The 141,121-nt window shown below is 46.5% G+C and overlaps 4 protein-coding genes and 1 long non-coding RNA gene across 19 annotated transcripts; 2 read left to right on the forward strand and 3 right to left on the reverse strand.

Annotated features, from left to right (window-relative positions):
• Positions 1-2,097: 2,097 nt before the first annotated feature.
• SPOP (speckle type BTB/POZ protein) lies at positions 2,098-32,399 on the reverse strand. Of its 6 annotated transcripts, none has more exons than XM_054224121.1 (11): positions 32,291-32,391; positions 28,923-28,994; positions 15,335-15,477; positions 14,850-14,971; positions 13,072-13,223; positions 12,839-12,966; positions 8,995-9,172; positions 8,368-8,423; positions 7,802-7,924; positions 4,089-4,231; positions 2,098-3,362 (listed from the first exon to the last, which is right to left on the reverse strand). In XM_054224121.1, exons 3-11 carry the CDS (start codon positions 15,410-15,412, stop codon positions 3,218-3,220), a joined length of 1,125 nt encoding a protein of 374 aa, XP_054080096.1. In that variant the 5' UTR covers positions 15,413-15,477; positions 28,923-28,994; positions 32,291-32,391; the 3' UTR covers positions 2,098-3,217. The 6 variants fall into 6 exon arrangements, with proteins under 6 accessions (XP_054080096.1, XP_054080097.1, XP_054080095.1 ...); XM_054224122.1 differs by lacking the exon at positions 32,291-32,391 and adding an exon at positions 31,975-32,053; XM_054224120.1 differs by lacking the exon at positions 32,291-32,391 and adding an exon at positions 31,431-31,710.
• On the forward strand, positions 32,053-40,754 carry LOC128919126 (uncharacterized). The gene is made up of 4 exons (XR_008469830.1): positions 32,053-32,183; positions 32,771-32,874; positions 34,082-34,188; positions 34,608-40,754. It is a non-coding gene; the product is annotated as an uncharacterized LOC128919126 (long non-coding RNA).
• A 2,640-nt stretch (positions 40,755-43,394) lies between these two features.
• Positions 43,395-48,773, reverse strand: SLC35B1 (solute carrier family 35 member B1). The gene is made up of 9 exons (XM_054224127.1): positions 48,561-48,773; positions 47,937-48,040; positions 46,726-46,856; positions 46,181-46,211; positions 45,821-45,978; positions 45,341-45,467; positions 44,659-44,765; positions 44,234-44,387; positions 43,395-43,894 (listed from the first exon to the last, which is right to left on the reverse strand). Exons 1-9 carry the CDS (start codon positions 48,758-48,760, stop codon positions 43,842-43,844), a joined length of 1,065 nt encoding a protein of 354 aa, XP_054080102.1. The 5' UTR covers positions 48,761-48,773; the 3' UTR covers positions 43,395-43,841.
• A 669-nt stretch (positions 48,774-49,442) lies between these two features.
• Positions 49,443-81,749, reverse strand: FAM117A (family with sequence similarity 117 member A). 9 transcript variants are annotated; one of them, XM_054224724.1, is made up of 11 exons: positions 81,602-81,749; positions 80,764-80,871; positions 78,055-78,194; positions 65,796-65,852; positions 57,577-57,743; positions 53,796-53,912; positions 53,138-53,251; positions 52,687-52,821; positions 51,941-52,163; positions 51,448-51,568; positions 49,443-50,959 (listed from the first exon to the last, which is right to left on the reverse strand). In XM_054224724.1, exons 5-11 carry the CDS (start codon positions 57,595-57,597, stop codon positions 50,620-50,622), a joined length of 1,071 nt encoding a protein of 356 aa, XP_054080699.1. In that variant the 5' UTR covers positions 57,598-57,743; positions 65,796-65,852; positions 78,055-78,194; positions 80,764-80,871; positions 81,602-81,749; the 3' UTR covers positions 49,443-50,619. The 9 variants fall into 9 exon arrangements, with proteins under 9 accessions (XP_054080699.1, XP_054080698.1, XP_054080692.1 ...); XM_054224723.1 differs by lacking the exon at positions 65,796-65,852; XM_054224717.1 differs by lacking the exons at positions 65,796-65,852; positions 78,055-78,194; positions 80,764-80,871; positions 81,602-81,749 and adding an exon at positions 72,341-72,446.
• An 86-nt stretch (positions 81,750-81,835) lies between these two features.
• On the forward strand, positions 81,836-95,397 carry KAT7 (lysine acetyltransferase 7). Of its 2 annotated transcripts, XM_054224715.1 has the most exons (15): positions 81,836-82,149; positions 83,657-83,804; positions 85,205-85,381; positions 85,573-85,812; positions 86,385-86,467; positions 86,721-86,810; positions 87,511-87,609; positions 87,780-87,890; positions 88,746-88,937; positions 89,133-89,222; positions 90,121-90,261; positions 91,456-91,549; positions 91,735-91,881; positions 92,784-92,890; positions 93,569-95,397. In XM_054224715.1, the coding sequence occupies exons 1-15, from the start codon at positions 82,135-82,137 to the stop codon at positions 93,668-93,670; spliced, it is 1,836 nt and encodes a 611-aa protein (XP_054080690.1). In that variant the 5' UTR covers positions 81,836-82,134; the 3' UTR covers positions 93,671-95,397. The 2 variants fall into 2 exon arrangements, with proteins under 2 accessions (XP_054080690.1, XP_054080689.1); XM_054224714.1 differs by lacking the exon at positions 81,836-82,149 and having other exon boundaries at positions 83,618-83,804.
• The last annotated feature ends 45,724 nt before the right edge of the window (positions 95,398-141,121 follow it).

The following is a 141,121-nucleotide window of genomic DNA, read 5'->3' on the forward strand; positions in this document are numbered from 1 at the left end:
ACCTCAATAGAACCTGAGTCTGTAATAACAAAGCCCAAGGGGCAGCCAGAAAGCAAGCTTCTGGCCAAGTAAAAAAATATTTGATGTTTGGCTCCTTGGAGGGAGCCGACGGCTCCCGGGTGTGGGGCACAGGTGGGTGCCGCGGCAGGCGGGGGTCAGGGATTCAGCCAGGGGTTTCTCCTCCTCCTCTCTCTTCCCCACATCCAGGCGATGGATGAAACCCTCCTCGGGCAGCAGGAAAGGCAGCGGAGGAAGCAGGAGCACGGAGCTAATAGGGAGAGGGAAGCACATGGAAGACGGCACACAGGGACGAAATCTCTCTGTAACACCCTTGAGGAGGGGGACGAGGAGGAATTCAAAGCACGAGCGCAGGGTCCAACCTAAATTCTGGATCCGGACCTGCGGTCGCTACACCGCAGTTCAGAAGCCCCGGTAAAAACATCTCTCTGAAATACTGTTTTGATAAATATGCCATCTCCTTGTGGAATTCAAATCTCCAACTGTTCAACTGGCATGGACATCTCTGCAGTAACAACACATGCCACAGACTGTGAGTTAACTTGAATTACATTTCAGATCTGGGGAGGGGAGGATGTCAGTGGGAGGTTTATGAACAGTATGCTCTAGCTCTGATGTTGTTATAACCAGATGGCTTCAGCTGTATCATTTACAATAAAAAACAAACAACAACAAAAAAAAGTGAAGTTGACAAATAAATCATTAATTCACCTGCAACTGGAACAATCTGAACAAGTCGTCTTCATTACGGATCTCATTTCAGCCCTTCCATCACAGTGCGTTCTGCAACCTGGCTCCGCGGGAAGGGCTGGGACAGACGAGCCCAGAACAGATTATTTTCCTGCAGGTATCTCCCCATCCTGCAGGGGAGGAGGCTGCCAAGTCTGTATTGCTTTCCCATAAATACCTGCCCAAAAAATGCCGGGGACAGGCGACATGAACACCCGTTCCTTTCTTCTAGGCATGTCTGCTGCCCAGGGCACGGCTGAGCCAGGGACACTCCTCCAACAGTTGGTCGCTAACGTGACAAGGATAAAAGGTCTCGTTCAGGTTTGAACGTTTCAGTAAACAATGCAGTTACTGCGGCATAATTAGACATCTCTGTGCCACACAGACAACTTCTGCAATTACCTGGCAATGAACTTTTCATGTCTGTATGCAATTTTAAGCTAGAAAACGCTGGGTTTGAGCTCTGCCAGGGTAGTGGGGAGAATCTCGTTACGACTAAATGCTTTGCTTACCTAAAAGGAAACGCAGGCTAAATCCAATATAAAAGGAATTAGTGGCATTCAAGCAATAGATGCAACGTGGGAATTTGTGACCCACGTAAAAGGAAGGCTTTACTATACAGACGGTCGTGTTTGTGATGAGAGCCTCGGTGGGGGAACACGGAAAGGGGCAGGGACCCTCTCGTGAGTCACCATTTGATAAAAATAGACAGCAGCTGGATTAAACACACGAGCGTACGAATGGAATTCTCCTTCACACACGGAACAAGAGGCTGCGAGAGAAAGTATGATAACAGAATAAAGAAAAAAATCAGAGACAACAGATACCTAATCTATTTTCTAGAGAAAATAGAGTTATTCTCTGTAATCCGTTACGTGCCCTACCTGACCATCTTAAGGTCAGATCAATTTGCCGCTGCCCCAGCACCGCGTATTTCGATCAAATCTCCCTGGAGATTTGGGGCTAATGATGACAGAAATGGATGGCGTCTCTCCTACCCAGCCATCCTGCGTTGCACCTTCACGTTATAAAACAGATGGCTTATTATACTATTCTCCCTTCCCACATCTAAACGGGTATCTAAAGGAAGGACCAAGGGTCAGCTTCGCACAGGCATTATTGAAACCAATGCTCTCTAGTATTTTGGTGATGGCTGCTATGAGAAATAAAACAGGTTTGCATTGCAATTTTGTGCGCAACATTCCTTACAAATCCCATTTGAGTTCCAGGAACTAGTATGTCACTATCAGTACGTGGCAGCAGACTGAAACTGAACCTTTTGGGAACCGGTTTTAAACCGGGAAGTCTTAAAAATGAAACAAACAAAAAAAGACAACAGATACCACACAGTACAAAATAGTAATTATTTATATTTTCAAAAAGAAAAAAAAAAGTTACCAGCTATTTTGAAACTTCTTCCCTGTAAGAAGAGTGACTAATAGAAAGGAACAGGACTGGCTCCTATACAGTCGGCAAGTCAGGTACAAACAGTTGTTAAGAATCATTCAGCAACTCAGGACACGGACTTGACGCAGCGTTCATGAACAATAAAATTTCTCCTTTTTTTTCTTCTTTTTTTTTTTAAAAAAGTGGGAGGAGGGAAATAAAGCAGGGAAAAATGCCAAAAACATTTCCCACAATATCTAAAAACAGTAACCGTTGTTCTTGTCAGACAGCACGCTCCAGATCAAGGATTTTCTAGTCCTTTCAAAACCAACAGAGACTTGCCAAAGGCTGCCTTCAGTCTATTCACACCCTCCAGAACACACAGCCTTTCACCGTCCCCTTTCACTTCAACCTGTCATTTTATAAAAGGTGGTTTTTTCTTTTTTTTTCTTTTTTCTTTTTTTTTTTTTTTGCAATTAACATACAAGTGCTACTAACAGAGAAACTGATCTTCTTGTTGCTGGATGGCAATAAGGAGTTACACAAACGTCCAGTTTTTAGCTCAGCTGGAAGGACTTAAATTCTCTTTTTTGATATAAATACTACTGGAGCTTCCATCAGGTACTTCCTTTCCAGAACCTCACTGGAAATTCTTTTTAAACCTCCAACGCTCTCCAAAGCTAAAATGTCCTCTTGCTCCAGGCATCTGACGATTTGTTCTGTGCTGCCAGACGCAGAGACGTTGTTTTCCCCAGTACCACTGCTGGGTTATTCCGACTTGGGTCGGTGCCTAAACCGAACCCTGTACTTAATTGACTCAGCCAAGTCGAAGGGAACACACAGACGATGCAGCGACAGGGATTCGTTAGGTTGAACAGCCCCAGAGCCCCAGGCCCACCCTCCCCCCTCTCCCCAAGTTACTTGGTGCTGTTTTAAAAAGTCTGGGTGTCACGAAGCAGTCTTTTCCCCCCAACAACAGAGTAAAAGCTCCACAGATTTCGCCGTCTACCTGGTGGTCAAGGTTACAGCAGCAACAGCTGATGCTGCTTCCAGAAAAACATGGGGTGGTATGACAGGCAGGACTTTAGGATTGCTTCAGTCGCTTACGTGGGGGTCCCAGAAAGGGACACTGTGCAGAGGCCAAAGAGCGATATGCCTCAGCCACCAAGTGGGGATGCGATACTACCATAGACTTCCAGCCCGATGTCTCCATGACGTCAGAAGCATGACTAGAAATAAGAGAGAATAAATCTGAAGTTATCAACTGGGGATAACAAGGATTAACTAAATAGATTCTTTCCACGTGCCCGAGAAACCTGACATTTTTTAGCATACTGTTTTAGGATCACTCTGGATCTATGTTAGGTATCTTTTGCGAAGATTGCAAGCTTTGGCTCTGCTGGCACAATTGTATGCACAGTCCTTCAACTTAACGATGAAAAGCTCAAACATACATGATCTGAGGTGGAGGACAGCAGGAACACAATGCTTACCTACCCTGACTACTCAGCACGGAAGGATGTTAAATCGATACAGAAAGTACTAAGAATAACTGTATTAACTGACAAATAAGACTAAAAATGCTTCCAGACATCAAAGTGGCCAGTAATCATTTTACATCTACTGAAAGGGCTGTTAAGAGTTGCAAATAGTGCCTCAGTATCAGGGACTACCTGATATTTTACCGCCTAAAAGTTCCTGCGATCTTAGGAAGAGATCTGTAATAGCTCCCGGAGACAGTGCTGCTGTACGCTCCGAACGGTCCCAGCAGGGCGAGACTAATCTGCCCTTAGGGCAATGCCGCTTCTGGGATGCCAGAGAAATGAACGATACAATGGGAGAATAACAGAAGAGAATCTTCCCTGTATGTGGCAGTTCACAAGTTGTGAACCCTATTGCTAGTAAACACCACTTTCCTCTAGATTTGTTGCATCCTGGAATGAAAGTAAACTCACTAGTTAATGAAGTCCACTGCTTGAGTTTTGAGTTGATCAGCACTATGTAGGTCAGCCAGGATGAGGATCTCGGCAGCATTTTCCACAGACAGGTTACTGCACAGCGCATCCTCACACATCACCTTCAGACGTTCTAGAGCGTACTGCAAAATACAAGCCCAAGGCCAGTTACAAAGAAGAAAACACCGAACCAGGCCTGACATGAAGCCTTACTCGTGCTCCTTCACTCTTTAGAAACAAACTACTCTATTATGCTGAACCGCTCTCTCTGCTTTGCTCTATGCATCTCAACTGTACTCAAAGAAGCAGTGACCAGCAAAAAAAGGAGAATCATGATGCGCCCACCCTGAGGAAAAGCAATGGAGAGGAAACATACCCACCATAAATCTCATGCCGGCCTTCTTGTGTTACAGGCTGACTGGCGCTGCCTTCATGCTTTGAAATGAGAATCTCAGGTCACCCGTAATACTTACTATCTCAGTTACTTCAAGGCACAGAATGCTAAAGCCAAGTCTTTATTCTCACTCTATTACTGCATGACAGCATTACCTGGGTTCAGTGGGAAAACCTATCTAACAGCGAACGCTCCACAGGTGTTCCACTGAGGGTTATGCAGCTTTCACTCCATTTTTTACCACTAATGACCTGCACGTTAAGATCAGTCTTGCTCAAGTACGTGCTACTAGTTTAATACTAAGATGTTAAACAAATGTCCCTGGTTTCTTGCAGCTATACAGCTGGGAACAAAACATCACAGCATGTCTGTAATGCCCTGGCAAAACCTCTGTTTTAACTTCACATTCTCAATCTAAGAGTTTCTACCATTCAATTGTCCATTTGCCTCAACATTTTTTAGATCCACAGGGTTGGGCTGTGTCAATGGTTGAGAAATTCAAAGGAGATGCTTAGAAGAGCGCTGCCTAATAAATTTCCCACTCTGCTTTCTGCAGCGCTTCAGTCAGTCTTGAAACGTGCAGACATGGCCAAGATTTTCAAAAGCAACGCAGTGGTCTCGGGCAGGCTTCGGAAAAGTCACCACTCAGAAAACTTTAAGCCACCCGTTATCAAGAAATGAAACCTAAAGCCCAAACCTCAGTCTTTTAGAATATCATAGCTGGGAACTGTGAGACTGAGATACTTCTGAAAATCTTGGTACGTGTGAGCTCATTATGGGGTTTGTGGCTCTTTGGATGAAACAAACTGAGTATTTCTGTATATTCTAGATGCCATGATTACATTTCACAGGGATCAGGAAAGCAGTCGATTATAATGCAGTTCTTAGATGAGTAATAACGTTAGCACTACATAAATTGCCCTAAAGATTAAACACAGTTAAGTCTCCTTCATGTTATGACTTCAAATTGAGTGACATTTCTAAAGAAAAAATCTTCAAATTGTTAATTCATTTTTTTTTAATGACAGATAACTGCATTTGAGAGTATCCTTCATATTGTTTATAGGGCTTTTTTGTTTTGGACAACTTAGAGATGACACGGTGTGCAAGTTCTTCAGTATATGAGGCCACATTCAGAAAAGATACCAGATTTGCAAGGACTGCTCTGTCAACCTGAGCAGAGAGCTGGTAACGAGCTCATCTGCATGACGACAGAAGCGCTTGCCATATGATAAGCACTATTACTATAAACTGATTTTATATTCTGATTGAGATTTTCATCCCATTATGATTAAATTTAAATGAATAATTTTAGAGTATAAAAACATTTTTTCACTTAAGGCTCGGTGATAATAATTACTTCAATTGAGGCATGGCACTCATAACCAGGACAGTTTTCTCCCACCAGAACATCTGAGAAGGCAAATCAAATTTACTTGCTTAATCTGTATCAATAACTAAAACAGTTTCAAATGAGGGGTGAGCCATTAGTTTATATTATTGTCTGTCAGTAGCTTAAAATGCAGCAAACGAAGCTTAAAATTATGCCTTTTGTAAATTGAATATTCTCCTCCATGCATGTACAATTTTTATTTCCATTTTCACTACAAATAGCTCAGCTTCTAATTACATAGTTGGGCAAAAGTAGCCATTCTGGTCTCTCACGTACCAAGATTTCCCCTTCCCCCCTTTCTTAATTACACTTAAAAAAACCCACCCTACCTAACAGCACACTTACCCAAGAGGCTGAAATAGTATCTCCTGGGTTGAGAAGACGTGCTTTGTTTTGGTTTTGGTCTAATTACATATTTTCCCCAAGAGACAGAAGGAACTCAGAAGAAGCTGTTTCAGTCTCTTGAGTAAATATTAGATGTTTTATGTGCTTTCAAGAAAGATTTTTTATTTCTGCTTTTAAAAGACACACAATGAGTTTAAAAGGAAAAAACCTACATTAAAAGCCAGGAAACTCAAAGTTAAAGCCTACTCTGTCCTTAATGTACTGCTTCTTACTTACACTTGTCTCAGTTAAAGATGGTATGCGAGCTCTCGATCAATACTCTTTAAATATTGAATAAAATATGTGGCAATGATTATAATCCAGCCAAGAATCTCCTTGCATTACTTCCCATTTTAATTCCAGTTGCAGTGGCCTAATAATGGCATATGGAGCATTTCACCTCTAAAATCAGCAGTTTTGATGAAGCCCAGATCCGCAGTGACAGGGAATTTGATGGCTGTGTGGTGGTTGCGTGGAACAAGGTTACATGCATCCACATCTTAAAATCCACCACCCTAGCTGGCACCCACAAGAGAATCCAAGGACTGAAGAAGCATGGAGACTGAACTACGCTCTCACCCCTAGAGGTGGTCCCTCCAGGTCAGAGTTGAGGCACATTGGCAGGGCAGTGTGGAGAATCTTGCACTGCTGCTACCCGTGCTGAACCTGTTCGATGGATAAATTCAGGGCTTTAGTCTCCAGTGCTGTCAAACTGGCACCTTTCACCAGCACTAAGTTCACTTTTAAGAGAAAAAAAGAAAAAGGAAATAAAATTTGTGGTTATATATAACGAATTTTCACTGGTTTGTACGGCTCACAGGCCAGCAGAGCACTCTCTTCGGTCCTTGGTGCTGCAAAGGGAAGGAGGCAGCCACTGGCTGGCAAGGCCACGGCGCTGCGCCTGCTACACAGGGACTACCAGCAGCCTTCCAGTCAGACCATCCCCGACACTTCCCTGGCAAGGACCCTGCAAAACCACAGAGGGGTTAGGCAAGAGGGCTTTCTTCCAGTGCACCCCGTCTCTCCATAAACAGCAGAGACTGCCACTGCAAAAAGAAAATAAACAACAGGACCTTCCCACTCTCGGCTATCCATCCCTTTAGTGCATCTCTTGAAGCTGCTGATACCAGCCAGACCAGAAGGAGAAGCAGGCCCTGTTTGCCAAGACAGAACACTACTTTTGAGATTTGGTAATAATCACACTATAAAAATATCGCCAGGTCCGCCTTGGAATTTTCTTCTCACCCCCAGTTCTTACGCTAGATTATGCTGAATAGAGATGTCCTCTGAAATCTTAAGAAAACGCTTAAAAATGAGCAGTAGACACAGAAATTCCTGACTGTTATCTGTTAAGATATGTATCTATAGAACTATCTTATATATATCTATACTACATCCAGGTTTACCACAACCAATTCAAAGAAACTGCCCAACCACAACGATCACATGAAACGCTTACTGCGGCCATCTCCAGGGAGCTCTGTGTAAAGCAAGGCACATGTCATTCCCGGTTCTCTCAACACCCAGAAATCCCAACTGTACCTTGTCAGCAGCTGCCAGCAAGTCATCAGCCATTTTGTCAAGATTTGGTGCCTTCCCCGTGTAAATAAAGCACATCATTTCCTTAAAAACTTCAGGCTCCACATCATTGATTTCAACCCGGTTCTGTATTGGAAAAATGAAGTTTATTAAGATCCTGATAAGGTGCTGAAGACTTCCTTCTACCCAAGCTCTTTCAGCATTCAGAAATTTGCTACAAACTATTTAGAATGTGTACTACTTGCAAAAAAAAAAGAAAAAGAAAAAAAAAAGAAAGATGTGCACAGAATAAGAAAAATTCTAAGTTGTATTTCGCATTCTCTACTTTTCCTTATCCCACCCAGATTCTTTCCCCAAGAGTAACAAAGGTAACAATTGCCTCCTTGATCCCTTTCTTCCTCCCTTCAGGACAGCTGAAGCAGAGACCTGCATCTAATGTGAGAAAAAGAGTTAAAAGGTGACAACAGTCACAAACACTACCTAAGAGAGTTATCTGAGCAGTGATGCCAAGAGTTGACTAGAGAGCTATTGCCCTAGCTGGAGAAGTTCTCCTTCCTGCAGGAACTTACCTTTTTACTCTCTTCCATCTCATGTTCAAACATGGCGCTGAAAACCGGGGAACGCGCTATGGCAGTAGGAAAGTAAAACACAGTTAGAGACACTCTTTTACTCTTCAGGAGGAGCTAAGTGTAGCCTGGCAACACCTCAACAACTGTCCTCCTACTTAATGCAGGAAAAATTCTCCTACAGCAGATAGGGCACGTTGGGTACAACTGGTAAAGAAGTACGGGGCGTGACAATGTAGTGTGGCCAACGTAGCTTCAAACTAGGTATGGGAGAATTTCTTATGTCCTTTCAACCAAGGCTAAAGAGTAGACAGGCAGTACACACTGTGTTTCTAGACTTTACAACAGAGTATTCCTTTGGAAATGCGGTAACTTCTCCTTACAAATGCTTTAGGAATACATTATAGCATACTACAGCCACAAAAGATTCCTCCTACCATCCTCGCTGTGGGAGGAGGTAGGCAATTAAAAACGGAGTAGATATTTCCTCTCCCTGTAGTCTTTTACTACAGCTCTGCAGTTAAAAGTGCTGCAGAAGCCTCCTTTAAAGAAAAAATAACTCCAAAAAACCCACTTGCCATCACGTTGTTGTCTCCTATCCTGCTAAGGCCCATCCAAGTTGATACCGACCTGCTAGTATGGCTTTGTGAGCCTGGAACTCCTGGCCTGCCACACACAGACAGCAGTCCGTGAAGCGGGAATTCTCCCAGAGTCCTCCCAGCTCATCCGCCAAGCGACACTCTGGTACCTTCACCATGTTCATCGTGTTCTGTCCGGAGATATTGACAGAGTCCTGTACCACACTCACCTGGAGGGGAAAAGAAAGCAAAAAACCCAAACACTCAAAAACCCACACTGGAAAAACTAATCTCCCTACAGGAGGTTTTTACTTCTGGGGCAGGCGAAGGGAAATGCAAAGCAAACCCCACATTTCTCAAGCAGAATCATTGTATGATTAAAAACGGCTCCATTTTTAAAGCATCCTTTCTACCCTGCCATAACCCTGTTCTCTGCTCCTCCGCAGTGTCTGTCCCAAGTCCTAAATCACATCAGCAGATTTTCTTCTCAACCCTAAATTAACAGCACTTCTATGCAATTTAATAATAACTTTATAGATGGTTTCATAAGGAAGCGGAACCTTATTTTTCTGCTTTTACAGACAACATACCTGACCTAGTTTTTTCCTTCTATCAACACCCTAAAACGCTCCCCAATCAATAATGCAATACAGACAGCAGTACAAATGAAAACGAAGTATACAGAGAGCTTCTTTCACTGAGCACCACATCCACACATGTATGCAAGGGCAGCGGCTGACCCTCCAAATGTCTTGCTGCTTCTAGTTCTTAAATTTCTTTGAGAGTTCAACGCTTCCACCACATTACAAAATAAAATTTAAAAAAAAAAAAACCCTAAACAGTAAGTTTAAAAAAGCAGCTTTATGTCAAGTAATTAGGAAGATATGGAGAATGCAGACAGATTCCTTATCACCTGCTCCAAAGCACGCATGCACCATACATCACCGTACTGGCTGATGAATAACCCCCACAAAGGGAACCGTTAAGAGCCTATTCAGCACCGACCCATTATTATTAAACACACAGTAAATCATACGCCTTCTACAGCAGACTCCAATTAGAAAAGATCAGAGTGACTGATACTACCCCACTATAACAAAGAATAAAGGAAGAAGCCGATTGACAGGGAAGCATACGTGAGACTATTTCCTGGATTTTCTGTCAAGTCCAAGTTAAATTTAAGTTCTATTAATAACCAATGGCCAAAGAAGAACAATGAACCGCAAAGGAAGCTTCACAGTTATGTAAAAGACGTAAATTACGAGGGAGAGAGATGACAGAAGCATCTTCCAAGGAAAAAAGCCTGCTGACAGCACATACCCCCACTTTTGAGACACCTCCAGTGGGTTTCTGATGGCAGCCACATCTTGTATAAACTATACAACACTCAAACCCAAATACCAGATGCTGCTTGCCAAAGAATACTAATTATTAGCTAGAGCAAATGTGAGGAAGCTAATATTCTTCGTCGTTAATCTGACAGCTGCAACATGTTTTTGCCCTGTGACATCTAGACCAGCAACATGGACTCAAGGATGGACGAAAACTCATCAGATTCATTAAAAAGGAATTTGAAGATGTAGATCCCTTGCTGGAGTCCAATACTGATTACAGATCAGCCAAAAAAGACTTGCAAACGGCTTCTCAAATCAACAAATAAATCCTCTTCACAGATTTTCACACCAGTAACTGATTTTCTTTCATAAATTAGAAGGGTTTTTACATAAGGAGTTTACACTGGCAGATTCCAAGCACAGACCAGTCTTAGAGGTCAAAATAGATAAGGTTTTGCTTAAGCTATTTTCAACATCTTAGCAAGGGAACCAATACTACCTAGTTCAGAAGTAATTTCTTTTTGGAGATTTACCAGAATGATATTTACCTACAATCTTGCAATATAATTTAAACAGCCAAAAGTAATGCAGTTGGGATATGAACAATCAATCCCACCTGCAAAACAGAGGTCGAAAAATCCCCAAACAGACAACTAAATGAGGTCAGATTTCAAATGCTTGACAAGGAACATCATTCTCTGCCTTAACAGCATTTTCAGCAAGACATTATCTGTGTTCAGCACCGGACATGAGCAGAGAAGAAAAGGCTTTTTCCTTTTAACTTTAATAAAGCAATGAGAAGGTGCAGCAGAGACACTCGGCAACCTTCTGGTCTACAGAAGACTCCAACATATCCCCACAAAACAAACATCTCGACATCCAGTATTTCTAACTCCTTCGAGAGTTTCCACATACAAAACACGCTTGGTGAAAGTACAGATGTGGACAGCATCACTTGGCACCTGTGGCCAGCAGGGAAGCATGAGGAGAGCATATGGCCCACTGGTTTACATGCTAAGAGATTTACAAGCTCAGGGAAGAAAAAGGAAAAAAAAAGACAAAAAACCAAAACCACAAAAACCGGAGTGGGGGGAAAAACCCCAAACGCAAGTTATTGAAAGTTCTCGCCAAACTGTTTCCAGACAATAAAACCTTCCCCTCTGATATCACTTAAACTTAAGATTTCTCACATGCTAGACTGTGGAACAAACGGAAAGAGAAAACAGAAGACACCAATGCCAGGTGAAGCCAGCAGCAAGTTTTCTCTTCATCCAGAACAAACAAAACCACTGAGCTGAAGCTTTTGAAGGGAGTAATTCAGTAAAGAGTGGACTGATTTGAATTAGTACCGGTTGCCAAGACTGCTGGTGGATCTCAGGTTTATCTACATCACACCTCACAAATTCCCTTCTGGGACATTAATTTTTGAGTTTCGCTCCACAATTATAAGTTTTCTGGCTCTTTTATTTATGAAGGACAGAGTAATTGCCAGATCTACAGAGGTGATATCCAAGACACTGTCCTCTTCTCCTCCCACATTGCTGCAAGTGTTAAAGGAAGGGCTCTCTCCATGACAGTAATAATTTATGCCACTGATTAAACACATATCCTCTAGATGTTTGTTAATTTAAATATGTGCATGTTTATGATGGGAAAATAACCTACTGAAAAAAAAAATAATGAAAAAAAAATAATACCGCTGTCCAACAACTATGACTGATGGGTTTCTCTCACTCCTGAAAGAAAACACAGCAAAAGAAAAGACTCCCATAGAAAACACTGCAGGAGACCCAAAGAGAGAACAACTTGTTCTACCTGTCTTCTGGAAAAAATCACAGCTACAGGAGGTATTTGGTAGTTAAAAAGACAATGAAAGTAAGACAGCAGAAGCTCTGAAGACACTAAATTACGACCATTTAAATTTGCTCATTAAGGTTTCTAAACTTAAATATCTAGAGTTTTAAAAATAAAAAACGCATTTTTGTCTGAAATTAGTATTAGTAAAATAATACTTTTGTAATCAGTTGTAGAAAAATACAAAGACAATGAACAGAAAATTGTGGTTACTGTAAGATTCCCGTATCTCAAATTTTTCTTAAATTTTTCTTTTTGTTGGCTGTATAGACACACTTAGGAAAATAAAGAAAACTCTTCCTTATTCAGTAGGCAAGTAATAGGCGGGCCAGTTTCCACTGCAGAGCTAGTGTTGGTTATTATCCCAAGTGAGTTTTAAATTACAGAGTACAAACAGATGGATGATAATACTAAACCAGAAGTGAAACGATAATCAAACATACTTAATTTCTACCATCATCACAGGTAAAAGACAAATATAAAGTAACAAAAAAATAAATGGAAGTGAAATGTGATGAATTGCACGCAGAAAAAGCCACCAGCCACACAGGCGCGCACACACACGCACAAATAAAATCTAAGTGCCATATAAACATCCAGTATTTCTCCTGACACCTCTGACTCCTTAAAAGCAATGATGAAAAATAAGGTCACATCTACCTTAAGCTAATGGAACTGCTATTCTTTCAGCTTCACAGGAAGACTTACCTCACAGAAGAGAGTGAGTTTGTCATCTGGAAGAAGTCCGTTGGCCTCATCCAAAAGAAAGTCTCTTCTAATAAATTTTTTGAATCCCCAGTCCTTGCCTTGTACAAATCGATACGCTCGCTGGCTCTCTGAAAGAAAGATATGGTGCTTCAAACCCCAGCTGAGTGACTCGCTTGATCAAACAGCAAAAGACAAACAACTGACCCCATCAGACAGAAAGAGGTTTTACACACCCATTGCTTTCGTTTCTTCTCCTTTAGCATTCAGGATGGAGAATTTGAACTTTGCTCGAACTTCACTTTTTGGACAGCTCACCAGCAACAGATAGAGGGAGAGATAATCTTTACTTTCTTCATCCAAGCCTTTAGGGTTCACACGTAAACACCTGTAGAAGCAGGCATCTGAGATGTTAGGAACGGTTTTTGGCAGGTCATTCACAGATTTCAAAGAAAGGGCATTGTAGAATTTTCACAAGAAAATGTACAGCAAACGACTTCTCTTTAACAGCCACTGAACCACAAAGAAATAACGGACAGGTAAATAGAGTGGAACTGTTTGTTACAGTCAGCCTCATGCTACACCTCCAAGAAAGATAATAATATACAGGCAGTAACTATGGGCAAACGAGTTCAAAAAAAAACACAGGGGAGAAGAGGAGGGGGGCTATGGTTTAAATTACTGAAAAGGACCCTGATGTCAACTGTCACCAAAAGGAAAGTGAAAGAAATAGTAGAATGGAGGCAATGGATTTGAGGAATCCAGAGAAATGGTAGGTAAAATTCCACAGGAAGCGACTGAAAGGAAAAATGGATTTCTGGAAGGTTGGTAGTTTCTCAAAAACATAATCCTAGTGTAAAAAGAGAAGAATACTCCTTTGTGAAGAAAAGGTAGTAAGTGCAGGAAGAGGCTAACTCATAAGCACTTCCATGACCTGAAACTTGACACAGAATCTAACAAGAAGCAAAAACTAGGCCAAATGACTAACAGCTCAAACACACAAGGACAAAGAAATCAGAAAGATCTAGACATTAGAATGAGATCTGAGTAGGAAAGGTTATAAAGGTAAGTAATTTAACAGTCCAAGGAAAGCACAGGTCTGCCACCCAAAGGAAGGGAACACAAATTGTATCGCACACACACTAAATTATTTTGTGGCTGATTTGCCACAATCTATACTAAGGAGGTTTAAAGAAAAATGCTAAAACACTTAACATCATTAACAAGGGATAAAATAAGGAACCAGGTGACCATGGATACACTAGGTCAGATGCAAGTCATAGTAGATACACATTATGACCAAAGTCCACTCTGAGTTACTGGAAACTACTTGAGAACTCAGGGAAGGCAAGAAAAGTTTTGAAGGAAAGGAAAAGGGCAAAAATAATGTTATCTTTAAGAAGCAGAAAGAGTTTCTTTAAGAAGCAGAAAGAGTTATAGAACACTGTTACTTTGTTCACCTCTGTGTTAAGTCTCTGAATTCACAAAAAGCTGCCATAAAGAGAAAGGTAGTACAGTAGCAATAGCCTTAACTTGCAGGATTTAGAGTGCAAGCAAAAATTATCTTTTTAACAACATGGAGTATTTGAGTCTGAAACTGGGAGGCTGAAATAGAGCTTGAATACACATGCTGTGGACTCTGATTGGCTTATAGGAGCTTGTCAAGATAAACATCTGTCAAAAATCCCAAACTTAAGACATTAATAATCCTCCACAGCACATCTCTGCTTCAAGGCAGGATGTAGACTCCCTTCTAGCTATGGCTTCTATTACCTCTGATGTTTTTCATTATCAGAGAAACATTGCAAACCGTCAGATCCTCACATTTGTTTTGTGTGTTCGAATGCTATGCTGAACCAACAGTACTTTCTCCGTGTGCATACGTTGTACATTGAAGGACGCAAGAACCCATGTGAAGTACAACTAGTTTTTCATGTATTTGCTCTGTTACAGAACCTCAAATTCTTTCACATAGTTGTACAAACAGGGTGAACCTCTCTGCTCTATTTCTTACCATTTGAGTTTATCATTGGCTCCAGACGAAAAGGTTGAGCTTTTGATGACCTCACCCATTTCTTCTCGGCAGAAGCTAAAGTTGTTTATGGTCCACATGTAGGAAAACTTCACCACCTTGATCTTAAAACAGAGGATAATAGGCGGGTTAGGCTCATACCCACTTGCCCTGGCCATCTTAAAGGCAAAACCTGAGAACTTGGAAGTTTTACTGAGTCACTTGGTGACAAATAACCCCCAAACACAAGACAAGAGAGTCTGGAAATGGCTGGCAGGAGCAGCTGGACCACTCCAACTTCTCCAACTGCCTCCACCAAAGTTCTGCCAAGGGCAGAGGGCAACATTCTACCATTACCATGGTGAACGCTCAGTTAGCAAGCATGACACCATCTGAAAATCCAGACTCTAAACTTGTTCTGAATAAACTTCTTACCACAGCTTCTAATCATGTTACATCAAAAATATCTCAGCACAGCATGGACTTACCTGAGTGTAGCACCAGCTCTCTGCTACAGGTCCACTCGACATTTCTGCCGGAGGAGGGGGACTCGGCACCCTTGACATCGCCAGTTTGAAGATTAAACAGAATTTCACAACTCAGCAGAAGAAATTTATAATTGATCTTCACCCTGTCAGTCCCCCAAAAGAGAAAAAACTTCATGAGTGCTGTTAAATCCTACCGGACAAAAGTTAAAGCCACCATGCTTTCTCCCACCCCCCTAGCACCTTCAAAATACGATGTTACATTTAAACATTTTAAAGTGTTACCATATGTTTTCTGAAGAGGGGATATACCACCTCACTCATTCTTCCAATACGTAGCTCCTTATAGGAATAAGCCCAGCATATAATTTCATTTAAGGAGTCCAAGATCCAAATGGGAGACTCCCCACTTGACTTGGGATTTACTACTTTACCCTGAGGCCACCATTTCTACTCACTAGTTACTCCCTATTTTCACTTTGAGAGTCTCAGACTATCAGAGATCAGACCTGACAAATGAAGTTCTTCATCTGAAAAAGCTACAGGTAGCAACACGCAACCCAAACTCAACAGCAAACCAAATCCCTAGGTTCAGAGTGGCACCAGTAACATTAACAGACTAACTTCCTACAGCTTAAACCTTCTCCTGAAGCCTTACCACTAGGGAAAGTGTCGGTAATGATTCCTCTACTTCAAATCAAATCCCTTTGGCCAGAGGGAAATTCCCATTGTTTTTATGTGCTAGTGAAGTTCCCAGCTTCTAAATTGTCAAACTGTCACCTGCAGAGAACATACGGGGTTAAAACCCCCACAACACACCTGAATGAATACACAGGCACAACTGATAAAACAGGCACCTAGTTACCAGAAGGGAGGGTTTAAAACAAAATAGAATAATCAATCCATCTCTGACTTCTGAGCCCTGATCCCTAAGGCAGATACACAAAACATCTTCAAAGATGAGCTCGGAAACTCAGATTCATAACTCTGGCAGATACAAAAGCATCACATGCCTTACAGTTTAGCCTTCTGCCAAACACTTTCTGTTTTGCAGGTGGTATTTGTCTGCCTTCCCCTTACTGAATAGGACAGACAGCGAACCACAAGAACTCCACTGCTGTTAGTTTTGAACTCAAAAGGATTAAAAAAGGATGAGTAAAAGGCATAAAATTGTTATCTTGCAATACAAATTTCTTTAAATACAAAGGCTGACAGTGAGGTTCATTGGGGAGAAAGGGAAAGCACCGGCTCATGCTCCTGAGGAAGGCCAAGTCATTAGTGTTGAAAGGAAATGGTGGAACGCATAGAGAATATCTAAAAATCCCAAATACCTCAAAACAACAGGGCAATGTTCACAATAAGTACACCAGCATATATGCACGTTATTCCCCTCAAACTGCTGTCAAGAGAATTTGGAGCCTTTAAGCGCAGGGCAGGTCTGTCAGGAGCTAAGAAATGGGTGTTAGACCCTATAGAGATGCACGCTTAACTCAATGGAAATTTATTCCCCGGAGCAAAGCTCAGGGGCAAACAACTCAAGATCTGAACTGCAGACAACCAGCACTAATGTAAAACCGAGTGCTCTCAGATCAGACCGCTTTACAAATGTCTTGCACTTGCAGCTTGTGCTGTGCATGTGGAATGAGGAAAAAAATTGCTTTAAAATGTTGATCAACATTTTAAAAAGAAGGGGACATCAATATGCACTTTAGGTACTTGCTGCAGGCTTTATTACATTAAACTTAAAATTACCACAATTCCTTCAAATAAATTCAATTAAACCGCTCTGTGTCATTCAAATTAAGCCCAAATTAGCAGACATTAGTTTTGCATACTTATCTAACTGCCTTTCCATGGGCAACATTCAGTCTTGCCTCTAAGGACATCACCGCTTCACTGTCTTCAGTCACAAGTCTTTGGAGGATAGATAAAACCTAAATTCCAGCACAAGCAGCAGGAAACACCTCCATCTCTCCGTGGCTGGGGAAGGGATGCCTTTTTGCTGGGTTTAGTCCACAGGCAGGAGAGACCCGAGTTTTTTGCGTCCCCTCGGGGGTTCACAGCAGCACTGCTCAACTCCACCCAGGCTCTTACATTGTTCTGTTCACAGCTATTTTCAAATCGACATTATTCCAGTCATCTGTTTTATAGCACGGGCACAAACGACAGGGACACAAACTCCTGAGAGAAGAATAAGCAACCAGGGAAAGGATGAAGTTTCTTAAGTTCATCCCTCCCCGGTGGCAGCAAACTGTCTGCACTCTGAGCAACTAGATGCTAAGCCTAATGAGAAGGTTTGACCAGAAGGAAGTACAACAAATAAACAAAACACAAGACTGGGATGTGAAATTAGATAATTATTTTTGTTGTTAAAATTTTAATGAATTTCAGTGATTTTAGTTTTTAAGTAACATCTTTCTACTCAAACTACTTGCAACTACTTGCATGGAAGTATTCTGGTCTCTTTTTAAAATACTTCTTTATGCAGAGTTAGAAATAATGCAACGCTTATTTAAGAAGCATTAGAAGGATAAAGAAAAGACATAAAAATAACTTACTTAAATAACCTTGAATTCTCTCAAACACCACCACTATGGCCAAAACAGAGGTGTGAATTAAACCTCAAGTCACAAGGACCTACTCCATCTTCCTCTTAACACGGATTTTGGGAACAGTTTGTCACTGTGCGACACGCTGGAGCTCCACGTGAAGAATGGCTGGAGCGGGCAGCAGTGTCCCATCAGCACCTTCCCAATGATTCCATGAGGCCACAATAGAGTGGAACAGACTATTTCAGTTGGAGGGACCCACAAGGATCATCTAGTCCAACTGCCTGACCAATTCAGGGCTGACCAAAAGTTAAAGCATGTTAAGGACATTGTCCAAGTGCCTCTTAAACACTGACGCGCTTGGGGCATCAACCAGCTCTTGAGGTGGTTCTCGAGGTGGGCTGTTCCAGGGTTTGACCCCCCCCCCAAGTAAATAACTGCTTCCTAGTGCCCAGTCTAAACCCCCCTTGGTGCAGCTTTGAACCATTCCCTTGCATCCTATCACTGGATCCCAGGGAGAAGAGCTCAGCACCTCCCCCTCCACGTCCCCTCCTTGGGAAGCTGTAGAGAGCAACGGTGTCACCCCTCAGCCTCCTTTTCTCCAGGCTAGACAAGCCCAAAGTCCTCAGCCACTCCTCATAGCATGCTCCTTCCAGCCCTTTCGCCAGCTTGGTTGCCCTCCTCTGGACACATTTGAGTACCTTCACATCCTTCTCAAATAGTGGGGCTCAGCACTGCACACAACACTCAAGGTACGGCCACACCAACATTGAATACAGTGGGACCATCCCTCTCTTGACCACCTGGTTCCTACTGAGCTGCTGCCCACCAGCACCCCCAGATCCCTTTCTGCAGGGTGCTCTCCAGCCACCCCTCTCCCAATTTATACTTGTGCCTGGCGTTACTCTATCCTAGGTACAGAATTCAGCATTTGGATTTGTTAAGTTTCATCCCATTAATCACTGCCGATATCTAGATCCCTCTGCAAGGCATCTCAAGAGAGACAATAGCACCTCCCAGTTTGGTATCATCAGCAAACTTGCTAATGGTGGATTCAAATCCTGCGTCCAGACTGTTGATAAATATATTGAACAGAACTGGCCCTAGAATTGAACCCTGAGGAACACCGTTGGTGACTGGTCACCAGCCAGATGTAGCCCCATTTACTACAACCCTTTGTGCACTACTGTCCAGCTGGTTCTTCACCTGCTGCACCGTGAACCTGCTCATCCTCCACTTGCACAGCTTGTCCAGAAGGATGCTGTGAGGAACAGTATCAAAAGCCTTACTAAAACCTAGAAAAACTATATCCACCACCTTCCCTTCATCCACTAGGCGGGTGACCCTATCATAGAAGAATATCAAATTAGTTAAGAGGACTTTCCCTTTGTGAACCCATGCTGACTGTGCCTGATGAGTGCACTGTTCTTTAAATGCCTTTCAGTGGCACCCAGTATAATCTTCATAGTTTTTCCAGGAACTGAGGTTAGACTAACAGGTCTGTAGTTCCCTGGGTCTTCCCTCACACCCTTCTTGTAAACTGGAATGTTGGCTAGCTTCCAGCCAGCAGGGACCTCCCCAGACTCCCAAGACCTTTAGTAGATGAGAGGAGTCCTGTCGTAATATCCGCCAGCTCCTTCAGAACTCTGGGATGAATCCTATCATGCCCCGTGGACTTGTGAACACAACAAACACTGTGAACAATGCTCCTCTTCTTTCCTGGTTTTGGGATAACTACAAGGAACAGAGCCAGAACAGCTTGGATAAGGAACCAACTTCCATGTACAGTGTTTATCAACAATAAGCAGTTTTCTCTAAGATGACTTCTACTTCCAGGTAAACTGAAGCAATTAAGTATCTCTACACACACATTAGAGAAGTGGTTTAACAGGAGAGGCAATTACACAGTTAAAAGACTCCAGCGGGTCCTTCTTGAAGGCAAATTGGTAAATTTAGTGGTAACACCTCCCTTTATGGCATGAAAATGAGGGACTAATGAGGAAGGAAAGAGGAGACAACAACAACTTTCTATGTTACAATGGCACATTCATCAAGCCTGTTGGAACATACTGAGAAGTTGAAGGGTTTCCTGGATGAAGGGCAGAAGTTAATCCTAAATTCTTGTACTTTTCACTGGTCTCCAAGGAGCAAACTCCAGAAGACTGTAGCCATCAATCATATAACTGCTGAAGGATATAGATAATTGTGTGATAAAACTGAAACTTAAACAGCTACTTTCTGTATTTCAACAGGATTTTAGGATGTACCTAAATATTACCTCCATCTTACATACGCAAAGAAGTTTTAGACAGCTTCTGTGGTTTAAAGGCAAGACAAATGTATGAGCTTGAGATACACAGGACTATTTAATTTCCTCTGAGTAACTGTCACTTTTATGTCTTATATCCTTTCCTCCCAGATGGCTTGGATAGGCAGGTGGTAATAAAAGTTATGACAACGTGCTAATAGAATTGCTGCATGCCAGCACGTCATTTGTTACACTTTTAAAATGGCCCAAAAGGGACAAAGGTTCTAGATTTTAAAGGTTTTCTAATACTTGGAAAATACTTTCAATCTAGTATGCCAAAGCTTTCTACAGATGCTTTGTGAGGCAGTTAAATGCAGTTAAAAAAAGATGTTAAACTCCAACATACCCCTTGCTCAACACAGCAATCAACCATCAAATACTTGTCACCAAATGACATCACTGGCACTTTTACTGCTACAGCAAGTCATAATGGGAATAAACAGATAATATCCATCACTGCCTTTTGCAAAAATTATCAGTAAGGAAAAACTTGACGCTTGCTTTGCTTAGCAAGCACATTAACAGAAGAAGCGCATAAAAGGTCAATGAAATATATCCTCAGAAGCGTGCCGTGGAAACTGCCATGTGCCGTTTCACCTTCAAATGCTGCATCGCTTTTCTGCCATGGACCAATATTAAATGTATTTTCAAAGGAACCACAGCTGACTTAAGGTAGAGTTAAGTTTCCAAAATCAGCAGGCACCCCCGGTGTTTATTTGCTCATGAACACTTAATACTTCACCAGTTCACACTTCTTCACTAGCAGTGCTGGCACCTCTGAACTAGGAGTGAATTAAAAAGCGCTGCAGGCAGAGGTTTTAGGAAAACATTTCATAAATAGTTTGGATATCAAAATTCTTTCTGGCAAGGAGAGGCAGGGACAAACTTAAAGGTACAGGCATAAATACCAAGTCACAGGAAACAAAATACAAAATATGACCTATGGACCCCTGCGAGCCCATGTACAGTCTGCAAGTCTCTTACTTCCTTGGATATAAATAACAAACAGCACTTGTCTCTGGGCATAGCTAAGATTACCGTTAAGAAAAAGAATAATTCTCACCTCATTCACAACCACTTCCAGATGAAGACATTTTATCTAAGAACCAGAGCCAGACCAAACATTTTTGAAGCACAGGAAATGTTCCCTTGCCACCTTGTCCTCGTAATTAGCTCCTGACTTAGCAGCTGTACAGACATCTCAGCTCAAAACTTTATCTGCTGTAGAAATCAACAGTCAAAACTATTCTGTGAGCAGCAGAGACTTGACCTGAGAGAGGCGGGGAATCTCAACTCAACAAATAATTCTAGAAGAGGCCTCAAAATTACCAGACTTTCGCTTAGCAGCCTGTCAGTTTCTACTTCTTCTCAAGATAAATCAACTACCTTTTAAGAAATCAGTATTTTACACCAGAAGTTTCCAAATATATTCACTTTCAGTTAAGTTTTATTCAGCAACAGATAACTTACAGAATTCTGTAAAAGAAGCATATTTTAATTAAGTTTAGAAAACTGGGGTGGTTGTGTCTTGGACCAGCAATGCATGAAAGACTATCCAAGAACAGCACAAAGCATGGAGAAAAGGAACAGGACAAAGATAATTGGAGCAATAAAACATGGGGATGAGATATGGAAGCACAGGAAGAGACCATTATCTTCCTGCATTCTTCAAAGCCTTGGAAAGGACAATGGAAGGTCTGAATTTGTTGCCATAAAGAAAGAAAAAGAAGAAAAGGGGAAAAAAAAAAGGGCAAGTTAACTGAAAGAGCAAAGTGGGATGCAATGCTATCTAACTAGTGGATGAATGAGTAAGTTTTCAATGTATAGACTGAACAGGGTGTTACACCACTCTTCCTACTTGGCATACGACATTGCTGGCATGCCCATGCCCAGCAATGATGGACAAAGCGTTCCCAGAGCCCGTGGTGCTAACAACTGCCAGGTGATGCTGATTGCAATGTCTCCTGTGTGGCAGGAAATCTGGTCTAGCTACAAATGCAGGTTGAAAGTCAGGCACTGTGAATTCCAGAGGTTACACAAAGTTGCCTAATTATTAACACTGTAGTGTAGAAGAGACTGCACCAAGGTAGCAAACAACCTGCACCAGTACAAATAGACTAAGATTAGAAATTAACAGTTATGATTCTATGAAAGTGACCCATACCCAAAAACTACATCTTGAAAGGAAGCCTGGTTTACCCAAGCGAGGGGCTTATCTTTCTGGAACAAAGAAACGTGAACAGTTCTACAACAAGAAGCCAATCACCACCTGGAAAAAACATGAATGGGGTATATACAGACTTAACCGTACCTGAATTAGAGGGATGAATAATTTATGCCAAAAAAAGTGGTTAGTGAATCAAGCTTGAATAAAAACCAGGAGTGTGTGCATTACACCTTCCTCTACCTTCTGTGCTTTTAAATCCAAAACACATCTTACTTAACCCAAACCCTGTTGAGTGCCACAAAAACTGCTGAGCTCAAAATGACACATGGAGTTTCATTTACAATCTTCAGTCACAAGAGAACAGACTGGAAAATCAACACAGTCACAGCAGAGAGATAAAAGGAAGGAACTGTCATCCACTGGAAGACACATACCAGGCAAAAGGACCCACAACTTCTCATCTGGGAGACAGAAACAATAGAGAGAACCTGGTTTACTTAAAACAGCGCAAACGATCTCCCTCAATAGTTAACAGTGCCCGTGCTTTTCTCTTGATTCCAGGCACTATGTATCAGTCCTAATTCAGTTTGTAACTTGCCCCCATTATACCATCAGTAGCATTCAGGAACTTTGCGGGTACCTGCTTTTTATTACACCCCAAAGTTGCCAAATACGTTAGAGAAGGCCAAATTCCAGAGGTCACAACAGGGCCCTCTGGACACTGCACAAAAGGAGGATTTTAATTAAGGCAAACACATACACCTTAATTCAGTTTATATCAGAAAACTCATTATCAAGTCAGAACATCCAGAATTAATTTTTGATTTTTTTTAAATGACAGATCATGGAAAAGAGAAGTTACCTACAGAAATCATTTTCAACACAGTTAATAAGATAGGGAGATAGTTATCTCAAAATGCACTGAATGTTGTCAGCCCATTAGAACTCAGTAAGTAAAATTCCACTTTGAGAAATATTCCAAAACTAACAGTTTCTTTTCCATTCTTGGAATGTTTTTCATTTTGTCCCTTAAACCAACTCTCCAGTTATAAGACAGGGAAAAAAAAAGGCTTGGTCACCTACAAAAAATCATAATTCATATGAAACTACTAAGGGATGGGTCAAATGTCAGTGAAACCTCAGCATTGTAAGGAGAATTACAAGTTCTACATTTATTTCGTGGAAAAAGAAACACCATAATTCTTTAGCTATAGACCATCTACCTTCCCTTCCCCCTCCTCCCCAAATATCACCAGATAAAATAGCAAACAGCTAAAACTAAACCAAGGAAAGAGAGAGGAAGTTGGTGGTAAGAAGCAGCCGAGAGTTCTCCAAATAACTTTCTGCTTTATAAACAAGCGCTCCACTGAAAATTTCTGCTCTTCAGTCACTAAGTTGTATTTTTGCCATTCTAAGACTGCTTCACACCAGTGCTTGAACAGATGCAGAAAACTGTATCTCCTTTAATCGCATCCAACCCTAGCTATAAATTACCCAAAGTATATTAGAATTACATCCACACCAGTAAATATAAAAAGTAATCAAATTCTTAAAAGCAAACAAAACTTTTTTTTATTTTACAGTTACTGTTGCATTTGTCACCACTCCTGTTTTCACCAGATGTTTGCCTCCTCTTTAACTCTTTCTACTTCCATCTTTAATCCTCTTGAGGTACAGCCTGAGATGCTTAAAGCTTAAATCTCCAAAACTGGTTTTTGTCAGAAGTTAATCTTCCTCATAATTTTTAAATTCAGATGATAAGCACGTTAAAAAGAAATAAATGTCTTACTTCTTTTTCTCCAAATTCTCCTTTTCACCTCTTTTCTCTTCCCTCCTGCCAATCCATTCATGCACATTTCTCTCCTCCCACAAGGAAAAATGTTATTTGAACGCACCAGCTTAGGTCTTACAGAAACAATCAGCCTGAGCGGCCTTCTGTCTTCAATGAGAAACCTGACCTTATTTGTGAAAAGAAGGGTTTTGTCATTGCCCGTGAACTCTTTTATTTCAGATTCTCCCTCACAGGCAAGTCGTAAAAAGTATTTTACAGCTTCAGTTTCTACTTGTAGCGTAAATTGTTACCTGTCACTTATCAAGTAACTCAGTTGCCACTTTAGCAATTTTTTTTTTTTTGAAAGTAAAACATTTGCACTTTCATAGCATGTAAGTCACCTTCCAAATCAAAAGATAAAGCCATGAAAGCTACTCTTTCCCAGAAAACTTCCTCACATGCCAGGGAAGCCTCTGGCTCTAAAAGCAGGCTGGCAGCAGCAGGGGTTTTGCTCCCCTCCATAGATTGTTCATCTCTCGCCAGAGCGACACGCTGCTAGAAATACCTCACACCTCTAAAATCCCAACGGATTCCCGGGGAGTTGAAAATAACTGGAAGAAAATGCCTAAGTGGTATGATGTCTAATCAGGGAACAAGTGAAAACTGAAAATTAAGCAGGACTGAATTTTTCAAGCTGCTGAGCTGAGACGTGGTACCAAACCCCACTAAAGCACTCAAATGGGATTGCAGATCTGACCTCTCGCAAACCACCAAGACTATAATCCCCTCTGGAGCCTTTTATTTATATCAACTTTCCAGTAATACAAACATCTGGTAGTCCTCACGTAACATTTTCCAGTTGCCATCTTGCGTTAATATTTCTAAGAGCTTATCAAAACCAACTTGAGCTGAAATACAGTTTCTGCCATTATTATTCTGGAAATCAAGCTTTCAAATAATCAATTTAGAGATTATCACGCGTGGCCAGAACTAGACATCAAACTACTGGATTCTTTCACCTACTTGAAATGACTTCAAAATGCTTATGAGAATTACTTTAACCTGCTAAATGTAAAGATCATACAATTGCCAAATAAAACCAAATACAATAAATAAATAGAGCATGCAAACCCAGGTTTTTGGAAATGCATGAAAAGAAATCAACCACTTGCTTCATTCCAACAGAAAGCTCAATCCAGGACTTATTTCTTGCAGATAATAAATAGCAACTGCAAGCTCTCAAAAAGACTCTTGTTTGCAGTCTATCCTACCAGGTTATGCTTCTCCAACACTTCTGTTTTTATAGGCAGGAAAAGTCCCGAATTTTCAAAGTTATTTTGGTCAGTCTTTTCTTGGATCTTATCAGATATCAACATGAGAAGGATTAAGGAGAGAAAGCAGACGGGAATCCAGTGCCAACCAACTTCCACTTCCAAACCATCTATATTTTCCTCAAAAATCAGCAGATGTGTTTTCTATAAAACATATCACACCGACTTCAATAAGGCGTGATGGTTTTGCTAGCATAATTTTAATAATCTTACTCACATTAACATCAAAAAAATAGCATCTTAACATAAATCACACTCTGAAAATAACACAATTATAGCATTCGCCTACACCCATATTTGAATATCCTAACCATTCAAGACCAAGATTATTGAATTAATAAGACAAAGAGCAAAGAAAAATTTCGGTAGCTTAGATTTTCTATATTTAATATGTTTTTAGTCAATAGGAAAAAAGACTGGGCCAGAGGCATTATTATATGTCTGTTTATATTAGTGACACTTTAGAAGCAGGGCGTCAAGGTGCATTCTCTTCACTGCTTTCCGCATTAATGTTTTAACTTGTGTTACAAGTGAAAAAAATTCCAAAGGAAGTATCTTGGACACTGGGAACTGATGTGCTGACTTTTAATTTCAGTTATATATTCTAAGCTGCTGTTGGCATAAACCATTTATTGAATCTTTAAAAAACAGAGGTAAAAGTACATCAAAATAAATTCCCAGAAGATCGCTAAAATTATTTCCCTTTTTACACCAACAAGCCATCTCCATAAACCGCGTCCAGCCTCAAAGAAGAACCCAGTTCTTGTTGCTTTTGTTGTGTTCCTGTTACCTCTTCTGTTCTTATAAACACACTTTAAAAAGTCTTCCTGCTGTTTACCCATCTCTAGTAAAACTCAGTAAGCTACTGGGCAATATTATCAAAAGAGAAATATCAATTTATCAAAAGAGAAATATCAATTATCTGCTAGCCAAGAACCTACTCTAAATCACAGAAGTTATAAATCTTTACCAATGATCAACACTAGCAGCAACGAGCAACAACTTTTATCACACTTGCAGGTTTGGTAAGGTTGGCACCAACCTAAAGCAAGGATGTTGCAGAACATTTCCAGGATACAACTGAATATAACCTGCTGAAATGCTTGTGTTTATGCTCCCTGATTAAAACTACGTTACACAAAATTTCAATGACAGTCATTTCACTGTAATCTTACTTGCTAGAAAGCAGAGGTCTCTAAGTCAGAACACAACATGTGACAGCAATTTTCAAAACTTCTGGACTCAAACACGTACACTGACACCCTGTTCTTCTCTCTGGGAACAAGTATGAGCAAAATCACAAGCTAACAGGAAATCTTAAGAAAACCGTCTGTCTCTCAAATGCCGTAGTGAAATACTGTTCTCCGAATTTCATTAACTGCCCACAAGCACTTCTAAGAAATTAATCAAACTGATCCGTGTGGCTTTTAAGCATAACTTGTTGAGGTTGCACACTTCTACAAAAAAGCAGCTGAGGAAATGAAGGCACCAATACAGTGGTGTCATTTAATATGATTTTGAAATGACAAAGGCAGATCCGTAAGGTCAGGACGCCCAGCTAAAATAGTCTGCCTTCCATGCATCCCGGGAAGGTACTGTATGTCTTCACCGTAAGACAACGGATTCTTGGGGGGGACAACAATACGATAACATTCTTTAACAGCCAGCAGAGTTAATCTGTAGGCATGATTCTAGCCACACTAACTGAAAACTTTTCCATCAATGCAGTCAGCGTCTGTTTCAGCCTCTTTATGCAGCAACACTTGGGAGGCCGCCAGGCAGCTTCTCTGCATTGCTATAGAGCAGCTCCAGCCGATTTAGCGGACTCGTCTCCACCTGCTTGCCCGTCTCACTGCTATAAGCGTGGGTCTAAAACCAGGGCTGTCAGCTGAGCTTTGCTTTCAGACACAAAGGCAAATCCACTATTTTAAATAAAAAATAAAAATTAAAAAGGTTTCTTTTTAAGAGAAGACAAGTGCTTTAAAATCTAAGCTGCAGAAATACAACTTAATAATCTTGGGAAGTCCCCCACTAGCAAACCACTGCTATTAGAGAAAAGTTGCTATATACAATTATGATCCGATTTATGATTTGTTGAACAAATTTCTGCAGTAATGAGCAAAGAATGTAAGCAGAACAGTAACTAAAACCACACTTAAAAAAAATACATGTATTCTTAAATTAAATTACTTCTTCATTTGATGGAGTACCATAAGCGAACTTCTTGTTTGGCTCTAAGATCAGTAAGTTTTCCTAGACCATCTTCTCTGCCCACGCAATTTTGCTTATCTATCAGTTCTTGTTACTAACGAAGATATTCATGTGTTATATTCACTTTGGAGACGGCTTTTTATTGGTAATTATGAGGACCTAGCCTGGATGGAAAGGAGGAAAAAAAAAAAAAAATGAACAACTACACATCGCTGTTTAAGTCCCACAAATCATTTTGCGAACCTCTACAAGTATCATTCCTGCATGTTCATAGTTTAAAAAGTATCAGTTTTTAATTTCCGTTTGACATCAGAAGGTACAGTTGCCATTTTCAGAACACCACACCAGTCTTTTCAGCTTGACGCTGTAGAGATGTCACTGGCACGTCTGACATCACGCGTATGAAAGTGTTCGGCTGTACCTCTGTTAACTCACAGGGTGGCACGTTAACTCCAAAGAACAAGTAGTGATTCAGAGTAGCTTAAACTATCAGTCAGCAACTTAAGTATCCCGGTGTCCAATGATACCCTATCATTTTTACACTGTATTTTACACCCTATCAAGTTCACACACAATGCGACACAGAATGTTTCTGAATACGCAATAAATTTAAGTGTTTAGAGTTTTAAACCTTCCAGTATAGATTCAGAAACAGTATTACGAACTTAGGAATTCCTAAATATTTAAAAGGCTTAAAATTTAGCATATTTTCAAATGAATATTCTGACTTTTTTCTGTATGCAAGTCTCTTAAAGGTGTGCACAAGGGCATCCTTTTTTGCTGGAAAATGATTTCTGTTATCAGAAGTTCGATCAATTTTTTAAAAGCATTAACATTACTGTACATGATTCACAGCCCAAGCATTACATCAGACCCAATTTAAAATGCACAACATACACACTAGATTTCTAATGAAAGCCATTTTTAAAGTCCACAGTCATATAAAATAACCTCGTGAACAAGACCTACAATCCAGGCTAAGAAAAGCTGAACTGAGATCTTGGTATGAAAACTCAAATACTATTTTCTGTAGTCTGTGCATCTAAAGTCACAAGTATCCTACTGGCTTCTACTACATCAATGGCCAAAACTGTATCTTTAGTTATGCATTTAGTGTTGGAGTGTTTAAGCCCTCCCATGGTCCTGCCTTTATAAACTCAAGAGATACCTAAAAATCTACAGAGTTTTAAGACCAGCTACACTACACAGAACACAGCGGTGCAGCTCCTGCCTGTAGCCAAAGAATTTACTCACAGTATAAAAATGAACTCCCAAGTCTTTTCCGGGCATTTGCTACACAGTCAGAGATTCTGCATCTTTTCTGTCCTAAAAATGTGGAGGGGAAAAAAAAAAACAAACAAACCACAAATTACATTTCATGCATGCTACATATTTTCTTGAATTCTCAGCTATGCACATCAGCAAAGAGGAAGAGACTTCCAGAATCACTCAACTCTGTTACAGAGTTCAGTAATGGGACACTTAACAACGTGAAACCAATAATGTTCTATTTACAGATATAGTTTGTGAAAAACAACAGCTTCTTTGCCTCCTCAAGGGTATAGATACTCTAATCTCAAGCTAGTTTCCTGTACCATCATGTGTTTCTAGAACTTAGGACACATGATTTATTTAAGAGGTCTCTCAAGTACAAAGTACGAGACAGAATACAGCAGCTTATCAACTGAGGATCGAGAAACAACACTCTCAATGAAGGCTTTTTTTTTAAAAAAAAAAAAAAAAAACCAACACACTTTTGTTGCATTTCCTCTCTGTGCTGAGTAGGAAACACCAGCAGTCAGGGGTTGGAGGAATACAGCAAGATCTTACATAATACTCCAATCGTGCAGAAAATCGAGCCAAAGCCAGGAGGAGAGAAGGAATTTTACAAAATTACAGTGGATATTTCCAAATGTGGAACTATGAATGCAACTGGTAACCCAGCAATAGCTCCTGATCGTACAACAAACAGGTATCTTTGCCAGCTTTAGTCCCAACTTTGCACAAATAATGTCCAAGAAGAAAGAAAGTGGGTGATTTCAAGTTTACAGGTCCACAGTGAGCTAGGCAGTGGAACGGCAAGCCCACGAGTAAAACGCTGAACAGAAGGGTGTGCCAAGACTAAAGCTGGTAAGTCCCTCTTATTGTAAACTGGATTGGCATCTAGAAAAATCACACAGGGCATCAAACTCTGTTCACGGTACATACCTGACACTAGGTCTGTCTAGAGCCTCAGCTGCAATTCAGAGATTAACCCTAAACCTCCCCCCACACTGGTCAAGCCGGCTCAAGGGAAGCTAACTGAGAGAATTGTTTTTAATATTTTTCAGGTCTAATCAACCTAATACTAGTGCCAGTATGGGTACCTTTTCCATGTTAAAAGATCAGCAAATTGTAAGATCAATTACACAAGAAATAGGGCTTTTTAAGTACTCCACTGTGATCTGTGCAGTCAGCGATGGTGCTGTTCACTGAGCCTATGTGTCAAACCAAAACCTCTTCCATTTTAATTCCCTCCCTGATATGTATCTACGCACAAATCCTGGAGGTTTTGGGGAGGAAACAAAATTAGTTTTATAATAGTGCTAACTATACTCAAGTAAATCACGATATCTGCTTTGACAGTAGTTTCTATGATCTTATGGCAGGTACAGTTTTGTATTACCGTCCTCTACTGATACAGTGACAGGATGACAGCTTGCAATGTACTTCTGCTATCGTGCTGTCTTGATCTCAATACACATCCATGACAAAGTACCATTAAGGAAAAAAAAAAAAAGAAATATGTTTTTTTCCTTCAGGTCACAACAAAACAAGTGACATAATGAAACCAAATCATTCTGGGCATCTGGTTAGAAACTGTCACTGAAAACAAGGCAAGCCAGTTATATGTTTTACTTAAGTAATTTAGGGTTTTTATAACCAACAAGTTCGATTTTATGAAGCATAAATAAAAGTGAAATTCTTCACTTTCATAGGGCTTCACATCAAGCCACTCCAGACAAAAACACTTAGAACTCTAAAGGCAAAGAAAAAAACCCAGGAAATCACAAAAAAGGATTCCTTTTCATTACGTCAATCACAAGTGCAAACATATCTGATAACGCTGAGTTACAGAAAAATGACAACAAATAACAGAACATTCATTATTTTTCTCCTCCCCAAACCCTGTCAGAAAAAGACAATCCCATTTCACAGGCGGCTTTGCAAATACTATGGGAATAATATTTTACATGTATAATACTACCTATCGCTAATCAAGATAGGGCTTGCTACAAGCATTAGCACTCTGCTATCGAATCGCATTAGTGACACTTTTCACTGTGAAAGGCAATTCTCTTGCCTTTCCGTACTGCATGATGATGCACCATTTCCTTTAAACACCACGACAGGCCCGAGACACAGCTGAGAAATACCAGCACTGATCCCAGACACGCTGGGGGTCTCATCCATGGGAAGACCGAGTTCCCTCCGGATTTAGAAATGTGCCTCACGGCCCTCGGCGGCGAAGCCTCGACCTGTCATCCCTTACTTGGCGATGCTGTTAGTCATGCCAGTTTTTCCACTCCAGCCCTGATCTCCCTTCTCCTAGTCGTGTTTCGCCACTCAGCTCCCGGCACCCCACTGAAGCTCTATCCCTGCCTGGGGATCTCGAGGAATCCCCCCCCTCAGGCCTCCCCACAACTTTCCCCCCCCACCCCTCAGGCCCTGCTCCCCAGCCCTCTCCCCTCACAACTCCTGCCCCCTTCCCACCGCTCTTACCTCCCGGCCCTACGAGTGACTCCTGCCGCCGACCCCGCTCCCAGCCCGGCCGGGGAAGCCCCAGAAGCCCTGTCCCAAAGCAGGTGCGGCGGGTGGGGATGGCGGCCCCGGACTCTGCCCCCCGCTCCGCAGCCAGCCCCCCTAACACAACACCAGCAGCTGGGGATCACTATTTGGCAGCATGTCTTCCTCCTCCGAGTCCTCCCGAGCAGAGGCAGAGGCTCATTATTCCGCAGGTCCCCGCAGCACCCTTGTGCGCAGGCGCGGCGCTGACGAACAGGCAGGATATGGCTGTTCCCAGCGCTCCCCTCCCGCCCGCGCACGCGCAGCGGACAGCGCGCCCCTCCCCGCCCCCGACGACGGCCACTGCGCACGCGCAACCCCATTCGCACCGGGCCCCAACGCCCGTCCTCCTACTTCCTCCTGCGCATGCGCCCTGCGCCGCCAGACCGGCTTCCGCGCATGCGCCGCCAGCTCCCAGCCCGCCCTCACCCCCCCGCGCATGCGCGCTCGGCCCCACCCGCTTCGCCTCCTGGGGGCTCACTTTCTGGCAGCGCAGTGGAGCATGCGCTGTGTGCCTTGGGGTCCCCTCAAGTGTGATAGCTCACTATTTGGCAAGGAGCTACTCCTGTCGCAGCGCCATTTAAACAGCCAGCGGAGGGGGGGGGGGTGGCAGGCAGTCCCAGCCGTGCGGCAGGCCCGCCGCAGGAACGGAGCAGAGCTGCCTTACGATACACCTCGCAGAGGCAAGCGGTGCGTGGGGGACGACGACACTACCTTCCCCCCCGTCCCTGTGGAGGCTTCCAGTCCTCTCCCGAGTCCTTCGGCTTCTCTCCCCCGCACGGCCCCTCCCACCTCACCTGCGATGGCCACCGCCGCCCGCTGTCCCCTTGCGCTCTCCTCACACTGCCCTAAACTGACACATCCGGGCTCCCCGCGACACCCGGCGGGGCGGGGCGGGGGCGGCGCACTGCGCCTGCGCGGGGCGGGGCGCGGAGGGGGCGGGGCTGGGGCAAAAGGCGGGAAGGGCGTCGAGTGAGGCCGTGTGTGCTGCGCTCCGTTGCCCCTCAGAGCTCTGTGGGGAGTTGAGGGCCTGAAGGAACGGCACTTGTCTGCCTCTGAGACCGCTTCTCCTGATGGTGCATGAGGGCGTAGGGTTTTATGTTAAATCTCTTAACCCAAGGAGGAAGCATTAAGGGAAATGGGAGGGCGTGTGTTTTGGTTTCACTTGGGCTTATGGCATAGCCTGGTTTCACCCTTCCTCCCCATTCCTCTGAGGGTTGGGTTTACCGTTGTGTAAGGAAAACACAAACAGTTCTTTCCCCCTTCTCTCACTTCAGGCTGGGTCATGGGCCGCTTCAGTATATGTGTCCACAGTGCGTGAGGAGAACAGCTCCCCACGTGGTGCACAATGAGGATTTCTTGCTAAGTTTGAGGCTGACTGGTGAGTTTTTCTCAAGGTACAGTATTTATTTTAACCTTTTGAGAATAGGATTATAAAGCAAACATATCTTATGCCTGTCATTATACCTGATCAAAATCTTATGGGAGACTTTTCAATACCTACAAGGGGGTACCTACCAAGGGTGAGGGGTCTGGAGCAGGAGTCTTATGAGGAGCGGCTGAGGGAGCTGGGGGTGTTCAGCCTGGAGAAAAGGGGGCTGAGGGGAGACCTTCTCGCTCTCTACAGCTCCCCGAGAGGAGGGGGCAGCCAGGGGGAGTCGGGCTCTTCTCCCAAGGAACAGGCGATGGGACAAGAGGAAACGGCCTCAAGTTGCCCCAGGGGAGGTTTAGGATGGATATTAGGAAAAGTTTCTTCACTGAAAGGGTCATCGAGCATTGGAACAGGCTGCCCAGGGAAGTGGTGCAATTGCCATCCCTGGAGGGATTTAAAAGACAGGCAGACATGGTGCTGAGGGACGTGGTTAGTGATGGCTTTTGTCAGAGTTGGGTTGATGGTTGGATTCAATGATCTTTAAGGTCCCTTCCAACCTAGATGATTCTATAAGCAAATGGAGCCAGGCACTTCATAGTGGTACATGGCAGGAGGATGAGAAACAAAAGTAAAAAGAGAGATTTAGCCTGGATGTAAGAAATCTTTTCATCATGAGCATGTGGACGGGGTGACCTCAGAGACTAAATAAAGCCCTGAGTAACCTTGTCAGATCTCATAGGTGACCCTGCTTTGTGCAGGTTGGACCAGATGATGTCCTGAAGTCCCTTACAACCCAAATTATCCTGTGATCCCAAGCTCTCACCTATGTATGGGTCTTCTCTTCTAATTTTTAATGGTTTGCAACCAGAGGAAGCAAAATTTTCATTGTTAGTAATCTTTAGTTATTTAAATGTTTGTACATACGTTTATCCAGACCTAGCCTTTCTTTCCTGCCAGTTTCAGTCTCATGTCATAGTGAATTAATACAATTACATGCAAACCACCCCAATAACCAAATTAGGCAGGTTACATAATACATATCACAGCTATGCTTATTCAAAGAAAAGATGCAAACTCTTTTTTATCTTGTATCTCATTCTCTCGGATGAAAAATGATGCTCCTCATAGCACAACTGGTCCTGTATACTAGGCTGCTACATTTGTCCGCTACTGACTCAGAGAATATTGCCTGTTTTATTGCTAACATTTTCTGCAGTGTCCTGGGTTTTGCTGGCAAGTATCTCATCCAAGTCGTGACCAATTCTTGGACCCTGCTTCATTCCTTTATTTCACGAACTGCTGCCCATGGTGACAAAACAGCAGGTAATGCTGCATTGTAATGAAGAAGTGCCATAAAACTGCCTCTTGGGAAGTAGAGAATTGGTGTTAGCATTCCTGTTCTGGCTATACATTTTGCCTAGAAACTTATTTTCATACCCTATCCATTATCCTGGATTTTATATTCCTGATATAAACTGTGGATTTTTACTGATGTATTTATTCTCTTATAGTGAAGTACAAAAAGCAATTACAGCACCAGTTTTAGAGAAAACAAAGAGATTCCTCCCTCCCCTCCTTAGGAGCTCTTAGTCTGTGGGCTTTTGATACCAGGGTTTTCTAGATAGAACAAACAGAAATGTCTCCTTTAAATTCAGCACTGGCCATGTGTCACTTAGCAGTAGGGAGGTCAACTTTTTCTGCAGTTTATGACGTTCTCCTGATCAAAATTCTCTTGTTCCCAGGAAGTGGAAAATTAAATTGGGTATCTGTGAAAATGAAGATCGAATTTCATCTCTCCTCCATATGAAAAAGTTACTTAGGGTCAATCCTGCCCTCCTTGGTGGCAGATAGAAGTGAAATACTGTCATTTACTCTTCACAAATCCTACCACCTTCTGTCTTTAATACAATGCTGTAATAAAATTACTGGACCATTCCTAGGTGCACGTACTGCTTGAACCTTGAAAACTTGCCTGGGAATATGCTGATGTATGTGTGTTTTGACACTACTGTGCATGGGAGAGTACCAAATTCTCAAATGCATTCACTTTGGGTATAATTCTCAGTCTCATCTGAATGATACAAGACAGGTTGTTTTTTCTGCATGAAAAGAACCGGTAAATGCTAATGTACCTATAGGTTTGGAGGTGTTACTTTTGTGTGTATGTAAGCTTGATTTTTATGTGAAGCTGATTAAACTGATGTCCATGAAAGAGTTGTGTGCAAGAATTTTAAATAGCTCCTGCTTTTTAATATTCACTTCCTCTTTGGTTTTAATTATTTTGTTCCTACGTTTTCCCTTTCAATTTACTAAAAATCTAGAAATGTAATTAGAGAGGGGCTGAACTCCAAGAAAGCTGCCAGCATTTCTACATCATGATTAAATATATCAGGCATCCCTTTAGTGAGAGACTGAAAAACAGGATTCTCATAATTATCTCCCTGTTATCCAGGAAAGAATCTGCAACACGTACGGATACAGAGTTATTGAAAATGCAGCACTAATTAAAATCTCATATAGGCTCCTGATGATTGGGAGAGTATGAAAACACAGTTATTTAATTATTTCCTGTATTTGCTATCTTTGTTACAAAAACAAACAAAGCCATTCTAAACAAAACCCATCTCCAATCACTGGGGAGATTTAATGAGGCTTTTATTTATGCAACAGTCACACAAACATTGCAAGTCGCTTGATTCACTCTTCCTTATACCAGTGAGACATCTATATAATTCATTTTCCATGTGTAATGCAACAGGAATGCTGTGGTATATTCACAAACAGTAATGGAATCGTTGCTTGGTTTGAGGATAGGGTTAGTTTCGTTTGTTTTTAATTTGAGATATAAAAAGAATCTTGATATTACAGGTTTCATTGTGAAATAGTGATATTTGTGTCATAGCCAATTAAAAATCTAGTATCTAATAGGTTATCCTTCCAATCAGACTTCTGCTAGGGTATCTCCGTCCTCTTGAAAATGTCACGCTCTCACCTAGCCCGGTACAAAGTGTACATTATTATTTATCTTGTCAAAGGAGTCTAAGCTTTGGCACTAGCAGAGCACACTAGAGGACAGTAAGTGCTGATACGGTTTGTGATGAAAGGAAAAGCTTCTGAGATACTGGCTTCTTTGAACCATGTAAGTCTGAGCGTCCTCCAGGGAAAGGAAGCTGGTGAGCTTTTTCTTTTGCAACCCTTTTCCTTAAAATTTAATTTGCAACAGAATAGCAAGTGCTGAGATAGATACTGAGACCAGTATCCCCACTTCTCCTTCACCATAAAATAAGTAATCTTCCATGTTGCATGGAGTAGGAGGGTAAACTAAGTATTACCCATCTCTTAAAACTTTTAAAAACAGAGAGATGTTAAGCAGCTTACTCATATTAAAAAAAAAAAAAAAAAAAGACAAAATTGGAAAACTGGTTGCTTCTGGTGTCAAAGCAGAGATGCAGGAGAATCTAGGAATTAGGTGGGTTTTAGGCATCCAGATTCAAAACTATGACTGAAAACAATTCTTTTTCAACAGATGTACGAAATTCCAGGTACGTAAATTTTTCAGGTACTGCCCTTTCTGACCTGAAAGTTCATTTAAATGTTGCCAGTTTCTGTTTCTGCATGTGCTCAAACCCGTCATTTCCTGAGCACTTAAGCAATTAGCTCCTACCTTCATTGCATTTGGATCCAGTAGCACCAGTGTCCCTTGGAGCATGAAAGGATAGATTTGCTCTAGCACAGCCACCACATACACACAGCATTAAATTCAGTACAAAACACAATAACAATCAGCACTTCTATGAGAAAGCGTCTGCTGGTAGTGGTGGGATAGTCTCCTTTTTCACCTACAAACCATTCTCAGGTCTGAGTTTACTACTATGCATATTTCTTGTCACAATTTGCTTTCCTGACTTCAAAATATTGTAAGATAACTTAGTCATTGTTGCTGTGATTAAAAACTACTTTTATTTGTGAGAAAACAAACATTGTTTAAAAAATCTTGACCTCCTTTGGAAAAACTCTGACTTGGAGATTTTAATTGCAGGGAATCTGTTCATAGTGCTATTTTTACATGTATTGGAAAAGTATCAAAGCTAATTTTTTAGAAGAGGAAATTATACTTTAAAATGCACTATTGTGAGAAAGTGACTCCCTAACGTCTTTGAGTTGGTGCTTTGTTTCTCGTTAGAAGCATCTCCTGTCTTCCCTGATGAGCCTGCTCTTGTTTTCAGTGTTGGTTTGCTTTAAGATGCTTTTGATCCTGTATTCATTAAAACCTGATCCTGCTGCTTCCTACCAGCCCTAATGGTCTGTGAAATTATTTTCCTTTCTCCAAGACACTGTTAACTCTGCTAGCACCTGCAGAGTAGAGGAGCTCAGAACATTGTCAAAACTCCTCCAATTTATTCAAACCACCTTTTCTCCAAACAAGAATTAATCTTCAATGTTATCACAGCAATCTTCCTTAGTGGAAAAGTGGGAACGGACTGCAACAGAGTCTGAAGGTTTTATCACTGCTGTTTTCCTCTTCTGCAGGTACAGAGATATAATTGGACAAAAGACTCAAGAATCGAGGATAAGATTCACTCTGTATACCAGAGCATGAAGGTATGAATGAGCATAAAGGGCTCAAACAGCTGCAAAAAAGAGGAAGTAAATCCAGTAAGAAAAAAGTAGGGAACAATGAGGCAAAGTGATGGAGTAAAGCAAAACCATAAAACTGTATTTGCAGTCTGGACCTTGCAGGGAATAACAACAGCTAAGGAAAAGGCAGGATTTTTAAGGTATCCAGGAACTAAGAATTTTTCAATTATGCAGCATCAGGATTCATAACTAGATGACAGTTTAGTCTTGTTCTGTTTTTTAGAGCTCGTGAAAGACAGAAGAGCTCTCTAAATCTGTGCTTGTGACACAATGATAAAGATTAATATTAGCTGTCAACGTGTACTTCATTGCACAAATTCTAGCAAGTACCGTGACTTAAATATTGCCACTCTAGAACATTCTTAAGTACTGAACAGCTTAATGCGGAGCTAATCAGTTCTTTATTTTTGCCTTCTCATTAGCAATGTCCTGCAATGACTATTATGGCATTAAGTTACTGCAACCAAAGTGGCAGTAATGAGTATTCAGATGTTTAGTTTCATTTGAAGATGCACTCAGTTATTGCATAGAAAATTGTTTTCTAGAACACTGGTTTCAAAACCAAGCATTCAGAAGCCATGAAGACCAATCAAAAGTAGGGTTGTCCATGCAATATTTTGGTCCTGTTGTAGGTATCTGTATGCTGTAGTCTTTAATTGCATGATCACATTATTTTTAACCTGATTTCCTAAGGAGACAAAGCTTACGTTGTCTGGTGTCCTATCTTCCTGCCCCATCCCTCAATAACTTCTAATTCATCAGCATTTTCCAACCAAATTCAAAAAAAGAAGTAGGAATCTCAAAGTTCATTGCATTCTACCACATTCCATCAAAGTAGGTGTTGGATAGAGAAAAGGGACCTCCCCAAGTATTCTAAGGCATTACACTGCACTAGTTTAATAAACACTAGTGCATCCGCAGGGAGGAGAAACTGAATATGCTGACTATGGAGAAAGCTTAAATGGGAGTCACAATCAACCACAAACCTCAAGTCTGTAGGAAACTATGTGTTGCTAACTTCAGCATTTACAGAACCTCTTTTTTTTCACTGGACTGTGCTATCCCTTTCTGTGACTGGAAGTTTATAAATGATTAGACGAACTGTTGCCTCCTGTAGGGGTTCCAATGCTTTATGTAAACTCGCACTTCCTAAAATGTTTACTAACTGCAAAAATAATTAATTTCTTCCTGGGCATTTCCTCAATTATCAGATAATAGTGTCTTGCTGCTTAGAAATATTAATGAAGCTATGTTAACCAGTACCCCTGTGATTTTAAGTGATAAAATGTTTCATGCAATATAGACAGAGGGGAAAAGAGAATCTTAGAATTCATCAAACCAGAGAAAATAAAGCTTATGTCAAAACTATGCACTAATTTAAAGTGCCCAACTTGATACATCTCGGGCCTTGTTATTCAGAGAAGTTGGTAATTCAGTTGTGCATTGTGTGTTCAGATCTGAGTTTTATACCCCTCTAGGTGTGGCTGTGAACGCTCCCCTTTTTGCAGATCTATCCCAGCTGTTCATACAAAAATAAAAACCATTAGGGTTGGTTTTTTAAGTGGTATCTTCAAGATTGGCAATTCACTGATTTCAGAGCAGTAATGATAACTTCCTTATCCCTTAAACTGTTGTCATTTGAGCATGAGTCTTTACTATCCTGTGACCAGAAGATTATCAGTGTTATACAATTATATCCACCTCTATAAAATATATGCACACAAGTATCTATCTTATTCTATGTGCTCTCTAAACATTTGGGTTTTTTTAAACATCTGCTGATGGAGTTGCAGAAGCAGCTTGTAAAAACGCGGAAGATGAAAGGAAAAGGAATGCAGCTGCCAAGTTTCCCCCCTGCAGATGCCATGTCTCAGTTAGCTATGAAATAAAACTTCACCTCTCTCAGCTGATACATCAACGAGTTCCTCCTGGAGGGACAACAGGCACAAACACTGCAGCAATGTAATCTGCTGTTTATCCTCAGTACGTGCGTAACTCTTCTCATCTCCCTGGAACCACCAAGAACTGACAAGGTTCCTAGGAGAATTCTGGCAGAGATGTTTTCAAAACCACCGACTGTGATGGCAATGGCTGCTGCAGTGCAGGAAGCCAGCTGTTTGTGCTACATGAGGACAAGAGGACATGCAGGTGTGCACATACTTCATTATACTCATGCTATTTGTAATGAAGGCCATTCTGCAGAAGCAAGGATGATTGTCTTGAAGCTTCTAACGACTTAGCTTCAATGTAGTCTCTGCTGATGGTCAAAAAGAATTAAGCAGAATAAAACTCGAGGAAGACCTTGATTTCCACCTTATGTTTTTACTGTAAGCACAAAGACTCTAGAAGTACATTTATATCGCTAATTAAACAGGAACTGCTTTTTTGTTGGGTTTTTTTTTCCTTGTATTTTCTGAAAATGATTGAAGTAAGAGTTCCCCCTGCTGGTAACTGGCTGAGTCATAAATGGACTCAGGGTTGGGACTCTGGAACCTACAAGTAGAAGAGAAGAAAATGGAATCTCTTCGTAACTTCTCAGTCTGAGCTTCATGTTCTGCACTTGCAGGGCTTTATCTAAGGCACTTAATCAATTAATCTCCTACTCAACTGATTTCCCTCCCTCTTCTACTCAGAAAAAGACCAGTGTCATCTGCTAAGGAAGGAGCAAACCACAAGCATTGTCTTTAGTACTTCCTTGGCAAGTCAGCCCAAACTCAAACATTACACAGCGAGTGTTCAAAGCACCAACCATCTTGGCTGCAAAGGGTGATTTTTGTTTTTTTTAACACTATACAGAAACTTTTAATTTTGGAAAATATGTCAGTCTCACAAAATGATTGCTTTCTTACAGCTAGGGAAATAAAGACAGATCAAACACACAGGACTAAAAAGAACAAGGTAGTCTTTTTTTATTTAACTAGGTTTGCACCCTTCTAATAAACTGGAGAATGCCTAAAAAAGCAGAGACAAACCAAGTCATAGCAGAACCGGCGATGCTCGGACTGTTGGTAGAGGACTTGGGCACTGTGCTTTAATTCCTTGAAACCTCTAAACTGCTTGTAGGTGCACATGCTACCACAGAACACTTCCTTCTTTGAATAAGCAAAATATAACTCGCCAGCAGTAGCTAAAGGTTCCTTTGCACAGCCAGACCCTAGATGTTAAGCACTATCTACATCAACTAGAGTAAGTTCTGTCAACACTTTGTACATGACTAATCTCTTACTTGAAGACAAAAGGCTTTCCTGACACTTCACCAGAATTTCAAGCATTGTCTCTGAAGACACTTGCACCATTTACAAAAAAAAAAAAAAACAAGGCCAAAAAACTATTAAACATAATTATCCCTCTGCAAAAGGTGCCTCAAAGAGGAGCTACCATTTCTACTAGCAAGAAGTAACACAGAGGATGAAAACTTTATTGGATCCTATCCCAGTTCCTTTGGAGTTTACCTGCCTCTATTTAAAGAGACAGCGGAACTCCAGCAGGAACATCTCCCAGAGCCACCAGGCAGGCTTCCAAAAACGTGGTAACCAGTCTGTCACCGGGGAGAGGTCTTACAGCAATCCTCCTGGCAGCTCAAAGCTGGGGACCTGGTTTGTGGCAGCGTTGTTAAAACCATCCAAGAAGAAAAGCCAGTGCTGATTTGAAAATAGCTTCTTGAATGGCTTTTGTAGCCTCCTCTGGGATCTCGCAGTACGTGAGGTCTGGAGAGAAGACAGCAAGCTGTCCAAGGAAATCCAAAGGATTCAGACACAAGGTAGGTACAAGAGCAGCCTTTGTTTTAAGAATTTCTTATTGACTAAGAGTTGGAGGTGCAGCAAGAACCAAGCTGGAGCAATACCAGGAATAGGCTTTAGAGCTAAAGTGGGTCAAGGGAGCCTGCAGCAATCAGGAGAGAGAAAATCTCCTTTATTTTCTTTCTTCTTGGCAGACCGATCTTTAAATCTGTGCTCTGAATACAGACAAGTAGAAGATATTGGTAAAGACAGATCTTGGCTTAGAAAATAGACCCTAGGAAGCTTCTGCTGGTCGTCTGGGCTGCTGCAGTGTGGGGAAGGGGACAGACTGGTGGTTCTGAGCAAGAGTTCCCTTGAAACTATGTTGGCTTCTTTTCGATGGTTACAGAAAAAAAATTAACAAAGTCTTTGTTTTTCGGTTGGTTTGTTGGTTGTGGGTTTTTTTGGTTTTTTTTTTTTTTTTTAGTTTTTTTTTTTTTTTTTAAAGACACTGTCTCTCCTAGAGCTACACCTAGACTTGGGTCAAAAAGGGTTCAGGAAGAACACTTAGACAGAAGAGACAATTTGGCTTGAGGTGCTGTAAATAAAAAGGTCACTGATAACAGACTGACAGCACACTGGAGAAAGACTGCTGTGATCTCACTCAACTTCTGATCATATACTTTCTCAAGAGCTTTAGTCAACATAGAATTATTGCTAATAAGCAATTCTGCTTCTGGGGAATCAAAATAAGAGTGATGTCCCTTGGATTTGTAGCACATGCTCTAGAATAGACTAGTGGTTTGTAACAGCAATGACTCCAATATTCTTAACACGTGACATGTTTGAACAGAAGTTCCAAGATTATCGTGAGGAAGTGGATGGTTGAGGGAGTAAGTGATTTGTAATGAATTTTTCAGGTGTTGATATTTGCAGTGACGGGGAGCTGGGTCTATTCCTGTATGAGATTACTAATCTAATAGAAGGGAAAACAAGTCTGCAAAACTAACGGAACTGAGAGCTCGCCTAGAATCTTTTTGCTGCTTTTGGTTGCTGATTTTGAGAATTGGTTAAATTTAAGATAGTGCTAAGACTGCAAGTCCTACAAACACAGAGAAGAGATAGTTTTATGATTAAATCCCACAAAAGATAATTAATTCTTATATCTCTGCCACAGTGTTCACGAACAGGTCATGCAATTTCTCTACTCCCTTTTATAAAACGGAAATAGTATTCATTACCTTAGAGATACCGGGAAGGATAACTGTCTTCAGGGAAGCCAGAATCTCCGTACAGTAGCAGATGCCAGCACACGATGTTCATCAGGCAGGACCCACGGAGTCAAGTCACTGAAGTTTTTACTTCAGGATTCTCTACTCCTGAGACCATGTTTGGTTGCTACTTAGCACTTGACCTTTAGGACAATGTAAGTTAGCAAAAAGGTGAAAGTGACAGAGAAAAACCCTTTCAAAGCCTTGGGTTTGTATTTGCAAGAAACGTGTCGTTTGTGTAGAACTGTAGGCTAGGAAGACAGATTAAATGAAAACCAAATTTGAGGCCAAAAAGAGTTGTAATAAACACTGAAGGTGTGGGGGAAGTGGGGGATAGAAAGAGAGACTTACAACAGCCGCTCAGGAAAGAGATCAAGATCCCATCTGGAGGGGCAAAAGGCCAAAGCCACAGAACAGATGGAGACCAAGTGACAGCTGGTAGAAACATGCTTTCATGTGTAAAGTTTGCTCTTTGGAGAATTTTGTGCTCCAACTCTGAAGGCATCATTATGATAATAACTCCTCCCTGTACAACACTGGGGAGCTAGCCTGTGCTCAGGAGCGTGCGTTCGAACGCTCACCGTGATGGTGGTTAATTAACAAGGGCCCTTTCAACATTTAGAAGCCGTTGTCACACAACCTTGGCAGGGTTTTAGCAGCAGAGGGTCCTGTTCCTTCATCAGCAGGGGGGATGAAAAGAATTAATTCGGGCCCCACTGGTTAAACAGGTTTCCTGTAAACTTTTACATATGCCAAGAGTTGCTTCTGTTTTAGAAGGGCTCGGATGAAGGATATAATGCATCTCAATGTTTACACATATTATCCTAATGGAAGAATGTCCAACTGGCTGCTCCACCAACTCAGTTATGGAAAAAATCATGCAATCAATCAGAAGAGGGTGTTGTCTTCAACACAGGCATTTAATCCAGGGATCTTTCCAGGGTGCACCAAAGAACGAACATCATTCTAAGACTATCCCTCTCCTGGGTGAGAGGTGTGCTGTTTCTGCCCAAGATCAGCCAACGATACCAAAATTAAAGTTCTGGAAAAGTGGCCATTGTCTGTTTTTCTTTAATAAAGATATGAAGGTTTTTTTCCTGTTAAGGCAAGAATTTCATCCTGCTGCTAGGATCTAGTAACGCAGCTTTGATTACAGAAAAAAAAACCAAACTTAATTACAGTTAAAACTAACGTATTACACTTTTAAGACAATTTAGAATTAAAAAACAAAAAAAATTCCAAACACTCCCCTTCTGATTACCTATCCTGAGTCCAGTTTCATAACAGATTTTGAGGTACAAGACAATAAATTAAAAGTTCATTCCAACTGCTGAGATCAACCATTTCCTCAATGCGATGTCTTCTTTACTACCTTTCCAAATTTGGCATCAAGTCCAAGGCCTGCAATGAGAGAAAATAATCCGTGTGAAGAAATTCTCTGTGCACATTCTTCAAACAAACAGAACACAAGAACTTTGTGAAATACCAGATTAACAGCACTAACTTACTAAGGGTCACTCAGAGGCAGTGACTTGCCCAGTGTCAGGGACAAAAAAAAGACATAATAGATCTGCTGGGATTTAGGTTGCTATTTTCCTGCGCTGGTGAGGCAACCAACACACTCTTCCACCAAGAGTGTTCTAATACGATTAGATCTTTTGTTAGCTCTGCCCTCGCTATACATCATCTGAGTTGAAGTTAACAGGGGAAAGACCTCAGCTGGTTCCTTCCCAGACTTACCCAAGAACACCAGGACCGTCCCCACCCACTGCATCGTACTGATGGGATTGGCAAATAGAATGACCGATGCTAAAATGGTGAAGAACTTGCGGGTTGTGGTGATGATGGAACAAGTCAGAGGTCCGAAGTATACCACAGTCATGAAAATAAAACTCTGTAAAAAACAAATAGATGCCTTTTGTCACTCTGACTGGAAAAAGTACAACATGGATCATATTTTCAGATGAAAAGCCATCGAGCCAGAGATGAAAGAATCTTATTTCAAATCATTATTTGCATACAAACGCAGTTTTACTCTGAAGGTAGCCTGGACAGAAAGCAAGCACCAACCACAGCGATGGAAAGTGAGGCAACGTTACTTTGGCATCTCCCAACTGTGCAAACAAAGCCCAGCAGAGACAGCAGAACAAGGGGAGCGTATTTACCTGACCCAGCGCGCTCGTCAGGCCAAACAGTAGGATATTGTAAATGATGCTGGGGTAGCGTTCCGTAAAACTCAAGAACTCCCAGAGCTCTCCAGTGAACAATATCCCTGGAAGAAAGATCAAGATGAGAAGTGTGAATTACGAGCCCCGAGGCAGCCCGAGTGGCTGCCGCCTACTTGGTGTAATTTCAGTTTATGCTCATAACCCAACAGCAGCTACTAGAAGCAAAGACTGAATTCTACACAGTGGAAAACACAGAGAACAGGAGAAAAAGTGATCACCTTCGTAGTTAATTGATGAAAGAAGCACTCATTAGCTGCAGAGCCAATTCTGACACAACGGTCCCTAGCGATTAACGAGAAGCGCTACTCCCTAATCGCAGTGGAAAGCTACACCCCTGCGGTTTGCAGGGCCTGCGCGGGGAGCCGTGTCCCAGGGTGAACGCGGGTGGGGGCAGCCCTGCTCTGCGTGAAGCGCTGTCCGCTGGTGGGCGTGAGGAGAGCTGCACTGAGAACCCCGACTTTACACACAAACAACCAAAAAAAGCCCCAAACCAAACCAAAGTTTTTTGCAAAAAGCGTTCTAGGCCCTTTTTTGGAGCTTGACACGAGGTCTCTTCCCACGGGGAGTCCCGGGGCAGTCTCTGGGGCAGTGGCTGTGGTTTGCGCAGGGGGCTCCTTACCAGCCCCCAGGAATAAGGTGGACCATAGATTAACGTTCAGCATCATGTGGTTGGAACCCGTCTGGTAGTGAGCTCTCATGTGGTCCTGTGAGACACCAGTCAGCCCATCCAAGGTCAGCGACAGCAGCTAGGAACAGAAAAGACAGAGATGAGAGACAACAGAAAAACCCTTCATTCTTCATTTCTTCTCTATGGGGAAAACCTTGAGCATTCTCCCTCTTTTTTTACATCCCAATCACCTACTAAATAGCAATTATGTGGCCTCGAAACATACGCTAAGAGGGGTACATGTGTAGTCATGCGCTGATCTCACACCACAGCTTGAGAGCACACCCTCAAGCCCAGGTGTCCTCCTGCAGAAGTGTTTCCACACCAGCATCAGGGTACGGGCGAGGTACAAAGGACACGGCCTTATCTGAGTTGTAACTGCTCGTTCCAACTCAGCCCTGCCAGGGTTATTTCTGCGTTGGCAGCACTCACCAGAAGGAGCTCTCCGTAGCCAAAGACGTGGTCATCGCTCCCAGCCGCCTTCTTCGGTTTGTACAGAAACAGGGCCACGCCTGCGACTATCAAGAGGACGCAGAGATACTTGGCCGGGGGATACTTCTTCCGCAGCAGAGTCACTCCTAAAAGCATGACTGAAAAGAAGCAACATCACAAACCGCTCCCAAAACCCTCTTGCGGGACTTTAACTTGGCCCAACGGAAAAAGATACACCATTTGCTCTTCCTGTGACAGAGCAAACAGAAGGGGAGAGGCACCGTTCTGACAGCTGAGGCCTTCCTTGAGGGCACAAGAAATCCACATAAATATACAAGAAGAAATGTGATATTTGCTTACCTGGGATGGGCTTACAAGATTTGCCGAGGACCTAGAAAAGAAAGACTGTATTAACTATTTGCATACCATCACCCGCCCACAACGAGAGAGATCACGGCAATGCAAGGGTGACCATGCGGGATGAGACCACCCTGAGGGACCCTTCCAATGAAACACACCAGATACTTCAAAAACAGAAGGTAAAAAACTCCACCACAGGGCAACTGCTGAATTAATGGTGAAGGTTTCACAAATAATCTCAAGCCCCCCAGCATCAGCATCAACTCCCAATTAGCAAATTCCCGTAACTTCTAGGGATTGCTCTTCCCTTTCTGGAACAGTCTGAGCTCTTTTAGCCCCTCCCTACACGCCCAGCGCTGACTGAAACCCCGTGATACAGCCCCAGAATTGCATCTACGGGAAAACAAGCGTCAGAATTAGCTTCCCTCTGTGTCATTTCAGCAGGTGGTTCCTCCACAGCATCAGCTGTGGGCACCCTGAGTGCAAGGGGGTAACGGAGCGCAAGGCTGTTCCCGAAGGCCACCTCCCCTGGCCCCCCGCTCCACCTGAGTCGGGTAGCTGACAAACTGCAGCGCCGAGTTGCTGGAGACCATCGCGCCCAGATAGGAGAGCGAGCAGGCGGCGTAGAGCCAACTCCGTGTGCGATCTGCTTTGACGGCATCGAAAAAATGGATCACTGGAAGGAAGACAAAGAGGAGGAAAGTCAGGAGAGCTACGAATAGCTACCGCCATCCTGAAGCACCTTAGCAAAGTGGGATCTGGGGCAAGTTTGCCATCAACGCCAAGCTGTGTGGAGGGGCTGACACCCTGCAGGGGAGGGATGCCATCCGGAGGGACCTGGGCAGGCTGGAGAGGTGGGCCCGTGCCAAACTCACAAAGTTCAACAAGGCCAAGTGCAAGGTCCTGCACCTGGGTCACGGCAATCTCAGGCACAAGTACAGGTTGGTCGGAGAATGGCTGGAGAGCAGCCCTGAGGAGAAGGACCTGGGGGTGTTGGTGGGGGAGAAGCTCAACACGCCCCGGCAACGTGCGCTGGCAGCTCAGAAACCCCCCGCACCCGGGGCTGCACCCCCAGCAGCGTGGGGCAAGGGGGGGGATTCTGCCCCTCTGCTCCGCTCTGGGAGACCCCCCTGCAGTGCTGCCTCCAGCGCTGGGGCACCGACAGCAGAAGGACACGGAGCTGTTGGAGCGGGGCCAGAGGAGGCCCCGGAGATGCTGGGAGGGCTGGAGCCCCTCTGCTGTGGGGACAGGCTGAGAGAGCTGGGGGGGTTCAGCCTGGGGAAGAGAAGGCTCCGGGGAGACCTTGGAGCCCCTTCCAGTCCCTAAAGGGGCTCCAGGAAAGCTGGGGAGGGACTCTGGAGCAGGGAGGGGAGCCATGGGACGAGGGGGAAGGGTTTTACACCGAAAGAGGGGAGATTGAGATGAGATCTGAGGCAGAAATTGTTTGCTGTGAGGGGGGTGAGCCCCTGGCCCAGGTTGCCCAGAGAAGCTGTGGCTGCCCCATCCCTGGAGGGGTTCAAGGCCAGGTTGAGCAACCAGCCCGGTTGCTTAAAGGGCAGTGGGATGGAACTGGATGATTTTTAAGGTCTCTTCCAACCCAAACCATTCTATGAAGGATACCCCCAGAGACATGAAGGCCAATCAACACATGCTCTGCCGAAGAGCGGTGGCAACTGTCTCCTCAGAGGGGCACAACCCCGAGCAGCGGAGCCCCAGGCACCCAGGCCCAGCCGGCAGCTCCCGAGCCCTGACTTACGGAGTTTGGCGAAGGCGGCGTTGATCACGCACTGGATGAAGACCAGAGTCAGGGCGTACTTGAACTTCTCCTGCTTTGCACCTTCCCCGTACCGTCCCCGTGTGCTGCGGGAGTGGGACACGGTGAGACGCCACCCGAGGAAGGCTCCCCCGGCTATGACTGCAGTGAGGGCGGCCGCCCCCGGGGCTCCCCCCTCCCGGTTCCCCCCCAGGGCTCTCCCTCTCTGGGCTCCCCTCGCTCTCTGTTCCCCTCGGTCCCTTCCAGGGGTCCCTGCTCGGTCCCCTCTGGGGCTCCCTCCCCGGTTCCCCCCTAGGGCTTCCCCCGGGGCTCTCTGCCCTATCCCCCCATCACTCCCGGGCTTCCCTCACCCCGGTTCCCCCCGGTCCTCACTCCTCCCGTTTCCGGTTCCCCCCGGGGCTCCCCCTCCAGTTCCCCCGGTTCCCCCCTCGGGCTCCCCCTGCCTCCGGTCCCCCCGGATCTCCCCCCCGGTCACTCCCGGGGCTCCCTCGCCCCGGTTCCGCCCGGTCCTCCGTCCCCCCCACGCCTGCTCCCACCCCCGGTTGTCCCCGGTCCCCCCTGCGGCTTCCGCTCCAGGTCCCCCCGGCCCCCCGCCGCCCCGCTGACATGCTCTCCTGCAGGATGCCGTAGTAGAAGTAGCAGGCGAAGACGCCGAGGAAGCAGACGGGCAGGCGGAGGCGCTCGGGCAGCGCGGCGCCGTTGCCGCTCCCTCCCATGGCGGCGGGGCGGGCGCTCAGCGCCGGGGGCACGTCCAGCACCACATCCCGCAGCGCGGCCGGCGGCGGCGGCGGAGCGGGCTGCCTCATACGCCCGGCTCTGCGCCCGCCCGCCGCCCGGGGCCCGCCCGCCGCGCTGCCGGGCCCGGCGCGGGGCGGAGACGGGCGGACGGCGCCGGGCGCCGGCCGGGCCGGGCCGGGCGGGGAGCGCCGAGACCCCCCGCGGCCCTCCCGGGGCCGCCTCCGCCGCGGCTCGGCCGCGGTCACGGCGGCGGTGCGCCCCTCGGGGCAGGCAGCGCCCGGGGCAGCCCCGGGCCGGGGTCCTTCGCCGTGCGCGGCCCTTGCCGTGACGCAACCCGATGTGGAGCGCGAGGATTGGCTGCGCGGCCGGGGGCAAAGCTAACGGGCGGTACCTGGTTGGCGCTCCCGCCGTCGCACTCGGGCAGGGGGCGGGGCCGCCACACCCTCCGGCGGCGCCGCGCAGGTCCTAAAGCCCGCCCGCGTCCTCTGCCCCGGGGGGGGCTCTGCCCACCGCCCCGTTCTCTGCTGAAACGCCCCCCGGTGCAGGGCGCCGGAGGTGGTTCAGCGCCTCCCCGAGCCTCGGGGCGGGCTCGGCTTCGGCGGAGGAACAGCGGGACCCGGCCCCCTCCCGCTGAGCCCCGGCAAAGCCCCGTTTTTCAGCAGAACCCAGATCGGAGCCTGTCCACGGCCTCAGCGGCTTCTGCCAAACGCTCCGGTTTAGACTCAATACATTAAATCCCAAAGAGGCACGTGGGATGCCTGAAATATTTATTTTGTTTCCTTTTAACTGGCAATACCAGCATCTGCAAAACCCCCTCTAAAACACAGGACAAGAACTCCAGAGCCAACATTCCCCCTTTAAGCTTTGCAATACATAAAATACAAACTTCAAACAGCTGCAAAAATAGTGTCTTTGGAAGAAAATAGAGTTTCTACATCAGATACAAGAAAATAGGCTTCTTCAGTACAACCCAGAGCCTTTGCAACTGAACACAAAAATCAAATACTTTTGTTGTCAAGAGGCTTTTACAATCCACGTTCCCGTGTTACCGCTTTGCCTCTGAAGGCACCGCGTCAGGACTGACCCCGGAGCCGGACCCTGGGCGAGGCAGAGGGGGCCCGTCCCCCCCCCGGGAGCCAGCCCCGGCCAGGCTGGGAGCAGCGGGGGGTTCTCTACAGCAGCCACAACCCCCCCCCAGCGGGGACTTTGCTGTGCTCAGTTTTCACTTCAGCCCCTCGTCCCGCAGCGCGGCCGAGGCACCTGGAAGCCCCTTCCCCACCCACGCCTCTGCCTCCCTCCCCCCGGGGCACAGACCTGTGCAAACCTGCACCGTCTCTGCGGGCCCGTTCGGCGCAGGATTCTCAGCGCTCCAGCCTCTACCAAGGGGTGAAGGTGTCCGGGGAGGCACGGTCAGGGATCCACCGCTCTCCTCTCTGTGCTCCCAGGGAGATGAGCTGTCTTAACAGTGCAGATAAACGTCTTCTGCTCCGGCACATCCAAAGGCAGCTGCCCGACAGGCGCCGGCCCCCGCCCCTGCTCCCCAGGGTTCAGCCGCAGGCGTGAGAGGGGCTACGGGAGCCCCAGCTGAACTCTCCCAGCTCAACCTCCCCCACAGAGCCACGAAGCAGGAGTTTCCCTCTGCCCCCCACCAGCAAAACAATCACAGAGGAAACAAAGACAATTCAACACAGGAAAGTGCTTTGAAGAGGGGAGGCTCGGAGAAGTGAGCCTCTCCAGCAGCGAGGAGTCCCGTGGCACACTGTCCTTCACAGTTTCCATCACCCGCAGAGGACGCCTGCTGTGGTTCTCCATCCCAGCGCCGCCTCTCGGCTCTCACATCCCACCATCAAGGCACCAGTCTCCACAGGCTGGCAGAGACACCCCGAGGAGCCGGAGCTGCTCTTGCTGGCTGCCTTTCCCAAAGGCCTCACACCACCAGAGAGCTGTGGAAGACGACGCTCTCCTCGGGCTGGCCGCGTTTCCAGTGTTCGTAATTCAGTGAAGGAGACTTGGAGGCCTCGCTGAAGCCGTCTACTGCAGCGTCCTTCCGCACCCCGAGGAAGGGAGCGGGGGCTGTGGGCTGGCAGGATGTAAACGTGCCCGCGCCAGCGCTGGAAGAAGCTGGGAAGCCCCGGAAGAGGAAACCCACGTTTGGGAAAAGAGGCTTCACCAGGCTGACGGGGCAGAAGGCGGAACCGGTGGGGTTGAAGTGCACTTTGTTCTTATCCGGGCAGGAAGGCTGAAACGGCTGATCTGGGCTGGGGGAGCTGAAGGAGAGACAGCAAATGGATGTGGTTAGAACAGACACCTCCAAGGGCACCGAGAAAACACCCGGATACGCATGCTCTTCAAAGAGACTGACTAAGAGCCGAACTGCCTCTGCTGCGAGCTGGGCCACTCTTGAGGCACAGAGCAGCAGGAAGCGCCCGGTTGGTTAGGAAAGCACACTTATTTATAGGAGAACCACCGCTTCTCCTCAAGAGGCTCTGCTGGCCAAGAAAAACCTAGTGCAAGGAATCCCAAGATCCTTCTGCACACGTGTGAGGGTGGAGAACTCAGCTTTCCGCTCTTCTCAGCGGGGCCTGAGCAGCCACGTTTTTGCTCTGAGTGTTTTCCCAGAGGCCGCTCCCTACTTTTACAACAGGGCTGGGGGGGCAACTGCACCAACAGAAGCCTCAGCCGCCCCCACCCCAGCATCCTCCCGCAGGACCAGGCTCACAGGAGTTCTCTTCTGCCAACAACTCCTCATACTTACGAAGCTTCTTCAAAGGCCCGGACCTTCTCACATCCCTCCGGAGGTTCCCGTTTAAACATGTAGCTGTGGTTGGGCCGAGGAGAAGAAGCAAAGGCCAGGACTGGTGAAGGGCTGCCCTCCTCTAGCAGGGAAGACAAGACAGATTGTGAGAAATATTTAAAAGAATCCAACAGCGCTCTAACTCAGCACAGAACGGGTTCATTGAGACCCTGGGGCTGCAGGCTGCAATACCCCAAAGCCGCAAGAGTTTATCTGTGTAGTTCCCAGCTCACATCCTCCATCTGGTACCGGAAACCACCCACCCGGAGGGTAATTACTGGAGCTTTAAAAGTCCACTACACTTCAGCCAAACCGGCTGAGACCCTTTCTTCTACCTCAGCTGCCGCTCCCAACCCAGCACACAGAGCGGGAGGAGCCACTGCACCGAGGTTTTGGTAGCACCGGCCCCCTTCGTCCCCCGCTGACCTCCAGCCCCTCTGCTTTCAGTCTTTACCTTTCTCCTTTGGATCTGGCTGTGCCTCGTCCGCCGCAGAGGAGGGTTCTTCTGCTGCCAGTCTCACCGGGGTGTGTGGAGAAAGGCGGAGAGGCACGGAAGGGGAAGGAGAAAGAGAAAGGCTGCTGCAGCTGCCACTGCTGGGCTCCAGAGTCAGGGACGCATCTCCAGAGCCCCTCTGGGCAGGCGCCGGAGCCCTGTGGCCATCTGGGACATCCAGTATCTAGGGAAGAAGCAAAGTCTTAACGGAGCAAGAAACCCCTGTCGCCAGTGAAGAGGTCTAACAGCAGTTGCACCTACAGACAGCGGCTCCTTGGGGCGCTGGATACAGATACGGGCAGAGCCTCCGCTCTGGGGAGCGAGGAAGCCTTCCGCAGCCAGAAGGACATCGGCCCTTCCGTATCCCGTAACGCACTTCAGTTCGTCAGCTGTCTGGGATCGCTTCTCCCACAGCCGCACAGCACTAACCAGCCTTTGGATGCCAGTCTGAGACAGTCTCTTAGAGCTGTCAATGAGGTATCATCGATCCCGAGATCGCTACCGGCTGCTCTCTCACAGCACCAGCACGGTTTAAGGAGGGAAGCCAGCCGCCACTTGACCCAGTTTAGACAGTTACGTGCCCAGAACTAAAGCTGGACACAGAGACCGTCCCCATGGCCGAGAAACAGAGACGGGCAGTCTCTTGAGAAGAAAGGACTTCCAAGACCACCCAGAAGATTCAGGGCCATCTTGTGACCTTCACTTACCCGCAGAAGCTCTTCGTCCCCCTGTTCCTTCACAAACACTTCCTCCAGCTCCTGGTTCAGCCCTTCCAGGCTCCTGTGCAAGCAGGGGCTGAGCCTCAAAATGGGAGATGGAGAAAGGAAGCCTGAAGGAGAGTCCTGTAACAATGCAGAATCAAAGAAGTTAGAGTTCCATCTGCACAAACTCAGCAGTTACATCCTGTTCCCACAGCGCTCCCGGGCTCAGCCAAAGCCTTCCAGGAGGCTGACGGGAGGAGACCGACAGCAGAGTCATGTAAACGCACTGACCGCAGATCAAAGCACAGGGACACGGTGAAGAGATGGGGGGAGACAAAAAAATTCTCCCTTCTCAGGCACGAGAGCAGAACTCGGAACAGCTCGGACGCTTGGAGAGCTTGCTCTCCACCTCACTAGGACGTACGTGACAGCAGAGCAGGGGTAGATGTGAACGTACCCTGAGCGATCCAAGGACAGCATGGTCCCCCTGGAGCGGGGAGCTCTTCTCCTTTTCTTTGCCACTTCTGCCATTTAGCTTTGTTCGCTGGAGCTGCTGCTTCAGTTTGGCAATCTAGCAAACAAAGTTTCAGCTACAGAACCAGACAAGCCAACACACCTCCACCACCAAAAAGGATCACGCCTTGTCCTTCTCCTCCCCCTCTCTTCCGACCCACAAGGAAGTGCCAAAATAGAGCTGGTTTCAATCACACAAGCAGCAGCTCCGGCCACCTCTCAAAGGATGGACCAGGGGTACTCGCACGGCCTCGGCACAACTCCCCCGCTGCCATGTGGCCGGTGCCCTTCCTCTAGTGGATCTGGGTTATCTTCCACCTACAGAGTGGTAGGAACCGGGCGCTGCTGAACCCACACACGCCACGACACCGACGAGAAACGCACTGAGTCTCAGTGGAGCTACTTTACAACAGCTGCCTGCTAGAGGAAGCCAGCAAGAGCAGTCTTTAGTTGAATCCGAGCGTTAGGGGTGAGAACGAGGGCTACGGTCTCATCTCCAATAGCATCCTGTCCTCCCACTCCCCTCCCATGCAAGCAGGAGCCTCCTATACGTTAGCAACTAACCCAGATCTTGCTCAAGCAGCGGGAGGGGTCTATTTTACCTCTCTGCGGTGATCTGTGCTACCCCAAGAAGCAGAACGCTTGTGAGCACCGGAGCTGGCTTTCCCCACTTCCGCGTCATGCCAGGACACTGGAGTCTGAAGTGACGAGAAACACGGCTGAGAATAATCACAACATTTACTGCTTTAGAGATGGTGGTAGAGTCCCAACAATAAGTGACCAACTTCTGCCCCTTCACAGTCCTATTCCTGCATCCAGGAATAGGACTGAGAGCTTGCCCAGAGAGGTGGTGGAAGCCCCATCCCTGGCAGTTCTTAAGGCCAGGCTGGACGGGGCTCTGAGCAGCCTGATCTAGTGGGAGGCGTCCCTGCCCAGGGCAGGGGGGTTGGATCTAGGTGATCTTTAAGGTCCCTTCCAACCCTGACAATTCTATGATTCTATCCCCCATTAATACAATACTCAGTAACGCGATTAAGACGCAGCCATCTATTTCTATCAGCCAGAACAAACTCCTTTTGGCCAGATTTGTGCCTATCGGGAAACTGGACCTCGCAGACCTACGTGGCCAGAGACCTGCCCAGAAGTCAGTGGCACAATCACCACGAGTACCCGGCGAGATAAAGCGCAGCGAGCCACTGCTCCAGAGAAACAACGGCAGCCGCCCCCTGTGCCGCTTGCAGGGGCTGCTGCCTGATGAACGGTGACGTAGGGTTTCAGGCACTCATTGTAGGGAGAAGCATTACCGAGAGGAAAAGCCTCACCCAACTGTGAGAACACACAACTCGCTTCTGAGACCGCGGGCTCCTGTATCGGAGTTCCAAGGCGTAGCCAAACCCGGCCTTTGGGCTGCAGACCGACTGCTGCCGCAGCGCTGGAGGAGCCCAGCTGCCTCTCCAGCTCACATCCCTCACTCTGCAGGGCTGGCAGTTCTCAGCTGACGCTCTTCATGCAGAAAAACAGCCTCAGCACCACCTTACGCAGCTGTTTTCCAAGCAACAGCTACATTTTGAATATCAATGGAAATCCGAAAGGGCTGTTAATCTGATCAGCAAAGGGTGTGAACTTCCTTCCACTGAACTCAGCCCTCTCAGCGGAGACTCCAGGATCGGAATGGTCCCAAAGGCACACAATTTTCAAGACCAGCCATCATTTTTTCCCCAACATCACATTTCAGTGTCTCTCAAAACGCTCACCCCGCGTCCCTGCTGCCTGCCATTTCTGTGGGAGGCTTTGGATGATACTTCCCTGCTCCATCCTCAGCGACAGCCTGCCAGGAGGTGCAAGGGCCTGAGAACGGTTCCTCTCCAAGCAGCTTAACTGATCTCCCCAGAGGCTACTGCAAGAACAGCAGCTGTTTTAAACAACCCTGTTGAGTCACAGGGATGACAGAAGCCTCTTCTCTCAAAACAGGTTTTAAAATCTGTTTAAACCAAAGGAACACGGCGAGTTACCTAGAGGGGTACCAGGTTTCCCTTCTGTAAAGGGACACAGGTGATTTCTAGGCAGAAATCCAACCCTCTCCTGACTCCACAGGCTCCGAATGAACTCCCTCCTTACACATACCGCTGCAAGCAAAGCACACCGCGTTCCCTACAGCTGAAACCATTTGTTGTCTCGGTCTCCATTTTGCAATGCCTGTAAGCAGCAGATGTTGTGGCAGACAAGTTCTTCTGCTCGATTTACAGCGTTCGGTTTGGTTCGAGAGCAGAAATCTCTTCAGCCATTGCTCTGAGGTCCTGCCAAGCTCAGAGCCGTGGGTCGCAGCCATGCCCGCGCTGCCCCCGCACCGTGCCAGAGCCCAGGAACAGGCCACGGCGATAGGAAATCTACGGCAGCGACCATCCTTGCAGCTTCAGCACATGGCACAGCTGATCTCATTCCTACCTCAGATATTCTCTCCTAAACAACTCAAACATCACCATCTGGCCATTATCCCAACACATTGTGTCATTTTATATCCCCGTAGATCAGGCACATAAGAATGCTAAGGAGAAGAGGCAGAGGTCTAAGAGACGAGACCGCAGCCCTGTCCCACGTTACTGCACGAGGCAAATCTGTGGGAAGCTGAACTCCAGCTGCCACGAACAGTCCTGTACAGCAGGACGTGAGGGAAACTCTCCTCAAGTCCCTGGAAACCTCCCGAGCCCTGTTTGAGAAGCCACTGATCACAGCCTGTTGCCGTGACACGCTGCGCACTGAGCACTGCACTGGTGCTCACAAGGAAACTAGGGCCTAAAAAGGAAGAAAAGATGCTGTTTGCAATAGGAAGGCCTGAAAACGAAGAGTGTCCCACCTCTCGCAGGCAGACTGTCACGGCAGAAGGAAATTACAGAACCTTTTGTACTAACTGTGGCAAAACCGCTTCCTCAGAAAAAGGAGAGAAAAAAAAAATGCTTTGCACAGCAAGATAAAGCCACGAGCTCCACTCATGTGTAGTGCTGCCATCCTCACCCCCACCGCGAGCACCTGCAGTTGTATCTCTCACTTAACCACCTTATGATAGCAAATCTACAGAGCTCTGCAAAACAGCTGATCAGTAGCTGAATAAGGAAGGAAGTAAACATGTGCCGGCGAGCAGAGAAAGTCCCAAGTTTGGTCACTATTAAGCCTGAAAACATGGAAGGAGTGGCAAAGTCCCGGAGGTTACGATGAGGACCATTTCGTTAATACACAGGGCAGTCTGGAAGCCAGGACTTTATTCCCGGCTTTCAACAAATAAGTCATTTGACAGGCAGAGAGGTTTATCACTGCTTACTGCTCGTCTCACAGGCGTGTTGCAAGGCAAAAATTAGCATTTGGAAGACACTTGCAGATAACTGATCAAAGACTGTGGCACACTTGGCCCATTCACTGCAGAGAGGAGCCATCAGCTCCACACTCAGGAGAGGCTGAATTAACATAGTGGTATCTTCCATTCCAGGAAGAAGGATGTGCCCCCTCTTCTCCAACCCTTTCCTCAAGAGAGACACATGCAAGAAAAACTAATTAGCCCCAAAACAGTGGGGTTAGGTGTTCCCACCATTGCTGATGAAGACAGAAAGGAAGAGTGTGCTTCCCTGGCTCAAAAATAAAGTTAGACAAATTCTTTCCCTTCCTTTCCAGCGTGCCCTCTGCCCTCCGCAGCGCTCTTGGGCACTAGAACTGAAACAAAAGCAGGCAAGAATACTTTGGAGAAGGACAATGGAAGTTGGAATCCAATTGAGAATTTCCTGCAAACAGCCCAGTAATAAATTGTTGAATAGCAAAGATCAAACAGCAACTTAACAGAGATTGAATGTGCTAAATAAGCGACTTGTTAAGCAAACGGATGCTCTTATCCTTCTAAATTCTTTCACCTCTGCAGATAGGCAAGCACTGTTTGCTGCCATACAGTAATATTTACAGGTTGCTAAGAGTTCCTCGAGGTCTGGAGCTTTTCCATTCTACAGCAGAACGCTCGCCGTTTGTGCTCATGAGCCCTTCTGCGGGAGCACCCTTGACTTCTCGCAGCGTGTGGCACGCAGCCCGCCAGCCTTATATAAGGACTTGGCCCAGAACAGCAAGCCAGGGGAAAAAAAAAGTAGCATTGAGCCAGTACTGGAGCAGAAAGCCAGAGGCCATCTGCCTCCAAACAAGGCCAAGGAAATTCTAACTCTGCACCAAAGTGGAATCAACTGAAGCTGAGAAGCAAAAAGGGAAAAAAAAAAGCCTTCCTAGAAAGTTGCAGCTGCACAGATGGCAATTCAATGCCTTCCCTATTCACCCCCAGTTTACACAGCTCGTTTCAGTTCTGCAACCCTCTGATGGCCCAGAGACTTAAGGGCAGCCTGCAGGTGTTTGTACCTGGGTAGCTTTGTCATTCATGCACGAAGCGGGAGCTCCTTCGGCGTCCCTTGGCCACTGTCCCAAAAGGTAGGAGCCCACAATGGTGTCCAGCGAAGAGGTGCGCCGCACATGGGGCTGCCGGGGACGGCAGGTCTTCTCAACAGCAGCAGCGCAGGGAACGCTAGCTAGACAAGGGGCAAAAGAAAGAAAATTAAGACTTCCAGAGTCAAGATTCACAATTAACAAGCCCACGTCCACTGCAAACATCACGAGAAGGGAACTAGCAATCCAGCCTGCAGAAGTCCATTTCTTTTTCCGAAACCAGAGTCCTATTGCTTCTAACGTACCCCACGAGTTCCCACTCCCACAGGAGCAGCGGCTCGGCTCTGCCAAGGCCCTGCCCAGCCTCGGCGCGGGCAGATTTGCTGCTCCACGTCAGCTATCGAAAACAAGCAGCAACAGAAACAGCACTTGAGTGGAGTGGGCCAGCGAGGGCTGGTGGGTCGACTGCCCTCCTACCCACTCCTCCACTCCGCTGCAGAGCGCCGCATTCATGCTTATCACCAAGAGATTGCTGCTCTAAGAAGAGGAGATTTTATTGCGGTCCTTAAGCGGCTGCTTGAAATCATTGATTAGACATTCCAGTGGAAGTCGAGGGAGCTGCTACACAAGCAAGTGAAATATTCAGCGTGTCCACAGTGCTTTTGCATGAACACTGTAGAAAACCCCCCACTACTGCACTGTCTGTAAGGCCGTATTTTCTTACTAGCTGGAGCACAATGCTTGCTCGGGAGAACCCAGGCTCTTACCCATGGTACGATACAACAGCAAAAGGGAGCCTGCGTGCCTCAGTGTCCCCCAAGGCAGCATGCTATTGCTCCCTTCCGGTTTCAAGCAGGACAAGAGAACAGCTGAAAAGTTTTGGATCCTCCAGCAGGACTACGTGAGCACTTAGTGCGTTCGTAGGTGCATGCATCGATTCACCAAAGAGCAGAAAGGAAGACGAGCAACCTGTTCACTGTCATAATCCATTGCTAGCAGGGCCCAAGCTCAAATCCAGGAGCTCTGGGTCTGCCCAGCTTCCACGGGACCGTCACATCGCCTGTGCAGACCTTACTTTCATAATGGTAGCTGAAACGTGATTAACAGAGAAGCTTTGTAAATGTGACTGGTTAAGTTTGTGTGTCAGCAGTGATCACACCAGTGCAATCCCACCGCAAGCCAACAGCAGAGAGGACGGAGAGCCAGTCCCTCTTGGCAGGCTACAGCGGGGAGGACGGGACACAGCACATGCTCTGATTGCCCTCCCTGCCCATCTCCTCCATCGCGCCCCATCCAGCTCCGAACTCGATGGGCTCGACGCCTGGCCCATGTGCAGGCAGCACAATCGCCCTCCTCTGCAGCCCTGTCCTCACGCTTGCAGCTGAAAAAAAGGTGTTACTGTCAAACCCAACAAGGTAGCAAGAAAGAGGCAAGTTCAAGCCAGCAGGAAATTTTGTTCACATTTTGTTTTGATTAGACATGCAAATTACCACATATATTAGAACCAGCCCTGTGGCCTCCTGGCAAGACGTTAAGGCCACGCACAGATCTTTGCTCCAGGTGCTTTGTGTACAGACATTCTCTTCTTCCTCCCCAAAATGAGGGCACGGCAGGCAGGTAGTGAGTTAACCACACTAAAACCAGTGTCAAAACTCTTAAGCACTATGTTGTGTTTGCCAAATACCTCCGTATACAAAGGTGCTGCGGCACCCACTGCAGGCTCAGCGCTGGGACTGTTCCAGGGACATGGCCTGTTAAACACATCTTTTTATCAGCTAAAATACCATTTGAGCAGTGGAATTCGAGTTCTAGGTGAAAAAAGGGTAGGAACAAAAAGCCACGTGGGAGGGCAAGAGAAGCATTAGTCCTTGCATGACAGCCACACCTCGCAAGGTCCACACTGGATTAAAGGCTTATTGTCCTGGGTCCAGCTGGCATTTCAAGGCACGCTCCTGCTCCCAACAGTTAACAGCAAGTCAGCTACCACGAGCTCTAATTTAGAAACTTGTTAGTATGTGCAGCTTCCTCTTCAGTGCCTCGTTGCCCCCACAGGCTATGTTACTTGCATCTCCATTACGTATGACTTCAGCCATCTCTTCCTCTCATGCTGCCCTCCCCAGCCAGGCTGCCGGCAGAAGAACCAAACGCTACCGCAATGGGGCAGCCCCTCTCCCACGCTACTTTGACAGCACACGGCCCCCTGCCAGAGCTCTCCAAGAGGACCTTTTTGATATAACCATCCCATCCAGAGCGACTGGGGTCACCTTCCAACTCCAAACCTTCAACAGGACAACAAATCAGCCTCCAGAAAAGACAAGACCGAGAGCAGAGGAGACGCGGCCTCCTACAGTGACATCTGCATCAGTTGTGCACGATGGCCGACAAACGTCTAAAGCTATTCATGTATGAACAGCAAGAACTTCATTTTTCATGAAGTACAACTCCACTACCAAAAAATTTGGTTTGTTTTTAGGCAGCATGGAGAAGCCCCAAGGGCACGGGGCAGCTGGGAGACACGGGTCGCCCCTCCTTACGGTGCAAAGGCTGCGTGCACAGTGCAGCGTTTTGGGGAGGAGGAGGAGGAGGAGGAGGAGGAGGGCGCGTGAGAGGCGCCGGGGCAGGGTGGAGCGTCCTGTTTACAGCTCGGTACTATTATCATCCCTCCGCACCGAGCTTGCACAGCTGCCACCTGGCCACCGGCTCTGGAGCTGGTCCAAGGCAGCTCCACAGCTGAGAAGTAACAGGTTGTGGCGCTTTTACTTTTCATGTGACAGTAAAGCTGCTGCAGATAACAGAACCGTCGCTGTATCTCCTGGAGCCATTTGGCTGCCTCCAATTGCTGCAGGAGGCTTTCCTGCAGCCCCAAGTTAGAGACTGGTGCAATGCAGGCGTTGAAAAGGAGAACATTTCCAGTACTGGAGTTCTGGATTTGCAGTGGCCCTAGAATTCCCAACCCCGTGAAGCTCAGAGCTTCCTAAACAGTCTCTCTAGGCCAGCCAATCTCTGCATCTAAAAAGAGAAAATAAAAGCCTTAGTAAACTTTTAAAAAATCTCTGGGGTCACTTTTCAACACGGAATACTTACAGCTGAATCAAAAAAACAATGACAAGCGAAACTAAAGTTCCCATTACTACTTTCTTTGGAGTTGTAAAATTTTCTTCCTTCCCTCTCCAGATTTCACCCTGGGGAAACTGACCCTTTCATATCAGAAGAATGTTTAGAAATTTAAGGACATGCTGTTCAGACCCTGACATTTTTGGAATACGTCCCTCCAAAGGTCTATCTTGAAGTGATGAAGCATAAAATAACAGTCCATGTTTAAATATAATCAGCTTCCAAGTTCACCATGGAACGACGGGCTGCCTGAGGCCTCGCCAGGCAGGGAAGCTTCCCCTGCACACTCCAATATCAAGGCGTACCTAATGGTTTTGGGCATGGTTTCCAAGCTATTGGCTCAAGCAAGATTTTTAAGCTTTCGAGAGAGAATTTGTCAGGGACAGTTTAGCCGAGATGAAACTTAAGCAACTCTGTCAATAACTAACTTATGCAAATATCTTCCACCCCAGTATAACAGAAATTACTGCCAGTTATTTAAGTTCTGTATCAGCTTCCCCCATCTATACCTTCTAATGCTCTTTACAACACATCATCTTATTCAGACGATGCGCCTGACTTGGGGGATGGGGGTAGTGAGATAACATAAAGGCCTTAATTGAATTTCTCATGGGCCTGTCAAACCACAGCAGGACCCTGTGACACAGAAACATCTTTCAGACAAAACATTCACACCAAACCAGGCTGCTGGATGTCTATCAGTGTCCCCTACTGCACCCCAGCACCGCTTCCTTGATCTTCAACATCTTCCTAGACAATCTAGCTGCGAGATCTCTGCACGAAACGGGGTTTTTTTTGCACAACAGCTACTCAGATGCACTTCAGGTGCACAAGCAGAAGGGACACGACGCTGTGGTGGTTACCAGGGCAGGGCCTCCTCCAGCAGAAAGGAAATAAGCCATCCTACCATGCCAGAGCACTAAAAGAGCAGCTTAAGGCCATCTGAAGGATTGTGCTTAATGAGTTGCAGCTGTAATGACAGTTTTGGTGTAGAGCAGGTCTTGGCCATAGCATCACCCTGCGCTTGCTGGCTCCGGTCCGACAGAGCAGGAGGCGAGGCTGGTAGACAGGAAGAAGTCCAGTGTCTTCCCCTCTCCTCCTCTTGTTTTCAAATGTAACTGGACAGGAGACATGGGCAGGACTTCCAGAGGGTGTGAGAGATCCACAAACCACGTCAGGGAATCGCGCTTCATCGAACCTCACGCTGCAAGACGGCACTTGATCAGAAAACAGATCTCCTCTGAGGACCAAAACCACTTTAACCGGGCATTTCCAGTGCAGTGTCAAGCAGCGGAAGCGTTAGTGAAATAAAGACCAAAACTGAAGCTTCAACGTTACAACCCATTCAAATCTCATTTCAATTTCTCTGGTTTCATCATGCTGAATCAAGTTACCCGACAGGTTATTGCCGAATAGGACAAAAAATTCTCAGCAGCAGGCAAGCTTCAGAAATACAGCCTCAGTTTTTATTTAATTTTTTCTTTTCCAGGTGGAGCAGGTAAAGGAGATTGCGTGTCATGAATGCTTCACTGAGGAAATGCAACAGAATCAGTTATTTTTTATCAGTCCCAATCTTTAACGTAGCAAAGACTAAAAATCTTTACAGGGAAAGAATTGCCTTTTCCCAGCATTGTGCCTTTACTGCACCCTCTCCACATTCAGAAGAAACGTGAAGATTTAAGAAACCATCCTTGCAACCACCGCAGTCAGCCCAGGCGCTTCCTCGTGGCTCACCAAAGCGCTGCTATCGCATGCTGCTGCTGCGAAGTGCTCCCAGAGAGGACCTTCATCTACCACACAATCTGAAAGCAATGCAGGATTATGCAAGGAATAAATGCTTTTGCTGTGGGAATCCCAGAAAGCCCAAAAGGAGATGAACAGGCAGTTTTACTTGTTCCTAATGAAATTTAAAACCCTGTGCTTAGTACACGACAGCAATCTGCAAACATGCTAGAAAATAGAAGCATTTCATGGGAATTCACGGCATGGTCAGAGCTAGCTACCAAGACAGGAATAAAGCTAAGATCAGGAGCTGGAGAGGTGCTAAGACGAAAGTTTGCGGAAGCTGGAGAGAAAAAAACATGTTATCTCCACAAAGAAATACAGCCAGGTCATTTCAAGTGGAGTAGACATGGGGAGGATCTCAAGCTTGAACCAGAAATGGAGCAGGAGATCCAGAGAAGCCGCCAGAATGCACCTACTCGAGGTACCAGAAGACAAGCGGGGCTGTAAATCCCCACCACCCAAGGGGTCTCCACAAAAAACCCACCAGAAGACGAAGCCAAGCAGGGCTGCAGAGAAGATCTGCAGTACAAGACCAGCAGCAGGATGACTACAAGCAACCTTGGAGGCTGGACACAGCCTGCATTTCTAGGAAAAGAAAAATCTCGCTTTATCCCAAAAGCGAGACAGGAAAGTTATGTTCAGTAGTAATGCAACAGGGAAGAAGAATGCAGTAAGACAACCTGTTGCAACTGATATGTATGGGGAGAGAAAAAGAACAATTTGAACATTAGGGGCTTCAAAGAGGAGAATGAACCTGGAATTTGTAGGCAGATTAAAAGGTAATGATATCCACAACCCTCAGCTGCTCCTGCAAAAAGAGTTAACGTGTCCATAGCAGCAACTTCTGGCACCAAGTCTTTTCACCTCATGTCTCTGCAAAGGAAGTATTCTACATCTCTCTCAATACTTTACAATAATCCCTTTGCCTTTAAAGACGATTTACAACAGAAGGGAAATTCACACCCATGCCAGGATGGGATTTCATAGCTCTTTGCTCATTTCAGTCAACATTAATACAGAAATGCAAAACCCTCAGAGCACTGAAATCCATTGCACCTTCCGGCGAGGAGGCAGAAGCTGTGGTTAAACCACAATGCCCCTCATGACTCTTGCTCAAACCGTACGCGTACAGCCCAAGACACCCAAAAAAGTACCTGCTGTTCCCAAAGCACAGCCCTTTAAAAAACCCCACCAGAACCTTGCTCTGCTGCAGCGCTTGACCAAGGCGGAAAGGAGCAACCCACCGAGGGGGGGCATCAGGAAAGCTAAAAACTCAAGGGAAAAGAGGGTCCTACCCGAGGTTGGGAACCTGGATTCCCATCTGACACCACCCAGCAGTGACTTGCCCCGCAGCCTTCGCTGAACCGGCCCCGAGGGCTTCACCACTGGCCTGGGAGTGCAAGGGAAGACATTCCAGGCTTTAGAATCACTCCCCTGGTTACAAGCTGTGCTACGAGTACAGCTGGAGAGAGCTGCCCAGCGGACACAGCATCTGCAGATATCATTGAAGGAAATTAATAGGGGACACTGCAGTTCAAGCTGTCTTTTTTTTTTTTTTTTGGACACAGACATTGTTAAACAGCAACTCCCTCCAACGCAGCTCAAGGCCTGAAACTGAAGCTGATGGACCCAGCTGATGGAGGAAAAGAACTGAACTCTTCACCTTTAACTTACAAAGTTTGTTTTTCAAATGATAAAACAATCTGAAGAATTTCAACATCCTCAAAGCCTTTGGTTGAAGTGCACATTTCCTAAATCCAGCCTGATGCAAGGCACCACTTTGGTGGGGTCTTCAAGCAAGCCCATCTCTCACCCACTGACACAGGCTGGGAGTGCTTCTGGACTGGCTTCACGCTCTGAAATTTAAGTAAGAACTTGGAAAAAACCAGATGGGCAGGCAGCCTCTCATGAACAATAAGAGTGGTTTTGAAACAAGCAAAAACTTGTTCAAACATTAGACCTTTAGGACTTGTTCCCTCTGATCCTGGAGAATACAGATGACTAAGGAGCTACCAGCATCACCCATGTCACCTGTATCACAAAAGTGAAAGCCAAGCAACAAAGATAAGAGCTGTGGGTTTGGGTTTTTTCCCTTTTTTGTTAAGCCTACTTAAATCCATTCTCAATAAGCATCTAGGAATCAAGATCACTGCGTAAGGCAGGGCTCTCGCTCTCAAGATGAGAAACCTTTGACTGGAAATCTTCCAGTACAGATAAAACAAAGTAAAATGAAAACAGAACAAGACATCCTTGATACTTCTACAGTTACAGACAAGGGGGAAAACAAGGAAAAAGGTTTCCTGCCCTTTATATTCCTATAACTACATAAATCACATCAACACTTTATGACAAGCCCTTCTCCCATGCGCATAGTCGTCTTTATGGCTAGTTGCAGTTAAGCCATCTGCCTGGAGGGCCCAGCATGAAGCTACTGAAATAACTTTTCAGCAAGGAAAAAATAAAATAATAAATTACAACATCTGATATACCTTCTGATGACCTTCCTAGTGCCTTTTCTAACTGGGAAGCAGGATACCAAAGCTAATATTAGCTCAGTGTTACAGCTGGCCTAAACAGTGCAAGCACAACAGCATTATGCACACAAGAGCTGCACGCAGCAGCCTCAGGTTCAAGCATGCCAGGAACCGCACAAACTCTGTAATTCCTGTTCCTCAATGCTTCCAGCCTGAAAGGTGGCACACAAACTATGAGAAACTGAGGCACGGGGAGGAGAGGCAGCTTGCCCAGAGCCATGCAGCAGGATCCAGGCAAGCATGGAAACAATTATCTCCCGTTATTTTCAAAGAATGGGCTAACCACACAACCTCCTTTGATATTTTCCTCATTTCCTGTACAGTCAACCCTGCATTATCAGGTGGTTTGAATGGCAGCACCACAAGCTTAATTTTTAATGCAAAACGGCCCGTTTAATATAAATTCCAAGAAGCAATATTTTTACAGGCTCAACATTATTGGTCTTGCTTGGAGATCTTTCTTGTACAACTGTGAATCCCGCTAAATTAGTATTGTAATCTTAAACTGCAGGAGCCACAAGGGAAGTGCCAAGATCAGCTCAGCGTAGTCAACGCTGCCATTTACGCAGTATTTCAACATCCAAGTTTTGCATAAAGAGAACTCGTTGCACTTTGGTGCTCAACATTATTTCTCTCACAGGGCTAGGCCAAGTACTTGTTTTTTCCTTTGCAGTCAGACAGTAAAATGTTTCCCACACCTGGCACAGCACTGCCTCTTCTCTGCACAAAGAGGTGCCCAGGTTCCTTCAGTTCTCTACTCACCCAACAAACGTTGAAAACTTTGCTATGGTCCAGGCAATTGTGTTAGATAAGCCCCAGCTGAAAGAAAGATTCAGAAATAAAAATCCACCCAGGATAAATGACCCGAGAGCTTCCTAGATCCTCTGGAGCATTCTGTTGTAGAAGGGACAGACCAAACTGTCTGCACAGGCCCATCCCTTCCCCCTGCAAATTTGTTTTTAAATGTCATCTCCAGCATTTTAAAGCAGGGAAAAACTTGTTTCACCCATAGAACGTCAACACAAGTCAAGATTAGTTATAGATGTGTCCTTTGTTTCCCCTTTCCCACACCCGTATCCAGAGGCTAACAAACTGGGAGCAGCAAGTTTAGATTGAAGGTATGATCCGTATCAGCTGAGGACTGCAATACCATGAATGGGCTCCAATTACTGTGCCAGAAACTCGTTCTACATTAAACAAAGCCACCTGCAATGCTTTGCCTCCAAACCTGAGCCACGTATTGTATTCAGCTGTGTTTTGCACAAAGACTGATTTGATTCTATAGGACAGAGGCAGGATTCTTCCCGGCTAGTGCAGCAGCAGGACATCTTCAAGGTTTTCCCATCCCTCAACCAGTCCCTACATGACTGTTTTTCCCCATTACAGCTCCCTGCCTGTGCTTAACCCTTTGATTCCCTCAGCCTGCTTACCCACAGCAAAACCCTGAAGGCAAAGGCAGAATTACTTAACAGTGATGAATTCCAAAATTTGGAAACGCAAAGCTTGTTGAAGCAGCTGTTTGCACAGTGCACCAGCACAATTTTCCCATGACAGTACTCTGCACCCCTGCTTGAGGGGTTTTGTTTCTCTTTTGGAAAGGTAACACCTACCGAGCTGCTACTTCTACTCAGATACTCTTTCTCTAAGATGGGCTTTTTCACTTCCAAGTTGGGTACAGGATATAAACATTATGAACCTGGGGGTCCCTTGTTCATTTGCTCAAGCACCCCCTGGAAAACTACAGATGTTAAACAGCATAAAAGCAAACTCAAAGAGCAGACATCACAAACCACTGTTTTAGTAACGAAAGCCTTTATACCCATCCCTCAGGATACAAAACCCCACCAGATACCAACTGCTAAAGCAAACACAGCACTTAAGATATTCAACCAATAAGACTGGAGGGGGGGAGGAGACCCCCACACTCATTATGTGCTGCCTGCAGCAAAGGAAAGAAGCAGAGATATTGTTAACAGCTCTGCTGTAACACTACCACGTAGGCAGCAATCCCACAGCACTTTCAAGTGGTAAACAGACATTTTTATTCCTAAAGAAACCATTTTCATTTTGCTAAACATACACTCAGACAGTATTGCCTATGAATAGTGTCCCACTCATCGGCCTCTATAACATACACCAGGCACGGGTTTAATTCAGACACCTAATAAAGATATTTGGCAGTCTGCTCACTTAGTCTCTCTAGCAGGATCGACACAGCAAAAACAACTGGACATCTCAAAACCAGGCAAGTTCAGCAGGCAAGCAACAAAATCCCATCCAGATGAGTCAGCTCAGCCAATAGTAACTTCCTGAAAGGCTAAAAGGCACCACATAATTCTGGAGTTGTAGAGGTGGTGGTGGGAAAACCGGTGAAATTTCTTTGAATTCTGGTGAAGAGAGACTATCAGTAAAGCTTTGGTTTCATGGAGGGTTAACATGAAACACATGAAATGCAAGACATAGCTCTTGTCAAAGCCATTTGTGAACCCCCCCAAATCAACCATATAGGTCTACAGGTGAAGCCTTGCACCTCTGCACTCACCTATACCTATACATATATACACCTATGCCACTATCGCTGATAAACAGGCAGTGTTCAGAAGGCAGACAGGCACCTACTCTTTCTCCTCCCAAGAAATCTACTCGACGAGTGTTCGGAAGAGCAGTTGGCAGGTAACCCCTGGTGCAGCTATTCACCCCACCTTACCCCCCTACACCTTTAATAGGGAGTGCACCGAAGGAGTCTGTTGAACTAGAAACATCCAACACAGTTTTGCTCTTCCACCATATTCCATCTTCTCCTCTGTGCACGAGCCAGTTCAGATGACTGACAACTTACCCGCTCCTGTTCCCAAAAATGCTACATTCACCGTGAGTCTGCAAATTAAAATTCAAGATGCAATTTAAATAAACCTATTTTTTCTAGTGTCATACTGAAAAAAGATGCATAAAGACTTCTCAGTGTCTTGCTTGAGAAAATCAGGTTCCAGACCCGCGATGCGTTATGAGCACTGGGGTTGCACCCAGGCAGCGGATCCCTGAGTGTGAAGGCACAGCTCTCGGGGAGGCCGAAGTCTGGACACGAGCATGGAAACTCCCCAACCAGTATGTGCTTCCGTGTGGGCTTTGGAGGAAAGAACTGAGGCTACAAATAGCACGAGCATTGCCATTAACTGATTTAAACTTCAAAGTCTCCACAAAGCTCATCCCACCCCAGAGAACACATAACCCCATCAGTGTTACAGCACCTGCAGAGCTCTGGCTACCCCAGCAGCCGCCTCCGAGCCACCTCACCTGGCACAAACGGATGCAGCAGGGATGGGTCTGGCCTGCACCTGAAGAGGATCAAACACTAACACATTACCTGCTTCACCACCAAAAGCCACATCACTGAAGAGATAAGGAATTTTAAAAAAACCAAACACCAGACATTGACCCCAATGACACGCATCAGATTCATCACTAGAAGTCCTGACATCCTGGATTTCTAAACAGCAAGTCAAGTCCTTTTAAAATATTCCTCGACCTCCTTCCTGGCATCCCCCAGCTCCTCCTTTTAACAGAAGCCCTTTGAGAGACTCTGCAGCTGCTCCTCATCTCAATGGGATCCTCTATTATCAGAGCAGCTGCAGGATCAGCCCCCGGATCACCCCGCACCTCTTCTTCTGAAGCTCCAAGCCAGAATCACCGAGATCCCCAGCAGCTCCAGAGCCCTTCAGTGAGCCAGCAAAGTCAAATGAGGAAAGATGCAATAAAGCAATGGATTTCTGTGCTGAGTTCCCAAAAGGCAGGAGCAAAAGTGTTAGATTATGAATCACCAGGATAACAGTTTTTGGTTAAACCCTGCCAGCTTACTGCCACAGCTCCCACGCATGCAGGGAGCAAACTGAAGCTTACAAAAATTGCGATGAGGCAGAGAGCAATGGAAATTCCAACACTTCCAAAACTGCAGATGAAATGACTACGATCAAGAGGAAAAATTCAAGCTCCTAGAGCCTGAAGAGCGAGGCACAGAGCCAGGAAGAAATGAAGACCAGCAATTCTGGTTCATGTCAGTGGAGCTCCAGCCGTTTTGCCCTCAGAAAGCTGCATGGTATTCCCCATGCTTCGGAGAGGTGCAGTACAGAGCTTTAACACAACCAAGGGATGACAGGCAGCCTGGCTCTCCTTTCTTTGAGATTTCCTCTATTTTCTTTGTAACATCTGAAGCTACTGAGTAATTGCCCTATTAAGAGCAACTTCACCTCGATTTCAGCATACTGCTGAGAGGGTAGCAAAAACTAGCACTCAAAAGAATCCATTTCATTAACTTGTTTCAAGTGTAAATTGAGCAAAAAAGCTCTTTAATAGCTCCTCTGATCAATACCAACCCTGCCAGTGGCTCTAAGTCTTGAGGAGTGAAACGCAGGACGCTTCAGGAAGGGCCATTAATTCTCGCTGTACGATGGGCTGCAGCTCTCTCCCCTGCAAAGCGCATTCAGCAGCTGCTGCTTTAAGGAAGAGACCGGCGCTCTGAACAGATACCACCAAAATCAGCTGGCCCAAAGCTTGACGAGTATTTCTTGCTGGTCCATAATCCTGTTTAATCGTATGTTTAACCCCCCCAAAAGAGTGCTTCATTGCTATTTTAATACTTCTTGAGATAATGAAGGGCCAAGGAAGAATCCAACATCCAAAGGCAGACCCACGAACAGCCAGAAATAATACGTACATCACGAAAAGCCAAAAACTATTATTAGGTCACCAAAAAATTATAATTAAATAAGCATTCCTGAAGTGGTCAGAAAAATCTCAGTGATGCAATTAGGGACAAATTGCTATTAGTGCAAATCAAATTATTACTTCTTTATCAAGATAGATCAGCTGCGTAAAACTCAAGTTTGGTGGGTTTTTTTTGTGAAACCACCTCCAAATAGGCAACTCATTGTCCCGGCAGACCGCAGGCGGCCACAGGTCCCGCCTGCCCGGGGAGGGACCCCGCGGAGCCGGGGATCAAAGCTCGCACCTCTCCCGGCCGATCGCAGCCCACGGGCGGCGTTTTCAAGGTCTCGGCTGCCTCTGGGCCGCGTCCCCCAGTTTGGGGTTTCCTTCGCTCGCGGTCTTTCCCCCCCCACGTCCCGGTTTTGTTCCCCCGACTCCCCGCCCTCGGTTCCCTTTCACTTCCACCCACGCAGCAGACTAGAAGGCTCCCGCGCACACGGTAGCTCTCGCTAACGCCGGTCCTGCCCCCGCTGCCCCGGGACGGACAGGAGGTCTCGGCGCTCCCAGCACCGGGACCCTCCCCCGCTGCAGGGGCCGAGCACGGTACCCCCTCAGCCCCCTCTCGGCAGCCGGGGCTAAGAGTCGCTTCCCCACGGAGAGTCACGCTGCCGAGCGGTTGTGAACCCCACCCCGGGCCCATCCGCCGCCCCCGGTGCCCCGCCGGGCACGGGGGACACGCGTGCTCCCCCGCCGCAGCCCCGCACACCGGTAGGGTGCCCGCCTCCTCCCGCCGTTACCTGCCCGGCCCCCCTCTCCGCGGCGTTGCTGGAGCTGGAAGGGGACGGTGGCGCGGAGCGGCTGGAGCCCCCCGGCTCCGCCGCGACCGCCACCCGCCCCCGCCATGCCCGGCCCGCCCGCGCCGCACTGACCCCCCGCCACCGCCGCCAGCGCCGCTTATCAGCGCTCCGGGGGCGGCACCGGGGGAGGAGCCCGGCGATCATTGGCTGACCGCAGCCAACCGATCCGCCCCTCCTTAAGGACAGCCAATGAGAGCTCTCTGCAAGCTCCTCCCCGCCACGCGCTGTAACGGTAACCAATCAGAGACGCACTCAGGCCTAAGAGGCATCACCCTCAGCGTTAGAGCCAATCAAAGAGGGAAGAGAGACTCAAGCCCCACGCCCTCTCCCGCCCCGTAGCGGCGGCAGAACCAATGGCAGCAGGAGGCGGGGCAGCGGACGGGCGGTTTCTCTTTCACCTTGGGGTGAGGCGGGGGCGCCGCCCTCCCGCCCCCAGGGCCCCTCTGTGGGCCCGGCGAAGGGGGCTGGTGGTGGCGGGGAAGAACACGGCCCCAGGAATGACAGAGCCAAAGCTCGGGATAGGGCCATAGGAAACTGCTCAGGATTTGGGAGAGGCAACGATGGAGCCATATAACGTTTTCCCCCAGTATTAAGCAGTGGGGAATCTGGCCCCAGCGCCTCTTCCAGGATTAGGCTCCTCTGAGACCCATCCCTGCAGCCTCGTACCTGGCAGGTGCAGAGGAACAGGCCCTTCCACCCGCCCAGGGCTCTCAGCAGCCGGTCACTCACCATCCTCTGACCTCCTGCTCCTCAGGCACCATTTCGGATCATGTCAGAGGATCATGGAATCCCAGGTTCGAAGGGACCTCAAGGACCATCTGGTCCAACCTTTCTTGGCAAAAGCACGCTCTAGATAAGGTGGCCCAGCTCCCTGCCCAGCTGAATCTCAAAAGTGTCCAATGTTGGGGAATCCACCACTTCCCCGGGGAGAACTGTGAAAAATTTTCCTCTAGTGTCCAATCAGAATCTCCCCAGGAACAACTTGTACCCATTACCCCCTTTTCCACGTGACCCCTTGCGAAAAGGGAGCCTCCATCTTCCTTGTAGCCACCCTTTAAGTACTGGAATGTAGTGAGGAGGTCTCCCCTAAGCCTTCTTTTCTCAAGGCTGAACAAATGTCTTCCATTTAAACCCTATAATTATACCATGTTGTTTGATTCCTTGAAAAGACATCACTTACATGCAGGATTTTTTTCCCCCCATTCTAGTCCCCTAAAACATATTTTTAGTCTAATAGCAGTCATACAAAAGTCATTATGTTTCCCCCTTTCCACTCGCTGTACCAAACCTACAAGCAGACTCCACCTGCTTCGGGTCCAGGCCCATATTCTGCCTCCAGACGGACACAGTTACGTGGGTTTATGAAAGGAAGCATCTGCCCAAGCACAGAGGGTGGGGCTCATCTATCTAACCCAGGAGCCTGGGAAGCTGTGGCATGGCTAGATAAGAAGAGGGGGAAAGGCATGAGGTGGCAAAGCAGACCGGGCTTGGTGCCAGCCTCTCTGGAGAGGTTGTGACAGCAGCAGACAGTTGGTCTCCCCCAGTGGCTATCGCAGTAGAGCAGCGCTCCCCATCTTCTTCCTGTATCGCTCTGCTTACAGGGCCGGCTGTTCCTATTTGCACGTAATCAGGCACCAGATGGAAAACTAGACGGTGCCATCTTCTTCCTTCTAGAAAAACCCTGCATGGAGGGGAAGAGGTGGCGTGTATTGCAGTACTGCAGTTAGTGAAGGAAAAGACAGGACGTACCTCCTGATGGAAGCAAAGACGAGACAGAAACCACAGCTTTGGTTAATAGAGCTTGGTAAACAAACAAAATGCCACTCATCAAACTAATCATCCCTATCTCTGCTAGCAAGGAGTGGTGCAAGATCTCTGATAAGGCAGTCACACAAGGAGGCACAATGATCTCTGCTCAGGACTGTCTGAAGGGCAGGGGAACATTCCAGAACAGCAGCAGTGTTAGGGAGCATTTCTGAGAGTTAACAGCATTCCCCAGAAGACAGTTCAAGTATTTCTCTGTTCATTTAATCTTACAACCTAAAATTAAGTTTTAAACTAAACAAGGGTTCTCAAGTGTCTGTTCTCCCAGCAGTTCTCCCTGTTCCAGCTCCCACTGCACAAACAAGGTAAAACCATACCTAGCTGATCTTTGAAACCTACTCTGTATACAGACAATTCTTCAAGTCAAAGACACTCTTCCTGAAAATATTTCCTTCCCAAGGTCCCTAGTAGCTATTAGCAAAGAAACAGGAAATGAAATGTAAAAAAAAGAAATGGAGAGGGAGCTACCAAAGTACAGGTGTTCAAAAGAACATAGAACTGCAACGAAAAAGAGTTATAAATGCCAAATAGAGGACCATATTCTTTTTGCACTGGCGGACTGGTAGCTCAGCTCTTCTAGGAACCCTTCAGAGTCAGTCCTTTCAACCTAGAAATTCAAATTCAACTTTCAGTTTCTCTGCCACACTGTCTTTTTACGGCACTGTGATTTGAACCCAATACCTGCAGCTGGAACAACCTAGAAATACTCCTCTGTGCTGTTTTGTTTTAGCACGAAGGAGGTCACACAGCTGTGCCTCTGATAGTTCTCATCATATCTCATGCTATAAATACAGCAAGGAATACTGAAAAAAAAAAATAAAAATGAAGTGGTTTGGCACAACTAGGCAAAGTGCCACTCCATCTCAAGTCCAAGTTTTCCTGTCACCAAATGCTTCCCTCAAGGTTTAAAAATGCACATTTTGCTTTATTGTGCAGGAATAGGTAAGAAAACACCAGCTGTCACCTATCAAATGGGCTACAGCCATTCTAGCTCAGAGGAGCTACACGTTATCAGCCAGCCAAGTCTGTTTCATCTGCAACAAGAGCAGGCCTTTCGATATCTTTCCCCAACAAAGACACACACCACAGAGCAAGTGTTATAAAATTAAAGATCCTACATTCTTGCAGGCTACACTCTAGCCTACGCAATGCAGTCATCTCCCCGTAATTAAGGTTCCTAATGATGTGCTGCATAGTAGCAGAAGTAACACAATCTTTTACAACTGCTCAAGGGCTGCAGGTCAAGAATCCAACTTCTCATCATACTCTGCCTGCTCATTTCCATTGCTTCTGCCACAGCAGTTTCTGGAGCCTTCTCTCCTCGCACAGAAGGAGAGCTGACCTACCACACCACCAGTCAGCTCCTCTCAGCTTTCAGAGCCTCAGAAAGCCAGTCATTTCATCATGATTAGCAAACACCACAAAGCTTCAGAATTATCAAATTCATCTCATGGCTATGGACCGACCTATTCAGTGTGCTCCAGAAAGTCACCTTTTAATACTACAGCACTGTCCAGTTTCTCAGTATTTACAGGAGAATATTTGTGTGTAACGGGCTCGGCCTTCCCTTCCCCATGGACCCCTTTCAGTACACCCTACTACACGTCCCAGAATTGCCACCCACCATTCTTCAGCTTTATGTCAGCGTCACTTGAGGAAGTGACAGTCAAATAGGAAACATGTAAGGCCGAACAGTTGCCACTGCAGTCCTGTCATTCTGGTCCAGTGCTCAAGTCCTAAATGAGATTATATTGCTGGCTGTTTGCTATGGGTAGGAGGGAGACAGAGCTTACATTTAAAGTCCTGATCAGCTGAGCATGAACGTGGAAGATCAAAGGGTCATTCAGCATACAAGCTAAGCTTTCCCTCATTGTCCTTGAACAAAATTCCTCTCGCTCTAAACTGTGGAGTAAAATGCCTGCCTGTCTGCCTCCCACTCTATCCCCAAGAGAGATGGCTGCATTTCACTACTGGACAGTTTCTGCACTCAAATGTTTTGAGATGAAAAGCTCTAAAGAGCAGCAAGATAAATAAAACTGCAGTTTATTAAAAGAGACTAACAGATTATTCACCAGACCAGCCAAGCTATTTCACAGTCTGATCATGCTTGCAGTGAAAACAGTGGGAGTTTTGGGAACAGAGCACAAGCCCTGCTAAGAGTAAGGAGACATTATGAAATAGATCATTTTCACTAAGTCATGGAAAGGCAGGAAGCCTCTCCTAATAGTATGAATCATCAATATACCAGAAAGAAAGAGTGCACTTAAATGTAATCACTGATGTCCAGCTCTGCCAACATTGTAATAGAGTGTGTAAATGAATACAAGGAGACCCAGTCAGTCAAGTACCAACAAATCAGCAGAAAACAGACAAGGGACTCAAACCTACAGCTATAATAAAGCATGTCTCATACCTGCTGCTGCAACATCCTCCGCTGCTTCTTGGGTTCCTTCTACCCACTACAAGAGCCATCGACCATCCCACTGCTGTGACCCTGCCACTTCTGCTGGAAAACAGACACAGCAGGTAGATCCCACTTATCTCATCCTAAGAGAGGATCGTGTTTCTCCTCACATGGATTCAGGAGTTAGCCAACATCAGACTTGGTAAGATTTCCCATAATATGGGCTGCATTAGATGTAAAACGTTCACTACGCAGGGATGACAGCTTGCTTAGGAGAATGTGTGTTAAAGGAAGCTTTATGTTTTTAGGACAGGCAAACCCACGGTCTCTCAGCTTGCACAGCAGTGTCAGCAACTGGAGCTCTAGTTGACCCATCAGCTACTGTCTGGCAAAGCCCGGCAGCTCAGTCACACAGCACTACCTTTCTACTTCCTGCAACCAAATTAGATTAGAAAGTGTTAGAAACGCGATATAGAAAAAAAAGTTTATGTAAAGGGCTGTATTTGGCACAAGAATATTATTCCCTCATAGATAAAAGGCAGTACCAAGACAAGCTCCGCAGGAAGTGCTGCTGAACTTTTCCAGAAGATGGAACTTATGAATTTGGAAGGGCAGGTAAATAAAACTGTGTGGTAACAACTGGTACAGTGTAATTAGGAAAAAATGCAGACACTGAAGAAAATAACCTACTTGGCTCACCTCAGAGCTCAGCAAGCCAGAAGTTCATATGGGAAGAAACTTTTTTTTTTTGCCATGAATAATTACAAAAACAGGACTTTCAAAGGAAATCCGCAGTTCCAGCTGGCACATAAACCTTATCCTAGGAACAGCCATTTTGCAGCAGCGCACTTCTAACGGGACACAAGCTCCCAGAAAGCAATAACATTGCTCACCCCAATCTTTACTTATCTGACAAAGAGGTATAAAGGACAGCAATCATACTGCATAAGACAAACTGCTGTAAAAGCTACTGCTCCCATCTTGTGATATGCTTCCTCCATATAGATCCTCCCATTCTCCATCCACTCTGTATTGGCAATTTGCATTCCGTTTGGTGTTTCTTTGGCTCCTTTGGTGTTAAGGCACAGAGCTAATCAGTCTCCTAGGAAACTAAGGGAAAGATAAACCTTCCTAAACAGAGAAGCCGCCAAATTGATGCATATTTTATATCAATCAGACCATCCCAGCAATGGTGTTGCTCAATGTACCGAACTGGTAGCAGTTTGTTGTTCTCAAAATCGTTTTGCTTAGCTCTGGTTCTTACTTCCACCTTGTCTTGCTACAATCCTCTCTTACTCCTTGTTGTAAGGTTCCTTATTTTCTTGACTTTTGGCTGAGCCTCCAAGTATACTCCACCCTTTAGTTTGGGGTGACACTTGGTTTCTCTGTTACCTGCCTCCTATTTTCACTTTGGATCTAAACAGTAGGCACATCCTAAGTTATCCTTCTACTCCCACTACCTGAGGCACAAAATATGGTGATTTGGGATCACTCTTTAATTAGAGGAGCAAGCAAAGACAAATTTCTGTCCCTACTATCCCCAGATACAACCTGTTCTTAATATCCCCAAAGTTCTTACTACAATCAAGATATTCATGTCAGCTGGAAACTGAGCTACAAAGTCCATGGCTACTTGCCCGCAGTACCACAGTCAGTTTTCTGAAAAAGAATTGCCCAGAAAAACCAAACAGGATAAAGTTGCGTCTTTCCCACATCACTGTCATTTTTGGTGACAAACGTTTCTTACACCTGTGAAAGTTTGTGTCATTGGGCTGAACAACATGAGTAGAGTTTTCCTTTAAGAAAGCAGGCAGCAGACTTGATTGATTAGGAAGCAAAGCATTAACATCAGTGCCAGGCAGTTGGAGAGCACTGCCTAGACTGGAAGGAATGTATTAAAGGAGCAGATCACAAATCCAAAAGCAGACAAGAAAATCCAAAAAATAACCCATTTTGGCAGGAACAGGACAAGGATGGCATAAAAATATCTGGCCTATAAACAGGCTTTAGTCCTGCCAGGGCAAAATGTACTTTCATTGCAACTATTCAATAATTAGATTATACTATGAGACCCAAGGGAGGGAGGGGACTGGGAAGTGTGGCTATATTCAGCTGTAACTAAGTGAAAAACTTCTGCTTTCAGCAAAACGTAGACCGTATCTTTTTTCCATTACGATTTAAATTAAAAAAAAAAGAAAAAGATATAGGCCAAACTGGATTGACCTTGCTCCTGATGCCAGAAAACACAGCCTCCACTCGTATGTCTGCATACCAGAGCCCCGGGGAAAGAGCGAGTGCATGGATTCTGTTCAAGTTTACTGAAACGCCCCTGTCCATCTACAGCTAGTTGTGTTCTGCAAGACCTTCAGCTCAATGCATGGTACATGGCCACGATTCTCCATACAGGGGTTTCTGTGACTATTTATACTACAAGTCAGTATACATTCAAATCTAAACCAGCTTCAGGCTTCAAAAAAATAAATGCGCACACCCCCCCCAACTATTTGCTGAACCATCTGCAAACACATCCTCTCAAAACTCAAGTCCTGATGTGCAACAGCTGATGAATATTTTCTTTTTTGATGTGAAAGTAAAAAAATACTATGCCAATCTGCAAAGTAATCCCACAGCCTAGACTAGCTTCAGCCCTACAATTGTCTGAATTAAATAAATTTGTTGCTGTTGGGTTTTCTTCTGAAGTGCACCAAGGCCCACTGGAGAGCTGGCCCCTGCAGCCGCAAACAGAAGTCAAAACTCAAAAATACTTAGGGCCCAGCTCATTACTAGCCCAGGTTCCACAGCAGATTTTCTACCACATTAAATTCTGTGCTTTGCACCTTCTACTATTTACATACACATATCTGGATTTAACCTGTTTGCACATTACTGACTGTACTTCAACAAGAACAGTCAGAATAATTTAGGCTCCAACCCCTGCTCAGAGCCAGGCCAATGTAGACCAGCTTGCTCAGGCCCTGACCAAAAATACAGACAGCAAACAGCAGGTAACCTTTGGTTATTCTATAGTAGAAGTGCTCTCGTGAGAGACAGTGACCCACTCCCATATGGGTCTTTAAGACACATCAAACTGGATCAGGAATTCTTCAAGCTTTACATGCTTGGGTCAAGTTGTTCTCTGATGCTGCTCTATCACCTAGACCCACGACACCTAAAACTCAAATATTTAAAAATATTAAGCTGGAACCCAAACCAGAGGGAAGCCACCTCTACTCACCTTCTGAAGATGTGAAAGTAAAAGAAGCAGCTGTCCTGGATCTTCATATCTGTATAACAGCACTCTGGATATTTGCAGCACTTCATCATTATCCCAGTTCTTCTGTAACTCTAGCCCCCAGAGCTGGACTGAGACGATACCTAAAAGCAAGTAAGATTTATTCAAGTACAGCACTTGAGATATTTTTATGGTGTATTTTCATTATATAGCTTTTCTCTCACTTGCTTTAAAACACGGTTAAGTAGGTAAAGTAGCCCTGCAGGAATGCATCATCATAGCAAATAACACACAAAGCAATTAAAGTGAATGCCCTAACATTTATAAAGCACTTAGCAACTGAGAAACATGAAGTACTTTACAAGCATTTATTCTGCTTCATAACCATTCTTACATAAGCAAGCCTACTTTGTATTATCACTAACATAAGTGATGGCTATATTAAGGTCCCACAGGCAGCTCACTCAATGCCACGTCTCCAAAGCAAGTGGGAACCAAGGCAGGAGATTAAAGTTTTAAATCTAACTTCAACCTATTGATGCCTCTATCTGCTTTTGGTGATCAGTTTTGGTGAAAATTCCCTTTTCATTGCTTATATTTTCTAAGATTCAGCAAGAGATACTTTTTTTTTTTAAATTTAAATACGACAATAAATGTACCTAAAGCTAAGTCCCAAAGAGTTTTAGTGAGGCTAAAGGCCTAGAGAGATTTCAACAGATTCAGTGAGATCTTCAGGGCCAAGAGATTTCAGACAGCTAACTGCTGACATCAGTGGCAATCTAGCACCTACATACATTCAATAACTGAGGATTTAGAAACCAAAAATCACTTTTGTGTGATTTAACATGAAATTTCAAGTCACCAAGCACTTGCTAAACCTTCTTCTGGTGTAGCATCAGGAAATTCCTCATTTCCTACCTGGAAAATTCTGACAGAGTTAAGAGACCGCAAGTCTGTCTTAAGAACCTTATTAAAAGGAGCTTAACCTCGGTGGAGATCTTTGTAAGCAGATGCTACATCAGTTTTGCACCCTGAGGAAATTGCTCCCTCCTTGCAATTTCACTCGTTTCCTCAGGGTGAAGAAGTGGTTTCATGCACTGACATCTAGTGGCGATGCCAATACAGAAGGCACCTGCCAGCATACACAGCCTCTCCAGTTTCACATCCCTTTTGTGTTTTTCCCCAGAACAGACCTGCAGTTTCAGCTCCAACAAACGCCAGGGCTGGGGCTTCTTCAGTCCCAACCCCTGGCACGTGGCCAAGGGCTGGACACATCCTTCACACACAAACTAATGAAAAAACCCCAGGTTTTTATTTCTGACAGACGCCTCCTAAGTTTGGGCTGGATTTTGAAGTGAAGTATAGCAGCAGCAAGTTAAATCTTTGCGGTCTGTTCTGCTGCTAGACACAGACATACAGAAAAGTTCTTGCAAGCTCTGCTGTGGTCATAACATGATCTGATTGTTACTCTTCTGAGAGCACCAGACAGCTAAGGCCACTTTCCCTTCTTATTGCCCCCCTCCCCTACATACAGTGTATACTCTAGAGTTACGTCCATTTAGCGTTCAACCTGCACAGAGGACTTATAGTTTGCATTACCGTTTTAATTATCAGGAGAACGATAAGACAGCATAGGGAACTGGATTCCTGGCTTCTATTCAAGTACTGCCACCTCTAGGAAAGTTATTAAACACCACCCGCTTCTGTTTGCTTTGTTTTTCCAATAACATCCTGTTGGTGGTGATAAGTCCTGCTAACACGCATTAACATAAACAACCGATCTCAGACATAAGCTTCAGTAACATCTAGAAGCTCTAGTTAATATTTTATATGTTTATCTGATACAATTAAGCACTATAGCTCTCATAATGCAGCATTTTTGAAAGAGGAATCCTTTAGCTATCATCAACAGGCAACTATTTCAATGGGATGTAGCAATGTGCAACTTTTCACATGGTCATCGCATTCTTTAGCCTTTTTCATTCAAGCAAATCTGCAACTGAATTTAGATGCTTGTGAGGTCCAAATATGTTATGTTAGAACCAGTCTTTAAGCTAATGGTGATTTTTCTACCACAGGCAGATTCCATTTAATGCAAGAGATAAAAGATGAAGAAGTTGCAATCTACAAGCTCTTTGAAATCTTTTCTATTGCTTCTAACTGCCCCACATTTCCATTAGAGCCCGTCATCAGTTTGCAACGAGACACATTCACTCTTGTACGGCCTAAGCTTTGTCTCATAGAAAATACACGGAAGACTAGCAATTACAAAGTGTTCAGACTAACTCCTCCCTCTTCTTTCCATTAAGGAATAATGCGCTCCTTTTCTTTGTTCCCATTCCTCTTGCCCTTTGAGGCGATGCTTTAGTTCATCCCAAGTTTATCTTAAATTAAAACATTTCAAGCCAGTCTAATAACTTGAGAGTGTAACGTTCATTAGCCTAGCACTAGATTTTGACTCAACTGCAATTTGAAATCCTATTAAATTCCAGGCAGTCTTTTCTTTTTCTTATAAAGTAGGAAGAATTCACGCATTTGTGCAGCAGTGTTTTCTCCTGCAGCAACCTTTCAGTACATTTGCAAATTGTTTCACTGAAATAACCAGACTTACTAACGATCAGTTCACGCACCCATAGTTTTCCTGGGCTTAATGATTGTTAGATCAAATGTATGGTTATTTGCAACCAATATGTACACTCCCACTTCACATACCACACATACTGCTTCCCGTTCCTCTCTGCTTCAGCAAAAACAGAAGTATTTCATCTTGGCTTCTTCTTCAGGTTTGCCTTTCAGCATTTCACAGGAGACTGGATACACCTAGGAGCAATAACAATTGGGAACGAGAGGAATGGTCTTACTTGCATGACTAAGGATGACATGCACTCACAAGGATTAGGCCCTGAGAATTTCATAATCCTTAAAGATAACTATAGTTGGAAAGAAATCATGTGTTCGACTAGATACCCTTATTTTCCCCCAGGTCTTTACATAAAGCAATATACTGTTGCTCACAGACAGCATTACCATGTTAATGTTGATGCGTTATGTTTAACCAGCTATTGGCCTAATCACAGCCAGAGAAGCAGCTCCCGCGGAGTGTGTGGCCTGTGCAGGGGACCATACTGGGGTGAACTCACTGCCGCTCGGCTCCCGGACCGCCAGGGGCTCAAGCTAGCGAGAGCCGCCACAGGGGAACTACAGGGTGCCTCATCAGCTCAGGGCAGAAACACGACCAGCTCACATTCGTCCGTAAGAGAACTACACAGGCAAAGTTTCACCAAAAAACCCCAACCCTTTCCAGAGCAGAAAGATTAATTAACGACTAAAGCTTTTCCGAATGAGCGCCCAAAGCCACCCAGTCCTGAGAGGCCTGCCCAGGCCCGTCAGGCCCCTGCGACGGCCCGCCCCGGAGCCAGGCCCCGGGAAAGGCCTCTCCCTCCAGCAGGCCGCAGGCAGGGCGGGCGGCGGCACCCCCCGCAGCAGGAGGGGGCCGGCAGCCGGAGACGCGGCGCTCCCCGCCTCCGCCTCAAGAGCAACGGGGACTCACCGCCTTCCTCCACCCATGGACCCGGCGACGCGCCTCTGCCCGGCCCCAAGATTGCCCCCAGCGGGAGGGCTAAGCCTGCCCGCACCCAACATGGCTCCCTGGGGAAAACAGCCGCTCCGGTCCCCGGCAGCCCGCTGCCTTCGCACCCGGACCCAAGATGGCCGCCGCCACCGCCCCGGCCCTCAGCCCGAAGCCAAGATGGCCGCCAGCAGCTTCACTGTCAGAGGCGCCGCCGGGATACCTGTCCGAATCCAAGATGGCAGCGCCCGCTGGCGTGAGGCTGGCTGGGGGAGTCACGTGACGAGGGGAGGGGGGGTGTGGACCGTGTCCCGGCGGAAGCGTGAGGGACCGAGCAGGGAACAGGGACTGGCGGCGGCGGGAGCGGGCTGGCGCCGCCGGAGCAGACGTGCCGCAGGACGGGAGACACGGCTGTCACCACGGAGCCCGCCAGCGCTAACACGGCGGCCACCGCCGCTTCGCGGGCCGGGGGCGCCGGGGACCAGCCGACCTCGCTGCCCCCGCCCCCGCCGAGGATGCCGCGCAGGAAGGTGAGCGCGGCCGGGGAACCGGGGACGCGCCCGCCGGGGGAACCGGCGAGCTCGGGCTGCAGCTTTCCTCGCTTTCCCCACCCCCTCCGCTACCTCTCCCGGGCACAAAACCGAGGGGAAAATAGCGGCCTTCAGCCCCCAGCGCCCGCCCCCCGCGCTCGCTGAGTGGCTCCCGCACGGGCACGCTGGGCACTGATTGGCCGCCTCGCTCGTCACTCATCGCCCCCAACGGTTACCGTTTCCCCTCCCCCGCGCCTGTAGCGCGGCCCGCCTCTTGGCTTTTCCGATTGGGCGGGCCGTTGGAGAGCTGGCCGCGTATTGGTCGGACTGCCTTGCCGGGCTGGCAGCTGATTGGCTTCCGCGGCTGCCCATCTACGCCCCCAACGGTCACCTCCCCGCGCGTGCCTTGTTTCTCCCTCTCTCCCTTCCCCCCTCCCACCCCGCCCCCCCAGGTTGATGTTTCTGTGGGAGCGAGGCTTGCACCGATAGGCTGTCAGCCGCCGTCACTCACGCCCGGTGGCCACGCCTTTTTGATATCCGAGCGGTCATTGGCTGTCTCTCCCTTTCGGCCACTCCCGCCCGCGCTGTGATTGGTCGGGACCGGAGGGTCTCCGCTGGGCGCAAAACAAAGCGGCGCGGGGGCCGCCCTCGCGCCAGCCGCCACCGCCCTTCGCCTCAGGCGGGCGCCGGCGTCTTCCCTGTCCCCTCAGGGTCGGCGGTCGCTCGGGGCTGCCTCCGCCCCACCCTCCACCGGTCCAGCCGCCCGCACCGAGACCTATGGGCGCTCCTACACCCCGGCTGCCCAGTCAGGGCAGGGATCTTCGGAGGCCTGGTGGCTGCCCGCCAATTCCTGAGGCCTGCTTCCCTCAGAGGGCCGCCGCTGGTGGTGCAGGGGGCCGCTCAGGTGGGCCAAGATGAGGTGAATATAACTGCATTCACAGCCTCCTTTGGCCCAGGCGCTTCGCTGAGTGTCTTTGTTTTCTCTGCCTGGCTTCTGCTGGGGAGCCCTGACGCTGCCCTGAGTTGCTGAGTGGTGAAGAGTCAGTTTGGCCGTTGCTGGAGCCCATCTGTTTGCTCCCCCACCTGCTCCCGCAGTGCCTTGTGCTCTGCTGGGCTGTCTTTGCTGGTTTGAACAGGCAGATGGTGCAGGAGTGCTGTGGGCTTGGCAGGGTGAACGGACCCTGAGAATGGGCAGCTCAGAGGATGTCCTGTCTGGCCTCGAACCTTCATTTAACTTTTGATTTAAATAAAATCAGGTGCTACTGTCGTCTGTCTTAGTGGATCAGTTTGCAGAAACTTTATTATTGAAGGCACTGTCTGACACTGCCTATTTACTATTTAAAAAGTTTCTCCAGAGTAATACACTTGACACTAGTTTGCATATGTCATTGTGTCAGCCTTGAAAGTATCTATCTAGCATCAAATATTTTCTCTCTTTTTTGTAGTATAAATAAAATGTGCAAGTTTAAGTGCTCGTGTGCTTATGTCTGTGTCTGTGGTGTTGCAGAGGAATGCAGGCAGTAGCTCAGATGGAACAGAAGACTCTGATTTCTCTACTGATCCTGAGCATACAGACAGCTCTGAAAGCGATGGCACATCACGACGATCCGCCCGTGTCACCCGTTCCTCAGCCAGACTCAGTCAAAGCTCTCAAGGTAAATGCTTTATTTTCTTAAACAAGGAAAAGAAAATCAGCCTCTTAAGCAACAAGTACTCAATATACTCCATATTCCTGACCTTTAGAACTTAAATGTGTGGAGTTTATACCTAAATAAAAATATATAACTTTTTTTAATTGGCTTCATTGGCTATTAATGCACCACAGCAAAAAGCAGACTACCTAAGTGCATATTACTCAAATGAGGTAATATAATCCAAAGATTACACTGGTGGTGGAAGCCAAAACTGGAGTATCCTCTGTTCAAAAAGTAAAGCTGTCTCCTTGTTAAAGGAAGTGGGACTTTAGAAACCCCATGATTCTGCTGCCAGTTTTGCCTAATTTTTCTGAGAACTTTCAAAATTAGCTTTCTATCTTAACAGTGATATTGGTACGAGAGACAAGTTACAGAGGGAGTGTTTAGGGGTGAAAGCTTTGTTTTGTTTGCTTTGTGTGTTTGTTTGGGGTTTTCTGTACTGCAAGGGAAGAGGTATTTTCATGACTTGCTGACTCTGACCCTACTCTTCAATAAATGTAATTAACATATTGCCAGTTATTTTGAATGCTTCCACTTTAGCATCCAGATTGTAAGAGGAAACACTGAATGTGTCCACCTCCTCATTTTTAGTGTTAGTGCAGTAATTTCTTGGCTCTTAGGCAATAAGCTGCCATCTGGCATCAAGGAGAGAAAACGACAGTAGATAATGACTTCTTTCCATTGCTCCATGTATAGGCTTTGATAAAGAATCTGTTTTGTGACAAATTTTATCGCAGGTAAGAAATACACATGCATGATCATCTAGTAATTAGGTCTTAAAAACAAGAGGAAAGGTGGTATGGATGTGTATGGGATGCCTGTAACATCCCTAGGTTATAAAAGCATTATTTTCCTGCAAAACAGTTGTTTTATAGTCTTATGAGCAGTATAGGATTACAAAACCACACACAGGGTCCCAAATATAGCTCCACAGCAGAAGCAATCTTGCTGTTCCCAAGGGTTAGCTAAACGCTGATGGTTCTTATCTAAACTAACGGTTCTTTAGGTTTCCAACTGGGAGCTGGTTTGTAATTGCTAGTTAATTAAGTAACTAAGTCCAGACAAAGCTGATTTAATTCCAGATTCCTCAGTGTTGGTAAAAGTGTCAAAAGATTTAAGCTCGGAAGAACAGAGCGTATCTTTGTGCTGACATGCAGTGGTGAGAGGTAGGACAGAACCCTGTGTTAATACCCAGCTGTCAGTTGAAATCATAGGATACCAGGTTGGAAGGGACCTCAAGGATCATCTGTTCCAACCTTTCTGTCAGATGTTGGCATTACAGACTTCAGAGCACGTGTGAGGCAAGTCTCTGACTTACAGTGGTTATTGTGGGTGTAATTATGGTGTTTCTGTGTAATTAGATTCCAGCCCAGTTCGTAATCCGCCATCATTTGGAGCAGAAGAGCCTGTCTATTCTACACGGAGGGTAACCCGCAGCCAACAGCAGCCTGCTCCTGTGACTCCAAAGAAATACCCGCTCCGGCAGACTCGCTCATCTGGGTCAGAGACTGAGCAAGTGGTTGACTTTTCTGATAGAGGTGCGTGAGAATGCCGTGAGGTGTTGAAAGTTTGCAAAATGCTGTTGGAAAGAGTATGTGACTCCATTCTCTGAGGGCACAGTATAATATCCTGAGGATAGAGGGTTTGAGACAGCTGTCCAGAGTTGCTTTACGTATTTTTTTGAAAGCTTTCTTTCAGGCAAATTTGTAACATCTTGATCCTTATTCAGACACTAAAAATGCAGCGGATCACGATGAGTCTCCACCTCGTACCCCCACCGGGAATGCCCCTTCCTCAGAGTCTGATATTGATATCTCCAGTCCAAATGTATCCCATGATGAGAGCATTGCCAAGGACATGTCCATGAAGGATTCTGGAAGTGACCTGTCTCACCGCCCTAAGCGCCGCCGCTTCCATGAAAGCTACAATTTCAACATGAAATGTCCCACTCCTGGTTGTAACTCTTTAGGTAATTTCAGCTCCAGGATTAATCTGTTGTTTTTTGCATTCCTGCTGTGATATTCAAAGTCCCACTCAGTTGAGTTATACATCCTAACAATATGCACGTAATCAGGATAAGAAGTATTATTGAGAAGTGGGTATAGAGAAGGGATATGAAGCATATCTGCAGGTATATTCCTCCTGGAGATGTTTTCTGGCTAGGAGTGTTTGGGGGATGATAGGGTAAAGAACAAGTTAGGAGTATGAGCACAGGTGTGGGAGGAAAATGCAGAGCCTTGCAGGAAGGGTACTGGTCTCTGCCTGAAGCAGGTGTTCAGAAACAAATTATTGTAGACCTCTAACATACCTGGCTGCTTGCATGGAGTGCAGCTTTTGAGTTAGTGTGGAAAAGATTTTCCTTCTTTGTTCTTAAAGCATGTGCCATGAACCATGAAGTGTACTCCTCCTGTTACACTGGTAATAAACTGAGCATGCTCCTTGAGAAGCTCATATGAGATATCTGGCCATCTAGGATACTGTTTAAACCTCTTTATGATCATATGTTAAAGTGGTTTTTTTTTTTTTTCTGATCCTTTGCAGGACACCTAACTGGAAAACATGAGCGACACTTCTCCATATCGGGATGCCCACTATATCATAATCTCTCAGCAGATGAGTGCAAGGTAAATGAGTCTTCTGTTTTATCTTCCTTATGTTTGTTTTTTTTGGAACAAAATGCCAAGACCTGTCATTTGTGAACAGAAAATAAGAGTTAAGATGTTTCAGCTGATGTCTTTAGCTGTAAGACAGCAGCATTTGTATGTCAAATCATCTGTGAATTACAGTTCAGAAAATTCACCTAAAGAAGAAATGGAAAAGATTTGAGGCTTTGATAGTAGTTTGCTGCAGCACTGACAGATGAGTTTTGGCTTCCAGGTGCGAGCACAGAGCCGGGATAAGCAGATTGAGGAGAGAATGCTGGCCCATCGGCAGGATGACAACAACAGGCATGCCACCAGACACCAGGTAGGCAATCCGCACATAATGGCGTAGCTGCTCGGTTAAAAGTGGAAAAACCTCAGCTTGTGATTTCCAGCAACAATGATTTTAACTTGATCTCCCTTCGTCACTTCTCAGGTAAACTATTGTGCTGAGTCCTGACACTCCCCATTTGTCATCTCTGTTTGTTTCAGTAAGGGTAATTCATTGTATCCCTTAAACGAGAGACTGGAGCAGCCAGTGAGAGCACTGGCCACCTCAAAGGAGGCTGGAGCTGTTCTCAGGGTGATCTTTCCTGTGTGCTTTGATGTGCGGTACAAGAGAATTCCTGCAGAACTGTAAACTACAATTTTACTCTGACTAAATAGAAAAGAATAAAACCAGGGCAATTGCATTTTTCTGTTCATGAGTCTTGGACTTGAATCAAGATGACCTAATGAGTCAGCTCTGAGCTTTTCCCCATGATTAAGCATTGCATGAGGAGTGCACCCTGTCTTGTGGCACTGAGGGGCATTGGCAAAGGCAAACTGTGGTAGGAAGGAGCGTTTCCTTTTTATATACCTGTGTTGTATCTGTATTGCCCTCTTAATAGCACAGGATTTGGTTCAGAGGCAAAAAACCTCATAAAATGAAAGCCAGGACAGAGGGCCTTTAGGGTGGGAAGGTGAAGAAAAATGTTTGAAGTGGATGAAGCCTAGTGAAGGTTTCCACCTCTGGTTTCTCTCAGGCACCAACAGAGAGACAGCTGCGATACAAAGAGAAAGTAGCTGAGCTCAGGAAGAAGAGGAACTCGGGACTAAGCAAGGAGCAAAAAGAAAAATATATGGTAAAAGCAATAACATAATTCTTTCATTCCCTCCTGTCTGGAATGAGACCACTATGCGGGTGTTTGGCTTCCCAGTCAGCCTGCGATATTCTCAGCTAAAAAAAAAACGCAAGATCCAGCAGCTTAGTAGCAGCATGGCAGCAAAACCTCCTATTATTTTATTGTTCTAGGAGCACAGACAAACCTATGGCAATACTAGGGAACCTCTACTTGAAAACCTGACGAGTGAGTATGACCTCGAGCTTTTCCGAAGAGCGCAAGCACGGGCATCTGAGGACCTGGTGAGACTTCTAATTCATAATATATCTCATAGCAAATGTTTTTGTTAGAAACGTGAACGCTTTCTGGGTTTTTTTGTGCTTGTGCAGACAGAATCAGAGTTTGTAAGAAGAGCAGCTACAGCCCAGCCAAGTCAGCAAAGTTACACTAGGGATAGTGTTTAAGTGCCAGTCATTCGGAGGGTTTGCTGAAAGTGCAGCTGGAGCTAAGCGTTTGCAGTCATGAATGCTGCAGTGCCTGCAAAAGGAATGATTGGTAACAGTGCCATTGAATAGGTGTTTGTTTTCAGTGAAAGAATGGACAACTTCACCTGCTGAAAGAATGGCTAAGGAGTGATAACAAAAGACAAAAGTCGTCTTGACAGTAGCCAGTGACTGTGGAAATGAGTTCAAAACCTTGTATTGCTGAGGCTTCTGTAGGTGCTTTCCAAAGCCACCTTCCATCTCCAGAGATGAACCAAAAGATATGTTAGTGCTTACCAGTGACAATTCCATCTGGGATATCTAAGGCAGAACATTAGGCTGTATCCTCTTCCTACATCTTAGGAAAGAAGCATGAAGTGGCAAGGAGATTACATTGCTTTCATGATAGAAAGAGTATGATCCTAGTGTTAGCATGCTGCTAAGTGCTGATTCACAAGACACTTCGTGATGAAAGGAACAGTCAGCAACTGTCCTGCTTGTGCACAGGGCTGAGGCTTAGTTTGATTGAGGAGAGGTCTGTGGGAGGGGTCATTAAATGTGGTCACACTGAAAAATGAATTTAGAAGACTTGAAATAAATTATTTCCTTGAGGGATATCAATAGGGCCCTCTTCCTCTCTACCTACTTTTAATTTTATTCTTTTTTCATTCATAGGAAAAGTTGCGGCTCCAGGGCCAGATCACAGAAGGCAGCAATATGATTAAAACAATCGCTTTTGGCCGTTACGAGCTGGATACCTGGTATCATTCTCCCTACCCAGAGGAGTATGCTCGTCTGGGACGTCTCTACATGTGCGAGTTCTGTCTCAAATATATGAAGAGCCAGACAATACTGCGCAGACACATGGTAAGGGCAGAGCTGATTGCTAAGCTTTAAATCTGATGTCAACATGTAAATGCTTTAAGACATTACTATTGTTAGCTCAGTTGCTCGCTTTAGGAGGTGAGAAGACTCCATCTTTCCTGGTATATCCAGTAGCTGTTGTAACCTCTTCCACCCTTAAAACAGTAGTGTTACCCTAACTTTGTTTTCTGGTCATAGGCAAAATGTGTTTGGAAACATCCACCGGGTGACGAAATCTACCGCAAAGGCTCCATTTCGGTGTTTGAAGTGGATGGGAAAAAGAACAAGGTAACTAACTGTGATCATTAGGCCAGTCTTGAGCATCGAGTCTATCTTCCAAATGTGCCGAGCATTGCTTCTCCTGTAGAGCAATAGGATGCAAACACCCTTTCTCTGTCTAATTGCAGAAAGACTACTGAAGTCTGATGTGTCCATTCTTGCAATTCTGGCAGTAGTTTTGTCTGCATTTTCTTTGTGGTTATTCCTCAGCCCTGTTGTGCTCTAGCAGTTTCATCTGTTGTCTCATACCGTGCTTGGAGGTGTGTGTCAAGATCCTTTTCTGAAAATTAGTGGGGAGATTCTGTGTTTGGCCTCAGTAGATCACTTCACAATACTCAGTCAGATTTGGGTTAGAGTGGGAAGCAGCCTCATGATATTGAGGGTGACCTCCTTAACCCTGAATTGAAGGGTGGAATAGGAATCTGGAACTGCAGATTCAGTGCTAGGTGCATGCTAGCACCATGCTTATGCCCCGTCTCTGATTGTGGCCAGTCTTGAAGGCTTCAGAGAAAAGAACAAAGAAACAAATTCAAAAGCTAAATTCTGCACTGCTGGAAGCCGGGAGGAGGTTTTTCTAGTTACCAGAGGTAACCTTGAAGCACGGGATTAATACAATACAGTGCAAGCCAGCAGAGATCCAACCTTCTGCTCCCCTTCACTGAGGATGTCAGAGAGTGATATCGCAAACGTCAGTTCCCACCCATAGGAAGCTAGGCTTATCAAGTTTCATCACAAATGGAATTGTTTCCTTGCCCAGCTGCTCTGTTTGAAAGACTGTATGTAATTTCTCAGAGGATTCAGAGTTTTCTTGTCATTTCCCATGGATGCCTGTTTTTGTCCACTCTTGGGATGTTATATTGTAATAGATAAGTGTAATAAGTGTGTCCTGCTCTCCTTTTGCTTCTAGATCTACTGTCAAAACCTGTGTCTGCTGGCAAAACTTTTCTTGGACCATAAAACACTGTATTACGATGTTGAACCCTTCCTCTTCTATGTCATGACAGAAGCTGACAACACTGGCTGTCACCTGATAGGATATTTCTCCAAGGTTAGTTGAAAATATATACATACGCATTACTACCTTACTAGAATGAGATTTAGGACATCAATTACCAATACTGAATCTCCCCTACGAGTTTTTGCAGGCTCAGGATTTGTCGCTTTTAGGAGTAAAGTTTCAAACCTCATCTGCATGAATTGTTCTTACTGTTTGCTGCAGGGATTACGGGTGCTTTGCTGTAGCATCTTTTCTCATGCTAGCAAAAACCAAATCGGCTCAAATGGACTATTGTTGCTAGGAAGCATAGTGGTGTCTTAAATGTAGGCAAAAATAATGATAAAGAAAATGTAAATAAATGTAGAGAAAAAGATATTAAAATAAATATTAGTCACCATGATTTTTTTTACATAAAGTACTTGAAGGAATAAAAATTCTTAGATGGAGAAGCTGAGACATAACTCAAGTAACTTAAGCAGCTCCCACAAGTACGTTGTTGGCCAAGCTTAGCGTAGGAGCCAGTTTTCTCAACCATTTGCTCAGATAACTGTTGCCTACCTAAAAAAACAGCCATTCTGTTTGTTTAATCTCTGCTGCACATTAGTGAAACACATTTCCTGGTTGTTCTTACTTCTACACAGAAAAAGAGATTATGCTTCCGGACGTGGTGATATCATGCAATGCAGTTATCAGTTTACTTATTTCAGTCAATGAAATTCTGTAGGTAGGAGAATACTGTCCCAAATGAAGTGGAGGAAACTAACCTCTTAAATCACCTGTGTCAAAACTGAATAAATATCTAAAAAAAACCCCCAAACTCTAAAGAAAAATCTGCATTGATCTGAGGATAAGTGTGTCTGAGTCTCTTCTTTGAACATTTCAATATACACGATGTGCTTATAATACTGTTGTTACATTGCTTTCTTGTTGCACATAAACCTTATAGGTGACAGAGGTGGTAGTGAGAGTCTTACCGGCTCCTTTCAGGTACAACTCCATGGCCTGCCATTCAAGGCTTAAAATTGTGCACCAAACACCGAATTTAATGGCTAATAAAGTAAGACGCTAGGCTAGGTTGGTAGTGAAGGATGATCATGTTACTTGTTGTTAGGCAGGTTTTTCTACTGTTGCTCCTTTCACCTTGTATCAGTTGCATGGGCTTGTTCGGTCTGTTGGGATTATGATATACCCATTGTTTGTACAGATCTAGACCTGTTAATGCATCCTCTCTGTTCTTGTTTTTAGGAGAAGAATTCTTTTCTCAACTACAATGTTTCTTGTATCCTGACGATGCCTCAATATATGAGGCAAGGTTACGGCAAAATGCTCATTGACTTCAGTAAGTAGAGAGAAAGAGAGAAACTCTGAAACGTACTCTGTCCAACATGACAACTTCACCAAGAAATCTGACATTCCTATGGTGGTGGTTAAGCAGTTTTCATTATATCTGATTTCTGTATGTGCTAAAGAGGGTAACAGTGAGGAGAGGGTAGTTTAAGGATAAATGTTTTCTTTCCTTTACAGGCTATTTGCTTTCTAAAGTAGAAGAAAAAGTTGGCTCTCCAGAACGCCCTCTGTCTGACTTAGGTCTCATCAGCTACCGTAGTTACTGGAAGGAAGTTCTCCTTCGTTATCTGCATAATTTCCAAGGAAAAGAGATCTCTATAAAAGGTATATTTTCAAGCTAAATAAGCTTGTAGTGAATTGGTTCAGGAACATACTTATTCACCTCATTCACTCATTTTCCTCAAATATGAGGCAGGTCATGCTTAACTCATTCATGTGCATGTTTGTGTAGCAGCACCATGAAATATTCCTGTAGTTGGGTATGGCTGCTTTCCAGTGCTGCCGCCATTAACGATAAGCCAGCTTGCAGGGTTTTGAAAGTAGGTACTGGCTTCTTCTCTTAAAAAATACTTTTTAAAAAGATTCAGCAAAGAACTTCCTCCATCTGTAGATAAGAATGTTAACTTTAAAAAGAAAAATGGCTCCACTGAGAGGCTTTCAAATGCTTTGGAAAAATACTAAGACTATTTGGACTTCTTTTAATAGCATTTTTATGTTTATGGCACCTAGGAGTATGCAGCAGTTCATAGAGATGTTGAGGTAGTTCTGAAGAGGCGGCTATGTTTTATTTCAGAGAATTACACTGTATTAACTTGTGTCGTAAAAGCAGTATCACTAAATGATTATCACGTTCTATTTCAACTGAGTTTTCCCTGGTGCTCCTCCTAGACTGGGTTTGCAGTTTTTGGGTGAGCTGGGCTGTTCCTGTACAGCTCTGTGTGGCTTGCATCCACAGCCTGTGGTTCTTCAGGCTATTTGCAATCAGTCAGCCCTCAAGAGTGAGGTAAGCAAAGGCGCATTGTATAGCAGTGCCGCAGACAACCAGCATGCCAGAAGGGTGCAAGTCAGGCAGCAACAGTAGTTCTGCACGTGCCGCCTTTAACATCTGCAAGGCATTTTGTGTATATCACTTCAAAAGGAGTTGCATCAAAGTTGTAAAGTAACAATTATAGCCTATTGAGGAGGAATTTGTTTCTATTCTGACATAAACTGTTGCTGGTTTGCAGAAATCAGTCAGGAGACTGCAGTGAATCCTGTCGACATTGTTAGCACGTTGCAGGCGCTTCAGATGCTCAAGTACTGGAAGGGAAAACACCTCGTCCTAAAAAGACAGGTAAGATTTGTGATGGCTATTTCTGCGTTTTTCTTTCCTTATACTTAGCTGTTAGATTCATATGAACTTGCTGAAATCAGTATTTCCTTTGCATTGTGCTGGGTTTTCCAGCCTTTTGATTCTAGTGAGGGAGCACTGTAAATTTCAAATGCAGTAACGGATAAAATACGCCATGGGCATCCAACCTCATTCTTCAGTAGTGTAGAAATATGCTGTATTGACCTTTCTTTTCTGATGCGTGGAATAACGTTGCTCATTGTAAGCAGCTTTGTAGGGGAGCCGTGGATCAACATTCCCATCATGCTCCTCATCACACCTGCCCTTTATTGGGCAAATGGATGACATAGAAGTGAACTGAATTAACGGAAGCCTGAATGAATCCTGTGTTACCCTCATTAGATGTAAGACAAGTGCTTTATAAATCCCCAAATGTGATGGCTTCTCTCTTTTGTTTTCCCCTTCCTGCCACCTCACTTTGTAGCTAAAAGTAGCCTTATCACTGTGATTTGAAGGGCTTCTAGGATGCAGTGTGGAGGAAATGTAATGTTTGTCATGCTAAGAAGTTAGTAGGCTTGACATCTTCAGATTTGTGGACTTAGATGTGTGGTGGTGTACCGTGGATAATTCTCCATCATGGATTGTTTGTTTTAACCTGCCCTTTCATGCTCTTTTCCTTAGGATCTGATTGATGAATGGATAGCCAAAGAGGCAAAAAGATCCAACAGCAATAAGATAATGGATCCCAGCTGTTTGAAATGGACCCCTCCTAAGGGAACTTAACTGTCTATCACTCCTGAAGCCAGTGAACCCCAGCAGTAGGAAGTACCCTAGGGATCTCTGTTGTATCTGTTGCTGTTGTGATTGGCTGGTACAGTACCCTCCCGAAAGATCAGTTCCCCTTGGTACTGTTCTGGCCCAGATCTTTTGTGCACACCACAGACGCTAGTTCTGAGGAACTTTATGTTTCGGCCTCAATGAGGTTGCAAGGATTGGATCTGTATAGGACCCAAACGAAGCTCCTAGCAGCACTGGCCCAAGGAGTTCTGATATCTGGTACTGTACCTGTCCAGTCACTGGTCTTACCCTCATGTTCTTATTCTGATGAGGTTGTGTTGTGTCCTATAATCTGGTTGTTTCTTCCTTCAGGTTCCTTGCGTTCTAAGTAATGGAGATAACTTCTGTGGCTTTTGAACAAGGTCTAATAATGCTTGTTTGGGGAAAGTCTGGTTTTCCAACAAGCTGCAGTTACACTGACTTCAGCATTTTTAACTAGTCCTGCCTGATGGACTGTTCCATTCCATGTATCAAATAGTTTTAGTAAGGTAACATACCGCCTCTTTCAGCAGTGTTTTCCATATAATATAGCAGGTCTTCACATAGTTAATATTGTACAGTCAGAAGCTTGTGTATCTTGTAACTGAGTGGTGTGATTGTTAGTGTTACCCTGGAGGAGTCAAGGCTACGTGTGTGAGAACATCATGGGCTGAGATGTTTCAGAGAGTTGCTCTTGGTATGTGCTCCTGGAGCTACTACAGTGCCACAGCTGTTGGAGAGACCTCTTTGATTATAAGTTACTGGGTTTTCTTGTTTATCTGTTGGAGTTAGTGTGTTCCTTTACACAGAAGCAACCTGTTCAGTATATTTCACTGCAGATATTTTTCCCGGAGCAGTCTTCCTTGAATTGTAGGTCTCTTTGTATTAGAGAGGATTTTATCCTCTAGACTGAAGAAATAAAAACTTTAGACAGATTTTTGCTAGCCTTGTCCAAACAGCCACAGAAACTCTACAATGCAAATATCGTCAGTTGTTGGATTGCCTACAGTGTACATTCTGTGCATCGTGGCAGCTCCAGTTAGCTGTGTGGATGGTTTGCTTCTCTGACAGTGCATTCTTGTTTGTCTTTGTAAAACAAAAAAGCTTATACTTCCTCTCTCCCATCAGCACCACCGGAAGAAACTATCATACAATGGCTTTCAAGTATAACCACTGTCCTTGTGCCACAAGTTTCCTATATGACTCCAGTGTGATTAAAAGGGGGGACAATCTTGGGGTAGACGATGGCAGCATCATATAGTGCTGATTTCATTTTAACCTTCCAATGCTTCCTCATTGAATGGTGTCTGAAATGAAGCACTTGCAATGTACTGGTAGGTGGGAGCCGTTTCCTGTTAACCACTGACCCATCCTAGTGTGGAAAAGTTCTCTACTGCTCTTCTGATGGTTGTCTGCCTTTCTCTGCCTCCTTAAAAAAAAAAAAAAAGAAGAAGAAAAAAGATCATCAGTACATGGTGTATACCTTGTGGGCATTACTGAATTTTGCTGTCTCATGCCCTTTGCTCCTGTATTGTAACTAACTGCAGATACTCATGAAACTATCCAACAAAGTAGATCTCTTGTGGAGTAGGGAAGAAGGCCATTCTTGTGCAGAAGCTAAACCCTGTTCCCATGATGTGGTAGAATGTGCTATTCTTGTATCTACTTCTCAATAAAGCATGTTCTCTGCTCAAGTTTATGCCTTCTTTTTATTTTAATTTTTTTCAGTCAGATGCTATTGTGCATCTCCAGTTAAGTGAAGCTGCTGCTTTATGTTGCAGGGGACTAATTTTGAACCCATCTTTGTGCCTGATGTGTTAAGGATTGTGACTAGAGCAGCCTTTAGGTTGAACCTTTTGGAAATAGCCTGTATCGTGTATTCACTCTAGAGCTTACTGTGCGCAGGAGGCTGCCAGGAGGAATATGTGGACGTTGCCAGATACTGGCAAGTTAAGTATGTCACACGAAACTGGGATAGCATCTGTCAATGTCAGGTTCATTGAAGAAGGAAGGAGTTATCCTGAAAGTGATGGCCCTGGATTTTTAGCCTTTCCTTCTGTGCTTCCATGACCAGACCTTCTTGCTTCTTGTACTGTGGGAGGGCTTCGGGCAGTGAAGTCTCTGGTCTTTAAAAAGCAGTGTTTGAAGTTCAGCAGGTCTCTCAAACATTTTGAGTCTTTGATATAATCTCTGATATAAAATGGTTAATTACAGATATCTGCTCCATCTCCCTCCAGAGATTCTGCTTTTCTGTGTAACTCAGTGGGAGTTAATAGAGAATGTTTCTTGGACTCTGGGCTCTAAGCTGCAGAGAGGCCAGGCTGCTGTTAAGAGTATGACTGACATGTCGGTGATCATGGCCTGGGACTCAAGACGCTCAGCTTATGAAGAAAGAGAGCAAAGTAATGGAGACGGAATACCTTGGTAGTCGTGTTGTGATTAAGATCAAAATCAAGGACGCTTCCCTGAGCAACGATGCTCATTTACTCAGGTTACACGAAGGCTCTTCCTAATTCTGCCTTGTTTTCCTTAAGACTTTTTTTTAAGCATTTGATTTGGGAGCATCACTTTTACTTATTTGAGCACAGTTTTGTACAATACCAGTTGCAGTTTTTTTGCCTTCTTTTTTGTTTGATTTTTGGTTTTTCTTGCAAGCACAGAGAGATGCAGTGTGATTTAGTTCGCAGATAACTGGACAGAGAGACAAGAGGATAAGGGTTTTATTCCCCACACTGCCCTGCTGTGTGACAGCCAGCCCCTCTCTAAGCTTCTGTTTCCCTCCAGTCCTTATTCTGTCAAGTCTGTTTATGTTGTGACTTCTCCGAGGCAGTGACTGTCTCTGTGTATATGTACAGTTCTTAACATGGTGGGGTCCCACGCTTGACTGAGACCTCTGGGTGCTCTGGTAATGCAAACGCTAATTAAGTAGTGAGTCACAGATAGCCATAAACATCTCTGGGTAACCAAAGGATGAGACATGCTCACGGTTTCACCCACAGTTTATTCATAGCAACTGCAAACTTGCAGATGTTATATTCTGTATAGGCAGTTTGAAGCCCACCTAAAAGCTACGATGCTACCAAAAAGCAGCTGGTGCTTTCAGTAAATTTTCCTAGATTGATGCCTTCTTGTCCCCTTCTTTTCTCATTTATAAAAAAAACCCACTTGTATATAGCCTTGATCTAACACAGGAATAGGTAATGTATGTAATTTTAAGCCCACTGGTAACCCTACAGAGTTCTTTCTGTGACAGACCCGAAGAAACCCTAGCACAAACACAAATGCAATGCAAGACAATGAGAAGTTGCAAGCCTCACCTCTACATCCCAGAAACAGGAACTGACTGTGGAACTGGAAGTCATATAAATCAAATAAGATTTTGAATGCCAGTAAAGTTGAACAGCTGGAGCAGATACAACCTCGTAAGGCTCTTTATGAAAGCCCCAGGTTATGTGCCCAAAACCAGAGGTACCCTACCAAAGAACGAGACAAACCCAGGTCTTCCAATGCTCAGTCCTGATGCTTTAACATCAAACTCATCCTCTTTTTCCATGGGCCAGCAATGAAGTTTGTTTGGTTTGGATGTCATCTAATGCGCTTCTCATACATATTTTCCAAAAAGATTGTAATTCAGTAGAGCCAATGTTAAAAAACCTTTATGTTTCTGTTGTCAGTAAATGAGAAATGGCCCTTTGAAAGCTTTATGGGCGCGGTAGCAACCTGTGTGTCCTTCTATAACAGTATTGTTTCATGTTGAGTTTGTTTCCCAGAGAACTTTCCATGACTTCTGCGCCTTTGCTTAACTCCAGCTACCCTGTAGCCGGTTTGCTGACAGTCCCTCTGCTCTGCAACTTTTTCCCTGTTTATTTTGCTGTTTCTGGCTTTCCAGATGTCATAGTTAAAACAACTTCGCCTTCTATTTTAGGCTTCGTATTAAAGTACAGGTGTGATAGCACAAACTGAGGCAGGTATAACATGGCCATATGCTTTCCAGAGGATTTCACCCTGACTTCGCTGCTTTGGGTTATGCATATTCCAGGGTTAAAGCTTCACTACACACAGTTACTGTATTTCAGGCTGGTTATAGACAAACAGCATGGATGTATCCTCTGCTCTTGAGCCGGACTTAGAATTCTTTCAGCTTTAGGAAGCTGAACTGAAGTTAATTGATCTAGTTAATGTACAACTTGTGTTATTTAAGAATCCCCCAACACCAAGTCCAAGTTTCTCCATGTAGTTTAAGATGTCGTAGCAAGAGGGATTCTTAGCTCTTGTGCTAACTAGTGTAGGAACTGCTTGGCTGGATCAAAACTAAGATCAGTTAACCCAGTAACGTGTCTGACAGGAGTCAGAGGTTAATGTTCAAGGTGAATGACTGCTTCAACAATGTATGTCATCATTAATTATTATATCTGCCTATCTCTTTAAAGAAATATATCCCTATAAATTATGTATCCTCCTCAAGTGTTCAATTATGGTTTACTGGGGCATTCTGAAGCCATCCAGGGCCCTACGCTATCCCAGTGTCTATCAGGGCAGCCTCAGGGCTGCTTTAACAGTGTGCTATCCCAGAACTTCCATCAGCCTTGGGAAACAGAGAATAGTTGAAACATACAATACTTCAGCCTCACCGCAACCCCGTCCTTGACTCCAGACTCTGGAAGCACAATGGCTATGAAGATGTGCTGACGCTAACAAAGACCAAGCCCAGCAAAGGGCTTTCTCGCACACACTTTAGCTGCTGCTCCAGCCCAGCGTGAGTGAGGCCAAGGTTTTCTCAGAATCTGCCACTGGAAAGTGCTCTTTTGACCTTGGACATAGCTACATTATTTTTTCCTCTGAATGTCTTCAAAAGACAAGGAAAGTAAAGCTCTTCCAGCATGGAAGCTTTCCAAGTTGAACTTGCGCCCAGGGCAAGGCAAATTTTTGCAGTTAAAGCCCCAAAAATGAGAATTTAGAATGGGTATGATGACAAACTATGAACTACTGCCTCACATGGGGAATGGTCTCATTTGCTCATCACTCTCTTCTGTGCTTTGGAGATCCAGTTGTTAATGACCAGGCAAGCTCTCGGAATTCTTTGGGGCCTGTTGTTACATGAACTGTCATTTTGCAGTGTGGAAAACTGACAAAGGAAACGGGCAGAGGGATCCTGCTGCCACTGTTCTCTCACCACCAGCTGCTTAGAATAATCCTGCCCCTCATTGTGCTGCCCTCCGTGGGACCAGCACAGTGTTTGTAGGGACTGTGCTGAACCAGATCCCCGACCTGATCCAAACCTCTCCAACTTTCACTCATTCTGTCCCTGGACCATTTCGTTTGGCAAACAACAAGGCCCCTTCTTCTCAGTGTTTTTTTTTCCAGACTCTTTCAATATTGGCACAATAAGAGTTTTCACCGCAATGAGGCAAACTGGCCTTCGGAGGAGGCCCCAGAGATGCTGGGAGGGCTGGAGCCCCTCTGCTGTGGGGACAGGCTGAGAGAGCTGGGGGGGTTCAGCCTGGGGAAGAGAAGGCTCCGGGGAGACCTTGGAGCCCCTTCCAGTCCCTAAAGGGGCTCCAGGAAAGCTGCGGAGGGACTCTGGAGCAGGGAGGGGAGCCATGGGACGAGAGGGAATGGTTTTACACCGAAAGAGGGGAGATTTAGCTGAGATCTGAGGCAGAAATTCTTTGCTGTGAGGGGGGTGAGCCCCTGGCCCAGGTTGCCCAGAGAAGCTGTGGCTGCCCCATCCCTGGAGGGGTTCAAGGCCAGGTTGGACGGGGCTTGCAGCAACCTGGGCTGGTGGGAGGTGTCCCTGCCCATGGCGGGGGAGTTGGACCTAGGTGATCTTTAAGGTCCCTTCCACTCTAAACCATTCTATGATTCTTTTTCTCCGCTGAGATCTTCTGCATGCATCTCCAGGAACTGGTCCGTCGTGGCTGTTCCTTTTCCCCAGCTGAGCACTGGCAGTTCTGCTGGCTTTTCCTTTTTGATGTAATTGTTTGGGGCAGGATGTGGTCATGTTGTGGCCACACTGAGGATTTGCAGGGAAGGAATAGGTGGTTGATATTCTTATAAAGAACGCTAGAGGAAAAGAGCCAGCAGGGAAGCAGGAAGGGAAGGAAGCTAAATATATAAAATTACTTCAGTTGTTTCTATTGTGATGGCCGTGTAACTCTGCGCTTAGTTTAAACCCATGTAAGAGAGTCCATCTGCCAGTAACTCCGCCTTCCTGTTGTTCCAAAACTATGGAAAGAACTAGAACACCTACCTCTCACACCAGCTCACAGACAAGGGGAAAAGCAACTCTATTTTTGAGAGCATCCCCTGTAATTAGGTCTGCTTTTTCCCCCTCCCCTGGCTCCTGCCCACACACCACAAGAAAACACCCAGACCCAAGTCTGGGATGACAGCAGAGGTGTAGCAAGAAGGGAGAAAACAAAAGGAAAAGAAAATATCCCCAGGAAGTGAATAGATCTTAAAGGCTGTTGCGAGTTTTCTACAGTAAAAGGTTTCAAATCCAAAGAGAGATATTAAACTGGACACCCTTCTTTAGTGTCTCAATGAACTCATGTGCTGAACAGTTGTAAAACGCTTCTTAATTTGTGCCTACTTTGTACACATACCCACATGATCCTCTAAATGGAATAACCCTACATCATATATTGGTAGTAGAAAGGAAAAAAAAAAGATAGGCTGCTGGAGCCGGATAACATATTCTGTTATTTCCAGAAATTAATCAGTAAAAGAATGAATACGCTGAGCTACATAAGGCACTAGGCAGTCGGCAATCTTTAAGAGCAAATATGCTTTAGCACCGCTCAGTTCAGTGGGGGTGGCTGAAGGGAGCTGTCTGAACAGAGGGAGATGACAATGACTTTCATTTTCTTTGTATTCGATTCTGCCGATGCTTGGCTAGGCGATGGTACATCAGGCTCTTCCATAAGCCAGTGGTTTTAGGTGGAGATTAATGAGGAGTGTGAGTTAGGGCTTCTAACTGAGATCAATCTTTAACATAGTAACGGGTATTCTAACGAGCGGAGGAAGAGATCGCGTGGGAGGTGGAGGGCTCTGTGTGCTTGTCAGCCGCTCACCCACTCGTTCCCAGCAGCTGGTCTGAACAAGGGAGCTCAGTGGTTTTACATTTCAGCCGAAGCGTTGTCTGCAAGGATGTTACCTGCACAGCTCTTGGGTTTCACATCTCACACAAAAAGGAGATCAGTGGGTGTCAGCTCTGCTGGGTGTTATTTAACTAAAGTAACAGAAACTCGACACTGCAAGTTCTGGTGAGAGATTATGAGAACATTTCTAGTCGTATGAAAAAACCCCTCTGGAGCTTTTCACTGCTTCTCCCGAGACAAACATTGCCACGGGTGGCAAAGGCAGCTTTAGATCCCATTTTTGTGTGAGATGAGCAAAACTGTTGCAGAGTTGTTTTAACTTAATAACGTTTTTTGCAGGCTACTGAGCAAATCGCTGGCACAATCTCCCCTTCTGTGACTTCTCATCTCTCTTCTGCAGTAAAAAACCACTCTGATTCTTTCTTTGTATCAATAGCGCTGGCGTTGATTTTGTTTACAGAGCTCTCCTGTTTTGTCAAGGCTGAGTCCTTGATCCCTTCTCAGTGAATTAACCTCAGCTGCATGTCCCTCCTGTTTCTACTGTCCTTTTAACGTCAAGTTGGAGATTAATACTGCACTGGGAAAGTCTTTGCTACCCACTGTAGTGGGCTGTGTCAGGCTAACGTTTAGAAACGAACTGCTAGTCACTTGGCCTTGTGATGACTCAGAAAGGGAACCTCCCCCCAGATCTCGAGTTAAAATGGAGAAACAACGCCCTCTGATGTGAGACACTTGGGGTGTCTCATGTCTCAGTGTGGTGCAGCACCCTTTCTGGGAGCTCCTGGTTAGCAATTGGAAATCCCACTTCGCTGTAGCAGTTTCTAGAGTGGGGAACCAGCTACTTTTCACTGGAAAACCAAAAACTCAAACCCATTTCCATTTCACTCCAGAACTGGATTCTTCTCCTAGCTCAGCCATTGATTGATTGTCTAATTCTGGCAACTGCTGAGTCTTCTGTAGAGGAATCGATGCAGTATGGACTCATCTATAGAGGGGTGTATCTCAGCAGAGGTGTTTGAGATATAAATGAAGGCAACAACAGCCTTGGTTTGACCAAGGATCAACTGCACAGCCGTATAAGTGCCATGTAGTACATGTCACACTCACCAGGGCTAAAGAAGACATAGAGGTACCCTCTGCTCTTCCCAGGGTTTCCCCAGTCAATGCACACCTGGGACATCATCTGGCTCTGCATCCTTTCACCACTCTGACCTGAGGACAGTTTTGTGAGCAGAGAAGTGGAAGCAGGAAGCTTCAGTGGTGTTTCTCCCACCTCTGGAGATGCATTGCAACCCCCTGGAGCAGCCACAAAGAAACAGGATGTCAGTAAACCGTGCTTGTTGGCAACTTCAGTGTGTTCCTGATGAGCCAACACAGTGGATCAAGATACTTGTTTGCTTTCCATCCCACTAGGGAGTTTTCCATGCAGACCAATTGCTCTCCTTCCAGTGAGATAAATCACTTGCTCATTGAGCCATTCTGTTTATTACTTAACGCTGGCATTGGAAACTGATGATCAGAAGTCCATAAGCAATCTTTCTTTGACAAACTAGTCCTTGTGTGAGAAAAACAGAAATCAGATAGGGAACAACAACAAAATTCAGTGACTAATTTTAATATTGCCCAAGACTACTCCTCTTCTGACTGATTTTACCATCTTGGGAGCTGCTGTTTTAGAGAATGGCTTGGCTATACTTCACTATACTTTGCTTCTAGAAACATGCAGAGATAAGGCTTGTAGCCAGTAGGCAATAAACTTGTATCTAGCTTACTACTTTCTTGTAGTTAGGTTTTCAGTAGTCCTTTCGCAGACAAGTATTTTTGTCTTTTCTAGAGCAGGAAAAAGGCCAAGTTGAGATTGTCTTATCTGATCCTACGTCCACTTTCCAAGGACAAACCTCAGACACACAAGGATACTTTCAACATCATCCTGGACCACATCTAGTCATTTACACTAATGCCAGGCAGAGGTCACAGGCTACCTGCTCGTTCGGGGGGAGCTTGGTATCCACACTGCCCTGTGGCATAAAAACACCATGTATTAAAATCACTGGAAATCAGAACAGATATGGCTGTTAGAAACCAAGATGCAGGTGAAGCTGGGTCTACTTTGTGTATGTTTGTTAGCCTCCAGCAAGCTCTTCTTTGATCAGATCGCACTGTTGTCTAACATTGAGATGTTATACACAGGTCTTAAATACTTCTTTCTTCTTTATTTTTTGTATTTTGTTAGTTTGGCTAATTCAACCATATATAGATAAGGAATGCTCTAATTCTAAGAAGGTCTGTAGAGTTGGAACCAGAAAGGTTTTGCTGTTTTGTGAAAATTTTGCAATTTAAGATCACCTGTTTAAGCTCACCATGACAGTTAATTCTTCTCAAGTTTTCCATTAAAAAGCAGACATTTGCATGATGGAGCTGTGAGAAATCCATTTCCCAGATGAGTTTGATTCAGATCTCATTTAAGAATCGTAAAATCTGTTTCCTACCCACCAGATGAGGGATGTATTTATTAGAGTATTGAATTGCCAGTCCAGGAGTTCCACTCTGATCACATACTGCCTTGTTTTCTAGAATCACAAGCAGTCACTTTTAATCACAATCAGGGTTTTACACGTTACTGGATTTTATTTTCTCAGTTAAATTTGATAATTCATCATGCTTAGCTAGTAGAAGAGGCATTGCATACATGAATGAATCCAAGCAACCGCAAAATTCCCTGGAAATCCCCAGCAAAATGTCAGCAAAGTCCAGGAGGTTTTACAGCAAGGTCTGGTTTGCTCTTAGAGGGCAGCAGAGGGTGCTGCCTGCCCAGAGCAGGGACAGCGGCTGTGCAAATGCACTGCCAAGCTGGCAAAGAAGCCCATCCAGGAGCTCAGCTTTACTTTTCTGTTATCTATCCACCTAGCTATATTTTCTGGGCAAAAATAACGCTTCACGTTCATTATCACGGGATATTTTGTTTGCAGGAAGGGCATGGTGAGGGTAACCACTTCTGCACTGTCCAGTTTTTAACGATCACCAGCTTTAGAGGACGTCAGGATAGGATCATGCTCTAGGAAAGGTGCAAACGTAGTCTTAGAGCATTGACGGGCGCTTGGGAGAAAACCTTGGGTTTTCTCACCAGGTTTGGCATTGGCAGGTGGCTGTATGTGAAAGATGGCTTCACCACTGTGTGCCTTAGTTGCTCTGTTTTCACGACAGGTACCGCTGTCCTTGTCCTCTGCTATGGGTTTGGGAGTGCCTGCTGCCCCGTACCCCTCAGGAACAGGGCATCTATCTTTCTCCCATTGGGGAGGTTTCCATGTCATCCCAGACACTTCAGCAGGAAACCAGTCTGCCAGATGGGAACCTGGGCGGGTGCCTCTGCTACAAGGGGACGTGACCCATCTATTTTCCCATCACCACAAGTGACAGTTTCTCTGGTAGCACAGCCTGAACCCATCTGCCTGGGCACTCTCTGTCTGCATGCAAGAGTTTTCCCTCTTCTTAGCTGATGGATGACAACTCAGGGCAGCATTCCCTTGTGCCAGACCCGTCCCCACTCTTGTGCCTTGTCCCAGATCAGCACGGAGAGCAGCCAAGGCAGGATACGGCCCATAGATGGCACTGGCCTTCCACCGTCAGTGGCCCTGGGCAGCGCATCTGCCCCTGGCCCTGCCCGGACATGACTAACCCAGCTTAACCCTTGGACTGCCAGCAACACCTACGGCCCCGCAGCTCTTAAGTCACCCTTTGGCAGTGGAAGTGGGTGGCTAAAGATGTCACCAGTAGGCTGCAAATTTTTATTTGTTTATTTTGATATCGTGCCGTGCACTTAATGAGGGAGCACTTTAATAAACTGCTGCCTGCAATGTACGCAACCAGCAACAGGAGACTCTCTGCCTCCTACGCCAAAAGGGACTTTGAGGTTGATCAGTTCAAGTCAAGCCCCTCTGGTTTTGCCGTTTTCCCTAAAATCGACTAGAGTTGCCCCAGAGCTCTGCCAGTGTATGAAAACAATGCTCAAAGCTTTCCCCTTTCAGGGAAGGACTCTCAGTCTGTAGATCTGTTACAGCTCTGTAACAGATCTGTAGTCTGTAGATCTGTAGATCTGTTACAGCTCGAGAAGTCATAGCTTTCTTTTTTTATTTACATTATGTTAGCACCTCGGTGCCCTAATTAAGATACAAACTTCATTGTACTGCTATACGAACAAGCAGGGAAACACGCCGTGGGATGTGAAGGTGCCTGTGCATCGATGTCAGGAGGTGAGGGAGGGTTGACAGTTTTTCTGAAGGCCCTACATCTTATCTCCTCCCTGGAGGAATAGATGGCTTTTTCGTTGTGAGCAGCTCCAAGCTGATGTGCTGCATGTTGTTGAAAATCTGGTTCTGACTGTGGGCAGTAAAGCCTGTGGAAAATTTTAGCCTTCCGGCCGGAAGATGACCACTGACAAAGTTCAGAGGAGAGTAGTAATCTGGTCCAGAGCTTGAAGGACTGGTTTGTGACAAAAGGCTGAATCAGGTGGTGGGGAGGGGCTGATAGGCATTCTGGGAAGATGCCCAAGGAGGGAGAAAGATTTTTTAGGGGACAGAGAGAGGTAAATAACTGGAACTAAAGGGATGAAAGAGAGGGGAAATATAGGATGACTGTCAGAAAAAACATGAGCCCTCTGAGCCTTTGGTATGTTCCTGTAGCCCTGGGAGAAATGCCATCACCGGGGTCACTAGGAAAAGACCTGAGGAGACTGTCTTCTGTTGACCCCAGAGAGATGAGCTAGATGGGACTCCAAGAGTCTTCTCTTTCACTGCCTTTCTTGTGATTATTTCTGTCATTTGGGGGACAGAGTGGCATCTGCTTTAGAGTAACAATGCTCACCTGCTGCTTTTGAAAAACAAGTGCTGAGGCTGCATAGGTGAGAGTGGCAACTACCTGAAGTCAGGGTTTGGTCTCATCATTTGCATCAGCCACAACCTGCTGGAGTCAGTGGGCTCTGCCTGAAGTGTGAGACCCCTGGGGTTGAGGCAGATGGGCTGCAGCCGTTGTAGTGTAAGAGCAATAACTCCTCAACAGTGGTGAGCCCAGCATTTTCAGTCCACAAGTTTCAATTTACACACTAATGAGAAAGGTGTGAGGTGAGCCATGAAGAGTTCAGCCATGACTTTGTCCAGCTCCAAAAGAGGACAGGTCATGGCTGGACCATCAGCTGAGATTTCATTGTCTTTCATTTGTCCCTCCACAGATTACCTGTACCCCACCTTGGCCATGTCATTCTCTCCGTTTCAATTTCCCTGCATAGTACAGGGCCTCACACAGGAATTAGGGAATGCTCTGTATGGTAGTGAGGACTGTGTGAGATCCCCTTCGTCAGTAACCATCAAATCTGACTTTTTTCTAGTGCAATGTTTTTTATTTTTCTACTTTCCCTGTCCTGGGAGTGACTTCCTCCCATGATCCCACCTCAGCTCCCAGCAGGAACCCAACACTGGAAAGTCTGGTGCAAAATGCCTGCCCTAAAGCACTCAGAGAAAAGGGCTGGATGAAAGGCAGGGATCTTATTCTGAAAGTCATCGTTGGGGCATATACCTTTCTTATGGACAAAGGGCCCCCTTTAGTGTTGCTTGCATCTAGTAAAGCCATATCACGGTAAAATAAGTTTGCCACTTGAGGTTACAAGCTTTCACCCACTTTGCACCATTATAGCCAGGTCCATAATCCATATCGCTGCTGGTTTTGACCAGCCCCCCTTCTGGCATGTGCAGATTTACCTCGGTCTGAGGGAGAGGGAGGGTGGCACTGGAGATATTATCCCTGCCCGGTTTTGCAAATCTGCACTCATGTCGCGTGATGTGGTCACAGCTGCACGAGTGCCCAGGTCTCCATGCCAAGGGTTGTGCCTGTTTCTGCTTCTTGGGCTTGGCAGGTTCTCCACCTCCCATGGCTAGGTAAGGGTTTGTGCATCCGGTTTGTGTCGTGTTAAACTCTGAGCTCTTCCCTTATTCCACCACCTCCTCCCACATGCCGAGAGATGCTGCCAGAACGCCAGAGGCACGGCAGCGGGGAGCCAGGCTTGCTCTCCTGAGCGGGGAGGCAGGCAGACAGAGACAGTGCTGGGAGCAGTCAATGGAACAAGGGAGAGCCAAGGCTGCCAGACAGACGCAGACAATGTGCAGTCAACAGGCAGAGCTTCTGTCCTGCCCAGACGGACAGACGGAGACTATCAGGCTGAGGAGACGAGATAACCAAGCCTCCTCAGGCAAAGGGAAAGGATGTGGCATGGGGGAAGCACTGCCTGTCCTATCTTGTTCCTACGGTGAAACCATCGATGGGTTGCAGTGGGAGCAGGAGTGCACCTTGAATGCCCAACGTGGCAGAATTCAGCTGGAGGCTGTAATGTCTGCGGGACTGAACACAGGCCTGGAGACGGGCGACGTGGGGAGGTGGGTGCTCTTCCGAGCTCAGCCTGCAGCTGGCTGTGCAACCTCAGGCAAGTCACTTCTCCCTGTGCTTCGGTTCCCCTCCATCTGTTGGGAAGGGGCTGTCTCTGTGACACATTTGTACAACAGCTAGCACAAAGCTAATTCCCTGAATTCCCTAGGGTCTTTACATGCTTGCTAGTCACAGTCGGGCCCGTATATTAAATCAGGAAACCCTGATGAACAAGAAATCCCTCCATCAGGAGTGTTACTGAGCAGAGACACCCAGGGCAGGCCCCATCTTTTCTTGGCCAGCAGCCCTGCAGCTCCCACAAGCAAAGCGGTGTTTGGCTTGGTCAGTTGATTTCTGCATGGGAGTTCTCCCCATGGAGCCAGCTGGTGCAGGAAGTTTTGCTGATGATTCAGCAGGTGATGCTGTTCCCTCTGAGTCACTCCCAGGCGGGTTAGGAGCAGGGAGATGATGCTACTGGAGATGCTCTCAGCCAGACCAGATTCAAACCTGATGGCTTAGGTCATTAATTGCACTGTGATAGCTTAGGATAGTACTTATCCAAAACTGATAAGAGGAATCGCTGCATGGCTCCTTTGCTCCATCCCAAAGGTGGATTAATTTTGGTGGGAGAAGGAAGGAATGTGAATTTGCAGTCAGTGCAGACAAAGGGGCTCAGGATTACTTTTTCTTGGCCATCCACTGAGAAAGACGCTTTTTTCCTTCCTGGAGTTTAACACTTGTAAAAGGGAGATGGTCACATTTAGGAACTTGATGCTGAGAAAGCCATTCATGAAGTTTTGGGTCGTCGAACCACTCAGAGGGACAATTAGATAGTAGGAAAATATCTAAATTTTAACAGAGTAGTAGCAAACAGGACTTAAATGCTGAAAAATTCTTGTTGCCCTGCATGTGCCTGTGATCCTTAGAAGCAGGAGCCTCTGTGCTGCCCTTCCGTCTTCGTATCCAAGGTTTCAGGTCCAAACATGGTCCTGGTGTAACTGTACATTAGCTCTATAGGCAACATTCACAGATGATGGCAAATTCCCAATGCCTCTTCAGGTCAATGGAATCATGTTTGCTTACGCCAGCAGGGCTGGATCTGGGCTTCCACTGGGAAATCCCTTTAGGGTGTTGTTTTGCTGGCAGGCACAGGCTGCTTCTCTTATCCTCCTTTTCTCCTTGCTCTAGCCCTCTGTCTGAGAAGTCTGAACGCCTTGATCCTGCATGTTATTGGAGGAGTCAGGGGCTCAGCAAACCCCTTCCCTGCATGGAGCAGCCAGTTGGGCATTGAGCTCTTCCTTCACCAGCTGTGGTCACACATGAGTAGGGAAATGTCTTTCATCACCTTTGGTTCTCTGTCAGGCTCGGGTAAGGACAGGCACTGAGCAGAGCACTCCAGCTGCCTCAGATTCAGCTCATGTTCCCCAGAAACTGGTAGAGACTCTTCATACCCCACATACTGTCAACTGAGGGGGTGAGGAAGGTATCTCCATCCCAAGGGCAGCATTGACAAATCTTACTAAGGCTGTTGCCCATCCTTTCACCCTACCTCACCTCTGGAGCGTGACCGTGGGGCACTCCAAGAGCATCCCACTGCACTACTTGTAGAAGGTGTCCCAAAAGGGCGAAGTGAGCTCTCTGCTCGCTCAGGACGGGGCAGTGCGTGTTCGGTTGGTACAGACACCTCACAGAGCCCTAGCAAGGGTTGCTGGTATCTCTGACTGCCACAGGGCTTCCCCACAGGCACATTTGGGCTTTTGGGGCTCAAGGCAGCTTCTGGTATCTAGGATCTTTCCTGAGATGTTAAAATCTGCCTGTCTATATGGGAACAGTGAGCCTGGAGACTCAGTTACTGCTTACCAGTAGGGCCAAGAGCTCTGAACTCCAAACACCCTTTCCCTCTGTAATTATGTTTTATTTTTAGGTGTCCCTTCCTTTTTCTATTTCAAGCCCGCATCCTCCGCAGAGTAAACCGGAGAAGGTGCACTGAGCCGAACCCGCTGTGTTTGGGAAGCAGTAAAACGAGGCTTCTAAACTGGGCTCGGAGGCGTAGGAGCCACTGGCAAAGGCTGGCAGGGAGCCCTGGCACAGCACAGACCACAGTTCTCCCTGCGTGAGGCTGCCAGAGCGCCAGTCCCTTCGGCGGTTGAGGGTGGGGAGAGCGGGGCGAGGGATGCAGGGGGAGCGCGTGGACTGGGCTGCGGCTGGCACGGAAGAACGGCGCTGTCTGGTCTTTTTGCGGAGCAGGTGGATGCATGCATTGTGGGCCTCTTCCTTTCCCAGCTGGATCTAATCCTCGGGTGGTTCGCACTAAAGAACCAAGTTTGATGCTTAAATGTGTGGAGACTCGTGACTTTAGTGGTGGGCCCAGTGTCATCTTTGGAGCACCAGTGAAGCTGGTGGTTGCCCTAGTTCCACAGAGCTGCACTGAAAACGGAGCTTCTCTTTCTTGAAAGCAACTTCCAAGTCCCTTCATTTTCTATTTGTATTTCCATGACCTGGTATTGGGCTTGCTTGACACTTCATGGGTTGAATAATGATAGTGACAGTACATTTTCCAAACAGGACAGCAAGAGGTCATGAGAGCAGACCGGCCACATCCAAGCCTTGGGAGGGCTCGTACCTAGCTGTCTGTCCTCAGGTCTTTCCCATGTCCCTGCAGTAAGGATACTCATCCCACCACAGTATCACTACAAGCTGTAGGGAGAATGAACCAGGTTTCTCCTAACTGCTTTTAGCTAAACTAAACTTCTCATTGTACTGTACCTCAGGGCTAATAAATGCTTATTAGCCCCAGATTCCTCTACAGTTTTCCTCTAACAGACTCTCTAGGTCAGCCCTGACTTCTAGGAAACCCCTTACTGCTGAGCTGAGCTGCGAGGGAGAGTCAATGCTGGAGTCCCTCCACTTTGTTTTGACAAGAGACTTCCATTCTGGCTGTCCCTGTGCAGACTTTACCCCGCTTCCGAGGGAACAGCCTCTGCAAAGACAAGGGGAGAAAGGGGAGAGGTGTTGAGCTGCTTTTGCATTCCCCCAGGCAATGTTCAGGCTAAACCAGCCCCTCACTCTCAGCATGAATTTAAACAGCCTTGGGAGTACCCTATGTTGTAGCTGGCTCCCACGGGACACCGCTGAGCCTGGAGCAGCCCAAAGTCTCTGCTGCATCTCTGTCCTGCGTCCATCTTTCCAGCCTGGCCTGTTGCAGTTGCAGGCCTCTGGAGCTTCCGAGATCCGGAGCTGCATGTGAGACAATGGTTGGGCCAGGGATAGCAGATTTACCATTGCAGATGGTTTTAGTTAGTGCTCAAGACACATTAAAGCCAGCAAGGGTTTATATTTAGCTGGGTTTCTTTAAGAGGAAAGCCTTTTATCCTCCTGGCTGGTCATCCATCAAGCCCTTGGGAGGGCGGGGTCGTGTCTCCAAATAGATCCCACGGACAAGCAGCCACTGTGAAACCACATTTCCTCCTGGGAGGGCCCTCCAGAGACACGCGCTTGCTGTGGCCAGGCCTCCGGTCGCCAGCCTTAGAGCCGGCTGGTCACGGGAGCTGGCAGGAATACAAAGCAGAGGCAGGGACATAACCAACGCGGGTACTGTCTTGGCATCATGGCATTTAAACTGCCTTATAGCCCTGATCCTACAGTTCTTGCTTCTATTGCCTGGAATGGAAATTGCAGTTGGAGATTTTCATCTGGTTTTAACCAATAAGTAACACTTGGAGCTGATCTAGTCACAAATCTAGTATCTACTAGGCTGTAAATGTACTGGTCTACTGGAGGGACAGGCAGGTGAACCACTGTGATGGAGTCCTCTGAGATGTCCACTGCAGCTGATGGCAGTTTTGCTGTTCCTCAGGGCTGCAAGGCTTATGCCATCTTACTGCTTGTAGCATCACTGACATCAAAATGTAGGTGGCAGCTAAAGGGAAGATGCTGATGGTAAGGAAAGTTTTATAATGCGATGCGAGTTGGATCTGCTGCAAGGCCCCTGGAGACCCAGCCGTGTGCTCATCACTGGGCCATTCACCCCTGAACACGGTCCCTTTGACAGCTTTGTTGCATTTCTGGATCTTCAAGTAGCGTAGATATATCATTGCCATATGGCTCTTCAAACTAAATGGCTGTGGCGTTCCTCTTGGGAAGGCTTGCTCTGCCAGCGTCCTCCTGACATCGCTGGGGCATTGCTGCAAGAAGTTCACTGTGCTAATGCTTTAGCCATGACTGAGAAAAATTCAGTGAAGAAGAAACCTGCTGTCAAGGACAGGAAAAGTTACTTGGCTGAATGCTCCTTTTACTCACGCCAGTATAAATTTTAGTGGATTTACTTCAGGTTTATATTGGCATTGATGAGAGGGGAGTTGGACCTTGTTTTTGTGTTTCACAGCCCTTGTGAGAGCATGAGTGCATTCGATCATTACAATTCCCTTGGCTTTTCCGATGACTGTGGATCACTGATGTTGTTTTAATTGCCACAGATGGATTTGGAACACCAAATTGTCCTGGTTCATTCTAGCAATTGCAATTCCCACCACCACCAGTGTGGTGCTCTACCCTAGCAGTAGCAAAAGGTGATTTTTTAGGCTCTAAGGATGTTGATGTCTGAAGTACACAGGGTAAATTACAGCTCTGGGGCAGCAGGACCCATCTTGAATTATACTGCTGATTCTAAAGAGGTTCCCTCCCCTGGGAAACTACCAGGGCACTTGGGAGGGGCTTTGTGTGTGCACAAGCAAAACCAGTTTGGAACTGGAACCAGTCTGAGATTAAACCATTTCCTTTGCTCTCTTTCCAAGAATGAACTTTATTTTTCCAGTTGATCCGAAACAGGGAATATTGGGACTTGGTATCTGGATGCTTTCCCAGAAAAACACAGAAAATGAAACATTTATTTTTCTTCCCAGTGAGAAAGTTTCTTCTTTTCTGGGAAGAGGTGCAAGGGTCGGGCTAGAACGAGTATCATCTTTGCTTTGTGAGGAGCAAATAGGGATCGGAAACACATAGCCTGGCCACACAGCCCACCGTCTGGTGAAAAAGGCTGAAAAGCAAGGTTGAGAACATGCCAGAAAATCTGTGCTTGTGACTAGAGAGTGTATTCATTCATGACAGCTCCGCACACACAGAGCCCTTCAGACTGCAAGTCCTCTGTGCTTTGGGATGAAGAAAAGAGACAACTTTCCCACTGGAGGAAATAGGGAGATGCCCAGGAAGGAATATGTTGATTTGACTCTCATGGGATCAAGCAGTGTTTCAATTCCAGTTTCCAGCAGGACGCAGTGCTAAGCCAAGTGGAAGCTGCAGAGAAGGCGTTGTTGACTCAGGAAGGGTCTTACCATGATGCTCCTGATCAGCCTTGGGGGTGGCTCACCTAGTTTGACCTCTAGTCCCTCCCAGGGGAGAAAAATGAAGGCTCTGCAGCCGTGTGTCCTATTATAGTTCTCTGCCTTCCTGGGATGGAGACAGTGGAGCTTATTGAGGAAGGTAATAGCCCATATCAGGAGATACAGCACCTCATTCTCTCTGTGCTTTGCTCCAGTGGTTTTCTTTCCAGGTTGCCCATTTCATGTCTTGCCTTTGAGGTAGGGGCAGTCTCTTAGCTGAGGGCCTGTAAGTGCTTCTGCAATGCAAAGAACAGTAGTGTTACTAAATATTCCAATATTATCCTACAGTTTTGCACAAGACCAACTGACAGTGAGCCAGCCAGTAAGCAGGTCCAGCTCTCGAGGACCGCACAGGGCTGTGGTACGTGCTTTCCAGGGGAGGCCATGCTGCCTTGGCTCCCTTCTCCCTAGGCTCAGCTTGCTGTGACAGCCAGTGCAGCAGAGGAAGGGGCTGACAATTCTGTTTTGCTCCCCACCTCCACTCTCCTGCTTTGCAGACCTCCCAGTAAGTAACCCAAGCTCAGAGCTGTGGTGGCAGACACTGCTGGGGAGGAGCTTCCAGTCTCCGAGGCTCTAACCGCCCAAGGAACCAGCCTCTTCATCCCCACAAATTACAGGCTCCTGCCTGCCCTTTACAGATGAGCCGGGAAATGGATGAGAGAGAGCACAAAGCAATCCCCCTACCACCAACCAGCCCCCCGCGCGCCCCTCCTCTCCTCCAAACCGTTATCTCGGTTGTGAGATGAAGCTCTCAGCAAGGCCGATGTGGTCTCCTCTGCATGTGTGTGGATTAACCACCCTCAGGAAAGGGCTGCACTGATGTGTGAGTGCTGGAGCCAGCGGGAGACGGCTGTAAGCACTAGTTTACCACAGTCTCCCCTTCTTCCACCCCTCACTCCAAGGGCTCAGACACAGGCGTTTTGTGACACCTCTGCAGCGGGTGAGGAGAGAGCTTGAAATGTAGCAGGCACGATACACGGAAAAGCTCATGTCAGGAAGGATCCAAGCAGATGCTCAGGGGGCTTGTTCGCTCCCAGTCCCCCCAGAACAGAGTGGATCAATGTGCTGGGGAGGGAGGTGGGTGTTTTCTCTTGCTTCTGCCAGCAAGCTGCAGCCCTGGATAGCCCAGAGTCTGGGCATTAGCTCACTCTGTGCAGATGGGCAGCATGAAAGTCTCTTGTGGTTAAGGTATTGTGCTGAATTCAGAAGATCTGCATCCAAAGTCCAGCCTTGCTGTGGACTCTCTAGGTCATCACCATGCCCAGTTCCTAACTGTGCAATGTGGTAATAATTCAGCTTTTTCATTGTTCTTTCGAAGGCCCAGATCTTCAAGTGTGCTCGGGCTCCGAATTCACATTGCCCCATGAGGTCAAAATGTGCCTTCCAAGAGTCTGGACCCAAGTTCTTCGGATGGGGACTCCCCACTCTGTGTCTTGTGCAATGGTCTCTTCCCCTCAATAGGCACCTATAGGCAGAACCATAACCCCAGTAAATAAGAACCCAGATACATGAATACAGTGGTAAATGCTGGTCTCCAGCTCTAGCAATGGAAATTAAATTCAGCTCCATACGAAAGATGTTGAACCGCATAAAGCCTCAGAATAGGCTGTAAGTGGCAGTATCACAGTCTACATGGGCAAACCAGCACCAGACCTGTGTCCTAGGGCAGTTATCCATGTAAGAGACCTCAATCTGGGGGTCAAACCCAGAAGGCGCGTGAGAAAACTCAAGAACTAGTGAGAGAAAGGTTGGGTGGCAAGGCGAAAAGCTGTCAAAGGTGCTACTGAAACAGTGAGGAGCTTGGGTGAGGTGGCACGGGGGAGAAAGGCTGGTGCTAGCAAAGGAACTTCTGGCGGCGTATCAGTGTCTGAATCAGCAGCTTTGAAACCGACTGGAGGCCTGGCTGGTGGTGATGGGTTCCTCTGGAGTCAGGCTCCACAACAAGCCATCTCAGATGCTTTGCTGACTCCTTTCTCAGAGCTCTGGTTGTGGCAAGCACTGCTCTTCACCGGAGTTCAGCTCAGGTCCCCTGGGAGCTGCCCCATTCGCTTGGAAGCTGGGAGGAGGGAGGAATGTTTAATCAGGGCAACGTCCAAATTAGGAGGTGAAGGAGGGCTGCAGATGCTCGTAAATACTGCCCTGCTTGTCAGAAATGCTGTCATTCTGCTTTTATTGTAGCCCCTGATTTACGAGCTGGGCTGAGTGCCAGAGAGCGTGTTGCTGCCGGGCGGGAGGAGATGCGTGTGTCTGTGTGTACACGTGTGTGTGTGTGCACACCTTCATACGCGTGAGTGCAGGAGCGTGGCGCAGGGATGGACTCTGGCTTCACGTTGCTTCTTTCCCGTCAGTCAGAGCGTCTCCAGACTGTCCAGGCTTTACAGACTAGATGGGGACAAAATTCTCACTGTGTACTGGACTCCTCTCAGCCGCTCACTCGATCTGCCTGCCTTATCTCTTTTTCCTGGTGAATGATTTGCCCGTACACTCCTGGGGAAGTTCCCTGTGGGTAAGAAGTACAAGATTTGTCACACACACACACACACACAGAGTTCATTTGCATTAAATCCTTCAGATTAAAATACTCTCTCCAAAACATGAAAATATCCTTGATATTTTGGCATTCTCAGACAGTCTGAGCTAGTTTTAAATTGGCAAGTGAATTATGTGAATTTAAGTGTATTTAATGCAGAGATTTGACCTGAATACAGAGGTTGTCCTAAGCCATATCCATCCTCTAAGCCCAGTGCTATTGTGAAATCATCTTGTTGGGAACGAAAATCACTAAAAGACAGTAGTTTTAGTAGTTCTCAGCAGTACCCTGATTTAACTCTCACTAAAGTCAGTGGGAAGTTTTCCAGTAGCCTCTCCTTTGGCGGCAGCAGAGACAAGCGGACACTGAACACTTCCTTGCAAAGACCTTTTTCGTTTCACACCAGCAGGGCTGCACTGGCTTGAAAACTGGATTAACTTCAAGACCGCCAGTTGTGGCTTATTGATTGCCAATTGTGGGCAAGACTGCCCGCCTAAAGAATGGGGTAAACATCTACTAAAGAACAACCTTCGTCTTCCTCTTGGTGGAGTTAATGGGCTGTCAGTTGGGTGCTATGGCACGAACTGAAGAGCTAAACCCCTAAAACTGTAAGGTTATCAAGCTGACTGTTGATTTTATGTGGGATTTTATTTTATTTTATTTTTTATCTGATTTACACTCGCTTCCCTCTGGTGACTGGTAGGAGATGTTTGCAGGGGGCTGCCAGCTGGGAGGAATGTCCACAGCATGACATTTGGGAATGGCGTTCTCTTGGCCTTTTCTTGTCCTGGAGCCCTTTGATCCTGGGACAGAGCTGCGTGGAAAGGGCACCAAAAGGGAGCCTCTACGGCTTCGCTTCTCAGGGGGCAGTTCTGCTCCCCAGACTGACTCTATATGGAAAGACTAACAGAGAGAGCAAGAGCTTTTACTATTTGCAACAGCTCCTGGAAAGAATTAGCACTGCGAAACAACAGCCAAGCACTTTGCCAAGCCCCAGCAGTGTTTACCCGCCCGAGTAGGTACTCACAACAAACACACAAACCTGTCCGGCAGTGTGGCACAGCGCCGTCTACTGACTCCAGCCATAAAGAAGACTCCAAGAGATGGCCAATTTGCCACCTGCTTTGGCAACATGTACTAACTTAATTACCTTCTTTGTTAACAATTTGCAGTAGTTATTTATTCATAAAATCCACCTACTGTGCCATAAATTTACACAGTCAAGCAGCAACAGCGAGGAGGTTTTTTTTCCCCTTAACACCCCCCTGGGGTTACCCTCCAGCATGCTTCCTCCGTGGAGACTGGCCCACCAGTGCCTCGGTGACTGCTGGGCTGAGTTTCACTGACTCATCACTACCAGCCACATTCATATTCCCACTTCAGTTTGCCAATTCACGTTTTATTTAGCAACTGGCATGACTCACCCATAGGATGATGACAGCGAAGAGATGGAGTGATACTGATATTTAATGCTCAGTATCTTAGGGACGAACATTTCCTATACTTTTTCCTTTACATCATGGGCTGAAGAATTAGATTTGCCTAATTGCCCCAGAGAGGAAAGCATGGATGCCTTCAAGGATACAGAGAGTGAGCTTCAGCCACGGCTCTGGGGCAGGGGACAGGAGGAGACATCAAGCACAGAACCCGTGTGGCCGAGTGTTAGCCAGAGCTGTGCAACATCAGTTACAAAACATGAAACTGGGCTGAACTTTCCTGGTTTCAGGTTTCACATCATGCTTTGAGCTTCAGCCAGGTACCTCCAGCCCGGACTGGGGAATTTTGGGGGGTGACTTCCAGCAGCTCTGGCAGTGTTAGTGGAGTCTTGCAGGTTTTAGTATTTGTCTTACAACTCTTGTTTTTGGAAATCAGCCTATTGACTCTGCAGCTTCTGTAAAGCGACATGAAGCAAACAAGGTTTTAGCCATCATAAAGCAGAAAAACTCTCAAAACCAGTACCTAGTGTGCATTCTGTAAGTTGAAGAAGAAAAAAGGAGTCTATTAGTAATTAATTTTACAGAAACACTCAGGATTGCTTTGCCATTTTGCCTGGCTAGACTGATGACATCTGATTAAGTGTGGATCGGAGGCCTATGATCATATATGATTTATATTTTTTAAGCAACTTAACCAGCTGGAATTTAGTTGCATCTACCTAAAGGGCTTATAAGATGGGCATTTTCATCAGTACTGAAACATTTTCCTGATTTCAACTACATTTTTACTGCAAGATGCTTCATCTTGATTTTATTGTATCTGACCTTATTTTAATTTGATTTTTATAAAAAATACCATTTTAATCATATATTTTTTTTATAGCAATGCTTTATGTGTGTATATATTGCATAATGCCTCGTTTCATATTACATTCTGAAGTTTTGACATGAGAAACTTCCAAGGAGAGTATTTTGATATCCAAAGTCTGTATTTTCTCAAAGGTCAGGAACGTGTTTTTCTCTGGTTTGGAGTGTAGTGTGGAGAGGAATGGTTTGACACCATTTCCCATGCAATGAAATTTGGTCTGCTTCACCAAATGCGAGCTCTATTTGTATTTCCTAGGTGCAGTGGGATCTTCATTTCAGGGTATTCTTCTGGTGCCTTAATCCTAAACCCTGAATCTCAAGCCCTGCCTGGTGAGGATATCTGCCCCACTTCTTGCTGGCAGAGTTGCCCGGAAGCTGTTCCCATCATCAGAGGCAAGAGGTCCCGATCTTCAGTGAGCTCTTGAGGTGGCAGGTGTAAAATGCCCGTAGGTTTGTTCTTCTTGACATTATGGGATGTGCCTGCAGTGGCTCCTACTCTCCTTCCCCAGCTTCTGCAAGGCGCTCCCCTTTGATGCCGCTCTGCTCTGAGCTACTTCAAACAGCCAGGGAGGGTGGTTCAGCCAGGGCGGTAATTACACCCTTTTGCAGCTTGCTGGTACTGCAGCCCCTTTGAAGTGCTTTTACCACCCAGCCTGGTCGCCAGGAGCCACACGCACACACACATACCGTAGAGTTCAGTCTCCCTAGCAGCTCTGCCCTAGGGGCCCTATGGGAAGGTGGGAGTGGATGGGGGACAAGGAAACGAGATGAATGAAGGCTTTAAAAAAACCCAAGAAAGCCCATAAACTATCTACCAAATATTTTATTAACTCTTCAAGTGCCCAAGCACATCCCTGATAGGGCTTGCGCACATGCAACCGGCAGTTCCCACTCCTAGGCAAAACCAGACTGTGTGAAGAAGAGGTTCCTCATCAAGTGGAAGGAATAGGGGATCTCTCCCTAATGCTGGCTGGGCCTGGCCAGCTGCATCCTCTGGCCTGAGTGGCCTGGCACTACCTGCCACCCTTGGATGGACACATTCCCTACCATGTCTCAGCAGGCTGAGTGCTCCCATTGCTCCCTGGAACTGTTCTGGCTATGGGCAAGGGGACTTCACAGGCTCTGATGCTTTGAAAGACATCTAGTGAGAGGTGTCCCGGCCCGTGGCAAGGGGTTGGAACTAGATGATCTTCAAGGTCCCTTCCAACTCCAATTCTAATTCTATGATCCTCCTTATGTCATCTTGTTGTTAGCATTCTATCCCCCTACTTCCATGTGCACAGCCTGCCTATAGACTCAGTTATCTACCTTACATCTTTGTCTGTCCCTTGTGACCACAGAGTGGGGTTAGGTGATGATGTTGTCCTCGGCCTGCCTCTCTCAGGTCAGTCCGGGCTCTCTTTTCCATCTATAAGAACTGCCCACCCAAAGTGGCCCAGATGACTGTAGTACAGCAGGATATGAAGTGGGGCCATCCAAACCTGAGATTAACAGAAAGTGCTGGACTACACTCTTCTCTTTGGAGGCTGAGCTGCAGGCTGCAGTGTAAATACAAAGAGCAAAGGCAAGAGAGAGCAGGATGCCCCAGGCCTGCTCTTGGCTCACTGTGAGCAGCTTTAGACATGCTGACTGTTGAGCATCGATAGAACCTGCTCAACTATGATAAATGTTGAACACTGACAGTAATCCATGGACCTGAAAAGACTGGAAGCAACAGCTCTGAAGCACTCGGCACCAGGTGCGCTTGGAGACAGGAGACTGAGTGAAATGGGCGCTTGTTGGGGCTTGGAAATGTCCACGTTCTACCTGACCAGGAGCTCATGATGGCAAACAAGGATTGCAAGGGCCCCTCCCTCCCTTCCTTTGTTTGGTGGAGATCACAAACCTGAATGTTTATCCTTTCCTTTGGCTGCAGCCGAGTGTCTTCCTGATTACAGACACAGACCCATTTCTTTTGGCTTGGAAGTAATTTGATTCTGCCCTGGCAAACCCTCCTGGAGCCACATAGTCCGAGTCAACTGCACATCCCTCCTGCCCCCTCACCACCACCTTCATCACCGAGTCTACCATCAGCAATGCTCAAACATGCAATTGTCTGGCAGACACAGGGCTGTTATGAGGGCTGGTGAGGGGCCGCTGGAGGGAGCAGAGACATGTGTGTGAACTGCAGCCTCCTGGCTTTTCATGTCCGGCAACACCACAAGTACCACTGCATAATGCAGAATCGATCTTCGTTAACAGCTGGTATTCCAACACTTTAGGTTTATCCCGGCTTTTCCCATTAACCTGGGACTGCTGGGTTTGGAAGGTCATCATATTCCAGTTTTCCTGGAACTGGGGCCGACAGCTCATTGTCATCTTCCAGTCTTCCATTGCTTCCTTGAGAAGGGCTGTCACAGACCTCTGTTTGAAAGACTGAATGCAGCCATGCAAACAACAGGCCCTACCCAAAGCAAAACTTCCTGCCTCTCACATCAAGGACAGCCGTATTTCGGAGGTTGTTCCACCAATGTCAAGGCAAGGCTGGGGAATGTCTGTGCTCATTTGAATTTTGAAGGTCTGGATGAGCCTGAAACTGATTTGAATTTGTTTTTGCAAAACCAAACATCGATGTATTGATTAGTTAATGTCTTCCCATGAGCCCGAGCTGCACTGTCCATGAGGCAACCAAAACACTTCGCTATTTGCTTACTCATTTAATCCCGGTATATTTACTGTTAAAGATAGACTCAAGCCAAAGTCCTCATTCCCTTGAACAGGGACATACCCTGATCTGGATTGTATAGCTTGGGGCCATTTCATGTTAGTTGTATTATATTTGCTTGTGCAATGAACTTGCTTCCTTAAAAGAGATGCTGTAGCTATGAAATGCAGCTGTTTTTTAAATTGCTGCTGGTGTATTTGCTCCTTAACAGTCAGAGGATACAAACAGCATGTGCAGGCTGTCCTGACAGGCACAAGTTGGGTAATTGCTGTTGCTGTGACTAAAAGGCGACTGGTATGACTGGTGCTGGGAAGTGGCTTCCATATGGGAAGAGACAAAATCAGTCTTGTGCTTGGAGGATGATAAAGGTCTACAAAATCATGTTTGTCTGAAAAACGTAAGAAGTAGGGGGTACCCAAAGCAATTATCAGGCACATATTTAAAACGGCAAAAACAAAGTAGAAGCAGCTGAGAGGGCATACCAGGGGAAGGGCTGCTCCATGCAGGCCTGTTCCTCCCCTCCTGACACCAAGTGCTGATCCCTGACACCGAGCGGAACCAGCGTCCGGGGAGCCCTTGGGCTGGGCCAATACGATCGTTTTTACAGCTCACGTTGCTCAGTGTCTCTTGCCCCCACAGCCAGGTTGCTCATCAATAGTTCTCTTTTTGGCAGGGAGGTTTCTGTTATTTTGGGTTGTTTTAATCTCTAGCAAGAGAACAGGCAGGAGTCGGGCTGGGAAAGATTTTGCAAAGGCCAGAGAGACAGTGCAGGGCAGTTTTAAGAATAACATTGCTCGCTGTAATTTATGGCCACCGAGGAAGTCCCTTTTTGAATTCTTGGTATCAGCAGGAAAACTCCTGAGCTGTAGAGAAGGCTCAGCGGCCTCTCACAAGCTCAGTCTGAACCTGATTCCTGCTCCCGTTTCTGCTCCCGGGATGACATCAATGCGTGGAATTGATAAGCATGTCATCCGAGGCCATGAGCTCTCGAGGATGCCTTTCCGCTTTGCTTATAGGCAGCAACAATATCTGTGTTTGGGTCTCCTAGGCATTATTGCAACACGCCATTAGTTCTAATAGCTAGGACTGAAGCGAGAACCGTGGCTTTGATTATTCAGTAGTTGGGACACACTGAAAAACAAGGGGCATTTCCACAGCTCTGGAAAGAAGTTCTTAGTTCCAGGCATCGGAGGTACCATAATGTCTAGTCAGCAACGTTAAGGGAGGGGAGAAGGCAGGGCACGGAGGAGATTGCAAGAGGGGTTGTGAGACAAAACAAGGGCAGGGACATCAGAGGGGTGGAGGTGATCAGAGCCCGGAGGGTGGAGACAAGCTTAGGCAGCAGAACAACTTCCAGTGGTGTTTTCTGCATTTTGCACCTCTGAGTTTTTAGGAGTCTTCTGGTGGCAGAGAAAGCTGCAATGGTGTCAGGCAAGCCAGATGCAGCAGGTGGAAGATGCATCATGCTCCCTCCCTGGAGAAAGTCGCCTTTTGCTTGACCTCATGACAAACAGCCCTCAAATCACTGTCATTGAAATAGACTTATTCTCTTCCATTCTTTTTCTGAGTGCCCGGCTCCGGTATCTCTGTGGAAAGGCAGATGTGCCATTTCCCCTTTCTGATCTAATCCCTGATCCCAAACTCGTTGAAATCAACAGGGAAACTTCCATCATGCTTTTTAACCTGGGCCTCAGGTTAGCTTCCCTTGTTTGCATGCTTTTGTATGCTGATAAAGGGCAAAGATAAACCTTTACAAATAATTAGGAAAATGTAAAGCCCTAATTAGGAATATGCAAAACATCAACAAGTTAGGAGGACTCCAGGAGGGTCACAAGAGACAAAAAGAGTCTGAACTAATGAATGAAACTCCAGACTCGTGTTCCTGCACAGGCAAACTGCTCTACGGCTGCTCTTGGTGGCTTAGAAGCAAAGATGAAGCCAAACTGGACGTAGAAGCAGCGTGAAAGCCTGGTGAGGAGTGGGAAGTACTGAGGATGCGTGCTCAAAGTGACACAGCAAGTGTGACACCAAGGGATTGCCGCCTCATGTCGAACAACTGCCTGCCCACAGCACCGTCACACCTGACCCTTATTTCTTACAACATTCTTTGGGGTGAGAAGAGCCGTTTTCTCTAGCAGGCACCATGAGGTGCAACTCTGAGATTTACTGAGACATCCTTCTGTGTCTGCTTGTCCACCAGCGTCTCCTCCTGCCCTGCCAGTGGGGCTGTGGCAGCTCGGGAGAGGGCTGGGAGGTTTTTGGGGAACGGCGGAGGCGGTGCGTGGGAGACGGTGGGAGCAGGGAGCCGGAGCACTCACTTCTCTGATGTGTCAGCCTTTGATGCACACGCCTGAGGACAGATGGCTCAGCTCCTATTAGGACAGCAGGGAGCCGTACCAAACCGCCTGACGTCTTCTCCTCCCAGCCCACCCTCTTACCTCCGACTGTCAAAAGCGCTGTACCCACCACCCCTCCCAGTGCTGGCACTCCGCGGCTCCTCGCTGATTTACCAGCTCCGTCAGCGACTTGGCAGCTGTGGGACGCTGCGCGCCCGCAGGGGTACCGTGGGGGTGTGGTGAGCTGGAGACGCCCCGCTTGTTTATTTGGTTACCGTTTTGTGGTTTTCAAAAGGTGCCTGCAGGTCTGCAGGAGAATCTGCTGCGAGATGGGCCTCGCCCTGTTCCCGTCTCCTCCTCAGGCCCAGCCGGTGCCGCTCGGGCTCCGGGTGTCCGTGTGTGTCCGTGTGTGTGTGTGTGTGTACACATACCTGTGTGTGAGAACGAGCAAGAGAGAGCAAACCCCACAGAGGCAGAGGCGTGCAGGGCTCCATGGGGTTACTTCCATCTCCTTGCGCCTTCTTTGATAGCAAGGGCTCACAGGCGTCCCATAATTAACCCTCTCCCTGCCAGTGTTTTTTGCAAGGTTTGAATGAGGAGAAGAGTCTTTTGTGTCTTCTTCTCTGGAGATATTCCAAACCCGCCTGGACGTGTTCCTGTCCAGCCTGCTCTGGGTGAACCGGCTTTGGCAGGGGGTTGGACTAGCTGATCTCTGAAGGACCCTTCCAACCCCTACAGTTCTGTGATTCTGTGACTTTTTAAACTTTCTTAATAATTGTAAAATCCCTCATGCAAGGTTGGAATAGCTGGGTATCTCCAGGGCTGGACTTCAGTGCAATGGAAGTGTCGGGCTGTACGGCTGCTGTGCTTCCCGCCAGAGTTTGCACCGCACTTTGGGAGGTAATAACAGAGGCTGCATCTTCGTCCCCTTTCTTGTCCTCATAAGAAATCCATGTCCAAATATTATTCTTGGCTTAGCACAAGATACAAAATGGATTTAAAACATAGAAGTTAATTATGGCATGAATTGCAGTTATGAATATTTGCATGATGCAATACCAGCTTATCCCATTTTGCATTTCTGTTCCTCTTACCTGTGTGACGGTGACATGTAGGGGCTCAAGCTGAGAGCGGAGATTCCTTCTGATAAAAATTGCACAGACTGCGAGGCACAGTTGCCCACTTGAGAATTCCCTAGAAAAAAAATAGACAAGAAGGCATGACCGTTCCCTGGTGGGGTTTGAAGCAGACAGGAAGGACATGTTTCCCATCGGCCACTCGGCTCAGAGGTGATGCAGATTTTCTGCTTCCCGCACGAGAAACTAGGCCACAAAATCACCCTCATGCTCTGTTGCAAACATACTTGCAGCACCACCGACATGCAGACCCTTCTGCGGTGAAGACTTCTGCAGTAGCGCTGCCGAACAGTTTAGTAACACTGAAAATAGAGGAGAGATCCCTTCTAGATGCCATCTGCTGGACTGGAACCCGGCCCACACGCTGCAAAAGGTACTGCTTTTCCTACAGAGCGCAGCAGGGCCCGTATTGGCGAGCCGGTCCCAGGAGTCACGCCGAGTGAGGAGTTTCGCCTGGAGGGGAGAACCCCACCTACTGAATCACCCTCCACGCTTCCTGCAGCACCTTGCTCTTTCCCGGGCATCTCCTGCCAGAGACTGACCCAGCCCGGGCCCTGCTGAGCTGCTTTCGCTGCAAACCCCACCATGAGATCAGGGGCTGATTTTTGGATCACGTGCAGGAAGAATTGGGGGCAGAGAACCTGCTGCTTCATAACAAGGCCACTGCTTAGACGCGTTTGCTTGATGTCACTCCATCCCAGTGCAGTGTCAACCTGCCACGCCATGATGTCAGCCCTGAGAACGAGTTGCAGGGCATTAACGCGGTTTCAGGACCCACGATGCCGAGCCAGCTGGCAGAGAGGAGAAGGGATGGTTCCTGGTCCCTTCTGTGACGACCTGCCCACTTACAGGCTCCTAGTGCTTCCTTTCCCTCTTGTCTGGGCAAAGGCGGTTGGCATCTAGGCTTTGGGCTGTATGGGCTGTGTAGGTGTTGCACGCCCCGCTCTGGGAGGCAGGATGGGGATGGAGGAAGTTTCTGATGGCACCCAAGACTGCTAAATGTGTAAACATCTTCTGTTGGCCCTACGGATTGCTAGTGATCAGAAAGGTGGCACCTTTAATTAACCTAGAAGGGGAGTTGTACCACCTGCAGAAAAAGTCTTTCTTCTTGGGAACCACATTTGGGGCTTTTCTTTGGAGGGTTTGTCTGCTGTAGGCATGACATGGGCAAGCCCTTCATTTGTGACCTGGCATTAAGAGCTGTTTAAATGGGCACCGTCTTTACTTTGGCTTTTTCAATGCCAGCAGCATGGGATTGTCATCTCTGACTGCAGATCCAAGGCTTTACTGTACAACAGATATTTGTAATGCTAATGAATAAACATCGCACCTGACCAGTCAAAGGGCCTCTAGCTATGAGGAGGATCTCCGCTCTGTGAGCTGCATTAGCAGAGTGCCGTTGTGCAGGCCTAATCCTGCCTTCCTCGCGCACATGAAATCAGTCGGGTGAGAAAACTGGGCTGGGAAAAAAAATTCTGTAAAATAACCCGATCCTTTTTCTCCTGCTGGCTGCCTGCTGAGTTTAGGGGCTCCATGTGCTCCACATGCTGACAGGAGCTCTCCTGGATAATTTGTGGGGTGTTCGTACAGGGTACTTAGCGGCGCTTTTTACAAATAGACGGGTATCGGGAAGGTTCAGCTTGGTTGGACTCTCGACTAGTGCAGCTGCAGTTTGGGGTAGGATGTGGCATGGCCACCAGCAAGCAGAGTCGGAGGTGTTGGGGGAAAAAAGGAAGTGAGAAAGTGCCTGATCTCTTGGCACCGATCACTGCCCAATATTGATCCTCTGCCCGTGCAAGAGCCAGACTCGGTGTCTGCAGAGGAATCGGGATACACCCAGTACCCACCCAGTTTGAGTCTTCAGTCAGGGTAGGACTGAATTCATCACGTTTGCCTTTCAAACAGGGCCAGGCCCAGTTTGGGGCTGTTCTCATGCAGGGCCTGGGGGCAGGAACTCCACAAGTCAAAATTTAATTTGCTGTTTCTGTATGCAGACTTGCAGAATTGAGAAAGTTCATCTTGGCTGGACATTCAGATTTTGAGATTTGTCGGAAGCCAGATCATAAAGCCAAAATTTCAAGGGGGGAAGGGCATGAGCAAAGAAGGTAGGGGAACCCATCAGTGATGAAGCAGGAAAACATTTTCCTGTGCTGCAAAGTAGTGAAAGAACATCATTCTTTTATTGTGCTTTCTTTTCTAATTACTATGTGGTTTTATTGCATATATACCTGCCGTGAGTACCCGACCAGTCCTTTAATCCCCACTGCTCTCTGGTGTAAATCATGATTAAGACAGAACTAGACATGAGGGAAAAAAAATGGTTCTTTGGTCTTTCCTGGTTGTGCGTGACTCCCCTGACATCTTCCTTGGCTTCACATGCTTCCCAGCTTTGGAGAGCGGGGATGGGACCTGGGTGACCAAAGTTTCTTTACTTAACGTCTTGTGTTTATTGGCCTTTCTGCCAATGAGCACAAACACGCTTTGCAAAAAATGGTGATTTAAACTGTGGTCCTAGAGCTGTGAGTCAGAACAGCGTCATTTTTATTACCCCCTTTGCAGAGATGAGTAGAAGCAGAAGCTATTTGCTCGGTGTCGTGTTGTGAGGCAGTGGCATAGCCAGAAGTGCAGCCCAGGAGTCTCCACTCCTTGTCCCCATCTCTGACCACTAAGTGACAGTGGCAGCGACAGCTGAGAACAGGAGCAAGGACCTGGTGACCGGTCCCTTTGCTGTAAGTCCCTCAAGCCAGGAGCAGAGCCCGACATCCTGACTCCCAATTCCCTTCCTATCTCACACTCCCACCCACAGCTGGAAATAGAGCCGAGAAGCCTTGGCCGGCAGCCCCTGCTCCAGCCACCAGCGCCTCCTCCACTCCCTGTACAACACGTTTAGCTCTTGTCCCAGTGAGGACATCATGGTTGTCTGCCAGTCACTTTGTTTTTTTGGTCATTTCCTTAGCGCCGCCCACTCCCAGAGCAGGACTGCTTTTTGCTCTTTAATCCTTTAATTCATAGCCTGGCAGTACGCAGGGAGGCAGGAACCGTGCCGGGTCAGGAGCAGAGGGAGGCGTTGATGGGGGGGGCTGAACTGAGCAGTGCTCTCCCCGGTGACTGAGGGAAACGAAATGATAGATTGCTGTCTCCTTGAAGGCTGCAATTTAGTCCTCCCGTTGCGATATTCCCCTGCAGTTAATAAGCACCCTGCCTGCTCTGAGGAGGCTACTGTGGCTGGGGAATATGTAAACCCAGAGAGACTGGAGCTTTCTAGGATTCAGGGGAAGGCGTCTGGTGGGATTGGTGAGGAGCTCAGCCAAGCATCACCCAAAGAAGTGGAACTTAATTTGGACAGAGCTCTCAGACTTACTCGTGGCCGATGGTCTGCGCTCAGCTTGGGCCTGATTCATCTCGGAACGCGGCATGGACTCGTCTTTGAAGTGCTGCTGCATGGCAGACTGGCTGGAGCACAGCAATCTTCTGTCTCCGCTTCATCCCAGGTCTTCAGGAGAACTGGTGGGGGCTTGCAGAGTTCAGTGGGAGGCTGCTTTATTTTTGGAGACTAAGAAACCCATAGCAAAATCCTACCTCCGTTAAATTTAATGACAAAACGCCCCTTGACATTGCTGGGTCTTGAAGCCTGTCCTGTTATTTAGTTCTTTATTGTGTTGCCAACTCTCACATCCGATGATATTTGCCATTTTCTTCTGGAGTGGTCTGATGACTTAGGGAGCTCAACTTGCATTTAAAACTGAAAAGTATGTCACTAACCCTTATTACGGTGGAGTAAACCTGAAAAAACATTAACCCAACAGGCTTGAAAGCCACGAAGCACATACGGTGACCGAAAGTAATATTTTGAGAAATCTTTAAAGCTAGTTCATGGTTTGGGGGCACAGCTCATGATGTCTTAGCAACTGCATTGGACACTCCTGCTTTTGGCCAAGGTCTTGCTTGCAAACTCTTACTCTAATTAGGAGAGTCTCTGATAGCCCAGTTCCCAAAGAATTCCCCACTTCCAATCCTACCGCATCAGATGGCAGTTTTCCATGTATTCCAGTGGCTGCAGCTATTGATCTTGGTTCCAGAATGACTAAAAGGAAAGAGAGCACCTTTACTTACTTACTGCCTGCTGACGTGATTCGTACACCCAGGCGTGCCCAGAACTTAGCAGCTAGGCTTCGTGTTTTAGAGGCAAAAAATGTGGCTCATCAGTGGTCTGAGTTTGTACAGATCTAGTCACTAAAACAAAGCTGTGCAAAATAAATAAAGTAGTATTATTTTAGATAAAATTGAGCCATCAGTTCTCCTCCTGGGTCCATTTCTGCGCCTTCGGTTCAGCTGGAGCAGCAGTGGGCACACGGGTCGGCATGGCAGGGCTCAGCAGGCAGCACTCCCCCAGAAGCCGATGGAATGATGCCCTGTGCACGCAGAGAGAGCTTTGCCCTTGATGTAGAGGATGGCTCAAGGCCAGATTCTCTCCCGAATGAACCCAATGTGCTTACAGAGGCGGGAAGTTAAGTCTGGCCTGAGCTTTGGGCTGAAGGTTTGAAAAATGATGGTGTAATTATTGCCACTGGAGTGGTAGGAAATCTTCTCATTTTACTTCTGGCTTTGGTGGGAGCAGAATGAGAGCAGAGCTGGTAGTTTTTTAAAAACTCATATGCTGTTCAGCCCGGGTTTCTTCATGAGTTTCTCTACCTTGGTAACGCTACTCACAGAGTGCTTAAGTTCAGGAAGGAAATCTCTATGAATTCAAGTTGTTTGGTAAATTTGGCTTCGGAGATAAAGAACTGTAATTCCTTGTTCTAAGTGTCTTATTCTTCCTCCATCCAGAATTTGAACATAGTTCTTTACAAAATCATCCTGCAAACCTTTGGCTTGAAATTGTCACCACAGGTAGTCACATAAATGGAGTAAATGGAATCTGCATGGAAGCAAATCAGAGTAAAGCAAATGAAGATAAGATTTTCACTGTAATCAGTTTTGTCTGCCCGCGTTAAACTGGTTGTCGGGTATCTTTATTGGAGCAGCCTGTGTTACCTGGCTGTGGTTAAAGGGGGAGGCGGTTCTTGGTGTCATTACAGCCCATTCTGTGGGAGCTATAGGAGACTTCAGCGCCACTGCCTAGGCTGTTTTGCACCACAGGTGGTTGCACTCTGTCTCCCTGACTCCTCACTCTGCTGCTGAAGAAGCCTTCTGTCCTTCCCTGCATAAATGTATTCCTTGCCAGCCCCCATACAAAATGCAGCTGAGGGTTGATGCTGGCTCAGGTCGGTGCTTTTTGGTGCTCAAGGAAGCAGGGGGGATCTTTCTGAGGAGTGTTAATGCCTCTGCTTAGCACTTCGTATGTATTCTAGACACTTCCTTCTCACAACCCCCTGCAAGCAGAGGGGTTTGCAATCATTTTTCAACGCGTTTAGGGTCTGGATTTGGCCAAGTGTTTAAGCACGCGGTAAAAGTGTTGTAAGCAAGTACTTAAAGTTAAGCTTGTGTTTAATTCCCATTTAAGTCAATAATTAAGACTATCGATACTTAAAGCTGGGCACATATGTGAGTGGGGTATTTTTGGATCAGAGCTCAGTCGTGTAGGATTGAGGTTTCTGGATTTAGCCCAAGGGAAACCATGGGGGCAGCGGGGTTTGAAGTCCAGCTCCCTCCAAGTGTCTACTTATCAGGTGTGTGCTCCGCCCTCTATAAGTAAGGGGATATCGCTAAACCCCAGCCCTTCCAGGGCAGGTTCAGTTGTAAATCTCAAAGCGTCAGTAAAGAGGATCAACACCTGTGCCCAGAACTGGGAACGGGCGTCCTGGGTCCCTGTCCAGCGCCCCGGTCTCTGCCTCCAAGCTTTCTGTGTTATTGCTGATTACTTACTGTTAATTGTTTCTCACTTGATCACAATAAATCGAGAAAGAAAATGCATTGAGCAGTTGTAGTGCCAAGCATGTGAAATGGAAAGGCATTTCAGCCATTCCCAACAGTGCAATACGGACTGTTTATAGTGCCCTGAAGTACTTGCTCATTTCGTTATCTTTGCAGATGTCTCTGTAGCCTCCCAGGAGCGCAGTCCCAACCTGAGTATGGAGTTTGATGATAAGGTCCCTGGGAGCACTGGGACGGGCTGTGCAGCTCTGGGAAATGGGGGTGACTGCAGCATCCCCCGTGCCTGTGGGGGCAGGAGGGACCCCGGCACGGGGGGGCCCTGCACAAACCTGCCCTTCCCCGCGCGGGGGAGTGGACAGAGGTGGTGGTAGTGGGTCGTCACACAGCTGAACGGGCACAGAAGGAGAAATGCTGTAGGAAATGGCTGGAACAGCTGATCGATTGGACAACCTAATGTATTCCAGGCATCTCCTGCTGACCTTCACCTTCAGACCAGCATGTGCAACAAGATTTGTCTGAAAACTCCAGACTGAATTAGCTTTCCAGAAAAAAGTTGTTTTAAAGTGTGCTTTTACTGTGGAAATGTTTCCTTTCTAATCCACAAATTTTAATTCCAAAATTTCTGGAAGTCAACAACTTTTTCCATGAGAAAGTGAAGGAAATTTCCATGGGAAATTTGAGAGTTGTAAAAGAATGTTTTTAATTTCTGTGAGAAAATATATCTGGAGCAAGGTCTGATCTTTCCCCTCACTCTCTCACTAGGACTGAAGGACTTTGTTACTCCAAGAAGTCAATACTCTGTTCTTGGTAGAGAAAACTATTTGAAGCTCTCAATATGATCCCTAAACACACATTCCTGTAGGGATAGTTTTGTGACGATGCTCCGTATTCCTGTCCCTGCTAGAGGAGGTGTGTTTGGGGTTTTTTTCTGTACCATGGAGTCCTGGATTTCAGTGTTTAATATCAGGTACTCTGATTAGAAAATTGTATTTGCTGGCCCCTGTTCTCAAATTTGGGTCTTCAAAATTAGGACCTAATTCCTTAGAATCTGAGCATCCTATCCCACATCAGCACCACCAGACACAATGCCAGGGCTTTGAAGGTTTTCTTGGAGACTCTAAAGGCATTTGCTTGTGAGGCGTAAGACCCCCTCCAGAAAGTGATATTTGTTGAACAAGGGAAGAGATGATGAACCCTGTACAGCAAAACAGCGAGTTATCCGTATGGGGAAGTAATGGGAGACTCTTCCGAGGTTAGGGATTCCTGCGGAGCGGCTGCTAGTGTTGTAGCTTGACAGGTCTGAAGCCGTAAATCCTGCAGATGAATTTGAGTCAGAGAGGGAACACTGGCACCTCATGAACATGTTCTACTGCTGAAGGGGGTTATTTAGGTCTCTGCCACCCACGATGTATGATGTGAAAGACATCACCCAGGTTCCTGTGGAAACATTAAAAGAAATATGGGGGCTGGCTCACTTGCGTTTGCCAATTACAATTTAGCTGAGTTGCATTTGCAGGTAGGTGCAGGCTCAGGAGAGAGGGAGAAAGAGCGAGCGCAGTCTTGGAATGAATACCTTGTAGCCCAGGGCCTCTTTGCAAATCAGGGGGGGTGATAAACCCTGGGGGTGGTGTATTGCACTGCTTGGGCTGTGCCCCCTCCAAGCAGAGAAGCTCAGATTTTAGCACGGAAAGTCCACAGCTCAATCCCCGAAGACTGTGGTGGCTTTGGCATTGGATTCTGCGCTACATATTGCTGCCAAAAGTAGGAACTTTCTGAAAATCACGGTGTCTGATATTAGAAATCAGGGTTGGACCCTCCTGTGCTGGCAACTGGGGAGGGATGGTCCCAAACCTGGAGAGTTTTAACAGAGAAACCAGAATGGCCACAAGATGTGGGAACGCTGTTCTCTCATATTGCTGATATGCAAACAAAGCACAAAGGCGGCAAATGAATTTGCTCAAGGCTATGCAGGAAGACAGCGAGGGAGCCAGGAAGCACAGTCACATCCCCGAGCCCCATTCCATCGCTCCAGCTGTTCCCTTCTCAAATAGACGGCGTTCCGTGCATCTAGACCATCCTTGTTTATGCAACAACAGGAGAGACTCAGGTTCTTGCTGGTGGCTGAGGGCAGGAACCCGTGGCCTGGGGGGATGGTGGCAGGGGAAGAAATTCCCAGGGGATCCGTGCTTCTGTCTTGGATGGGGTTGGGATGGTGGGAGCAGCGGTGTCCCCGGTGAAGGGGAGCGTCCCGGCCCCGCTTTGTTCTCAGCAGCCCATGGGCAGAGGGAAGGAGCCGCGCTGGGCTGCAGAGGGAGCCAAGGCCAATCCTCCCTGCTGGAGGGGAGATTCTTTATGAATGTGAGGAAGGAAAAAAGGAGGATTAATGAGTGCGAAGGGTGGGGATAGGGCCCAGGGCCTGAAGATTCCCAAGCAATAATGTCTCAGGTGTGTACATATATATGTATATAAATATATGGGAACTGTTCTGAAGGTTGAATGAAGGTTCAGTGCTTTACAGAAGGAGGGATGACCCTGTGGTTAAAATGTTGGCCTAGATTTAAGAAAACCTGCTCTCCTTCCGTGTTTTTTTGGTGCAGCTTTAGACAAGTTGTCAAGCTTTTCCCTGCCTCAGTTTCCCAGACTTCTGTTTATGCACTGCATCACTTTCTATCGCCCGTTCCTTGGAGGAAGGGACTGCGTCTTCCTTTGGATCCCCAATGCTACACGTGGTAGGGCTCCAATCAGGTAACTCATCTGGATACAGGTTGTAGCCCTGCACATTGCGAGATATGCTGGGAAATGTCCATACAATAGTGAGAAAAAAGTTAGACTTGGGGAAATGGGCTATGGAAGCTTCACGCTTCCAAAATGACCATCCTAATTAAAGTTTCTGTAGCTGAAAACTGGGGTGGAGGTGGGGAAAGAATGAAGTTTTCTGAAATCTGTTCTGTTTTGGTTAAGTTTGGCTTTGCAAGTTTTCTGCATGGAGAAAAATGTATTTTTCTGCCACTTCTAGATTCCATATTTGACTAACTCTGGGGCACCAAAGGAGGCAGGGGGCTGAGGTTCAGCCTAGTCTTAGACATCTGGAAGGCAGAAAGGCTTTAGTGACGTTTAACTTGTTCGGTCACACTGTACAATGACACAAGGGGCTGGGGTTCAATGGGGTCTTCTCAGCAGCGCCGGGTGACAGAAGAGTTGGTGCTGCAGGAGGAGTGCAGCCACCTCCTCCAGACAGGAGATTAAAGGGACAGGCAGAGACAGGGCATTGACAGCTGGATAGAGGCAGTCATTATTTCAGCAAATCTTAAAAGCTTTGATAATCCCCATCTCCCTGCTTTCGTCCCCATCTCTTTGAGTCTTCACTGGATGCCAAAGGTAGATTTCTTAACAGACAGGCATTCCCAAGAAATGATGTCCCCTGGCTTTCCTGTGCTTTGATACCTTTTCCATCATTTACCCACCCATGGCAGAGCCGTGACTTCAGGTTTACCACTTTGCATGCCAAAATGTCCCTGCACCAGGGTTCCTTTCTGTGACCATCCTTTCCTTGGCTTCACACGAGGCTGCCAGGAGTTGAGTTGAGTCTCCATGTCCATCCAGCCCCTGGTCTAACCATGGAGCCTGCCAGCGAGGATGTTTTTACAGTTCCTATAAACATAAAGCACATGGCTACCAAGCAATGGACAGCACTGATTTCCTATCGTCCTGGCTGACGTTCAAACCACGGAAGAGAAGAAACATCTTCAGGCTCGTTCCCATTCTCTTTAGCCATCTGGTCCTACGTTGCTGGAGCCTTCCCTGCCTTAGAAGGAGGCCCAGATCGGCTCTTTGTGGTATCTTCCCTTCTGCCAGGCTCCGTCTCCGCTTTCATCCTTGGTGCCATGCCCGCCTCCTCATCCCCTTTGATTCTAGGACCTGAAGAGAAGACTGGTTTAGGGAATGTCTTGTCAAGTCCACCTCCCCCCTCCTCCTCCCCAGGGGCCTTCTGCATTGTCTCACTGTGGTGCAGACGGAGCCCGGAGATCAAAGCCCAAACCGTCTTTTTTTAGCTGGGGGAGGAATGCACGATGCCTCCTGCGCCGGGAGCTGTCGCCAGCCCCGGCAGAGTGTTCCTCTCGGTAACTCGAGACTCCCGTCCCTGGAGGCGGCTTCGGGATTGACAGGTGACACAGAGCTGCTCCGAGCAGGCAGGTCCTTCGCAACAAGTCTGACTTTGCACCAAGAGCTTTCCGTCAAGGATTTGAAGATGTCTGCGGTTAAGATGGGATGTGCCTCGTAATATTCAGCTTTGAAAGAACTTACCTGGATGGAATTAACCCTTTCCACAGTTTAGGCTTTCTTTTCTGCTCCAAGTTAGAGTGATGCGTAGCCTCTTTCTGTTATTTAATTGTGAACGGTTTGCTTTCTCTCTTCCTTATGCTTGCCCATCACACAACTCCCATCAGCCCTGTCTCCCCGTTTCTCAAGGCTGCCGTGACATTGTGGAACTGCTTGCCGATGGGTCGGTGATGGGCACGTCTGCTGGGAAGACACCATCAGCAGACAACTGCAGCTGGGATCTCACTCACTAGAAGCCTAAACTGCCATCGCTTGAGCTGAAAAATTGCTCCAGCATTTCCCAGAGTAGCAGAAGACTCTGAGTCACCTCTTGGAAAAGTTCATGACCCATTTTGACCTTGAGGGTTACACTGAACCAACAACTTGCACTGCGAAGAGTGCTGAGCCTGGGAGGAGATGCGTCTAGTTTACAACTGGTATCGTCTTTGAGGCAGATTCAGACTCACAGTTTCTACACATGAATTTTTCCCAACCCCAGCACGATTCTGGGCAGGGACTGCTGGCATCCATAAAGTAGCAAAGATGGGATTCCTAAAACCCTGGAGCCTCGGGCAGGTTTTCTGTGCCTCTGTTCCTGGCAGGGAATGCTGTGAGCTGCCGGTAAAACTCTGATAAAGACTTTGCTCAAAGGGATTGTGCACTGAATAAATGAAAAGGAAACAGCATGAGTAGATGAGGAGGAGGTAAATTCTCTGCCCTTATCGCGCCCTGATTAACAGAGACCTCAGCCAGAGGAGAAGTGTGTACAATGAAGCAATCATATGTGTTTATAATGTTTATGCATATCGTTAGGGCGTTTTTCTTGGACTGCTGGAGTCAAGTCATTCCTCTGTATATCAGACAAGTCATCTCTTCCCCCTGGACCCCTTTGTTCTTCTTGTCTGTTTGGACTGGGGAGCTCTTTAGACAAGGGTTGTCTCGCTGCGGGCATGTACCGAGCCTGGCGCGAGGGGCACAGCACCGCTGCCTTTGAGGCAAGGAGTGAGCCTTTGAACTGGAACAGTTTGCATCCTTCATCCAAAGATCTCACTGAGCCTTCAAGATGCTGTAGCGAGCACTACATGGCAGATCCTCAGCCCAGTTTCTTCAGTGGGGAAACTGAGGCACGGAACAGCACTTCGGGGTCATATGCTGATTCTGTGGCTGCGCAGGGAACGCAGACGAGGGCTTCTGCCTGCTGGGCCTGTGCTTTAGCCACAATCCATCTCCCTGCCCAAGGCCCTTTCTGTGTTCAAAGTGTTCCACAAACAATTGAGGTCTTTGAACTCCTCCTCATCCTGGTTAGTTTGAAAGTGGAGGCAGGGAAGGAAACACCTTCCTAAACTTAGCCCCCAGCCAGCCAATACTTTTGGGAACTGTGTTTGATTAGGCCTGGGGAGCAGTAATTTGGTCTGAGGTTTATAAAAAAACCCTTTCCTCTTTGGTTAGAAGGCTGCTTCTTATGAAGAGTAGAAGGATTAGGTACTGTCTTCTCCAAAGCAGAGCGTGCTTACTGAGTTATTCAAACTTGCTCCGTCGCAGCCCCCCCTGGGCTCGTGACGTGCCAAACCGGTGTTTCTCCTGGCCTCTGTCCCTGGCGTTTCTCTGTCAGATCCACAGAGAGCACAGGAGAGAGGAAAGCAGGGGCCGTGCTATCTGCTGGCAGTCCCAAAGCGGTGTCACAGGCTCTCGGGAGCTGGACAGGGAGGATGGACCATAGGAAATGGCTAAGCCTGCCCCAGGGATGCTCACTGAGCAGCCTGACTCCTGTGCGACAAGATGGACAGGTCTGAAAGAAGCTATTTTTTTCACGGAGAAAAGGAAAGCGTGGGGCAGGACAACCCCTAAGTTGAAGTCAGGGTGAATGCCTGCGTAGCCTGCCATGCCTTTCTAACCGAGCCTTTCCATGAGCTTCCCCATCTTTTCAGCTTCCTGCAAGAGCTGAGAGGGAAAGGACCGAAGCTTGATGGGAAAAGCTGATCTTGTGGTATTTCCTGCTTGGACTGGAAGCTAGCCACGCGTGAGTCTCTGCATGAGAGTCGCAGCCCAGGAAAACACCAAAGTCAGATAGTGCGGATGGAGAGTCGTGTCATTCCTTCACGCTCCGGAGGCCGACGAGCTGCCAGCCCCACACACCCATGTGTCCAAAGCACTTCGAGATCATTGTGAAAAGCCGGGACTGAAGGCAATTATTTAGCAAGCAAAAGTGAACTTGATTTCTTGATGTTGGGGGGACTCGGTGCAAGGCTCTCAGCTGGTTGTTTACCAAAAATGTGGTATTATGTGCTGCCTCTGCCAATCCAGTGACAATCTTCCCTAGGCTTTGGGGTTTTTATCCAGGGCCCAGGCACCGAAAGTCCAGATATTGGGCAAAAGGAGAATACTAAAAATTTCCCTACAAATCCAGACACTGTGCAAGCTTCCTGTCACCTTTCAGTGATGCACAAAAACATTCAGGTTTGTGATTCTGAGCAGGAGAGCCAGGAAAGTAGCAAAATGGATATCAGGAGAGCGGGACTGGGTTTTCTGCACACAGGAAAGGCGAGCTCCATATCGGACAAGGCATTGAACAAATCATCAAGCCTGTGTGACTGTATCTGTGCCTTACCGCGTGCTGCGATATCCGACTGCTGAGAAGGGCAGCAGCAGTCCCAGAGCGGGGCTCTGGTGGTTCCCACCTCTCCCCGAACACCCCGGGAGCTCCGATCGCAGCATTGAACGCAGGAGACGCGTGTGGGTGTCTGTGCACATGCACGTGCATGTGTGACTTCCACCTTCAAAGTGACTAGAAAAATGCAACAAATCAGATTACAAGAGGCAGGTGTGACCATTGGTTAACAGTTCCAGCTGTCGAAGACGTGTATTCACTTCAAGTGCTTTGGGAAATCTTCATAATGGATGATCTTAGCAAAAGGAAACCACGGAAAATAAGGTAGATCTGGCTTTGAAGTAATTCCTGATTAATTATAAAGTATCAAATGGTTGCTTTTTGCAAATAGTTTTTCCGTAACAACACAAGCTTTGACTAAAATCTGTCAGTATTATTTCATAATTTATGTTCCCACTTCCAATGCCGTATTCTGAACTGAAAAACAGATTTGGAGGGTTTTTTGCTTCGTCTTCTCAGCAGATGGAAACGCACATGACTTCACCGAGATGAATTCAACTGTTGTTGGTTATTAGCAGCTGAAGTTCCGCTCCCGTGTTTTTAAATAATAATAACAATTGTGATGCTTTAAAGATGCCCTCAGGCCCCTGAGCATAATTTATCTTTTCATCTGTGTTTACACAGCAGTCAGAACAATGGGATCTATATTCCGATAAGGGGTTTTGGTCATTGCAATAATACTTACAGGTAATGTGAGACGACTGAGACGAAAAAGGGGATCTTGTAGGAAAATATTTGGAATGCCTTCTCTTTTTGTTAATTTCGAAGTCTGGACTCTTAAGAGGTCTTCGGTTTTTAGTTAGGAAAATTGCAACTGGCTCTTACTAATGCACTGTGCTCCGCCTGATCAGGCTCCCAGCCACAGGCTGCGTTTGCTGCTGTCCAGGCCACTGATGCCGAGACCAGATGCGAAGAAAGCCAAGTGTTTCATCAGTGTGCTACCAGAAAAAAAAAATAGAGCTGGTCTAATGCCAGCTGTTGGGGAATGAGGGGGTTTTTTTAAGGTTCTAGCATCTCAGTATTTCTTACAATTAATTGCGAAGGTTTTACTGAGTCTTGTTGGCACCCCAGCAGGATGGAGAGAGAGCTTGTCTGTGGGTGGAAAAGGGGAAGCACTTGATGCCTTTGTGTTATCCTAATAGATTTTGGGTGCTAAGCCTATTTCCTAACCTCACCTCCTGTTTGTTAGCCATTACCCATGACACCCAAGACAAAGCCTGTGTGAAGGCAGGCCCTCGAGGGACAGCAGTGCACCCGTGTCAGACAGCACAGCAAGCAACTCTGTGCTGCAGAACGTCCCCTGTGACGGCAGGGATTGTTTGTGTAGGGTCACAGGAGGGGAATTTTGCAGGGGAATGAGTCACTGCACGGAAAGGGCAGTGCTGTGGGGAGGGTACTGACCACCACGGGTGCAGCTTTTGGCTTGGTCGTACGTTTTCTGGCTGGCTTGGATAGGACACGTCTCTCCTTGGTGCCTTAACACTGCCCAATCTTCTTCCCACCGCCTATGAATTTAGGATACTGGCTCTTCCTTACCTCGCAGGCAATCCAGTTAGTGCTGGCAAGGCATGCAGGTCTGCAGGTACCATAAACCCAGATCACAGGAGCTGATCCTGATTGTCAATATTTACCCCTCGAGTGCAGCCAGCTCCCTTGGGGTGCTGCAGTGTTTCCAACCATGGGTAAGAGTTCTTCCCCATCTGAGAGGTCTGTTTGAGCTTCTCAGGCCCAAGGGATGGTTTCCTTTCTCCCTTCCCTTCCCTTCCCTTCCCTTCCCTTCCCTTCCCTTCCCTCCCCTCCCCTCCCCTCCCCTCTCCACCATCACCACAAGATGTCTCTGTTCAGCTGCGCCAAGGTAGAACCCCGCATTATTGCTGAGGGATGGGCGGGGGGAACTTCAACCAGATGAGGGAGATCTTGTTTGGCTTAGAAGGAATTAGGGTAGAAAAATCTCAGCAACTTCCCAAAGATCTCTTACTTGATCTCGCTGGCGTCCCCTTTCATGTGCCGTGCTAAGCTCTTCGGTGGGCCGCACCCTGCTCCGGAGAGCTCTGCATCCCGCTGGCACCGCAGCCGGAGCCTCCCAGAGCTTGAGGTTTCCCTCAGAAAGACTTTCTTAAAGCCCTTGAGCAACGGCTTTGCTGGAGCATTGTACAGCTCTGGGCACCTTTGCATCTCCCCACATGTCTGAGAGACTTCAAGAGATCCTGCCTGGACTAAAATCATTCCTCAGCAGGGTCTTCAGTGAGAAATAACATGCAGGAACTTCGAGGTCCCCAAGTCCCTGTCCTCCCCCCTGGGAAGGTGCAGTGCAATGGCTGCAGGAGTCAGGGAATCCACTGGCTGCGGGTATGAGGTCCCACCAGCAAGAATCAGGGTAGGGGACAGCGAAGGCTGTTCGTGGACACAAGCCTCTCCCATGAACATTACAAGTTAAAAAAAAACCCAAGGGTGGAAGTTTTTGGTCACCCACTTTGCTTTCAGGAGGTTCCCTGGCAAGGGGACACCCAAGTGACCTTGCTCCGCAGCCCTGAAGGCAGCAGCTGCTGTGTTCCCATTGTCAGCACGGCTGGGTGCGCTCGGACCTTCAGCCACCCCAGGGAGAGGGACTGGCTGGGTTAAAAGTACATGGGGCACGATGCCACGTGGCTGCGTCATTTGGCTGGCTCCGGCCTCATCTGCGCCTGTGGGTGGGTGGCAGAAGGAGGAGGCACACAGCTGGCCCAGGGTGCAGGGGGTTTGCAGACCAGCTTGGACCCAGCTAATTAGCTCCTTGGGGAAAACGGAGAGCATAACGTTATTTGGCAGAAGGCAGGCGGTCAGTTCTGCGAGTGCCACCTCTGCTGCGAGTGAGGAGCCTTTGCATCCGAAGGGTTTCTGTGGAGCATCCTTCTGCTTATTCCCAAGCCGAGCAGGGAGGTGCAGAGATCCCTGAGCCGTAGTAGAGCAACCACCACTCGATCTCAGCCGCTGCTGCTGGGGCAGACAGAAGATGGTGCTGTGACCCTTTGTGGCTGCCCTGGGGCTAGCCCTGGGTCCAGCCCTGGGGCTCACGCATGTTGCCATGTGGCCCGTCTCTCATTCTTTCTTAGTGGTAGCAGCAATCCCCTGGTGGTAATTGCTCCAAATCCCAAACCTGGTCAGGAATGACCATGAAGTTCACTATTCTGGAGTCCAATGGCCTCCAGCCCCTTCTCTTCTGCCTCCTTAGAGATACTCTTAGCAAACGCTTTGAGAATATATAGTGTCCACCTCTGCCTTCCATGATCCAGAGCCACCTCACTGCTGGGAACGAGTGATGCCTGGAAATGGGCACAATGACTTTGACTTTGCTGATCCGCTCCCAGCAACCAGAAGGACCAAGTCCCTCTTAATTACGTGCCCATTTGTGAGACGAACATCAAAGAATTTGGCTGGAGTGCAGCTGAGGCATAGGGATGGGATGTGACCAGGACAAGGTCCCTCACATCCATCTCAGCTCTAACACAGCATCACTCATTGGCAGGCTTCAAAGTGACTCCAAGAAGCCAAAGAATTGCAAAGGGTGAGGTGACACACTCAGGGACAACACAAGTGGTGGTGGCAAAGCTGAAGCCTACACCGAGTGCTGGGCTGTAACCACCGGGTGATACTGTTGTAATATTTGTTCTCTGCTCTGGGCCTCAGTTTCCCCACCTGGAATCATTCTGGCCTCCACACATGGAGGAAAGGAAGGTGGATGAAAAGTGCAGCCCCACGTGTGCTAAGGATTATTGTTACAAAGCGCGTGGCCAGTGCATGATCCTGCTATGCCAGTTTGCCACTGCCAGTTCAGATCTTGCCGGAGATGGTGCCAACAGACAAGAAGTGCCAGCTGCTGGCACGGCCAGGGGCATGTTGGAGGGAGCCCCTTTGGGAAACGAACCTCCCAGACTCCGAGACGAGATAAGGGCATGCGGGCAGAGGGTGCAGTTCAGACTGCGTCTGGAGCAATGTTTTCATTCCTGCCTGGTGGAGCATACGTGGTAGGGAGAACCTCAATAGGTGGCCTTGCTGGGGTGGAGGATGTTGCTGGAGTGAGTGCGAGGTGCTGAGAGCTCCCAGGCAACTGAGCGAGGCAGCCTGAGCAAATAACTCCTTGGGGAGACGAGCCAGGGAAAATTCTCTGATCGCTGCATATTAAAGCCGCATGGTGCCGAAACCCTTATTAGCACATACAATCCTAATTGTGTTGTTTGCATGTGCTGTTCTGTACTTGCCTTTCTAACAACAAGGGAACTGACAGGAAAAGCAATAGGGATGCCCACGGCAGTCTGGGCTTGGATCAGCTGCAGAGATTTTGATTTCTGATAAGGTGAAGCCGTGGTGATTTATACCCCCTCCACTTCCTTCCTCGTGGGGATGAAGACATCCCGGAGGAGTCCTCTTCTTCCCAGGACATTCTTGGGTGATCTCATCTTGCTCTGCCTCTGCCTGTGCCGGCACCAGCAATACCAATGCTTGCGTTTTGCATAGAGCCCAGCCTCATGGTGGCAGGGAAACCGAGTCACGAAGATGTTAGCGATGGGCATGAGGGTCACCCCGGGTATATCAGAGACCTGATCCACTATTAGCTGACCTTATAGAAAGTGACTTTAGAAGGCTTGGGACAGGGTGTATGGACAAAGAGGAGTCCTACC

Source organism: Rissa tridactyla, chromosome 19 (assembly GCF_028500815.1).
Source record: "Rissa tridactyla isolate bRisTri1 chromosome 19, bRisTri1.patW.cur.20221130, whole genome shotgun sequence".
Taxonomy (NCBI): domain Eukaryota; kingdom Metazoa; phylum Chordata; class Aves; order Charadriiformes; family Laridae; genus Rissa; species Rissa tridactyla.

What these genes read in the sequence shown, in the direction of transcription:
- KAT7 (XM_054224714.1), top strand. Translation starts at nt 83,633, where the DNA reads ATGTCTGTGTCTGTGGTGTTGCAGAGGAATGCAGGCAGTAGCTCAGAT. An exon ending in TGATAGGATATTTCTCCAAG is followed by an intron (nt 90,262 to 91,455) that starts GTTAGTTGAAAA and finishes TCTTGTTTTTAG; the next exon opens with GAGAAGAATTCTTTTCTCAA. An exon ending in ACCTCGTCCTAAAAAGACAG is followed by an intron (nt 92,891 to 93,568) that starts GTAAGATTTGTG and finishes TCTTTTCCTTAG; the next exon opens with GATCTGATTGATGAATGGAT.
- FAM117A (XM_054224716.1), bottom strand. Translation starts at nt 70,637, where the DNA reads ATGGCGGGGGCGGGTGGCGGTCGCGGCGGAGCCGGGGGGCTCCAGCCG. An exon ending in TGAATGACAAAGCTACCCAG is followed by an intron (nt 53,913 to 57,576) that starts GTACAAACACCT and finishes GATTATTCTCAG; the next exon opens with CCGTGTTTCTCGTCACTTCA. An exon ending in GGGACGAAGAGCTTCTGCGG is followed by an intron (nt 52,164 to 52,686) that starts GTAAGTGAAGGT and finishes CTTCTTCCCTAG; the next exon opens with ATACTGGATGTCCCAGATGG.
- SPOP (XM_054224124.1), bottom strand. Translation starts at nt 15,412, where the DNA reads ATGTCAAGGGTGCCGAGTCCCCCTCCTCCGGCAGAAATGTCGAGTGGA. An exon ending in GCCAATGATAAACTCAAATG is followed by an intron (nt 13,224 to 14,849) that starts GTAAGAAATAGA and finishes CTGCTTCTACAG; the next exon opens with GTGTTTACGTGTGAACCCTA. An exon ending in GCAGTGGACTTCATTAACTA is followed by an intron (nt 3,363 to 4,088) that starts GTGAGTTTACTT and finishes TCTTATTTCTAG; the next exon opens with TCATGCTTCTGACGTCATGG.
- SLC35B1 (XM_054224127.1), bottom strand. Translation starts at nt 48,760, where the DNA reads ATGAGGCAGCCCGCTCCGCCGCCGCCGCCGGCCGCGCTGCGGGATGTG. An exon ending in ATCTTGTAAGCCCATCCCAG is followed by an intron (nt 45,979 to 46,180) that starts GTAAGCAAATAT and finishes GCTTCTTTTCAG; the next exon opens with TCATGCTTTTAGGAGTGACT. An exon ending in GACGGTCCTGGTGTTCTTGG is followed by an intron (nt 43,895 to 44,233) that starts GTAAGTCTGGGA and finishes CTCTCATTGCAG; the next exon opens with GCCTTGGACTTGATGCCAAA.